Below are 144,179 nucleotides of genomic sequence, written 5' to 3' on the forward strand. Positions count from 1 at the left end.
ATCCAAAGGGAACCGAAGCCCGTAGTCGAAATGATGGAGGTACACAGCAATTTACTCCGGAGGAGTACGAGTCACCCTCGCATTCTTCTGCGTCGGAAGCTCGCACCAGTAGCCCAAGGCGTGCTGAATGCCATACAAATCTTCGGCGAGCCGATGATACCTCCCCTGCTTGGCTTTCACCAACCACTTCCCATCAACAACCACACCATCCGGACCAGCTATCTCGGTTTTTTCCTCAAAAAGGCTAGCAAGCCTCCCCAAGGGGTCAGCCTCCTCCCACCGCCTCGGAAAGAATGGGCGAATGGGAAAGCGGCCCGTCACACCAGCCACTTGGCTCGACTCAGCACGGGTTTCATTTCCCGAACCCCCTTCAGCATTAACCTCGGGAGACATTGACCTATGCCCTTCGGAAGCAACCTTATTCTCCTCCTCACCACTAGAGGAGGACACCACACCGGATTTCTTCTTCCACCTTCCCCCAGCCATGGCAAGTTGGGAAGCGCCGAGGATACACAGAAAAGAGTAGAAGTAAAAGGAAGCGAAAACAAAAAGCAAATTACCTCTCCGGAAGAGGAAAATGCCGATGAAACAAATGAAGTCAGGTCTCGAAGCAGATTTACAACGAATTTGCAAAGATCTGAAGAAAACACCAAAGGAAATCACCGGAATTCTTAAGAAGTATGGAGAACGTTTGAGCGAATAAAGTTCAAAATGAGGAAAGAAGTGCGGTATTTATAGGCCACGTTCTGAAAACCGCCCAACTTCCGCCCCTCAACACTTGTCATCCATTCGTGAATTCAAACCACTCTCTTTTCGAAAAAAGAGAGGGAACCTTTGGACTTCTCACAGCTGGAAACCCACCCATTTAATTCTAAATGGACTGGGTCTGGGGGGCATGTTGTTTGGGCTCCCAATTGAATATCAATTGGGCCACTAAGTCCAAAGCCCAATGGCTCAAGTCAACAACATCAAACCTGCCACAACCAAAAAGGCTATTCAGCCATAAACCAAGGCCCAATAGCAATAAATGACCTATGGGCATTTATTATGCAAACACTATAAATAGGCCGCCAAGGCTCACACCTCAAGGTACGTCCAATTTATTGCCTTAAGACTACTCTCTAGAGAACTTCTCTCTCTAATATCCGAGCATTGTTCTTACTTAGGCATCGGAGGGGCTTTCCTCGGAAACACCCCCGAGGCTAGTAACATTGTCTTTGTGCAGGTGAATTCGGACATTACTCATTCAAGCTTGCAAGATCTTCAACACACTCGAAAGGGCCTTCATTCGAAGCCCATTGTTCTATCCACTTCAACACCGGAACAAGATAAATTCAGTATAAATATAGATTATTTGTGTCAGTTTATAATTAAAATAAATATGAAAATCAAGTAAATAGAACGGTATAAGATTATTTTATCCAAATTTGAAAATTACTACCTAGGTCTTTTGTAACTTTGTAAATTACTATCTAGATGATGAATTATTGTTGTCGATTACTCCCTTAGCTCATATTTCGGTCAATTAGTCACTAATCATATTATAACCAACCGTTAATCATACTTTAATTATTTTAATTAGTAATAATTTTTATTTTTTAAAAAATCATTAATTAATTTATTTTATTTTTTATAAATATTTCATAATTAACCGTTAATGATACTTTAATATTTGATATTTTTTAAAAAAAATATTAATTAACTAAAATAATTGAAGTATGATTAACGGTTTATTATGATATGATAGTGACTAATTGGTCTGAATATGGGCTAAGGTAGTAATTGATAACAATAACTAAACACATAGGTAGTAATTGGGAACTTTAGATATGTAGTAATTTGCAAAGTTACTAAAGACCTAGAGTAATTTGCAAATTTTTCTTACCCTTTAATATTAATTCCCCTTCCATCCCTACATGTTTCCCCATTGTATTTTTTTTTGGGTCAAATTTTAAAAGTTTGACCATGAATTCCCACTAACCTATAAAAAATAATATTATCATGTAAAATATTGTTAGACTCAGTTCAATGCAAATTTTAGAATATCAAATTTTTATAATTTTATGTGTATTGAAGATGTTTATGGTTTAAGTTGCGCCCGATAAGCTGGGAAAAATCAAATGGATCTTTGAACTTATAAATATGATAGAACAAATGGATCTTGTTTTAGAGTAAGTTTTATTCTTTTTTCGAATGGTACACATATTATAATTTTTTAAAATTTATGCAAAAAGTTATTCTCAATTTTCATAACTTAATTATGTATAATAGTTTACTGAAATCAAACCCTATTTTTTCCCCTTCTCTTAGTCTTTTTTGTACATCAAACTCTAACTTTTATCTAATGAATTTATTTTTATAAAAAATACTTTGTGACACATATCCCTATCCTTACACTTAAAAAGTTGCGTTTTGTTTTTTGTTGAGAAAAAGGCACCGGCGGCGGCCACTAGTTTTCATTGTCACTTAAACAAAAATCCAAAGCAATTATATCCTCAATCGTACTTGAACAACCCCCTACTCACACTCTCGGTGGAGAACTAGAGTAGGCTAAGGTGAGGTATAGCATGAACCGCAGTATCCTCCCTAAAAGATGAGAAAAGTTTCTCTTTTACATAGATAGTTAGATTAGATTACATACTCTCATTATATCTGTGTTAGAATTTTATTAATGAATAATTACTACAGCATAATTACGTACTCTCATAATATGGAAATATATAGGGTGAACCTATCCACCCACAACTCGCCCCGAATTCGGATTAGCCCTAAGGGTGAACCGGGTGGTAACTGTTGCGATTAAACCAAAATTAGAACGAACTTATCTGATTTGATGAACTGAAGAACAATTGTTGCGTCGTGGACATCCATTGTCGTAAAAGATGATTTCGCGCTACCTCCCGGTGCAGTAGAACAGAATGCAGTCGCGCTTCAGGATTAGCGCAACGTCGACATTTTGTGCACTCACAAAAACCTGAATGGAGTCAGAACATATGCCCAAAACTGAGAACAATTTTGTGTGTGAGAGAGAAATGCGTGTTTTGATTCTTCTGGAAAAGTGTTTGAATAGTTTATGTGTTTGGAATGAATCCGAATTTCTGATTAAGTAATCAGAATGAAGGAAAGGCAACAGACAAAAACGTCTGAGTCAATGAAGATTGCAACAGCAAAAAACGGGTAGAAATTATCAATGATGTAACGAACGTCATTAAGGTTAATTAATTCAACGGTTACGTAATCAATACAGATTCACGTAACAAAGACTTAACCAAAACGACCTGGTACCAAAAAGAATAGGTTGGCCCACAAAACCCACCCCACGTACGCGAACCGCATTCCCAAGGTCAGAGTTACACCCATGCCACTCTCGCGCGTGTGTATTATGTGTCCACCCATACCACTCTCATACTTTCTTAAATAAGAGTTACACCCATTCCCCAAATAATAAACAAGGAGAATATGAAGAGTTTTTTCAATGTGGGACTCTCTTATTTCACACTCATTTCTTTGTGTTTTCCAACAATAACTTCGAACAATAACACCCAAAAAAATATGGAAATCTATATTATTAAAGCAAAGTGATGGTGAATGAGAGGCTTCCAAAACTCAACCCCTCAACTCTCATTCACCGACTAAATTAGGAAACATAATAAATTTCTTTTGCAAAAAGTAAATAAAACCAATTTGCATATCTTTAAATGTAGAAAGTGGGAACTTGAATAACAAAAAACGTATGAACATTGAAAATTTTTGAACATATTCCAAAGTTGCTAAGTTTAATCATCATCAATCTAATAAATATGGAAGGGGCATTATGGAAGGGGCGAATGCTCCTATATCTTCAAGAGATGTTTATAGTTAATGGAAAGTTCCTCATGAACAATTAAGATTATCCACGTCTATCGAGAGGGTAACAGAGCGGCGCATTGGGCCATTGGCTTGCGAACCATTGAGTGACTCATCACATCGGCAACCATATTTTTACTTTTGCACCTTTAGAACTTTGTAGGATTATAGGAGAGGATGCTAGGAATGTGGCTCATCCACGCCTAATTCCTCCCTAATTGTGCTGTTGTTCTTGTATATCAAAAAGAAAATTGGACAATTACTTTATAGCCCGGTCATTAAACTGGGCACAACTAGTTAAGTTTAAAAAGTAGACCAAATATTTAGCATAAAATTCATTCGAACTCATATCTTGAATTAGAATGTCCACAATACTCTGGGTGCTATCAAAGCCCATGTCTAACCGAAGTTCGTGAGTATATCAATTGGGAGGTCCATTTCCAAGGCCCAAAACTTAGCGACCGTTTTAACTAATCAACTCTCACTTACCGTCCCACGACCCACCACATCATTAACAAAATACATTCAAGTCCATTTAGATTTTCGAATAGTATCTAAATATCTAATTATTTACCAAACTCTTACCAAGCTATGGGCCAACACTTTTAACCCCGATCGACCCGGCGACCCGCTAGTGAAAGCAAGTTACACAGATACGGAGTATATACATAAAATATCCATCAGATCATTAGATGGCAGTCATGGCACTAGACCGTGTTAAGGGTGAGTTTATCCCAAATTTCAAGGTGAATTTTAAGGTGAGTCTTGAGTATGAGTTTGAGATAATGTTGTAAAAGACTACAACAAGTCTTGAAGTAAGTTTGAAAATTCAAGGGACCACTCAAGGGTCAAGACTCATTTAAGACTCCACTTTTTCTCCAACCAAATCAAATTATATCATATCATCGTCCTTTATCCTATTTAATTTTTTTTAAGGAGTTTAGTTGATTTTGAGGCATGTCTAGGGATAATGTGTAAACATAGGAAGAGTATTATGTGAGTCTGAATAATGATCTGGCAAATGGGTTGTGTGGATCGGGTTTAGATTGGGTCCATTTGGATCAGGTCACTTTTATTGCTGGCCAAGTTCGAAAATGATCTGAGTCCATTCGAGTTTAGTTCGATTTTTTGATGGTTGGATCAGACCGAGTTTATATCGAATTGAATTGTATTTTAAGGTTAGATCGAGTTTACAAAGTTTACTAGTTCATGGCATGGGAGATTGAGAGTTATATCCTTAACTATAAGGGTTTCGTTTTCACAATTTTACGAGTATTAAAAGTTAAAAAATATGTTATTTATTTAAAACTATTGGTAAATTTGAGTTGTTTTTCGGTTCAGATTAATTTTGGGCCTAATCAATTCAAATCCCGGTTGATTTCGGATTGTTTTTTCAGATCAAAATTGGATTATAGATCGAATTAATCCGTCGATTTTTCAGATTTGAATCGGTTTTGTCGGGTCTAACTACAACCGCCGCCCCTCCCTACTTCCTTGATTCTTCTCATGCTTAATTGGTTCCAAATTAAATATTACTTCAACGTTTCAACTGAATGAATACATACGGGTAGCTGATTATGGTACGGTTTTACCTTTTAAAATATCGTCGTAAGATTAAGTGTATTTCGACTATAATTAGAGAAATGTCTGTCGAGTTTAATAGTAAAGGTGGTGAATTGGTGATTATCGTGAGTAATCACTCGGCTTGCGTAGAACACGTGAAAGCATGTGGGCAATGCATAGTTTTAATCAAATATTAACGACATGAATTAAGCCACCTGCAGGTGGCATGCATGCTTCAGCAAATTGCACCATTTTAGGAAAGTTCCCCGTAGTATTAATACATAATTAATTAACTTAAACAAAATGGAATCTGATGATTAGCATTTGGAATCCGATATCCGACAAGATCATACATTTCTAGATATTTGGATTAATAAGTTTATGACACTTTTTGTCACATAGCTTCATTTAGGAGTATATAATTACATAGATAACAACAACAATGTGGGAGAACAGTGTTCCTCACAAGAAAAATGTGGGAGAACAGTGGATAGAATTATACCTAAACTTCCAACATTTGAGAAATAATGGAGTACAAGTTTTAATGTTTGATTCAATGTTTCAAGGGTACGTGTCGAGTTTTGGGATAAAGGACCGTTTAACCAATTACGAATTATTACCTGTCATGTCACTAATTTCTTACTCGTACATGTTTGTCATGCTATTTGACATAGTGGCATAGTCTGACAGTTAAGTAAGTGTAAAAATATACTTTGTATTTCACGTACTCCCTCCGTTCTTTAATACTTGTCTTACTTTAATCGGCACATAGGTGTAGGCAATTTAATTGACTTGTTAATTTATTATGTGATAGTTGCATGATAGTGAAATATTTTTTTAATATAGTTAGTGGAAAATATGTCAAATAAAGGGGTGAGAATGAGATAAGGGTAGGAATTTTGGAAAGTAGGGAATAGACGTGGGTCAATGGTTAAGTGAGAAATGATATAATATTAGAAAGAAAACATGTCATTTATAGAAACGGGACGAGTATTAAGGGATGGATTTATAAGAAAATCGGGTCGAATATTAAGGGACGGAGGGAATAATATAAAATAAAGTATATAACATGGAGGATGTCAAATTGCCATAAACTTTTATACATACAAATGTATTTTACGTATCCAAAGCTGATCCGACCCGAAATAACCTCATGTTTCGAACTCTGGCCGAACCGGTTTGCCCCGGAAAATCAAAGACTTGAACCCGATCTATAACTGACTTGACTCTACCCGACACCCTTTCATCTGATCTAACCTCCACCCGTAACCAGATTGATCCGACCCGAACTCCACCTGTCACCGGTGGGATTTCACCCAAAATCCAACCGACACCGGTTTGACCCGACCTAAACTTCACCGGTCACCGATTTGACCCGGTAAAAATCTGATTTGACCCGATTTGGTTTGACCTGAACTGTTGTCTAACCGACACCGATTTCACCTGTCCAATATCTAATTTGACCTGAATCATTATCTAATCGGCCTTTTTTGTATTGAACCAACCTGATTTCAACCTGACTATATCTGATCCCACTTAATTTGATTTCGTGTCGACTGAAAGAGCTACAACTCATAGATTTATTGTTTCATACTATGTCTATGTTATCTCGATATAACGTCATCAGTTTCAATTAGCTATTTCTAGTTAGGTACTTGTATACGTGTAATAATCATTAAATGTCTAATGATATGATACAATTCATGATATACAAATGAATATTATGTTCTTTAATTTTGTTAGGACTAGCTACTAGTAAATTGAAGAATTGTCGTGGTAAGTTATACGGGTAGTTGTTTATCTGTATTTGGAGTATATGTGTGATGTATGTTCGTATACACTATAATCGTTAATTATTTAGTAAGTTTGATTTCGTGTCAACTTAAAGAGTTATATTCTTATAGATTTATATATATTGTGTAGTATATATAGTGTTTACATATAGTCCTCGTTACATATAATTATTAATCATCTTATAACTTACATCAAAATCTAATTGATATAACGATGTTGTAATTCGGTAAATTAAAAATACACGTAAAGACGTAGATTAATAGCTTTCTAATTAGAAATAGAATGAAAAACATTTATCGATAGTGACTTGAAAAGATCTAGACAGAAAATGAACACCCGAGACCTAACTGAAATTACTAGAACTGAAATCGAACTTGTACTAAATAGATCTGAACTAAAATGACCCGAACTGAAATGATCCGAGTCAAAGTCTACCCGATCCAAAGTTACCCGACCCGAGTTTGACCTGACCATACCCATTTAGATCCCGACACAAGATCACCCGGTCCGTTTTTACCCGAACAAGAAATTGACCCGACCCGAAATTGACCTAGATCTGACAACAATTGACCTAAATTTGACCTAAACTAAATAGACCCGATCCAAACCCGATTTGACCTTGAAAACTTTCCACTTGAACTTGACCCGAACTGAATAGACCCGGACTGTCATGAATCAACTCACAATTCATCTGATGACCTGATTTGACACCTCTAATCCAAATATCCCACAAATATGTCTAGAATTTGGTGCAGCCCAGTCCTATTATCATCTCTAATTATATCATACACATTATATATATTGTTTGGCGGGAATAATCAGCTCGTATTAACTACATCCAATCTCTTTACATACGCTGCTCGTTGCACCTACCGACTGAATGTCTTACCCGATCCCTGTTATTTAGAGGAATGAGAATGAAATCGTAACAACTAACGAGATTTGCATAGATGAACTTGCGAAAAGATGTCAAACCAGTACAATAAATTTGATAGGAATTGGAAGTCAACCATCTAATTTTATTCTTAATAATATTCAAGACTTCAATAGTACATATCATGAAATCATGAAATTTGGAGCTCTACACAACCATAAAAGTCAATTACAAAGCATTCGAAACCTCAATCAGCATACATCAACCACCCCTAAAATTAGGCCGATCACTTTGATTTTGTCAGAAATCGGTTAGATCATGTTTGGATGTCCAATTGACTCTCAATTGGGCCTACAACTCCAAAGCCCAAAAGGCCACAACAACAAACATACAAGTCATTTTGCCCCTCAAAGGCTAATCAACCACTTATAAGGCGGATTAAGGCCCAAGTCCCACCATGTAATAAATGACCTATGGGGACATTTACTATACAAACACTATAAATAAGCCGCCAAGACTCACACCTCAAGGTACGTCCAATTTATTACCTTAATACTACTCTCTAGATAACTCTCTCTCTAGAATCCGAGCATTGTTCTTACTTAGGCATCGGAAGGGATTTCCTCGGAACACCCATGAGGCCAATTATTTTTCTCATTGTGCAGGTAAATTCGGACACAACTCATTCAAGCAAGCAAGTTTTTCCACTACAATGAATAGGGCCTTCATCCGAAGCCCATTGTTTCAACACCGGAACAATTTGGCGCCATCTGTGGGGAAGATACTTCAAAGCCTTGAGAAATCAACCATTTTTGCTCCAAAAATGGATAACGACAATGTTAGCGTTCACACGGACTCCGAGTCCGAAGCAGAGGTACGTCCTCGACAATTGGCGCGCCCACGGTCAGAGGCACGTCCACAGCTGAGCAGGGCTACCACCACAGTGACATCTAGACCTCCAATCCCTACGCGAGAAGAGTTTGCAGCAGCCATAATTAACCATCATGCAAAACTTCCTCTTCAATGAGAAGGAGCAAGGCTTGGCAAATGACCGCCGCGAAGAAAGGAGGACTAGCCGACTAGGCGACGACTGAACTTAGCAACGCCAACTGGCAAAGAGATCCCTAGATCTGACCGAACGCTCCCACCTTTGACAGGAACTCACTTAACGTCAATGTGGATGGAAAGCACGTGGGACAACCAGAAAAGGGCCCAATAGCAACCAGAGTGGTTCAGATCACCCACTCCACAATCTTTCCAAAGCAAAACTACAAGCCAGCACACTCGGATCCGAAGCTCGGTGCTCAGCAGGTTGAGACCTTCGGTTCACGAGAGGATAGGCGATTCGAGCAAATCTGATGATCGGCCCGAAAACAGTAGCTGAACTGCTGGAAGAAGAAGAATGAGACATGAGAGAACTCCTAGCCCCCGCCGCACACCCGAGCATTCTCGCATCGAGACCTCGAGGAGTGGAGGAATTAGAGCGAGGCTAGGAAGGAGAATCATTACTCCAACATCCTCCCCGTTCATCGAAGAGCTGGTACTGGAAGAAATCCCGAAAGTAAGGCTGCCCTCGCACCTAACATACAACGGGACCACCGATCCACGAGACCACATAACTTCATACGAGCAGCAGATATCTTTGTGCCCCCAATCCGAAGCGTGTTGGTGCAGGTACTTCCCAACCACGCTGACCGGAGTGGCGGGAGAATGGTTCAGGTCGCTGCCGAAAGGATCGGTTGTCAGCTTCGATGATCTGAGCGAGAGGTTCAAAGTACAGTTCGTCAGTAACAACCGGCCCGAGAGGACTACTGCAGAACTCACGGCCATACAACAAGAGAGAGGAGAAAGCCCTCGAGACTTCATGGCCAAATTCATGAAAGAGTCAACTAACATCCCCAACTTACAACCCGATGTAGCAATCTTCGCATTGAAACACGCGCTCCAGGAAGGGAGGTTTGTAATCACCACATTAATTTTTTTCTCTTTTACTGTAGTATAGTATATAGACTTATTGTATGTTTCTAGGTCAGATGGACTCTTAGAAATATATTTATTTAATTATATTATAGAAAAAGCCTTTTTCCTATAAATACAAATTTAAACGACATGCTTTGAGCCAAAAAAAAGACCACATATACAAAGTAATGGCATTATGCAAAGCACTTGGCCGGTTCCCAGCATTGTGGTTCGTAGTATTTGTCCTTTTCAGTGCCCTTAAATATTGGAGACAATACAGCTTATCATGGTGTTTTGGGAGACAATTATAAAATTACTCTTAAACTACTCCAAACTTCATACTCGTTTATTACTTCTGTCCAAAATTAAAAATCACATCGATCAACTACTTAACTAAAAATATCGCATTATTTCAAGAAGGTCACAGTAATATCAATTTGAGAAATTTAGAGTTAACTGAAAATGTATTTTAGTAAAATCCTCTTAAAGGTTGGACATCATGGGTGATTGGCTCACTGGTTGGACTTACGTTTGAGGTTTCTTAAATTTACTGTCAACGAATTGGATGATGTTTCTTTGACTCGTATAGTGCTAGTGTCCTCGGATTGCTAGAGGAGTAGAAGTGATCTGAATTGCTTTAATGTTTTGGTTTATTTTTGTATTTTTTTTAATAAAATTTGAGCAGTCTGACACGTTTCGGGCCTAAATAATTGAAGTCTTACCCAACCTACCCATATCTCGTATATTCATACCCTATTCTACCCGGCCTACCCAATACCTAATGTACTCGATCATATCCTGCTCTTACCCTATATGGTCTAAAAAAATAAGAGTCATACCCTAATTTTAAAGGTAGGGTCTGATATGATCAGGGTAGAGTCTTGGCCTGCTGCTACCATACTTGTAGGTTCCACAATAAAACTAAATAAAAATTGTAGGAGTAACTCTTTCCTTTTCTCATTGTGGGTAAAAGGCTTAACAGTATGATTTAAAACCAACAACTGCTTGGATAAGCTGGTAACAAAATTGTTAAATTCCAATGTAACCAAGGTCTCGGGTTGTTAGAGCATCGGGAACACAACACTAATTCGTGGACTATGGATCATGGTGCATAGTGAGCATGGTGCACCAAAAGAACATATGTGCATAAGCAAAAGAACATGACACTACGACAAAAGAACATGCGATATATATTTCACTTTTTTGTTATAAAAAATAATATATTGTTTCTCTATTTATTAAAAATAAAAATAAAAATATATTCATGTTCTTTCCACGTAATCAGATGTTCTTTAAATTATATACTAGTGTTCTTAAGGTACACCATGTTCACCGTGCATCATAGTCCACCTTCTAAATTGTGACACAACACCATTCGTTAGGAGAGAATCCCTCCTCCCCCAGTTGATATATCGTATGAGCCTATTAGCCTAATAGGCTTTAGATTACCGTATTAGGTATCATAATTAACAATAATTAGGAGAGTCCTAAACTCCTAAATGGATTAGTATATCCAGGCCAGTAGTATTAATACACTATTTTGAGTGAGTATCTGTAGCATATGTTGTCTTGAATTAAGCAAACAAACAACAGTAATCGCACAAAATGATTGACGTTTAAGTTAAATTTTAATCATTAATGTGATAAAATTAAAAATAATAATATTTGCAGTCTCTATTTTAGGCAGGTTTTACTTCCATATATTTTCATGTCTTTGTCAAACTAAAGTTTATTTTAATTAATTAATCATCGGATAATCGAATCAAAATATGATGAGGCATGTACTGACGGTCGTAAGACATCGACCCACACACATAATTATAATTAATTACTTCAAACCTATTTTTAATCTTGTCTTGTAATGTAGTAATGTACTAGCAAATCATATTAACCAAAGGTATTATTAATTCAAAAAAAAAAGTTGTTTGTCGTATTTATTTTATTTACTGCTTTTTTGTCAACATATGGAACTGGGAGTAGAGATTGGTTCCAATACCATTAATCTGATTCCATTCACACTCATAAATTATATCTTTATTAATCTAATTTTTGGAATTTATAGGTAACACCAAGTAAATTTTTAGGCCATCTAACGGACCCCAAATTGAGGTTCTATCTTGAAACTAATATTTTCTTAAAAAACATTAAAATTAGTTTATTGATAAAAGTAATATAACATTTATAAAATAGATCTAAATCTAGTAAATACATAACAAATTGAATTAAAGCACTAATCACCCCATCGGTTGACACTGACATGGAGCATGGATGGAGGAAGACCGTCAAGTGGACTACAACCTCTTTTCAACAAAGCTAGCGTAACCAGAAATTATACATAGGGGGGGCCAAATTTTTATAACAATGCTAAACAAAAAAAATTTGAAAAAAAAAGTATAAAAGTAAGAGGGACAAGATTTGAACCTTGAACCTCCCAACAACCTCTAACTTTCAAGGTAAAATTACCACTTGAGCTATATTAGACATGAGGTTTATAATGCATATTTAATTTTTGAACATATCATAGGGGGGTCCATGGCCCCCGCCAGTCCCCCTTAGTTCCGCCCATGGCTACGGTCGTGGCCCCTATGATATTCTTTATGTCCTCTTTCATGTAGTTATTTCATATAACCTTCAACAAGTGAGTCTCAATCTGATGTAGTCGTGAACACGATTTAATTTCCATATGCCTCTTCTGATTGTAATTACAAAATTAACATTTTCCCATCCAGCATCAAACTTTACCAAATTACCAATTTGTACTAGTAGTATAACTTAACCAACTCTACTAAAACTAAACACATCATAGGAGTCCTCTCGATCAACATACACTCATTTCTACAAAAATTTATTGAAATTGAAACAAAAATACAAAACTAAACAAAGACAATGGAACAAAAATAGTCTAATTTCTAAAGAAAATACTACATTTGGCCGACAAGAGCAAAAAGTTTGGAACCCTAGAAGGAAAAGAGGGGGAGAAAAGGAGGGGAGGTAGCAACCCTAGCTCTCCGGTCCCAATTTATCTTAAAAATAATTGATAACAGAAGAAATAGTCCATTTGAGTTATTAAATGGAAGCTTTTTGCTTCATCTTATGACATGGTACTAGATGTGTCGAAAATCAACCCGATTCGAAATCGACTCGAAAATACGTATTAGGTCTTGAACAAGATTTTGTAATACATAACCTGATTTTATCTGAATCTGAACAACTCGAAAAGTAATAGGTCAAAATCTACCCAAATTCGCTTTTAACCCGACCGATAGATAATCGTTGTATTTATAGTAATATAAGTATATATGAGGAATTTTAAGCACAATAAACAATCTGAATTATACGTCTTACAATTTTTTTTTGAAGGTAAGATGAAGTGCCCTACCGGGTCGGAACCCTACACGGGTCAACCCGCCCTGGTTAGCAGGCTAGACACTCTGAGAGTGGGGGGATGATAAGGGAAACCCGCCCTCAAAGTGACCCTAGCGGGAATCGAACCACCAACCTTTTGGTTGGAATTAAGGTGGAATCCTTTCCACTAGGTCAAGGCATTGCTTGGTACGTCATTCTATGGTTGAATTTTGACTTATAAGTATAAACTTTTGTATGAAATTATGTTAATTTGTACGCATATTTTGTACGTTTATGACCTAAATTAATGAAAATTTAATATACGTTTTAAAATGTCTCAACCCATGCATTAGGTCGACTCGAAGTCGAAAGATTTGAGTCTTATACAAGAATTTGTAAACCCGAACTTGATAGTGACCGTCCCGAATAAACTCGAACCCCAAAGTAAGTTTTTACAACCGGAACCGGTTGACCCATTTAACAGGTCTACATGGGACATATAATAATCACTAGTATTCATCAAAAGAAAAAGAGATAAGCAACCCATCCCGGACCCTTTAAACAAAGCTATAATTAAAAAGGACGCCAACTAGAGCTGTCGATCAATTCTCAATTCGAATTGTCGAACCCGCTGAATTGGTCCGATCATTTAGAACTCCAACCGTTAGTAATCCGTGAGCCGAAATCCGGAACCCCAACCGATCCAATCCAATTATATTCAACCTGAAACCGAACCGACCCGTACGTGTTAACCCGATTAAGATACGAAGCCCGATAACAAACTGTTCCACAATAACTCGTTCCGTTTCAACCCGAACATAATGGATCTGAAATCCGTTCATGGTAATTCGATCAATTTCATTCCGAACCGTTTCAACCCGAGGAAAACTCGTTTACAATCTGAAATGTTTCAACTCGTAGCCCATTTAATCTGAAGCGTCTACAACCCGTAACCCGTTTAATACTACTACATATCTTAAATTCTTAACACTTTTAAAAGTTATTATCGCCCTTGTCCCCTTAATTAAACGTATTGAAATTTTTGATTTTAGTAATACTTCATCCGTCCAAATTTAATAAGCATAGTTTCATTTTATGTATCCCAATTTAATTATCACATTTCCTTTAATGGCATGGACCCACTAATATATTAGTATTTCTCTATTTTCAATACCCAAAATTATGGTCCCATATCCTCTCACATTCAATTATAAGGTTTTTCCACTATCCCCCTCCCTCCACATAACTTTTCTATTAAACTATAATAGATAAGCCTACAATAACTTATTGCATAAAACTTCGTGAAAAGCTTAGTATGACGATTAAGGCCCTGTTTAGTTCACCTTATTTCAGGACCTTATTACATATTTCAGATTTAATCAGATCAAATCAGACCAGATCAGATTATTATTATTATTATTATTATTATTATTATTATTATTATTATTATTATTATTATTATTATTATTATTATTATTATTATTATTATTATTATATATCACTGTTATTGTTAGTCTGTTACTATTATTGCTTTAATAAAAAAGAATGTTATTTTCGGTGCAATTAAAATCTATTACTTAAGGCATAAAAAACATTAACAAAATATTCAAATTTATCATGTCCAAATTAAAACCATTAAGTCCAGATCAAAAACAATATGATCAGATCATATCCATATTAGAACTGATTTTTACAGATCAGAACCATTATATATCCAGACCAGAACTAGTATGATCACATAATATCCAGATCATAACTGATCTGTACAGATCATGTCCCAATCATGTTCAGATCCGCAAAGATCTTGTCTAGATCAGAACCGATCCTTACAATCATGTACAATCCTTACAGAACCAATATGTTCAGATAAGAACTGATTTGTACAGATCATGTCCAGATCAGAATCGATATGTCCATATTAGAGCTGGTCTAGATATCGACTCTGTAAACAGATTATGTTCATATCAGAATTGATCTGCAAAGATCATGTCCATATCATAATTGATTTGTACAAATCATGTCCAGATCAGAACTGGTTTGTCCAGATCATGACCAGATCAGAACTAATCTGTACATATAATGTCCAGATCAAAACTGATATGTACAAATCATGTCCAGATCTGTATAGATCATTTTCAAATCAGAATTGATATACAAAGATCATGTCCAGATCAAAATCGATATGTCCAGATCAGAAACGATCTGTACATATCAAAATCAATACGTGTAGATCAGAATCCATATATTCGGATCGATCTATCTAGATCATGCCTAAATTTGTACTGATTTGTCAAGAACAAGTCCATATCAAAACCCATATATCCAGATCATTTCCGAATTTGAATCGATCTATTTTGATCAAAACTGATATGTCCAGATCATGTCCTAATCAGAACTTGTTTGTACAGATCATGTCTAGATTATGTCCAGATCAAAACTTCTCTGTATAGATCATGTCCAGTTCTGTAATGATCATGTCGATATTAGAACCGATCTGTCCAGACCAGAACCAAATTTGTACATATCATTCCCAAGTCAGAATCGATGTGTACATATCATATCCAGATTAGAATTGATATGTCCAGATCATAACCGATCTATCTAGATCATATCTAGGTCTATCTAATATAAGGAATAGTTGAATCATGAGCAAAGTCAAATAAATAATAACAATATTATAAATTTTTTATTTTACACATAAGTCGTTTAATATTAATAAATATAGATTATTGTTTAAACTTAATTCTGAAAAATCAGATCAAATCAGATCAGACCAGGCCAGATCAGAAAAAACAAGTGCAGATCAGATCATATCAGAAAAAATAAGTTCAGTTTAGATAGTTTAGATCAGACCAGGCCAGATCAGACCAGACCAGATCAGATCAGGAGAAATAAGGTGAACTAAACAAGGCCATTGGGACAGAGGGAGTAACCTGATAGTATGATTTTATAATTTGAAACCAAATGGACATGACCTGAAGTACAACCCGATGTCTATTTCAGACCATTATACGATGAATCCGACCTGATATGAGTCCGATCCAATATAATACGAACCTATTTAAATCCGGCTAAATCCAATTTACAACCAGACACGTTTAACCTGACTCGAACTGATATGGTACGAACCCTGTTCATACACTTCCTGTCAAACGAAATGTGTAACCAACGCACCCAGACCCTACCAAGAAAATCTCCAAGCAGAACCCCAACATATGAACCTTGTCGTCGTCTGTTTTCTGTATTTATTTCCTTCATTTCAAAAGAGTGGAACTTTTTGTGATTACCGATGCGTAAATTTGGGGGTTTTTATTTGACGCCCTCATTCGTTAAAAACGCCCGCGTATTTGTAATGAATAGACTATTTTACCCTTACCCCACCCCTCCCCTTTGAGCCATTGTTGACCAGAAAATACGACCACCGCCCTTACCTTTCACCGGCAAACTTCGACCACCGTCATTGCTAACCTTTCACCGGCAAACTTCGACCACCGTCATTGCTAACCTTTCACCGGAAAACTTCGACCGAAAAACTCCAAGTAAAAAGCAGAGCAGGGGTGGGAGCCTTGGAGGGCGGCTGGCGCAGGAGAGGGAGCAGATCTGTGCGACGGCAGCAAGCCGAAAATGGTGGCAGGGGAGAGGAAGGCAGGGGAGTTGGGCTTGGGCGTGATGGTGGCAGAAGGAACGTCGGCGGAGGGAGATATCTGCTGGGGTGGAGCTTCCGCGGAGGAGGGAGGTAGTGGTGGTCGCCGGATTTTTTATTTATTAAAATCATATGATGTTGCCGCCCAATAAAGGCGGTGTGAACCCTGGTCTAGCCGCCCATAACTGGCGGCGGCGACCATGGCTCAGCCGCGCAAGATGCGATATCCTTATTTTATAAAAAATAAATGTTTACTATTATTATTATTATTATTATTATTATTATTATTATTATTATTATTATTATTATTATTATTATTATTATTATTATTATTATGTCATAAGGGCAAATTCGTCTTTCCGAGTAAAAAACGAGGGCGATTTTAGCGTATGCGGACGTCGAATAGCGATACACTAAATTTGACCATCCGTATTTATAATTATGTATTAGTAAATATAATAAAAGTTGGTATCTTTAAAATACACATTGAGATCAATACAATAACATTTTACATAATAATATTCGTTTAGTCTCAATCGTCAAAGTAAGATAAAATAGTAGTGTCAAAAGTTAAAAAGGTGCAACTATTTAAAAACAGAAGTAGTGCATTTTTAAACTATAGTACTCCGTATCAACATTTAATTTATTTTTTTAAGAATAGATCAATTGTCCCTTTCCCCTAAGCTTCTAATCCGCTAAGTATAAATAAGCACGTAAATAAAGTTGCAAAATAAGGTCAACACATTCCACACTTCTCTCTCCTTCTTGACCTTTTCCCCCCAACAAACTAAACCACCATGGATGATAGCAATTCATCAACCCCATCATTACCACTAATCCATGATTTTAGCCTTGATTTTGTTGAGCAAGATTTGAACTTTAATCATGTTATTGAGATGTTAAGAGGGTCAGAAACCTCTGATCCATCTAGTATTTGTGTTAATCAAAACTTTGACCCTCTTTCTTTAACCCCAGATAATAATTATGGCATGAATTTCTATCAAATCCCTCAAGATAATGTTTTCAACAACTTTAGCTCTCCAACCATGTCTTGTACTAATAATTCGTTGCTCAACTCTTTATCTGGATTCGATGATGAAACGGTGAGAGGAGAAGATGAAGAAGAAGATGATGACGATGATGATGACAACTATTTGGAGGCCGGAGAACATTCTTCGGCCACCACGAAGACGACAACGAAGAAAGGGAAGCTTGATCGTTCCAGAACGTTGGTTTCGGAGAGAAAGAGGAGAGGAAGAATGAAGGAGAAGCTCTATGCTCTTCGTGCCTTGGTTCCTAACATTACTAAGGTAAATTAATGTGCTAGTTTTTTTTTTTTTTATTACACTAACTCCTTTCAGTAATGTGTAAAGCGTTTTCATGGAAAACAATTTTCCCACTTTAAATTATTTTCCGTTGTTTGGGTTGACAAGGGATGAAAAACAATAATTCATAATTCCCTCAAAGGTGGAAAAATCTTTTCCATTTGAAAGGAAGGAAACCACTTTTCCACCTCTCCTCCTTACCTTCCTCTCCCTCTTCCCTTCGATCTTCACCATTTTCTCTCGGTTTCTTTTAAGGAACCAAACAAAGGAAAAATAGTTTGAAATTGTGTTTTTCCTTGAAAAATATTTTCCATAGAAAATCATTTTACACGAAAATGTTTTATACTATACCAAATAGAGCCTAATTCTATTTATTTTTTACTCCTTCCTTATGAAATAGTTTAATTTCACGATAATTTAAAATATTGGCCTAATATTTAAATTTAAGAGAAACTTCTACTCCCTCCGTATTTATTTAAGAGATACACTTGGCCGGGCACGAGTATTAAGAAAAACAATTAAATGAAATAAAGTAATAAAACAAGTGGGGTTGAATAGATATTTTAATAAGAAAAACAAGTGGGGACCATGTCATTTTAGGGAGTGGGGGGTGAAGGTGGGGTATAGATATATTATTTAATTAGATGGTGGGGTTGATAAGTTACTAAAAATGGCAAGTGTATCTCTTAAATAAATACGGCCAGAAAAGGCAAGTGTATCCCTTAAATAAATACGGAGGGAGTAATATCTTACGACAAGAGTAAATATTTGTCGCGTGCGTATTGGTTGGATTTAAGCTTAACCTTTTAAATAAGTTCTACTGTTCTAGTACGTACAGTAGTATACTTCTAATTGTCCTAATATACCCAAACTGATCATAACACCCAATTATTACTTTTATGATTTGAGATTTGGATTTTCAACGGAGGATGATGTATGTTTTAGAGAAGATATACAGTTTTCTAAAATGCTTTAAATACAAAACCATGGACTAACTTTAACTGTATATTTTCTGTATCTAAAATTTATAGTCAAACTAATATTATTTCATCTCCATACAAATAAAAGTTACTACACTTTAACTGTATATTTTCTGTATCTAAAATTTATAGTCAAACTAATATTATTTCATCTCCATAGAAATAAAAGTTAGAAATACAAATACATACACATGCAATACTGAAGGTTTTTTTAATTAATTTTTGGACATGGGCAATACTTAAGGTTTCTTATTCTCCCAAATTTATTTATTTATTTAATTTTTTTTTTTGCATTTCAGGCTTGAATTCAGTTTTTAAAAGTTCTTTGTGGTGATGATTGAAAAAAAATTAAATAATTCATAATTATAATTAGGGCGCGACTGAACCATATAATTTCTTCATGAGTTGATTAATATGAGTAAGAAATAAGAAATAATAGAAATTTTATAGAAAGATCATTATATAATTATATGTGTATACATTTATTTTCCCATGAGAATTGTGGAGTATTATTTTACGAGTATTTATGTATTGATATGCCATTTTATCTAACACACGTACATAATTATTCTGTTTGTGAGTGTGTATATTTAATTTATACTTGATTATATGATGAAAAATCAATGAGTGCTATAAATAGAGACTTCGCAAACATTTTGGAACCACTTAAAAATAGGAATGTACACAAATAGAAATAGTTTTCACAAGTCAACTTAGTAACTGAAAGACATTTTTTTTTTCTAGGCTTTGAAACAAAAAAACGTTTTACTCCCTCCTTGTTTGACTAAAAATACGGGTTTTAAGAAAATTGAAATATAGTGTATGAAAAAGTGGGAAAAGTAATGTCCAAATAAAAAAACAAGGCTATAAATTAGGGAAGCCTAAGAAAACCAGACTATAAATTTAGGACGGATGGAGTATTAATTAGAATAAACATTTTTTTTTATAATAAGGAAGAAAGAAATTAATTAAAAATGATAAAAAAAAAGGACAAAGAGAGTGTAATTATAGGTTGGAGAACAGTGTTGGATGCAATTAAGCAATAGAGTCAATTGACCTTACTTAAATTGTGAAAATTCTGATAATTTTCTTCAAATTTAGTTATAAAAGTAACTACTGGACCGCACTAAAATCTGTATTATTTTATTTTGCACCCACTAAACATTTTTCCTAGGTCCGCCACTGTTGGAGAGTAATTGAAAATGATAACAGTGCAAAAAGGGAGCGAGGGAGTATAATATAAAATCATTTATTAAGTATTGTATGTTCCATAAATAGATTTCGAATTCAATGAATTTTAATAAGAGATCAAATTAAAGAGACTAGGTTCATGGGATTTTAAAAAGCAAGTTAATTAATTAAGAGATACGCAGATTTGTTATTCTGAGTTTTGATACGGCTTCACATGCAATCATTCAGAACCTTAAAGACAAATTATTATAGTATAATATACTTATTTACGGGATGTTGCATGCAAAATCAAGCATAAATCTTCTACCATCTTTATCAAATTCCAAATATATGATCTTCTTCAATTTAACTAATCATGTATTTTCTAAGTGAAATCAATTAAACTAATCTTAACTAAACAACTATTACAACTATCACTACAAGAAATTGTACTATTAACGACGGGAAATTCCGTCACTAGAGGTCAATAATTGTTGATTAACGACGGGATTTTCCGTCGCGACCCGTCATAAAAGAGGGTCGTCGTTAATAAAAAAATCCCGTCGTTAACCCGCCGTAAAATACATTTACGACGGGTGTTCCCGTCTTTGTTGGGTTGTTATCTCCGTCGCAAAAGCCCTTTTACGACGGGATTTTTACCCGTCGTTATTAGGTTGTCATAAAAGATACAAATTTTTGTAGTGTATCTCCCGGTTTGAGATAATATTAAATTTTATTACGAATTATTTCTTAAGTATATTGACCTAAAGACTAAAAACACTATAGATTTTTATTCCAAGTTTATCGTTCTTTTACCATTTAATAGAGGATACTAAGGGTATACTCGTAATTGTATTATATACTATGGGTGCTTGGGACTCATATATATTCTCGTAATTAACCAAAAGTATACTTGGTTTAAATTGTAGATGGACAAGGCATCAATAGTTGGCGACGCGGTGTTGTACGTGCAAGACTTGCAAATGCAATCAAAGAAGCTAAAATCTCAAATAGAAGGCCTTGAATCATCTTTGAAAGCTGCAGATAGAGGCCAAGGTTTTGCTGATAACCCTAAGAAAAATGCTTCTCTTGACCAGTTTATACCAGTTTGTAAGATAATTATGCAGGTTCGTTCTTTCAACTATTTATTTAATTTGCTTTCACTAACATATTTAAAGTTACATTATTTTTTAAAGTTACACTATTAACGTGACTATTGTTGAATGCAGATGGACGTGCTTCAGATTGAAGAAAGAGAATACTATGTGAAGGTGGTTAGTAACAAAGGTCAAGGTGTAGCAGCAGCCTTATACAAGGCGCTTGATTGTTTAACGAGTTTTACAATCCGAAATTCAAGCTTAAGCACTCTTTACGACCAGTTTGTACTTACATTTACCCTAAACGTAATTTCTTTATTTTATTTTACTTTGAATTTCATTTTCGATATTCATAATTTTATTAATTAGCAAAATCTAACTTGGGAGTTTCGTTTTGAACAGGTTGCAAAATGTAGGGAAGAATTTAACTTGCCTAACATGAAAGTGTGGATAAGCGGAGCTCTTCTTAACCAAGGATTTGAATTTCAATGTTTTTAATTAACTAATTATTTGTGTACAATTCTATTTGTGTCGATGTATATCTCTTTGGTCGACTGTATTACTTTTAACCTGCTATTGTCTTCGTATAATTTACTCTTAACGTAAGATATGAATCGCCTTCCCTTCAAAATAATATATAAAAAAAAGAAAAAAAATCGCCTAAGTACATATGTCGACTTCAATTCAATGCTTTAAAACCTATTTCACTATTTGCTTTGCTAATTAGATACTATGTATTTAATTAAATGCTACAAGTATAGAAGAATATCCTACCTATAAATAATAAGAATGTCATTCTGTTTATGTGCAATTTCTTCTAAATACATAGTATTTCATAATAACTTCCTATAACTCCATGCATGTAACTTCTAGCAATTGTTTTCTTTTCCATTCTAGTTATTACAATAACGATGAAATTTCACCACAATCCTTCAAAACTTCATCCTATCAATTCTAGACATTTGCTCCTTTTTAATTTCTGTTCTTAATCAATTAAGCCTCAAACAAACAATTAAAATTCAACTGTGTAGTAGATTCATTGAAACTAACATAAGTAACGTGAGAGTAGGCATAAAAATATGTGATATTCACATGGATTTACTGTTGAAGCCATATCAACTCTGAATACAATTGTTTTTGTAATAATGGTACGGAGTAAATGAGTAATGAGGACACTCTTATTTCGAGGTTAAACCAATCCAGCTTAGCATGCCAAGTCTTTGAGAAAGGATAATAAGATAATCAGGAGCCTACTACATGTACACCTAGTGTACAAATCATCTTGTACACCACGCTTTTCTATTGATTGAAATGACATATTTATTGTCTTTCATCCTCATTTTTTAGTGGGTTTGATGATGTGTCAACAAATTAATGGCGTTGTACAAGAGAATCTTGTACATTAGGTGTACATGTAGCCTTTTCCAGATAATCAACATGTACCCTTAAAGAGTCAGTGACATAATAGTATTTGGAACAAACTATTTATAAAAACAAGAATGAACAAAAAGAATAAATAGGCGCCCAAAAATGAACAAAACTACACAGAGACGAGGCAGGGTTAAACAGAAAAAAATCAGTGGGCCTTACAAGTTAAAAGAGTTGTTCCTCGTTGGCAAAACAGAATAGCAGCACGGAACATAGATACATCCAGGAATGGTTCTGTAGCCTGTAGGTAGTATAAACAGGAGTGTCTATTATGATACCCCGAGGAGTATAGCATAATAATATACTCCATAAATGATGGAGACTTACATTTACAAAATATCACTCCAATATGTTCAACCTGTTCTCATTAAGTTGCCACCTTGTTTGTAGGATGCTTCCCTCCAAGTGATCCAACATGTAAACCCACTGCAATCCTCCAACCATCAAGTTGATCAGGTGTTTTTCAACAGTATCACAGTTTTCTGCTTCGATTTTCTGGATAAAATACATGCCAATGCTAACCCCCCTGCATATTTCATCAATAATAATATTAATATGAAGCCAAGAACAGAGGCGTCAAACTAGTCTTTCTGTTCGGCCCATCTCCAGGTTATGATTCAGTTTATTCAGTTTCAGTTCAATTTAATTTCAGGTTCTGATTTTGGGTCATGAGCACCACAAACGAACAATACATCTCTATCATCTCCACCGTCATGAACGGGACATCATACTTTAAAGCAATATACTATCAAATTTGTGAGACATAGCAAAATTGTCATTTTTATAACTCAACTGTTCACACCATAAAATCCCATATCAATTGAAAATGTATCCACAAACACCAATCCTAAAATCAAAATAACCTGTGAGAATCAGACATAAGAAGAGAAATTCTCAAATATACCCTCAAGTCCACCGCTTTTCTCAAATAAAACCAACCAAAACATATAACAAAGAAATAAAAATCTTGCTTCTTCTTCACTTTCACCTTCAGATATTATTACTGGGTGAATATTACCAGAAAACAAACAAAAAGCTTCATTGGGTAAATACCCGTAAGCTTCAATTTCGTCTTGCAACACCACTACCAAACACTGCAACTTGACCCTTTGTCACTTCCTCCACCTCCCCCTCCACCTCTTCCCACCATCATTGCTCTCAACCTCTTACGCTTAAATCTCACAATAATCCTCTAACCCAACATCAGTCTCCTCCACACAACCTTCAGAGCCTCTGCGTCATCGCCAACTCTTTCTACAGCATTATCACACCATCTCTTTCTCTCCCAACTCTTAACTTGGAAGATTATTTAGGGTTTTATGAGGTTGCAAATTTTGTTTTTTTGTTCCCTCCCAAACAATAAAAAGAGAATTATGGTTAACAATTTAACACATTTTTAACTGAAATTCATCACGAATGCCACTTTGCAAAAAAGTTTGAAACATAAGGCTATGAAATAAATAAAAAATTCATTTTTTCGCTACCAAATATAATGTACATAAACATAGGGCTACCAACAAGAATTTTACAAAAGAAAACTAATAAAAAAAATTCTGGTACCCAAAATCATCGTTATTGTCTTCAACAAAGCACTGACATAATTGTAACAAAACCAGCCTACCACTACCTTCACTTATATACCCCTTAGTCCCTTACACCTTCCAAACTTCATATAAATGACCTAGAATAGTGAACGAAGCAGCCAATCAGGAGTTCAACTTTTGCTCTCTTATCTATTCTTGTTCCTGATAGCAATTTCTGTTTATACCCTCATCCAGACTTAAAATCTCCTTCCATCCATTCTCAGAAATATTTGTTATAATTACAAAAGGGACCAGTTTTACAATTATTAAAAACCTTCCATGGACGTCGACATATAATGAGTTACAACTAACGATGTACAGTTTTATACTCTCAAGTATTAGATTGCAATTCTGTCCAAAATCTCACCATGCCCTTCACATAATTAAATTATCAACCTACAACCCACCTTTGTGAATAGGAATCCCTCACCCGAAGTTCACAAATGTTTTACCTTTTTTACGCTCTCCTTACTTAGCTTGGTAGAAACGAATACAACTCTCAAATAAATCTTCCCTTTTTTATCACACATAACATTCCTAGTCCTATCAAAGCTAAGGAAAATTCCACAATTTTCCATAAAAGAAAATTTTACCAAAATATATGCTTCTTTAAGTCTGTCGAACTTGGATTGCCACCAAGATTAATTTTATCGCAATTACCCAAAGGATATTATTGACTGCCAAACCCACTTTTAATAAATCCTCTGGCAGAATCGCCTATTTGAATAAACTCAATAACTGTTTTTAATGAAGGAAAAGAAACCATTGAACTGTTCAGCAATAAGGTAGCAGGCCCGGCCCTGGGCATAGGCGAGGAGTGCGACGGCCTAGGGCCCAGGGCCGAAAGGGGCCCAAATATATCTGTGTCCAGTTATTTTGTACAAGTATTATAAACACAATCAATCTAACAATGTTAGTTTTAAAAAGCGCGAAGCGCATTGAAGCGCAAAAGGGCTCTGGAGCTTAAGCGCAAAGTGCAAAGCGAAAGCGCACGCTTTTCGTAGGCGAAGCGCACCCGGAAAGAAATAATAAAATTTCAAAAGTTCAGAACATATGGAGAAAATATGGAAAGAAAAGATGAAAAAAAATAGAGAAATCAAAACGATGAAAGAAAAATTCAGAATCCGACGGGAGAAATCCGGCTACGGGAGAAAATTGCACTAGGGTTTTCAAAAACTTCCCAAATATTCGCTTTTTTAAAAAAAGAAATCACGTAATACTTTGAAAAAGAAGATTAGAGTCATGTGGCTTAATTTTTTATAAAAAAGAAGGGTCTGAAGTGCCTAGACTACAGGAAGCACAAAAGCGCTAGGAAGCGCAGAAGCACCGAAGCGCTAGGAAGCGCGCGCTTCTTGTATGTCGCTGGGCTTCGGCTGGTAGAAGCGTTTTGGTGTGAGCTTCTGAGCTTTAAGCGCAAAAAAGCGCGCTTTTTAAAACTAAGACATAAATGATTATGTGGCTCAATGGTAATTGATGTGTTGATGATTTCCCTGAAACCAGGGATCGAATCCTAATTCCCCCTCGTGCCAAGATTTGTTTTTCCTTAATTACTGATCTTCTACTCTTTTTTCCTTCGCTTCTTTCATTTTAACTATGGTCTATTTTTTATTTTTTTAAATATCCATTCCCTACTGTGCTTTTTTTTTGTTTTATTTTCTTTTTTCAATTTATGTTTGATAAATTTTTTTTTTTTTTTCTAATTTTATATTATGTAAATTTTTTGGATAAATATATGCTTCTTTAAGTCTGTCGAACTTGGATTGCCACCAAGATTAATTTTATCGCAATTACCCAAAGGATATTATTGACTGCCAAACCCACTTTTAATAAATCCTCTGGCAGAATCGCCTATTTGAATAAACTCAATAACTGTTTTTAATGAAGGAAAAGAAACCATTGAACTGTTCAGCAATAAGGTAGCAGGCCCGGCCCTGGGCATAGGCGAGGAGTGCGACGGCCTAGGGCCCAGGGCCGAAAGGGGCCCAAATATATCTGTGTCCAGTTATTTTGTACAAGTATTATAAACACAATCAATCTAAAAATGTTAGTTTTAAAAAGCGCGAAGCGCATTGAAGCGCAAAAGGGCTCTGGAGCTTAAGCGCAAAGTGCAAAGCGCAAAGCGAAAGCGCACGCTTTTCGTAGGCGAAGCGCACCCGGAAAGAAATAATAAAATTTCAAAAGTTCAGAACATATGGAGAAAATATGGAAAGAAAAGATGAAAAAAATAGAGAAATCAAAACGATGAAAGAAAAATTCAGAATCCGACGGGAGAAATCCGGCTACGGGAGAAAATTGCACTAGGATTTTCAAAAACTTCCCAAATATTCGCTTTTTTAAAAAAAGAAATCACGTAATACTTTGAAAAAGAAGATTAGAGTCATGTGGCTTAATTTTTTATAAAAAAGAAGGGTCTGAAGTGCCTAGACTACAGGAAGCACAAAAGCGCTAGGAAGCGCAGAAGCACCGAAGCGCTAGGAAGCGCGCGCTTCTTGTATGTCGCTGGGCTTCGGCTGGTAGAAGCGTTTTGGTGTGAGCTTCTGAGCTTTAAGCGCAAAAAAGCGCGCTTTTTAAAACTAAGACATAAATGATTATGTGGCTCAATGGTAATTGATGTGTTGATGATTTCCCTGAAACCAGGGATCGAATCCTAATTCCCCCTCGTGCCAAGATTTGTTTTTCCTTAATTACTGATCTTCTACTCTTTTTTCCTTCGCTTCTTTCATTTTAACTATGGTCTATTTTTTATTTTTTTAAATATCCATTCCCTACTGTGCTTTTTTTTGTTTTATTTTCTTTTTTCAATTTATGTTTGATAAATTTAATTTTTTTTTTCTAATTTTATATAATGTAAATTTTTTGGATAAATATTCCTCGTTTTTCTTATAACGACATCATATAAATTAATAAGATGAGATAAAATATTATTACATATGATTTATATATACGGAGTACTTTGTAAAAGAAATGTACCGTAAAAATATAAACAAGCATATTATTTAAAGTAGATTTTGAAAATTAAAATGCTTATTATACATGGGGGCCCATATCTCTTTGTTCGCCTAGGGCCCCCGAAATGTCAGGACCGGCCCTGTAAGGTAGATAGTTATATCAAATTTACATTACGTATCAGATAGAAAGAGGCTAATCTAGCAAGAAAATGTCTGCGTTACTGACAAAAAAATTATGGGATGGATTAAGCAATTGCAGAAGTGCGTAGGGGGGCTCGTGTTAGTGTTATAGCACAGCAGATTTGAATTGACGCTCTATCTCAGTCATCCAAATTCTGATAAATGAAAATTTAAACAGGAAAAATAGCAATGTAAATCGCATGGCAAGAGGGTGAGATCAAGACGACAGAAATAAGAAATAAATTGATGAAGCTGGAAAGAAGGCTTGGATGATATCCCAGTGTGAGTTTGAACCAAGGAAATAAGAAGAGAAGTATACTAGAGTAGGAAGAAAAAGAAAGGAGAATTGGTGGGAGCACGGAACTCCAAGGACAAAATACACTTTTGTATCTTTGACTCTTGTCGCTTGGTGTTTGGTTCAATCTGAAGGGTACTGTGAACCAATACAAAATCATAAAGATGTTGTAGTTTACAAATACGAACCAAACAGATGTTTGATTGAAGTGTGGGACAACTCCTCCCTTCTTAACAATGTCCGGTTGTCCCCAATCTAATATACATAATTCCCTGTCCTCCAGAGAAGATTTCATTCTCCCTAAAAAAGAGAGTACATTCCTACACATACACACACGACATTGTGCGCATATACGTTTTGTACCTCACTCTTACGACATCCACCCACCCTCAGCTCTATCCCTCGTCTTTCAACCCGATTCATCATGCCCATAGTTAGGCCATCATCACCCTCCCACCACTAGCAACCAATGCTGTTACTGACATGGGTGGCTCAATTTTTTGGCTTTTGGGAAAATTCAATAATACTAAAAGAAACCTAAACGAGAAACAGTGCAAAGGGAAGGAGCATGAGTGACTTTGGTGAAGCAAAGAAGAGGAAATTTTGCATGACCTGGCTAACTTTTTTTTATCAGAAATGATTTTGGGTGGTTGTTCCAGGATGACATATTGACCGCAGCTTTGGCTGATGCTTAATCTTTAATATTGAATTGGATTTATTTTCATCCCCAAACAATGGTTCAGTAGTGCCACAACATCCCCCCCCCCCCCCCCTCCCCCATCCCTTCCCTCAAGGAAAAAAAAAACTCTTGATTGCATACCTGAGGTTCTTCAGCATTAGGGCACAAGTTTTGAAGTAACTCCCAAACAAACACCACCAAAATGGGAGAACTTTGTGATTTCATATCTGGCAGCTGTTTGCTGAAGATCTTTGGTTTTCAATTGCCTGTTAAAACCCAGAATTTGAACTGGTAACAAGCTTCTATGAGCCCTGAAATTTTAAAATAGACAACCAGTCAATAGGATTAAATCTGTTAAAAACAGGGAACAGAGAAGCCCTGCCTTAATTTCCATTAAGCAAAGAAAAGATGTACTTATGTAGTCAGGGACTTTTAGATTTTCATAGGACCTTATGTAGGGGCCTCTTAAGACGGTGTTTGTAAATTTCAGTGGCATCCAAGTTGTTTTTCATACAAATTATTTTGAGATTCCAAAGAAATTAAAATCCAAATGGGAGGCAACTAGGTACGATAATCATGACTGAGCACGAAAGTTCAGGTCAAAAAATTAGAAGAGACAACAACCTACAAGTTACCAACACATACAGGAAAGAGGGAAACTGACGTAAAGCCACCATACTTTTCTTTATGAATCAAGTTCCAACCAATGCAGCCTTAGACCTACCAGGTTGACTGCATCTATCGGGTTAAGCAGCCCAGGTTCTGAACACAAAAGCTGCACCTAAACAAATCGAAGGGGAAGAGAACAGAAAAGGAGAAAGAGGATGGAGTAAGGAGGAAAACAAGGAAAATAGGAAAGCTATAACAAAAAAAAGGCAGCAAAAGACATGTGCCAATACACCCAATTTAATACAAAATTAGGCCAGAATGTTGCCATATCGCTTATTTCATACATATATATACATATATATATATACATATACATACATATATATATCATTTGGTGATCCATAAGTTTTTTTTACCAATATGGAAAAGACCCTCGTTATTTTGTACCAGTCTGATGATTTGGCAGTTGAACTTTCAAACTTCCACACATATTAGCGCAAAAGAATCAAACGAACAAAGTTTGAAGTTGTGATTTCAATGTATGGAGAGAAAAAGGATACCAGTATCTACAACAATCACATTCCCAAAAAGGAAACTATGACAACATCAGCTACCTGGTAAGGTTAGGGGTATGTTATCCCAAATTTAAATCAATTAATTCTGCAGAAGAAAATGCTACTCAATGGATTACTGAACAAATTAAATTTAATAATTACCTACTTTCACCAAGTCAACCTTTTTGTGTCACTTCTGTTCACTTACATTCTAACTATTACAATCTTTCAGTCTAACTTTCTCCTTCTGTATTTCTTTCTCTCACCTGACTCCCTCTATTTAGGATACCACATCATAATTGAAATCATCAACAAGGAGGGAAAATAAAGGCTGGCAGCAATGCATTACCTTCCTTGGACAACCCCAGTCTGGTAACAGTTACAGTCTCGTGTGCTCCCAAGTTCTGATTTAGTCGGATCAATGGCTTTACCCAGATAAGTGAATGTATCTGCAAAGCTGTTATTCAGGACTGCTGCCTCTGCAAATGGCCTGCAGTGCTGTCCCTTGCATGATTCTGGCAGTCAACTCAGGTTGATGTTCAGATGGATTAAGAGGAACCAATCCCTTCTCTTTGACTTTCAAGCCATAGACAAAGGGGAGTCTGATTGAGACAAAACTCTCTGGAGGCAATATAACTTGACATCCAAGGCTGAATTGTAGCTTTTGTTCATGGCTTGAAACACCTTCAAGTTGATGGGGCTCCTGAACAGAAAATAGTGTAAAACAACTGGAATCAGTTTCTAGTGATAGTGGACACTCAACAACAAGATTAATGTTATTAAAAAACATCGATCTTGTAAAGTTAAGGTTCAAGCACAAATTAACCAAACTACCAATTAAATTCCCACTTTATGACTTTGAAGTTTAAACACAACAAAGATGAGTTGGAACTTGCAAAGAAGAAAAAGGATAAAACAATAATCAGCGAAAGAAGTTGGAATCACTATTAAAAAAAGAGGTAGTCTCAGCAAACAGGGGACAGTTCCTTACCTCTGCTTGTTCCACTACATAATATGATAACGATTTCAAAACAGCTCACCACCTGTAGACTACTTGTGAAATTAGGTCATCTAAGATAAAATTCTAGGAATAATAGCACTCTGGAAAAAATTTGGGTATCACTAACTCCCTATTATTCTCCCACACCTAAAAACAGGACCTCGTTACAGCAGGGGAACAGTTTCTAAAAACTAAACTTAATAGAAGGGACCACCAAGCAAAAGCATAAATGGCTAGAACATCATCCCCCCCCCCCCCCCCCACCCCTCCCCACTAGGTCAGAAGGACATTTCCATTCAAAAATTAAAAAGAGTCATGAGCTTGGAAAATGATGCATAACCCCTTCCACAAGCCTTCAACCTTGAAGAGACCACCACAATACCTGGTTACCAAAGTTTCAAGATTCCACCCTTAACTGCTAGCAAATTATCACGAAACGGGCGAACTGGACAAATCAATACCATTACAATACACCTGTGAACATTTCGCCTCCCCCATCTCACCCCCCAGCTCCCCCAAACAGAAAAAGGAAACGCCCACCTAAACAGAAGGCTAGAAAGAGAGAAGCTGTGTGCATCTTTAGAATAAGCTTACAACATAACCAAATCAGGTTATAAAGATATATAGATATAGTTTCCTTTTTATGCTCCACCCTTCACCATTGCCGAGGGAGAGAGTAGATGGTGATGCAGGCAACAAAGATGATGGAAGACAAGAGCAACAGGGAAACATAATTGAGTGAGATGAGTAGGTGAACCGAGCAATTATGCAGCAATGCTAGTTTGCAGAAAAAGGAAGAGCACACTGCCTGTTTGAAGAAACTGAATAAGAGGAAGAAAAATAGCCAAGTGGAGAAAGGGGGTGCCAATTTTACATAACTCCACATACCCCCCACCCCACCCTGTTGGGTTTAGAACCCAAGACATAAATGAAGGACAAATGGAACAAGCTCAGGATCATTCACAAATCCACATGTAGGTGCTGGGCGTGGGCTGTGGTGAAGAGGAGGGGACAGTTGCATAACATGAGTGGAAGATACTTCAACAACGACACACTGAAATTCCAGGGTGTAAGTGAAAACTTTTTGTCTATAGGGAGTACATAAAATTAATGGGAAGTTAGTCGGAATAAAGGAATCTAGAAGAGTTTAAGAATGGGGTGACTTCATTTGTATCTAATGATTCAACATATAAGAGGCCTTAAGGCGTACCATTAACATTTCAGGTTGATTTTGACATTGAGGACTGAGGCTTTATACCCTCCCTGAAGTGATAATGGCTATGGATATTTGGTCTCCGGGGAAAAGAAGTTTCGTTTTTGTGTGTGCTTTTTAATGATCTTTTGGTTGGTGTGTTAGGTTTTGTGAAATCCTTTCAGCGGCATTAAACCTTTTGAGGATCTCATGTACATAATTAGTACCTAATGGTGAGTTTTACTTAACCTAGATCTTTTCTAATTGGGAAAAGGACATCACATTTAACGTGTTACTAATCCACTTCAACAGGTTGTTTCACACGTGAGAGCAAAAGAGAGAATTTCCTGTTGTGTGATCTAAGTTATCAACTCTTATCGTGGTTCTATTGTGCGATGCATTGTTGGAAGTATGGTCTTCCATCAATGTACATTATACTCTAAAAGATAGTTAGAATCGGTCACATGACGATGAAATGAATTAACCGTCATCGATTAGCATGAACAACATAACTAAGCTTATGACTTAACAGTAACTAATCCTATAAGGTCACACACACACAATAGTACAGATTGAATCGCTAAGTATGTTAGGGCTTGAAACCCAAGACATACGTGCTCTAAAAGACGAATGAGCCAAAGTCATGGGCGTTGGTTGTGCTAAAGGGGAGTGGACAATTGCATCACTTGCTGGAGAGAAAGCAAAGCTTAAGTGTTGCTGACTTATTCTTAGGGTTTTTCCAATTCATACTTAGTCGGTTGAGTGATATTATCCTTTTTGCTATATTAGAAGGTTAAGGATATCACGCACTAAAAAACATAAAGTAAATGCGAGAGAAAAAGAGAGTGCACTCTTCCTCCTCATTTGATCTAAGTTATCAATCAGTTGCAGTTTGATCGTACGTGTGCATCCCATTGGACAGGCTTCACTTGAGGATTTATATTTGTAACCCGATCGAGTCGGCTAGAGGAAACACATAACAAAGGTATTACATTATTTGAAATAGGTTCATATTAATCATATACGAAGTACATGAGATCTTTAGAAGGTTTGTGGAAAACATCGAGACATCTATACACATGTTAATTATGAACCTATATATGCGATTAATATACCTCTTGTAACATGCTTCTGTAAGTCGCTTCAATTCGGTTACAAATATAGAACCTTAAGCGAAGCCCCTCTAATATGCACACGTGCAATCGAACCGCAAAGCAATTGAGGAGGAAAAATGTACTCTCTTTCTCTCTCTAACGTTTACGGTATAAATGTAGTCTATGGATGTAGCGGTGTAACCCGCATATACGCGATATCTTCAACCTCCGAATATATGCAAGAAGAGTAATATCACTTAACTAAGCACGAATTAAGGAAACCATAAAAGACTTATTCTTCCAAAGAAAGTGACGCAATTGTCCACTCCCCCCGGCCCATGCCCATGGGTTTGGCTTATTCGTCCTTTAGAGCATGTATATCTCGAGTTACGTGTTCTAAGCCCTCACGTACTGACCCTACAAGATTAGTTATAGTTAAGTTAAGTCGCAAGCCAAATTATATTGTTAATGCTAAACAGTAGCGGTTTTAAGATGAACATCTCAATTACTTAACTTATTCATCGTTTAGAGTATAATGCACATTGATTGAAGAACATAACTCTAACAATACAGCGCAAGATCGATTAGAGTACACATTGGGGAATGTCGGGTCGAAAGCAAGTAAACACGGAAATCTCTCCTAGGGGGAACATGACCACTATAGCAAAGATGTGAGTGGTGCATCATCTTCCCCCAACGAGGAATCGACCCTTCTTGGGGTGGGTGGTTGAGGTAATTCAAGTATGGCTCAATAAGGTTGATCCTCACATCAACATGGCAGTTGGCTCTCGCATAATACCCCCAATGATCTTGCCCGTGAAAGATATCACTAAGAGTACTTTGGATGGGGAAGGGGAAGAAGATGTACCTTGCTCCGCTTGGGGAGCTTGTTATTGTGTTCCTCTAAGCCTCTGTGTTGGGGCAACAACCAATGTACTAAGAACGTCCGAGATTACTTGCTTCTGAATGAACCATGATCTGGCTTGGTTCGATCGATCCTTGTGAGGGCGGAGCACATACCACTCATGCTCCTTGTATTCAACCACAATCCAACTTTTGCCTCAATCATTAGCCTTGCAAAGTGGAGATGTGGAGGAATTTGTCTTCTTCCTTGCCAATTGGGGTTAGCTCATTCACCTTCTCCGCCAAAGTTCCTTCCTTCAACTTCTACGGCGAGGAGGGTCACCATGCCGCCCTTGTAAGTCTTATCACTCAAATTCCCATCTCTAGTGTTAATGCATCATGAGATGAACGATGCAACATAGCGGAAGGGGTGCCTTGGTTGGTCGGCCAACCATAAATAAGTGACCTCATCCTTCACCATGGACCCTAAGGCCGACTTGAAAAAGATGAAGTAGGCAACTAGGCGGGAGAAATATCTCAATCCGTGTAAAGTATCTCCGAAGCCTTTGATTGGTTGGTTTGGAAGTGGACTTGCTTGGTGATTGAACTCCACCACCCTTTCTCGTTGTAAGGGTACCGTTTACCACTAAGGTGGTGGCAATGTTGGAGTGACACTCGGCATCGGTTGGGAAGCAAACGAGCTCGCTACTCTACTCTCAGAGGTGCACATCTCAAGAGACTCGTTAAATAGGCGGAGATGGATCTTAAGCTCCTCATTCCAAGGAGTTGTCTCCAAAGAAGAGAAGAACTCCAAGGTGAGCCTAGCATAGGTCACGGGATTAAGCTAAATGAAGTTTGAAACCCGAAGTTTTGGCTAGCTCTAAGACTTCCTCCCCTATCCCAAGCTTAGTGACGGATGGTCCGTGAAAGAATCTTGTGGGTCTTAGCTTTGCGAGTGGAAAGACACTAAACCCAATGTCGTTGTACCTCAAATTCAATTCCATATGATTCAATCCCATATGTTACAATCCCCTATGATTCAACTACTTCAAAATAGAAAAATGAGTAGTTTTACATGACCTGTCTTGAAAGAGATAAGGGGAAAATGGAAAATTTTAGGGTTTTCTTTCCCTTCTTTTCAATTTAACAAATTCTAACCGTTAGGGAGCCACAAAGATCACGTGGTTTTGGCCTTTTAAAAAAATATTACTTGTCAACAATTGGAGTCTTATATCATAAGGTGCGTAAGGCGTTGCGCCTTGAGCCCGGGAAAAAGGCACAAAGGCGCACCTTTTGGAGGGTGCCTGAGCAGGCGCCTTGAGCCTAGCACATCCAAGGCACGCTTTTTGAAACTAAGAGTGCAAGAGAAGTTCACGAAGGTAAATGCTACAAGTTCAAAGCACTTATCAAGTATCAAAGACTACAAATCGTATAAATTTCAGCATATTTCAAACTCGGCTTTTTAAGTTTTAGAGAAAGGGAAATGTTCAATGCATACCTCGAATTGCACAACAGGGTTGGTTGCTAATACAATAGGAAACGGGGGTGTAACCTGCATCCAAGAAAAGGATAGTTAGCCAAAAAAAACTCGCAAATGAGGGCCTCATATTCATGCAATATACCACTTTGAAAACAAGGAAAAAACAGTAAACGTATTTAAATGTCAAAAATAGGGTTCATGTAATGCAATCAAATTCATATTACTGCAGTGATGACTGATTAGTGTATTAATAGATAGGATACCAAGAGATTTACGAAAAGAAAACAAAAAGGAAATGAAGTTAGACATATGTTAACCTTAAGCATAAAGTGAACCAGTAGAAAACACTTCAAAACAGAAGCCATAAAAGTAATTCTAAATCTTCTGAAAGTAATTCAATCCATTCTATAGCTCTCCTACTTCAGATATTAGGGAGTTCAGATAGTGTTACTACACAAGTACACAACGATCTTCAGCAACTCCAGAGTGGCAAAGACTGTAAAGTGGTCCTTGATGCATGGTCAATAGCAGTATATAGCATGAAATTGCTTAATTGAGCAAGTTTGCTAAGAAGAGAGTAACATAGCAGCACGGAAAAAAACCCGAGAAAAAACCTTAGTTATTTAGGTTCAATTAGCTAAATTTAACCTTCAAGCTGTCCCAAAAGAGACGTAATTTGAATGACTAACGACCCACGAGTGCAATCAAGCACAGTCAAGTATTGATTTGACAAGTCCAAATGCATTTGGTCTAACAAGCATATTAATGTCACTTTAGCGGAATTAGAGGTGAGATGTAGTGCACTTCTTTTTTAAGACTCTATCAAGCTGCTCAGCCTATTTTGCAGTTAACTTCTTTAATGTCTTGATCTGCCTTCATTTTCCCCTAAAATGAGTTCATTGGGCATTTCAAGATGTTTCCTGCAGCACATAGCCTAAAGCTAGTTCTTTTCGGTGAAGTGAGGCTTGATAGACATTTTGAGAGAGGACGGTTCATATACTTGTGTTGCAAATTATTGGCATGGATAGAATATATTCCTTAAAACTCATTTTTCTAAGATATATTGCACTCTGAATAGAGCTGGTTGGGATCCTAGCTAATCCAGTACCTATCCTCTTCAATTTACATCAGACCAACAGCGGAGACCGGGGGGGCTGGTGGGGGCAGCCGCCCCTACAAAAGATTAAAAATAAATCTGTCATATACTATTAAACACAACAAGTAGACAATGAAGTTTCCTGGTCCCAGTGGTGCGTGATATGACTACAAGTCATGTTGATTCCCCTAGGTGTGGGATATATTATGCATGGTTCTATACTTCCTTTTTCTTTTTTGGTACATGCGTCACTCGAACTTCTTCGCTTATTGTACTGCCATTTGATGTTTTTTTTTCATGAGCTATATATTCTCATTTCCATTTCTAATTTTATGGTAAAATCAATTTATTTTTCTTTTGTCAAAAAGAAAACAGAATCAGAAAGGTACTTTACTAAATGAAAACATGTTCCACATTGCTTAAATTTTGTAAAAACTAAGCATGACCAGCTTTAAATGTTAGTTTAAAGTAATTAGACTTTGAAGGAAAATTTTCGCCCCTAAATTTAAAATTCTCGGCTACGCCATTGCATCAGACCCAGAAACCTTATCAGATTCATCTGGTTCGTAAGCGAATTTTGGAGCGAAGCTTTCTATATAAGGTGTGAGCATGCACCACATCTTCCATCATAAGGCCAACAAAGGTTTGAGGGCCTATCACTGAAGCTCCTTTACACTTCCTCCGTTTCTTTTTACTTTACTTGCACCATTTTCCTTTAACGGAAGTTGCATAATAGTTGCACATTTCCTTTTATAATATGTTTTCACATGTTTTTGGTGTGTTCACACACTAAATACCCACTTTACCCTTACATTTACCACTGTTACCCAACCTTCCCACTCTCTTTTGTTTGTTATCATATAGGCAATTTTGAAAAAATGGTGCCACTAAAAAAAATTAAGAAAAAGGGGATTGTTTTCTTTTATTTATTATTTTGGTAAAATTTCAAAGGGAATCACGAAATCACTTTTAACTAAACTAATTTGCTATTGAAAATGTGTTACAGGAATTCAGTACACAAATGAGGATAAAAGCCCATACATACAATTACCACAAGAACGAAACTCGATACTTCTTCAAAAAATTAATAACTGAAATAAGGTTTTCCATAATAGAAAATAATAAAGGAAAGAAAATGGCGTGGCTTATTACTAATTACTACCTCCGTTTCAAAATAATTGTTACACTTTCTTTTTTAGCTGTTTCTTAATGTTCTTTACATTGTGCTTTATACTATTTTTGGACATGAAATTGTACTATCTTTCCTCTTTTACTCCATAACATTTACAACTATCTTCTCACTTTCTCTTAATTTATTCATTTTTTCAATTTTTCTTATACCCACCCACCTTTTTACACCTTATACTTTACTCATATTTTATTATATTCACCCACCTTTTTACCCACTCTCCCACTTTTAGCTAAATATATGTGCAAATAGTAACTGTAAAAACAACCATTCTGAAACAAAGGTAGTAAATTATTATTTAATTGAAATATTTCTTTACCTAAAGCCACTGCATATGGAATAATTAATAAATGTTGAATATACTCATTTAATCATCTTTTATGCAGGGTGACAAAAATACTCTACTATATGCTTAATATGCTAGAAAAAATGTACGCTTAATATGTTAATTTGACAAAAAAATGTAGTAAATACGTTTTCCATTATTCATATACCAGACTAAAATATTACCACAAATCATTTTTTAGAAAATATCTCTATAATAAATATTGCCATAATCTATAAAACCAAAATTCTTTTTCCATAAATAAACAATTAATAAAAAAAATGATAAAAATGAAAAAATAAATAAAATAGAAATACTCCGAATATTTTAGGAAACATCTTTTTGGCGGGAAAATTTTGGAAGTGACACGTGTCATTCATGGTGTCTGTTTTAGTATAGAGTTGCAGATAGAACATGTAGGTAGAACATGTTAATAGAAATCTGGCCCCAAATAAACATTATACAACATGCTATAAAGCCAACTACCAAATAAGTAAAGATCCCTTTGTCCCACATTTACATTCCGCTTAGACTTTGACACACATATACAAAAAAGGGAAAATGTTAATAGAAATTTGAACTGCATTGAGAGAGAGAGAGAGAGAGAGAGAGAGAGAGAGAGAGAGAGAAAAGAGAGGGGGGGGGAAGGGGGAGAGTTGATGTGATGGAGACAGAAAATATATCAAGAGAAAGTGAGACCACTTCACATGAGGGGTGAGCATTTTTTTCACAAAGTAGGTAAGTGGAAAACAAATTTGGTACACCACAAAATCATATACTCCGTATTTAGAAGTTGAATTTGAGATGGAATGAGTATTTAATTAAAGGCAGTAAGGGATTTTCATTTTTCTCTAAACATCCCTGAATGAATATCCAATTGGAGCTATTAACATGGTATACTTTGTGAAATTATAACTAAAACAAAGAATGCATTGACTTTCAGCAGTAATCAAATAAGTATGAAATAACTTAAAATAATAGGTAGGAATTCATACCACAAAAATCCTCTGTAACTGAGATATTGTGCCAGCAAACTTTAAATTTTGCCCATCCTTCTTATTCTTCGATGCCCTGCAATGTGGGCAATTAAGGTATAGTGGTAAATTTCTGCTTAGCAACGAAAAAGCCGGCCCATTATTCTCAACATTTAGAGAATGGTGACTCTGTTGAGAATCTGTGACAGAATTAGGTGAGATTGATGAATCAAGAGGTGTTTGTTCCGCCAGTTTAGACGCTGATATTCCATTCACAGTGGCGCTACTGTTAACCAAAACTTCGTCTGACCTTTCTAAGCTGCTAACCTTGTGCATGACTGTAGAGTTACCGTTCGGCGATCGATGAGCTTTACCATGAAATTCACTCTTCGTTGATTTCAAGGAACCCCTATTCTTACGGTTAACATGTTCCATTGGACGAGTAACCTGAGATCCTTCTGGCAAAGAGTATGGTTGCCCCAGTTGGTTCAAAATATCTGGAGATAATATAAAACGGTGGCCACGAGGACATTCATGCTCAAAACCAACATAAACTACAAAATGCTTGACTGATGGATCAAACATAGTCTTTCCCTCATTAGCATTATTCATATCGGAAGCATTTTTACCATCATCGACATTCAATGGAACTACATTGCTACCAATATGCAAGAAAGGATTACCATCAATATGGGCAACATTGTTCAATCCATTTTTGTTTTCTCCTCCAGCAGAAATAAACTCTTCAGATTTTTCAGATCTTTGAGAATCACTAGCAGAAATGTTAATTTGCTCTGTACTTGCAACTCTTACAGCAATCTTCTTACCACCTTTTCCTGGACCAGATGGAAATTGAGCCTTTGGCTGTAAAGGAGGAAATGCAGAATTTGAGGATGTTGATCCAGCAACAACCTCAGCAAAAGCTTTCTTCATTGTGGTAATTGGAAGACCTCTACCAAAACTGATTTTTCGTTGATCAGATATAGAACCATTCACAGCCTTCCCATTGCCTTCCCCTCCACTTTGTGTTTCACCTGGCTCTACCAGTGTTGTACTGCTTTTCTTGGCATCCTTGACTGCAGTTGACTCAAGTTTTAAATCTGGTTTATTGCGGAAGGACCCTTGCCTCAGAGCATTAGCGAATGAAACATTTGAATGCTTGTCATTCTGAAGAACAATAGTCCATTTTAAAAGGAACTTTTGATTGTAAGAAAATCCAGCTTGAAGTAAACCTTTAGAAGGATCGTAGTACTTTGCACCTCCAAGGCGAACCACAGTCCATGATGAAGGCTGTATAGACATATTGTCACTAACTTTTGGCAGTTGCAGCATAGGAAGAAGCTTATCACAATCAGAAAAAATATTAAATTTGAAATTCGCAGATTCAAAATCAAAAGGGTCAGCACGCAATTGTCGAGAGCGGCCACAAGCACAAGCATGAAGGAATGCATATCCACTGCTATGTTCCTTGCTCATGGCATCTGAAGGAATACCATCATTCTTGACATCATGTCTCTGGTGCATGCAAGGTTTTCCAGTCAAACTAATAGCATCACATAATTGCCGGCCAGACTTCCAGATTGACATGCATTCGTCCTCCAATTTTTTCCTATATTCTTGAACAGAAGGACCCTTGACCATCGAGCGGAATGCATACATAGCCTTTTTCAATTGGGCTTCATGCTGTGATGTTGGATAACAGGGAGGCAAGTCTTTCAAATAGACCTCCACAGCAACTGGTAGGGATTTTTGGCACCATGAAGCAGAAAATTTTCTGTTGACCCCCTTCCCACTCTCCAACAGAGACACTGCATTACCAGGTGAATCAGCACCTTTAGGAGAAACCCCTTCAACAAGAGGCGGGACACCATTCCGTTGCCGGAATTTCTTTCTGATAATGTCAGTTTCATCAACAGAACCGGGCTTTGCTGACAAAAGTCCTTTTAGAATAAGCTGGCTGGAAGACAACCACATCTCCAAGCTTGGGAGCTCAGGAACACTAGTTGCTCTTCCAGAAGCAGCAGATGCTGCAGCTGCCGCAGCAGCTGCAACGGCAACCATGCCAACACCTGCTGCTGAACCACCATTTGCATTTGCAACCAATCCCCCTTTTCCTCTTAAAATGTCAGCCTGCCTAACTATAAACTCCTTTAACGTCATAATGTCGTCCTTATTTCCACTTTGACTATGACTTTCAAGCAACAAAGCATCTGGTGTTGCCTCCCCACTCAAAACATCTTCTACAAGGCCTGTGGCGAAATCAAGGGACTCGCCCCTCAAGATGCCAGAACTGTCTAAAAGCACAACAGCTTTGGATGCATCAAGGGTCAGTAATGGGGCTACACCATTTATAGCACCACTTCTGGACCCTACATGACTACTGATTTCGGAACCTGAAAGTGTCCGACATTTTTTTATCAAAAATCGTATCTGAGATTCAATGGAGGATTGCAGTTTCTTATGTAAACCACCTTCACTTCTATTTACAGGGCGAGAGAGCACAACAACTGAACTAGAACCCTTCACTGACAAATTTGATCTGGCCAAGCTGTTTATACCTGACTGACTAGAGGAAATTTCATTTGACTCCTCAGCCACAGCACTGGAATTCACCATATCTGAGAAATCATCAACAAAAGCAAAGAGCATAACAGGAGTGCACTGCCCAGGAAATAGGGCGGCATATGAACCCAAGTTTGACATGACAGATATAGAACTGTTTCGGCTTGAGATGCCACTACCTCTTCGTGGGGAAGGACTTTTAGAGGATGTTGCTGGTGTAGGAGGACGAGAAGATGATGACGAAGGCCTATTAACTGAAGGCAATACACTGTGTGATTTCAGAAAAGGCATCAAAGCATGTTTGGCAGACTGAAGCACTCGTAAGATTTTCAAAACCTGTGTATCAAACCTTGACCCCTCTTGGATGTACACAATTACATGGCACACCTGCAGTAACATGTAAGTGACTAAGTTCCTAATTTTGTCTGAAAGTCTTGTACAAAGTTTCCAGAAAAAAAGGACAGCATCTTACAGAAACCACTTAGAACTTGATAAACATAGAAAAATAAAGCTTAGTTTTTTGTAATGCTAATTAAAAGGACTCGGAAAAATCATAGTTTCATTTTATCCCTTTGAAAAGGGAAATTTTTCGAAAGAACAGGACTACAATGCGCAGTAAACTTAATCCTAAACACCACGTTCCAGAACATGCAACCTGGATCAGAGTTCGCCTGTATTATAGTTTTCTATGATCTAACCTAGGACAAGTTTAGCAGTGAATTATGCTTGCAACTTGTTCTGAGAACACTATCATTCACACTAACACTAATAAAGTTTAACTACAAAACAGTAACTTCAAAGGTTCATCAATTGCAGTTTATACATAACACTGTGATAATGTTTCATCCATATGATTTATCACCCCTTAATGAGTCTTGTCAGTAATTCTAATCACAATCTATGCAAATAACATGCATCTTCATGAAAAGATTAACTACAACTTATCAATTATTTCGAAAGCTCGAACTAAAATCATGTAAATACCAATAAGACCAAAAAAAATCAAAATTAAGAAAAAAAATAAACTTACAGTGAACATGAAAAGCATTCCCTGAAGGTCGTCAAAGTCCTGTTCTTCAACAACAGAATCGAACCCGGAACCGAAACAGGAATAGGAACACTTAGCCGGGCAGTTTGTGGAACACATTTGAAGAAAGAGCAAATTCCTGGGTTTATCATGATAATAACTAATCCTACGATTACTGAACCAGCGCTTAGCCTCATCAGTGACCTCCCCATTCTCGTCGGGCGAAATGCCAAGAGGCGTATCGCTGCGGCCTGAACCGAAGACATTGGAGTCGAGGATTCGATTGATGAGCTGAGAAACATCGGTATGGCGTCGGCCGATGAATCCGACGACAACAACGCCGGAGGGGAGTTGAGGGAGAGGGGGTTGCGTGGGGGTTGCGGAGGGGAGAGAAGAAGATGGAGGCGGACGTGGTGGCGGAGGTGGTGGAGGAGAAGGAGAGTGAGAGGACGGTGACGGTGAAGGTTGAGGAGAAGCAGGTGGACGAATCAGGACTCGCATAGAACTGGGGTTAGGTTTGGTGTCCATGGTTGAATTCGTTTGGAGAGATGTTTTCAACCGTTTTTAAATCGGTTTTTTTTTTCCCACGAGATGCGTCCTCGATTTCAAAAAAATATCAAATACACCTATTTCAAAACTTAACCAGTATTTGAGCCCGGGCGATACCCCGGATTACTACGTTAATAACATTTGCATTTATTTATTTTTATTTTCGCAATGATAACATGAAACATATCATGTCTTAGTGGTAAATCTTATACAAACAATATTTCTCATTTAACAATCTATGGAACTTTATATCGTTGCTTTAATTAGATGCTAAGAAATCCAAGAAAAAAAGTGATTCTTCACCCTGAGAAACACCCTAATCATCAGAATGCTTGATGGTGACTGACATTGGATGCAAGTATTTCATTGTGAGATTCAACAACGCGGACGACGCAATTATGTCCTCACTTAGGATCTCTGGCTAATAGATGATACTCCCTCCGTCCCTTAATACTCGCACCGTTTTTCTTTTCGGGTCGTCCCTTAATACTTGCACCGCTTTTATAAATGAGAATTTTATCAATACTATATTATTTCTCACACTTACCTACTACCCCACCTACACCCCTATTCTTTACAAAAAATTATTTAAAAATTCACATCCTCCACTCACCACTCCCCACCTCTTACACATTTCCCACTAACAATATTAAAAAAAAAAAATATCACACTATCAACTAACACCATTAAATTAATAAGTCAATTCAAATGTCTTAAACTCTGCACCTGTCAAACCGGTGCGAGTATTAAAGGACGGAGGGAGTAGCTATTTGACGATCCGAAAATGGACCCCAAATTTAATCCCGTGAAAGGCTTCGATCAATGCACAAACAACGTGGGTTAGAATACCAAATCTCTATGTGGATACTTTTATAAAGAATTCCTAAAAATGATTGGTGCAAAGATTGGAAAAGTGTTACGAGTTGATAAGTCCACTGCTTACGCTGAGAGAGGTCAATTCACGAGGCTTAGTGTCGAGATCGATTTATCAAAGCCTCTACTATCAAAATCTGGTTGAAATGGTGTATATGGCGTATACAATATGAAGGCATCAAAATGGTTTGCTACAAACTAAATGTGGCAATCTTGGTCATGTCGAAGATCAATATCTGCTTTATGAAGCCAATGATAGTATGATTGTGGACCAAATAAATAATCATGTTGGATAAGTTCCTTATCGATGATCAGGGTAATACATTAAGACCTGGGATTGATAATGATTTTGGGTCTCGGATGTTAGTTAAAAAACCTATACGTAAAAGTCCTAAGAAAATCGATAAGCAAAATCAAGTTGCCGAAAATGTTGGGAAAGCTACGATCAAGACCAACATACCCCCTCCCGCCAAAGTTACAAATTCAAAAAAATGTCGCCAGAGAAAACCTTGGAATTGGGTCAAAACCTGAATCTGACAAGTAGGAGATCGGTCTATCCGACTCTGAATCTGACCATCGACAAGACATCTTTTCTATTCCAGATTCAGAGATGGGTGACCCAATCGAGCTACGGCTTATAGACTACTCCAAGCCTAGTCTGTCTGTGCTACCAAAGGCAATCATGCCTAATATTGATGCAGAGAATTTCAAAATTGTGCATGCCTTGATCAACATGATTGAGAGACATCAGTTTGGTGGGGAAAAGAGTGAAGACCCAATCTCCATATTCAGTCTTTTATTCAGTACTGCTCAACGATCAAGCAAAAGGGTGTTACTGCAGAGCAGCTGCCCCGATCCTGACATTTTGAGGGCCCTAGGAGAAATAAGGGATCAGGGCCCCTTCCGAAATGATACGTCTTTAATTAACTGAAAAATAATACCATTCTTTTTTTTTTGTTAAATCCATTATATTGTTGAATTCAAATCAATAAAAAATTATTATATCTCCTTTGCAAGATCCTAGAATTTCAAAATCCTGCTCTAGTCGATCTCTTGAAATATTTCAATAAAATAAATACTTACTTAATTACAAGATAATTAATATACGTAAGGAGATTTTGATTTTATTTTTAAATAAAGGTTGATTTTGAGCATAAAAAGTACTCCCTATCAGTTAATTTTGTCATCATTAAAATTTTATATCTATTTTAAAACTTATAGACCCTTAGTCTATCAAATAAGCATTTTTTTGGCCCACATATAGTTACATCAATTAGAAATGAGTACTAAAAGTCAATTACTACATACATAAACTCAACGTAAAACTTAATTATCTTGTAAAGTATTAAAGGACAAATATAATACAAATAAAGGGTTTAAATAATTGAGACACTATATGTACAAAGTATTATAAATGAGAAAATTAGTTGCTAAAAATTAAATTTAAATAAAAAAAGTTACAGTACAAGCTAACAAACAAAAAAAAAATTGACAAAGTTAAAAAAAAAAAAAGTTGAACGAAAAAAGGAAGATAATAAAGACAATGAAGGGAGTCAAACTCTAGACCTATGGTAAGTATTAAAGCTTTAGCATCTACTTTCTACCAATGAGCCAAGGAAATAACATGTGTGTTTAATGTGTTGTTTATTACTAGTACTAATTCACTGGACAAGCTATTAATTTGGGCCCCTTTCCGCCTCGGGCCCTAGGCGGTCGCACCCCTCGCCTACCCCCTAGGGTTGGGCCTGCAGAACAGCCCATGGAGATGCTTCATACCAAAAAAGAATGAAAGAATATGTTTCTTGTTTCTAAGTTAAAGTACGGTAGGCTCACTTGGCTGGTTGCTTATCTAGGGCCCTACATTAGGCGTATTTCCTAGTGCAAGTGTTGCGAGGGGATCCAGTATTGTAGACAGAACTGCTGATGTGCCAGCCATGGTTTCTATGGTATCTGTCTTATGATCAGAATTTTTTTTTCCTTTTCGAATTTGTCATCATTATAGCTAATCACACTCTTAATTGAACATTATATGCCTTGTAATAACTTTCCCTTCTAATTGGTTTGCAGAATGCTGATAACCGAAGCCTATTAGTTGTGAAATCGAAATTTCTTGATGATTCTGCAGACAAGTCAAAGATCTGGAAGCTCACTGAAATCAACAATCATCATAGTGCCGGTCACTGAGACTTCCTGATAGTATATCATCTATGAGGGTAAGTCTTTGGGGTTCTTTCCATATGGTATCATCATAATCTTAGACCTTAAATGTGTTGAGGTTAGGATGTTGTCACTGGGGCCAAGCAATATACATTTGAGGGTAAGTAATCACCTGTACATTATGTATGTCCACATCACAAGGAAAGTATTCAGGTAAGGATCTGTTTTGATCATTGAGTTTACCCAAATGTTCCCTTCAATTTCTTTGTTTTGGTCCGTAATCATAATTGTCAGAGTGCTCATTTTTATAGCAGTCACATTGTATTATATTGGACCTTCTTGTGTAGGAACTGGAAAGTACAACATCTTAAATGTTTTACTGTATCTTTTGGTTTCATCCATAGATTGATAAGTATATTTTCTACTACGTGATTTACTTCGTAGAAACTGAAAGTTACATCACTCATTTCAGTTCATTTTCTCGACTGTAACGGATGGAAAAATAAAAGGGTGGTTGTATGATAATGTCGGTTCAAGAGTAGATTTTGATGTGTCGGGCCACTCATCACCAAGGATGGCTTATAGCGCAGATGGGCTAAGGTAAAGATAATGCCCCCTTCCAGTGCTCTCTGAACTAACCTGTTATTAGCTTGGGTTTTATCTTATTACGAATTTGTTATCCTCGCTTGCATTTTGATGTTACATACAAGGCTTCTCCTTGTATCCGATTTAACAAGGAGGGAACGTTAATGGTTGTTTCAACCAGTGACAATGGCGTAAAACTTCTAGCTATTTCTGATGGGTTTAGGCAACTGCGTGCTGTGGAAAATCTCCCTTTCGATACTTTTGCAAAATCAGCAAAATTCCTTAAAGTTTATGGAGTATACCTTCAAATTCGATGATTCACTCTCGCTGTGAGAAGGGAATTGAAGCACGCCTCCGGGGGTTTCGTCGTGAGAAGGACAGAACGCCGTAGTGAGAAGGAAGCACGCCGCCGTGAGAAGGGGAATCGACGCCATAGGTTTCGCCGTGACAAGGAAGCTAGTCTTGACAGTGAAGAGTATTGTAGAGCAAATAGAAGCGTGGGAGAAAAACTTAGGGCAGTTCTTTGTTATTTTGATAGCGCGTGTTTTTTTAATTTCTTTTTTCGTATATTATTTGACAGCGCTCCTACAATACGCCCTATAGTATGTATGTACATACGACAACGCTTCTATCCTAAGCGCTATAGTATGTACATTTATGACAACGCTTATCCGATAAGCGCTGTTATATGCTATATTTGATATCTTTAACAACATTAGGGTTAAAAGCGTTGTTAAATGACATTTCTGTAGTAGTGTAGAGTATATAAGGTGTGTTCTCTTCAAAAAACAAAAAAGAAGAAGAAAAGGAGGTCAAGTCCAATAAGCCCATATAAATTCAATCAGATTTAATAAGTTTATGATAAATTCTAATAAGGTTTAATTAGTTTCAATAAGTATCAATCATACCTCATAAGTTCAGATGAAATCAATTCATATCAATTTAGGAGATTCCAGCTGAAGATCGAGATTGCACCAATAATACATAATATTATTTGGGGACTTAGAATAAACTTTCAGGTTGATCGGCCAAACAAGTTACATTTTACAAAATTGATCATGTGCCCCATGATGCCATGAAAGATCATCAGAGTTGAACACAGTTTCTTTTAGAGTTGATACTCATCGACACTAATGTGATCTATCGTTCATCAGAGCATGAAATCGCGGTTTCAAATTGATGCATATGATGAGATAACAACCATGTAAAGTTCATCCGATAATCCAAGAGGAAACACATAAATTACAAAGTATTTTGTACTATAATAGCATCAAAGAGGTGAAATGTTTAGGGAAAAGTAGGTTTGGGAAGCTCGTCCAAATGGGATTTAGGCATTTCAATAGGTTTAGGGTGCTCTGGTAACGTAGGCTTTGGCAATTCATACTCGGTAGGCTTGGGCGCCTCAACAGATTTAGGCTTTGGTAGTTCTGGTAGTGTTGGCTTGGGTACTTGGTGCACAATGGGTTTGGGGAGCTCTGTTATCTCGGGTAAGACGGGCTTAGGCATTTCAGGTACACTAGGTTTTGGCAACTCTGGCAGTGTAGGCTTGGGCAATTCATGCTCAATAGGCTTGGGCGCCTCATCCAATTCATGCACAGTGGGTTTAGGGGACTCTGGTAAGGTGGGTTTGGGAAGTTCAAGCAGGTAGGCTTGGGCAATTCATGCTCGATAGGCTTGGGCGCCTCATCCAATTCGTGCACACTGGGTTTAGGAGGCTCTGGTAAGGTGGGTTCGGGAAGTTCAGGCAATGTGGGCTTGGGAAGCTCAGGAAAAACGGGCTTCGGGAGTTCGGGCACTGTGGGTTTAGGAAGCTCGGGCAAGGTAGGCTTTGGAAGTTCAGGTTTTGGCAACTCTGCCTTGGAATGCTCATGCTCTGGTAAGGAAGCATCTAAAAGGTGACGAGCTGCAACCGGCATTGTCCCAGTGCTCATCACACAAGCAACGACCACCATTCCAAGAGGAAACAAGCCAGAACCAGCATCGAAACCATTTGGCTCGTACTATGTTGCAACAAGGTTTTCCTCTAAGTTTTCTTCATCTCAAACTCACAATGATGCACTGAAATAACACAGTAACAAGGTTTTCCTCTACGGTTCAATACGAACAAAACAAAGACAATAATAAACTCATGTTACTCATCATTCATCAATTCAAATGATGCACTAGCCTATCACAATACAATATCAGTATCTTATTATTGTTATCTATAATATTGATTAATAAAATAAATGAGTATGTTATATGCTGTATGACTAATGAGCAGTACTTCTATTATTGTTCTTGATATTAATTACAGAGTTCTGAGTATTTTATATTGCTCCCTCAGCTCTTAAATCCTAATGGTCAAACCATATTAACTTCTTGACCTTTAATTTTACTACCTATCACTCTATCAGTATACCACAGCAAAAATCATAAATAGATAGTATAACGTAGAGAAAAAAAAAAAAAAAAAAAGGAATCAAGCAGAACAAATCTTATCTGAATGACGTGTTAGGTTTACTTGAACAAAAACATATTAAAAGATATGCTGCACAAATTCTGGGTATTATCATTCTTAGCTACAATGTTTTCTTGTACATATATGAAGTACTGGTACGAAGTATTAGAGTTCCAAATTCCAATGGATTCTTTCTGAATTTCTGAAGGAAGTCTTGACCTTTTCCTTGTGCTTAGTCAGTTCATCTATAAATCTTACTAAACTGATCGATGTGCCCCGTGAAAGATTAAAGTTTTTTGTTACTTGAATCTCACATGTTTTTATTTTAAGGTATCAGCCCGGTTTTTAAAAGCTTCTCATTCTCAATATTATCAAATAATCAGTCATCGGAGCTGAAACAGGGGTGACAAATTGGTGCATATGCGACATGATACATGAAATGTTCAACCAGACAACAACACATAAGACATAATTATAATAATATATCAAAGAAGTGAAATGGTATCACGTACAAGGTTCAAAAATATGAAAATTGAAAATCAACGTACACAACAGTATAAAAAAGATAGTAGTATCCAAGTACAAAATATTTGTATATCATTATATAATAAATTCAAGGAGTCCCAAGAAATGCAACCTATTGTATCATTCAAGGCTTGTCCGGGATAGCAGACTTAGGGTGTTGAGGAATTGTTGGCTTGGGTAACTCAGGTACAGTGGGTTTGGGCATTTCAGGTAGAGAAGGCTTGGGAAGCTCATGCACTGTGGGTTTGGGTAACTCGGGCATTGTAGGATTTGGCAGCTCGGGCAATGTAGGCTTGGGAAGTTCATCCAAATGGGGCATTGGGATTTGTGGCAATGTAGGTTTGGGTACTTCATCCACAATTGGTTTAGGGAGCTCTGGTATGGTTGGTTTTGGCACCTCAGGCAATATGGGCTTTGGCATTTCAGGTACAGTAGGTTTAGGCAATTCGTGCTCAGTAGGCTTGGGCAATTCGTGCTCGGTAGGCTTGGGAAATTCGTGCTCGGTAGGTTTAGGCAATTCGTGCTCGGTAAGCTTGGGCAATTCGTGCTCGGTAGGTTTAGGCAATTCGTGCTCGGTAGGTTTAGGCAATTCGTGCTCAGTAGGCTTGGGCAATTCGTGCTCGGTAGGCTTGGGAAATTCATGCTCGGTAGGCTTGGGCACCTCATCCGATTGTGGCTTTGGTAGTTCTGGTTGTATTGGCTTGGGCAGCTCATCCAAACTGGGCTTCGGCATCTGTGGCAATGTAGGCTTGGGTACTTCATGCATAGAGGGTTTAGGGAGCTCTGGTAAGGTTGGTTTTGGCACCTCAGGCAACACAGGCTTAGGCATTTCAGGTACAGTAGGTTTAGGCAACTCTGGCAATGTAGGCTTTGGCAATTCATGCTCAATAGGCTTGGGCACCTCATCTAATTTGGGCTTCGGTATTTCTGGTAGTGTTGGTTTGGGTACTTCATGCACAGTGGGTTTAGGGAGCTCTGGTAAGGTGGGTTTTGGAAGTTCAGGCAACGTGGGCTTAGGAAACTCAGGCTTAGGGAGTTCGGGAAATGTGGGTTTAGGAATCTCAGGCAAAGTAGGCTTTGGAAGTCCAGGCACTTCCGGCTTCGGCAGCTCTGCCTTAGGATACTCTGGCAAGGAAGCCTCTAGAAGGCGGCGAGCTGCAACCGGCATTGTCCCGGTACTCAGCACACAAGCAACAAGCAGCATTCCAAGAAGAAACAAGCGAGAACCCATAGTTTCGGGAAGTGAGCCCAAACAAGTACAGAATTAGGATGGATACAACTACTTTTAAGAGGGAGTTTTTCTGTTTGCTTAGGATATGATATACTGTGTGCATTCGCAGGTATTTATACGTTAAAGGAAAGGCCTAGCTGGATGGATTTAGGTGGAAAAAGTTGAGCACAGTTCAACTCCTCAGCTATATTATCACCAACATTTAGAAAAAAACAACATGATACAGTTGCTCATCATTCTAACTAATCCAAGATTATTAAAATAAAAAAATAACTTCAGGTACTAAAAGAAACAGAACAGGAGAAGCCAAGATCTCGAAAGAGACTAAAATAGCTTTCAGGAAGTAGACTTTAAGGTACATCAGACCAACTGCATTGACCTAATTTTAGTAGATGTCTTTTTTGGTTTTTTTCCTCCTTTTTCTAAAGTTTTTTTCACTCTCGCTTAAAACTTATTTACTGAATATGCTAAGTTTTTTCTTATAACATTTCTTAATCAACAACCAAGATTTAATCAGTCCCTTCTATTTTCTTTACGGAATTTGTTTACGCTTACCTTACCCACCTTACCCCTTCATGAAATTCTTTTTACAGGTTGTCATCCTAAATGGGGAACTTGCAATTCATCACTCGTTTTAAGGAATTTGAATTTATTTTTTGTTCAAATTTTCAATCATGTTACCTTGTGGAATGTGGAATTTACTACCCAAAATCATCAAATTTCCAGAAAGACCACATGTTTGAACTGTGCTTCAAAGACACCAGTTTTCGCTGGTTACTTATGTCGATATCACAATTATATTCATACTCAAACTTTTCAAGAAGTATTTTAGTATTGGTACTGTTTTGGCTTATACTTATGTTGCAACGAGATACTCACCCGTGCTTTCTTTGTGTATACAAATAATCAGAGTTGGTATCTGACTCTCGAAGTAATAAAGAGGAGCAAATTGTGTAAAGAATTATATTTATGTTCAATTTTCGTAATTAGTTTAGCTCCAATTTTTATGGTAAAGAAATCATACAGAAAACTGACTCCTTTATAAAAGCTGGAAAAACAGCTACCAAGGAGCAGAAATCAAGTCACCACATACAGTTTATTATAAGATACTGAATCATGCTGTTTCCTTATTCCAATAGGTAATTCAATTGAGAATTGACAGCCAGCTAAATATTGCAAGAAATTCTGGTGCAAGAATATGGTCCAAAGAATTTCAACATACCCCGGCGTTATTGAGGAGATATGGTTTCAAATCACTGCTCGCAGCTCACCAGTTTCCAGCGCAAATTTTCGATGCTTTGATATGACACATGGAACTTTAACAGCTTCTAAACATGACAAAAAGTTAATGGAACTGGATAAATCTTGTTCTTTTTCCTTAGCAGCATTGATTATTGTCTGCAACATTTGGAGGGGATCGCCATGGCTGACTATCAATATTGCACATCTGCAGAAATTCTCAGGTTATTAGTTTCATCTAAATACGAAACCCCAAAAGCATAAAATACAGTCACTTATTTCATCATATAGGAATTAGGAAATGGAAATTAACAGTCTAAGGAATTATCTTAACTCTTAAGATCAAAATATCAAAGACGAAGACCAACATTTTCTGTCAGTTAGAAAGAAGATAATTTCATAGACTGTACAGTCAATATTATACTAACAAATACATAAACTATCTGATCGGATATTATAATACTGAAACAAAGAAAATGTAACAGGGTGCTTTGGTGAGAGACTGAGGGTACCCTTCAAACATAGTCTCCATTTCTTCCATGGCCTTCACTAGTCGTGAAACAACATCAGCAGCACTTTCGCCACCTTCTGGCCGCTTAAATGGATCTTTCTCGTCGAGTTCCCATATCTCTGGATACTATTAGGCATATAAATAAAAGTGTGAGGACTTGAGCAATGGGATAAAGCAGCAGCCCTATTATAATTTAAAATCAGTTTCCCATTAATAACGAAAACCATCCCTTATTCATTGATTATTGCATACTCCGTACTTATATAGCCCTATCCGGCTATCCCTATTTGGTGCATCATGCATGTGACTGAAACCGGAAAGGAAAAAACCCTATGAGCTGCAAAATCACGATTCCCAGCACGATTTAAATCTGCAGATGTCTTAGTGAAGATTCAAATGGTTCCGGTGTAACAATTAGGAAGTGTTTATATCAGCAGAAATTTTATCATCCCTCGTATTCAAAAATCACTTCTTCTCGTGCCATTATTATTTTGGCAACAAAATTATCCTCCTCATCGATAGTCTGTACAATGATTTTTGTGGATAGCAAAGATTTATTAATGTTCCTTACTTACGGTAACCACCTCAGATGGATATTTTTCTCAGTATCCTTCAGATGGTTTGTAAAAAATTCCACGGAAAAAAAATAAACAAAGAGATCACTTCCATTTAAGTTGAACAATTGAGAGATTCTGGAGTGCCTATCTGATAATTGGAAGTCTAGACTAGAACACCAAGTTAATGTAGAATGATATACTTCCTTGAAACTTAACAACCCCCCCCCCCCCCCCTCCCATACACACACACACTCACCGTTCAGGTGCCCACCACCAAAAATCATAATCCCCCACAAAAATTACTGAAAACTCAAATCATTTGTCCGAATCATGACTCATGAGAAGTTGAAGGTCCCATGCACCCATACGTAGAGCTAGGAAATGCAAAACTGACCTTATCATGTGATGAAAGCTCATATGAAGGACCAAAATAACGTTCCCGAAGATCTTCAATCACCTACATGAAGATATTGTCAAGTTAACAGCTAGAAAAGGGAAGTGCAATATTAAAAAAGAGCTTGTACAACTGAATAAAAAAGTCAGATCAACTTGACCAATTAAAACGCATCTACTTATCAGTGTCAGAAATGTGAACATATCATTTATTCTTATACTTTTGTATGGGATAAAATAGTTCAAACAACAGCATACATAATTTATCAATTGTTTTTTTGGCTGAAATTTATAAGCCTTCAGAGTTCAGACTTCAGAGAGACCATGATAATCAATATTAAGAGCTCTAGTCTTTATCTTGCATGGATCTTTTATGTTAGTTGATATACGTATAAAGGTGTACCTTGCGTTGACTACCTTCAAATGGAAGATTCAGGACAGATGCAACCACTTTAGCAGTATGAGCTGTTCTAGCAAACGGGGAGTAGCAAATGCGGACATTTTTCAATGGAATATTAGCATCCTTCAAATCCTGCACTTATGGCCCAGTTTATGTGAGATAGATGCATGGCGGTGGGGGACGTACAATTTCCATAAAACATCCACTTCAAACACAATTCTGCCTAATAACTCCAACCTTTTCTTTTACAGAAAATGGCATACAAAGGCCATATGGGGGCGGGGGTACATCCGTACATAGCATGAGATTTAATTATTTTCAGATATCTTAATAAATTTATTAAAGTAGTACACATGTGATTATGGAACAAACACCTGATATTTGAACTAAACCTACAAATACCGCAGAAACAGAAAACATCTATGTTTTTTATTGACAATAAAGAGGCAGAGACTATAACCATACAACCTCCACTGATTTCTGAGAAGCAAAAGTTTGAGTTCTCACTTTAGTCTGTTAGACCTTGTCATCGGCTTCTAAAAGCTAACACTAGTGCAGGGAAATTATGCTTATTGAGACTAAATTTTCAAGCAAGTTACCTAAAACATAAAGGATAAATCCATTCAGTAAATTAAAAGCTTATGAGAAAACTTCAATACATGTCAAACATTTCTCTATCCTTATGGACTCCGTCTCCCATTAGCGGTGAGCTACATATCTACGAGTTAGGATTTTTGAAATTGCAATGGCATCAATTCAAATACAAGACCAAATTTCAACTACTTGACATGTATTTCTTCAGAAGCGTAAAAAGCACGAAACTTGGAGTAAAACTACCTTTAGCAATAGCTCCCCAGCCAATTGGGCTTGTGCAACACCGTCATCGGCTAACTGATATTCTGCAAGTGTCCCGTTTTCCTGTGTGGCAATACATGATTTCAATTATCACATCAAATTAACCAAAAGTCCATAAAGTACAAAATGGGAATCCGGCAATACAGCCTCAATGTCAACATTACAAGCAAAATTTGTGTAAACAGTTAAGATTGTTTCCGAAATTCCTGAAATCAATGACAAACTTGAGACAATTCAATAACCAAAAGTCCATAAAGTACAAAATGGGAATCCGGCAATACAGCCTCAATGTCAACATTACAAGCAAAATTTGTGTAAACAGTTAAGATTGTTTCCGAAATTCCTGAAATCAATGACAAACTTGAGACAATTCAATAACCCAGATACCTAAAATTTGTTCTACTTTATCACAAAAATGCGAATTCTCCTCAGAAACTTCTTTCCCTAATTAATCAATTAAGAATCAAACAAATTAAGAAGAACCCATATGCATTTACATCCCACCTCATACAAATTATACAGTAACAATTTACCATGAATCATAAGTTTGATAAACACAGAAATGAAAGTGGGTTTCGAAAAAGATTAATGGAAGGTACCAAAGAGGAAACGATGAGGCCTTTCTGATTAGGGATACTCTTTCCATGTCTGAGAATCCAGTATTTGTTCTTCAACAATGTTGACGATGTTCCCATGCCCCCTCGCTTCGTTTGCTGTCTTTCTGCTTTGCTCTGTAGTATCTACTCTCAACTCTGCAATATGATCGAGCCAATGGGTCGGGCTGGTGGTGGGCTACATTTTTGTGATTTTTTTATTTTTTTGAATTGATTTTTTTTAGTTATAATCCCTCCGTCTCTTAATAATCGACCTGTTTTAACCGGATACGCTTACCAATGCAAAACTGTGACCACCAATTTCTTTAATTACATATTATAAAAACTTATAAAAATATTACCATTTTGAAAATATATATTAAGATGAATCCAACAATATATTATATACTAATATTTATTTTCATATACTACAAATAAAATAGGGTCAAAGTGAATTATGTGAATAGTGCAAAAAGTCAAATCGGGTCGAGTATTAAGGGACGGAGGGAAACTCTCTGTTTAAGTGTTTATGTTCAATTTCATTTGATATGGTCCTAAAACACCAAAATATGGTTTATGCATCTGGATATAAAATGCTGACTGTATAGCCTATTTTAAATGAACATATAATTCAAATATTTCACTTGTATATGTACAATGAAATCATTCTCCATGTTCATTAGATGCACAATAAATGTTCATCAGGGTGCCCAATAAACACTAGGCACCAAGGTGTATAATCCAAATTGTGCCAAAAGCAAAAAAAAAAAAAAAAGATAATCACTATACTAACTATACCGATTAATGTAGTGATTTTAACGTGTGTTCCTAAATTAAGAAACTTTTCTTACTTATCACCTTATAAAGTTAATTTTTTCAAACTTAGCACTTTAAACAAAATACTCCGTTTATGTGAAAAGTAACTTCCATGTGTGGATATTTAACTTTCTTTCTCTTTAAAAAACATAGAGCCTTCTCACTCTAGAATATCTTTGAGAGAAACCCACAACCAAGATGTAGTTTTTTTATTTGCATATTTTACTACTCCGTACTAAAATTTCTTCCTTAAACCTTTGTCTTTAACATGATGGGATTGGAACAATCTGCTTAACTAGTAAGAATTATTGAGCTTTTGGGAAATGGTCTGAAAAGAATGGGACCAACAATCAAGGTGCACTTGAAGATGGAATTGAAGGTGCGGATAAGTATAGCTTAGTTGTAGTGGGCAGGTTTAGAGATTATCGTGATTTTCCGGAAGATTTGGTCCAACAATGGATTGTTAATTGGTGGAAGACGAGAGGTCTTAGGGTTAAGAAATCAAATAAGAGGACTTTCGTGCTCTTTTGTCAGGAAGAAAGAGACCGTGATATCCTCTTATATAAGAGTTGTGCGTGCCTTCAAGGGGCATTCATGTCGTTCCAATCCTGTTCGCCGGAGATATCCCTTTCTGCTATTAAATTTAAAAATTGCGTTATGTGGGTTAAAATTTAGGGGATACCAATTGGATATAATAAGTCGGAAGTAACAAGGAGAGAAAATTAAATACTATTCACTATGAACTTAAAGCATACTCGGATGCTCCGAAATAGTATTTTGGGGCAAAATTTTGGGTAATTGTTTCTCAACTTTGGTATCGAGTTTCTTCATCACAAATCCGACAGGGCGGAAATTATGAGTTGATTTCAGGTACGAGGGGGTATTTGTCTTCTGCTATAATTGTGGGTGTATAGGCCATAAAAAAATAAAACAAGTGCAGAACCCCAATTCAATTGATGGAGGTTGAATTAGGCTCTTTAATGCATAAGATATGTGGCTCTTTTGAGGGGCTATCCATTAATGCTGCTAATAATCCGGTCTATACCAATAAGATAACCGACCTTAAGCGAGTGGGGAGAAATTTGTAGAATATCAAAGTGGTTCTAGCTCATCGGAAGAAACAGGTGATCGATGATTTGTCGGATGTGGATCATCTTGATAAAAGGTCAAGATTGGTCGGCTCTGGGAACTGATTATGCAGCAGGTCCGAGCAAGAAGAGGAGGAGAAATGATTTCATCGGAATCCTCAAACATTAGCAAATCTGCAAGGTTCTCTAATGAAAGTATGAACATGAGGCTAGCTAAATTACCGACGATCAGAACGTCGCCAGGAACAGGCAAATGGAAAATGGATAGCTCTTTTGAGATAAATAAACGTCTAAAGAGCTCATTATCTATGGGTTCACAGATCAATGGTACTCGATTAACGAAGTCGGGTACGTGAGCATCCTCTCATCCTCTATCTTATAGTTTTCTCATATTTGACCATGCAACCCCTGGTCATTTGACCCTTTACCCAGTAAGTTAATTGGAGGGTATAACGGGGTTTTTCAAGTGTGTATTCCCCCATTCCCATTAATGATCCCCCCGAATCCCGATCAGTCTTCTATTCTTCTGATAATTCCTGCAACCAAATAAAATGCATGGTTTCCTTGGAGAATGGATTGTTAAAGAGCCCCAACCATCTCATTTATGGAAGTGTAACGTTCCCTAATTATTCACCTAGTTGGACCACTGTCTCATATATCCTCCTCCACAACTTTCTTACCCTTTTCAGCCGAGTAAAAAATGGAAGAATTTGATATTGTCCAGCTCAAAATCCAAGCTAATGTCAGGGGATTCCAAGTCGGTCCAAACAAGTGGATCCATCTTGAACAGTCTAAAAGGTGTCTGTTTGTGGTAGCCCATCTTCTTGATCCATTTATACCTATTATGGATCAAACCCTCGATCTTGGGCCTCAAATTCCCTACCCAACCTTCTATTTGATACCCATAGACCGATACTACTTGGGGGGGGGGGGCGGAAAAGACGGATTTATGATCTTTTCTTACTTCTTCCCTCGCAGACGGGGAGTGCCCAGCATTAGCCCATGCAGCGGTCCTTACTAGTTCAATGTGACGAAAAAAGGGACATGCGTTAGACTACATTACTAATCTGAGTTGGTTTTAATGCATAGTTAATTAACTAACAACGCCAAAAGAGTGATTTAAAATGATTTAAGGGCTTAACAAGAATGAGATTTGTCCAAAGAATATCTTATTAGGCGTGACTAATATATCAGATTAGGTGAACAGGTTCATAAAGTTGATGAAAGCGATAAACAATATTAGGTACGTTACAATATAGCTTAGGCTATACTACGATTCTCAGGAGCACTTACCACTCGCCTGAGCAGCGTCTCTTTTTAGCTTTATAATGACCTTTGTACTGACTATTAGATCCTTATATGTCCTTTAATTTTAGCAGAGTTTCCCCTAAGATTCTTCTATTCAGGCTTATGAATTGGCTATAACTTCGGCAGTAATTGGGACAGTTTGAATGCTTATCCGGAAATAGTTCTTCTGAACAAGAGTTAATACGGAAGAACTACTACGAATACGGGACAAGACTTCAATAGATATTTTAGAATACAATAGAGGGAAGAGAGAATTTGGAATATCAGAGGAGTGAGACTGAATTGATGATTGAAATTGGGGTGCAGAAGGGTTGTATTTATAGTGTAGGCTGGGGGGAATTCGGATAGAATTAGGATTATTAACTTAGATAGAATTGGGTTTTGCTCCTAATGGGTTGACTTGCAAGTATTTGCTTCAGGGATTGGAGAATGCTGTTATGAGTGACAAGGGCAGTTTTAAAGCCTACAATCAGTTACAATAGATGAAGATGATGGTGTTTGTGGTTGCTTGATTTTAACCTCCAAAGTTTACCTCCATTCCTATTGCTCTCGGACCGTGTATACACATTTGTCTCCTCTCGTGTCATATTTGTCCTGCAGGCTGTTTTTTTGAATCCATGAAAGTTCATTCTGCAAGCTGGGATTAAGTTTATGTCATCCTTGACTCAACATAATTCTATCAGTTTTTTCTCTAATCAAAATATAATGAATACTGATACTCTTATTGCTTCCGGATGATGATATACTTTAGGGTTTAATAGTGGTTTAATAAAACTAGTCGTTAGATTCAATTCCTGCAATTTGGGTATCTGGTGCAAATAAGTTTACAAATACTCCCTTCGTTCCTAAATAAGTGTCACTTTTCCATTTTTGGCGTTCCCCTTATAAGTGTCACTTTTCTATTTTTGAACATATACTTTTCCCATTTTTTCATACACTTTTCACACTTTTCCATACACTTTTCCCACTTTTCTATAAATCATGATTACTTTTACTTACACATTCTACACTTTTCCATTTTTCAATCACCACACCCACTTTTATTTATACTTTATCAATAAATAATTATCTACTTTTTCCTTTCCCAAAACAAAAACATTCCCAATCATTTTTTTTTTGGCAAGCAAACAAGCAATATATTAATCAACAGAAAGGGATATTACACCCTAGCCAGGAAGGAGCCAAAGGAATAAACCAAAGGACCAAACCTGCAGCAACTACAGCTTAACAACCTGAGCTTAATACAACACATGAGCCCTCACAAGGCCCTAAACCAATCATGGTCTATTCTGCTAACAGTTTTCCCTAGCAAGTTTTGAATCCTATGCCTAGTGTCAAACTGGATAGTCTTCAAGATAAACTGTTTAGTAGGGACATGATGATTCCACACAGCATCATTCCTTGCCTTCCAAATCTGATAGACAAGACCAGCCAAAGCAGTGAAGATGACCTTCCTTCTGAACTCTTTCTTACGGTACCTCCTTACCCACATAAAGACTTGAGTAAGATTAGTCTTGGTCACAGTATAACCAAGCCAATTCAGAACCAACTGTAAACAGTCAGTGCTGAATGTGCATTCAAAGAACAGATGGGAACAGGTTTCCACAACTGAGCCACAAATAGCACAACTGGGATCATCCCCCACACCAATCTTAAATAACCTTGCCCTAGTTTTCAGTCTGTCTAGGAGGGCCAACCAAAGAGTGAACCTGTGCTTTGGAACTGAAAATCTATTCCAAACAAATCTGTGCCAATGTACTTTTGGTTGTTGAGTACATAATCCACCATAGATGTTCTTAATAGAATAATTGGGATCAGTCAACCACTGAGTGGAAGCAAGAGCTTCAGTAATACTGTTTTTCACCTTGCAAATGTATCTGATAGCACTACTGGCAGCTAGAGTGGGAGTGAACTACTGCCAGTTATGTTGTTTCACATATAGAGTATGCACCCATTTCACCCAAAGATTGTCCTGCTTCTGACTGATTGCCCAAGCCAGCTTCCCAACAGCAGCTTGATTCCAAAGAGAGATGTTCCTAAAACCCAACCCACCTTGGTCTTTGTGGTTACACAGATGGTCCCAAACAACACTGCCAGGCCTGCTCTCATCATAAGTACCAAACCATAAAAAGGACCTGCAGATAGCAGTAATCTTTTGTGTAATTCTCTTAGGGAGAAGGAAAATCTGTCCCCAGTAAACACAAATGTTCATGAGAACAGAGTTAACATTCCCAATCATTACATCTTACACACTTTACAATTTTATTAAGCTCCGTGCCGTTCCCAATAAGTTACACTTATTTAGGAACGGAGGGAGTAGGTGTATATTGTGCAATAAGTTTATAAATAGATGCATGTGGTGAATTATAAACATGACTTAATGGAGGACTAACGGAAGGTCGGATTAAGGATATTTGGTGCAAACTTAGGCAAAAATAGGGGTATATTATGTGATTCAAAAAACGTGAGAGTATTTGGTGCATTCTCATTTCATGAAAAAATCGAAAAAATATTTGTGATTATGTTTAAATAAAAACCGCGTGCAACGCACGTACAGTGCACTAGTAGTGTAATAAAATCATCATTCATCTCTATATCTCCCAGACTCCCACATAATCCTTTTGCAGCACATTATTGGTAAGATAAAAAATTTCAGCCTCAACTCAAACTCACATTTCGAATGCAAGCAGCATTGGCAGCCATGGCCGCACACACCATTCTCGCATCTGCACCTTCTCATACAACATTCTCTCTCATCTCTCCCTTCTCTTCCACGCCCACAAACGCCCTTTCATCTTCCCTTCAATCTTCTTCCTTCAATGGTCTCTCCTTCAAGCTAAGCCCAACCACCCAATCCCTCTCTCTTTCTACTTCCGCGGCCTCGAAACCACTCACCATTGTTGCTGCTACCAAGAAAGCTGTTGCTGTTCTTAAGGGTACTTCTAATGTTGAGGGCGTCGTCACTTTGACCCAAGAAGATGATGGTATTTATCACTATAACTGTTAATTTCAACTCGGTTTTTGATGTTTACTGTAATTTGATTGAAGTTTCTGTAGTTTGAATTGATTGATGCTATCAAAATGTTTTTATGCTCACTGCATTTGATTGAAATGTTGCAGATTGTAAATTGCTTTTTTGGGGCTTGAATTGTTTAATACTATCGGGTTTTGATGTTTACTGCAATCTGATTGAAATTTTGTCAATGGTCGATTGGTTTTTGCGAGTTGAATTGATTGATGCTATCAGTTTTTGATGATTGTTTTGTGTAAATTCGATTGACATTTTGCGATAGATTGTTTTTATTTGGTTGAATTGATGAATTCTAATATATTTTTTTATGCTTGCTTACTGTTATTTGATTAAAATTTGCAAATTTTGGATTGGTATTTTGGTGGTTGAATTGATTAATTCTTTTAGTAATTAATGGTCACTGCAATTTGGTTGAAATTTGGTAGATTGTAGATGGTTTTTTTATGGGTTGAATTGATTTTATTGTTTCCCATTTCAGGTCCAACTACAGTCAATGTCCGTATTAGTGGACTTGCTCCTGGGAAGCATGGATTTCACTTGGTTTGAATTGATTCTTTCTATTTCTCTCCATTTTCTGGATTTTGTTTTGTAATGCTTGTTTTTCATCTGATTCTTGTGTTTTTGTTCATTTTTGTAAAGCATGAGTTCGGAGATACAACAAATGGGTGCATGTCTACAGGTTCTTAATTCAAATTTCACGTTTTTGGTGTGAAGTTTGATGGATTCTTTTGTTTTTTTTGCTATTATTTATTGATTACCTTTCCTATTGAATTTAACGTAGGTCCACATTTTAATCCTGATAAGAAGACACATGGTGCTCCGGAAGATGAAGTCCGGCATGCGGGTGACCTGGGAAACATTGTTGCTAACACAGATGGTATGAGATTTTGAACATGGTTGTATTTTTGGAAGATTAGTTTGAAGCTGGGAATTTGTAGTTACTTCAACTGTAATCTAATCTGTTATAACTTTGTGGCAAATTCAAAATTACAGGAGTGGCTGAGGCTACCATTGTTGACAATCAGGTGTCTATTTAAGAACTTATAGTCTTACACTAAAATTAATTAGTTTATTTATATTACAGTTGTTCGCTCTTTCCCTCGTTTGATGCATTTATGTCTTACTGAATTTTCCAACATCTTGTCATACAGATTCCATTGACTGGACCAAATTCAGTTGTCGGTAGAGCCCTTGTGGTTCATGAACTTGAGGATGACCTTGGAAAAGGTATAATTCTCTGATACTTGGTTGAATTGTTGGCTTTTTTTAATTGCCTCTGTGTTTGAGGCAGTAGCTTGGTTCAGTATCACCAACTGTAGTATCTGTTTGCTTGTAGGTGGACACGAACTTAGTCCGACCACTGGGAATGCTGGTGGAAGATTGGCATGTGGTAAGTTTGTCTGTCGTTTGGCTTTCAATTTTTATATTTGCAGATGTACTTGTTTCGAATGTTTGTTTTGCTTAGGGATTGAGCATTAGAGCAGTAGAGTCGCTTAAGTCGAGTGCAAGATACAAGTAGAATGTTATTGTAGGATACGAGGGGAATAACTTCTTGAAAAACCTCTTTGATCCATGTAGGCAATGTCACTGCACCTAATCAGTAAATCTACAGTGTTGACATTTTCTGCTGCACCTAGTAACTAAATCTATGAAGCCAGTATTATGAATATATTGGATAAATTCTGGACCTTGAAAGCATTTTTTTCACTTTCATAATGAATCAGTTGCTTCTAGAGTCATGGTTTATTTCTTTCAAGGTGCTGGTAATGTTTAGTGGAATAATGGGTAAAGATTTAGAGGAACACCTGTGATACACTTGCTGTGAAGTACATCTTACTGACAGAGCTGTGACTGGATTGAATACAAGACCTCCTTTCATAAGGAATTCCCAATAAGCTTTTTTTCCGGCTTTACAAAGTACCAAAATATTTAGATAATTGGAAGGCTTCATTCTGGAGTCTGGACGTAAATTATTTTGTAGTTGTCAAATTGTATACAACATATCTTATAGGGGTTTATTTTGTCAGAACCAACAAGGTTAAACTGCAATTTGGTTTACTTATTCTTATCTCTGTACTTTAATTTGAGCTTAAGTTTTTGACGACCTACTGTTCTTGAGAAGTGACTAACTGGCAACTTTTGAAAACCTATCCCACAAAGCTGGAGAAAATATCATAATATTGAAACATTACAATCTCTCGCTCATGTTTTTTTTTCTTTTTCTTTTTTTTTAAAGTACTATATCCTGTAGACCCATCAACATTCTGCCTAAGTTGTCGTTTCTTGAAATATCTAAAGTCTAAACTCAGTAACTTTCTGTTGTACTCTACGAGGGGTGGATCCATGGGAGGGGGCACTCCGAAAATCCTGACTTCGCTCCTGATTCAACCTATCCAAGCCCCTTTTTCTTCTTTTTATGTGTGAGTTCAAGACTAAAAAGTATATTTGGGTGTATTTGGTTTGGAGGAAATCATTTCCTGCGTTCCAGCTAAAAGCCAGCAGAAGCCTGTCTAACTAACTAACTAGCATTGCATGAAAAAAGAAAGGCTCGCCTTCCAATAAGAAGGAACAACGAGGAAAGTTCCAGGAATTTGGTTTGTAAAGATTGATAACAGTTCTTTTAGGGTTGGTAAACATTTTCCTTTTGTAAGAAGGAATGCTACATTCCCCTTTCTAATCCTTACCTTCCATCCCCTCCCCTCCACTCCCCTCCATCCTCGATATTCTTTTTCTCTCAAACTTTCTTTTAGCATGGAACCAGGCAAAGGAAGATTGTATTCAATTGCATTTTCCTTGAAAAGCATTTTCCATGGAGAACCATTTTCAGTTGAAATTGTTTTCCATTTAACCAAACAGAGCCCAAAGCTAAGTTTTCTCTTCTCTTTCATGCTTGTCCAATTGGTAATTAGTCAATGGCAATAGTTAATTGCAGTGTTGAAGTCAACTGTTAAATATCCATACTCTTATATGCATGTTGCAGCTTATTAATAGCTCACTTGGTAAGTTGGAGTATTTATGGTTAATGACCTTATGCTTTGATTGGAACATCATTCACTACTTGCTACACCAGGACTGAAATAGAGCCAAAAATACTTTCTGTAAGTCAATAGAATTCTCTATTAACTTCTAGAAATACAGAGCAAAAAAGAAAGAGAACTTATTAAAGCATGATAAACTATATGAAATAAACAGAAAATAAGAAATTTGTGCTGAATAGGAGAAGGAATTAAAATGATACAATCAGTTAGTATGGCTTTTTTGCTTATTGGTTGTATAACTCCGTGTGTAACATGAAACAATTTCCTACTAGCCTTGACTAGGAAATCTTTACATCTTACCTATTACCTGCCTATTTACCTGCCAATAGGCCATACCCCACATAAGAAGGAGATGCATATTAATGTTGTGTTACCGTTTATAACGTGGTGGAAAATAAAAATTTATCCCTTGGCAACTCAAATTGTTTCTTTAATTATTTTTTGTGGTAAAATAGTGACATAAGATTATAAAATTGCCTGATCATAGCTATGACTCTCTGCAAGGGGAGCTCAACTTTATTGTTGGAGTCTGAATTTTTCCTGGACCAAAGCTGATATTTTACGAATTTAATATTGCTTGTTAAGTGTTAATTATGCAGTGAAATGATATTTTAGTTGGGAGTTCTGTAGTACAAAAATTGTCTACATGTTATAAAATATAGATTCAAGTGTTTCTCTAAATCAAAGTCAGGTAAGTCCAGGTCTTGATGCACCAAACTTAACTGTGATCTCCCGCAAAAGTTTTCTATGAGAACTCTTTGTGAATGCTAGAAAACTCTAACAGTCAAACTCTAATGCCTCTTCACTGAAAGTTGGTTCAACCTTTTCGCCTATGAACATTTTCCCCTGACCTTTTGACAAAGGAATATCAGGTTTCCCAGTGAGTACCTGAAAAGGCATCTACTGGAGTTGAAAAATGTAACCCTAATATACCTCATTGATGATTAACTTAGGCTGCTCCCGTGTCTTAAGGCCAGGAAATATTTGTCTACTGTTTATCTAGTTGTGAGCAAATACATGGATGATATATTGATATCACAGGGTAGACGTTTGGAATGATGCAGTTTTTATTGGGTGATTGGCTGTTGTGTGGAATAAAATGGCTGGTTCTTAGATGTGGTGGAAATTTTTATTGGGTAATGATGAAGAAGACAATTTATGCAAGTCCTACGTGTGTAACTTGTAAGTGTAATTGGCTAAAGCAAGCTACTAATCCAAGATAAAAATTGTTGGCTCAACGAACCAATGGATTTGAGAGTCTGTTTTTTGTAGAATCCTTAAAGGTGCTTGGTTCTTTGATTTTATTGTTTGAGTTTCTTTGTCTAGTACATATCTGCTTTTCTGTGGTGTCTCTCTCCCCTTCTGTAATGTTTATTGTTCCATGTTCTATTAACAGTTTAAGAAAAAGGGCGAGCGTGGGGATGTGTAGACTACCTTTCGGTGAGGTTTTTCTAAGGAGTGAGAGCCTTGAGTGAGGAAGAGAATGGGAATTAAGAGTAGGCAATTATTTTATAATGTTTTGAACTAGTAAAGCCTTCATCTAATCAGGAACTTTCATCTTAGATTGTTTTTTTACTGAACATCACATCATGTTCCTACTTTTACATCTCCGAGTACCTTTTAAATGGAAGTTTGAAAATTTTTCTTTCTTAGATGGCTTAATGATTAATACGACTGAACTTAATGACCCAAAATTGGTTGATGCGCTAACTTATTTCCAAATCATGCTAAAAGAATATTTCTTCATGGTATTACGGGGATCGAGAGAGATATAGAAGAATATAGCTGACCAAAAATCAAAAATACACTCAGCTGTGAAACACCAAATATTTTTAGTCTTGTGATAAGTGTTATCAAATCTTGATCCAAGTTCGTCCCTAGTTAAGAATCTTTTCGATATGTTTAGTACGGATGATTTATCAGTCATTTATGTTCACTTCATGTGCTGCACATAATATCTACTTTTGTATTGACTGTTGTGTTAGGTCAGTATGAAAAAGAAAAGGGAAATGATTCCCCCTTAGGAAGGTGACATGTTAGACCATTGCTTAAAGGCATAGTTTAGCAACAAGACTACAAGAGTGTACCGTATCTAGTTAGGTCTTGCCAAATAAGGAATCTTGTTAGTGGTACAGAACATCCAAACACTTGGGCATATCAGTTTCTACTGCATGCTAAAAATATGATTCATTTGAGAATATTTACACCTATGATATTGTTAGAAGGCATGTTTTCCATTTTTATTATTTGTCATAATGTATACGCGCTTAGTTACTGCAATTATTTTTATGCGTCTGGTAAAGTTACCTGATCCTTTAGCTTTTCAAAGCCAAATTTCCTGGTAATTTATGTTGTACAGTACAGAGGTTGTTTCTTGCTTATTTGCTCATTTGGAGCGCTACCTTGTATCGTAGTTGTACCATGGATGCTTTGAATTCTTGCAGATGTCACTATGTTCCTAAGTTAATTGTCATGTCTATTTTCTGAGTTGTAATTTCTGAATGATTGCCATTGATATCGGTGGGGATACTTATTTGGAGCGGTTGTCTTGTCTTGATGCAGGTGTGGTTGGATTAACTCCAGTGTAGTCTGATCAATTTATCTTAGGACTGTTGTCCGCGGAAGATCTTTCAGTACTTGATATTAAATACACGGGGTAGCATTATCAACGAGTTGTTCATATTGTTGATGCCATGTGAACCATAAACTCCGTTGTCGTGCTAAACTAAAGGAGGATGTATATCTTGTATGATTGTATCTGTACCATTGATTGTGTTTCTTGAGGCTAAAGAGGGTTCCTGGTTTCGCAGAACCAACATTTTTAGTAATAATAAGTTTGCATCATTACCTTCCCCTCTTTATAAATTATGAGCATGTTTGTGCACATGTTGGTGTGAATGTGCACGTCCTATTTTCTCACCTCCTTCCAGTGGCGAGGACTTAAGAGGCTTGTCGCTGTTATAGGCGTGTTTCTTAACTTATTGAGTCACTATAAGAAGCAATCTACATTCTCCTATACCACAAGCAAAACAAATTCTCTTACACTACTAGGTTTGGGAATATAGAAAAGTAATAGTGACAATTTTTTATATTCAATTGATTTGTAATAATAGAGGACTTGAGTGACAATATATTTCGTAATTCCCCTCAAAAAAAAAAACCGTTATCAGTCGGTATTCAATATGCACCTAACGCCTCTAGTAGCTGATAATAAACGGTGGTATTAGAAATCAATTTAACTGCAATTTACTAGGAAAGTGACATTATGATGTCCATGTTAAATGTCACATCTTTCCCAAAACTTGTGATTTTTTTCACAAATTTACATTCTCATTTAAATCAACCTAAACGATAACAAAAATGAAATACTCAAGAGTCGAGAATTATGCATAAAAGCATTACAATGGCCGTTACTCCGTAGTACAGTATATAACTTTGCGTACATATTTACAACACTAATGTATTCCCATTAGATTCAATTTTTAGCGACCACCAAACTTGTACACAATTCTTTAGATTATTATGTTACACATTTGCCTCGTTTAATGAAATTTAAATGAACAAATGAATAACAAATGAACGTGTGTGATTTTTACTGCCTCCGTCCTTAAAAAATTATCCCATTGTATTTTATGAGGTCGTATTGCGTCCAACCAATTTTTGTCGGACTTGGATAGTTCGCGTGCCGGTTTGGCCTGCCCGGCCAGCTCTAATTCCACACTTGTGTAGTTGTGTGTTGTGGTTAGTTTGATTTCTGAGGCCCCACACTTTATAGCAATTAAATTGGAATGATTGCAAACAGCCCCTTCAATTCCACAACTCGATACTTCGATAGTAATTGGGAATTTGTTGCATGTTTCATGTTTGGATATGTCTATTTTTGTTACAATTTGATTCAAGTTGACTTTTTCGTTTTGCCTGTTGTATTATAGGCAAAACTAAAGTAGCAGCTTCTTAAACTAAAGAGGTTAACCATTTAACTTGTGTGTCTATTTGTGTGCGATTGACTTTTAAATTATGATCATCTTATAACGCTTGTGTGGGAAGAATTTGGGTGCCTTCAAGTATGCTAATTTTGTTTAACAAACTCACCTACTTTAGCTTTAACTTAATTACGTGGACCAATGAAGTTAAATGGTATTATGTACTGTGTAAAATGCTACACAATTATGGAACAGAGGAGTTACGCCACTTGACTAATAGTTATTTTAGCATATAATATATTTGTCAATACAGTCACTAATTATCCAAATTTCACTAATTTAATTTCAATTTATTTATTGCTCTAAATAATCATATAAACTATACTCCTTTGATTAATGATACCAACATTGTTTACCAACCAACAACTTACTAACTCATGATCATTGTTGGGTTTCTTTTTTCCGTAGGTGGATGTCTCACTAAAGTTGTCATAGTGAGAAATCAACTAAATACGGTGTATTCTGTATCCGCTATCAAAATATGGTTTATACACTCGGGTGCACAATGCTCAGTGTGCACCCTAAATTTAAAAGAACATATAGTTCAAATGCAAAGAACATATCATTCATATCCATAGAACATATACTAAATGAACATATAGTTCAAACCCAAAGAACATATAGTGCAAATATTTCATTTGTATATGTACATTGAAATCATTCTTCATGTTCTTTAGATACTCAACAAATGTTCTTCAGGGTGCACAATGAGCATTGTGCACCCGGGTGTATAATCCAAATTGTGATCCGCTATAGATACTTAGCACCTTTCAACACAAGGTTACTAGGGATTCAATTTTAATTAGGGTACTTTTAGGGAAAGGTAAGTACATATCATTCCTCCCACTCCAAAAATATCTAGACTATTAACTCATGTCGAATTAATCTAAAAGAATTTCCTGTCCGGTAAATCAATACTCCGTAATACAGTTCTGGAAAATAAATAAAAAATTTGAACAGATATTTTGCTCAAGTAGCACTTGCCCAAGAAAGGTGCCTCCACTTGACCCTTGTTGGAAACGGTCACACGGGCATTTACATCATACACTAACACTATCCATTTTTCTATTACGTACAACAATTAGACAACCAAGAAATAGCTTTTTTATGTTGTATGTATAGTTGCATATGACTAGTACGTAGTCTTAAGGTCGTTCACTCGTTTTATACGCTTTTGGCCTAACTCTAAATTCCTTATCAAGGTACTAGATTCTTGAATAATTTTTTCCATACTCAATCTGTTTCATAATGATATTTATATTTTTCGATTTAATTTATTTTATAATGTATTTTATATTGTGTTTTATTCTTTTTAATTTGGACATACAAATTTATTATCTTACCCCTTTTACTTCACAACATTTACAATTTTTCATTTATTTTCTCTTACAATTTTTTGTTCACCCACCTACCTTTTTACATATTTATTTTACTTTATCCATATTTGTTATATTCTCCCACCTTTTTATACAGTCTTCCTCTTTTGCTTTAATTTATGTAAATAGTAACGGTAAAAATCATTATGAAACATGTATAATATTTAAATTACGATGTTTAGATATATACGAAGTATAAATTAAACTATTTCTTTCGCATACTCTTGGGAAAGTCTTCGCTCAATCTAGACCCACTTAGAAGGTCATAGAATTTCTTAATTCACTTGATCAATAATAGGTGGACAAATTGTTTTTTACCACCTATAAAAATTGAAAAATTAGTTTTTACCACCTAAAAAATTAAAACTCGTATTTTACCACCTAAAAATAAATTAAAATTTATTTTTTACCACCTGAAAACGAAAAAATAGATGAAACCTTTATGTATGGCTACCTAATTCAATTTTCCTCCATTTTTTTTACACTCCTTGTGTGATTTTCTTTAACTCTTTCACCTATCTATCTTTACCTTTATTAAATTTTGTCAATTTTGTGAATTAATGGTGGTGAAAAATTATGTAAATTCATGGAACATAAGGAAGCTAGGGAAGAGAATAGAGTTAAATACATGAAATCGTGTAAGAATATAACATATAAGAAGTATTACTGTTATTGTGGCCCCCACATAACATTTTCATATATTTTTTCATTTTTTCAGGTGGTAAAAAACAAGTTTTAAATTTTTTTAGGTGGTAAAATACAAGTTTTAATTTTTTAGGTGGTAAAAAATAAATTTTCAATTTTTTTAGGTGGTAAAAACAATTCATCTATAATAGGTGGAGTAGCCACGTACTAATCTTGTATGCATGCTCGTTATAGTTTAACACCATTTGATAATAGATTGAATACACACTCTTTTTCAATGTGTGACAATTGTCCTAGCTCATATAAAATATATAGATTATTAGAGAACTCCATTTTCTGATTTAATTACGTACGGGAAAATGTGGATTATTGAATATAGATAATGGTAGTTTGTTAAAGTCAGGTGGATAAATTGTCCAAAAATAAAAAGATTGCAATTAAAAAGGAACGTTTATCACTACAAGAAATTATACCATTAACGACGGGAAATCCCGTTGCGAAAGGCCAATAATCGTTGATTAACAACGGGATTTACTATCGTAAACCCGTCATAAAAGGGGGTCGTCGTTAATAGAAAATCCCGTCGTTAACCCGTTGTAAAAGACATTTGTGACGGTGGTTCCCGTCTTTGTTTGGTTATTCCTGTATTTTACGACGGGATTTTTGACCCGTCATAATTAGGTTGTCGTTAAAGATACAAATTCTTGTAGTGTTAAAAACAAAAAGTGTTGGAAAGTAAAAGAGATTGGAGGAAATACATAATGTATCCATTGTGTGGAGATGTAAAGCATAGCTGCATAAGAAGATAGCGATCATGACTTGTTCAATTGGTGGAAAGGTGGGCATAATACAAGTCAATTGTTAATGAATTTGCAATTACATTAAACCCCTTTAATTGTTTTAAGTGTAGCCTAGTTTTGTACTTTTGTTTGAAAAATAAAGCCCTTAATTTTAGAAGCTAAGGTAACCCCGTATCTTGGTTCCAGCCTAAATGAGGTGTATGCTGTTCCAGCACTAATTTTATTGTCTTCTTGATCAAATTATAATTTGCCATCTACTACTTCAATTCTTATCGATCTGTACCCAAATACAAAATGGTCTTTTGACTCTTTACCCATTCATGGATTTAATATACTTCCTTTACTACGGGTATGGTTGTCACAGGTTTAAGTCCCCTTTCAATCACACGACCATTTAATTTGGGAAAATTTGGTAATATTAATCCAACCTTTGGCCGATTTTCTTTTATTAATCCCACCTACGACATATTTTTTAATAATCCCACCTTTACTACCCGACGACTTTTATTGGGCTTAAGTGGCCGGTAATCGGTGAAAAAGTCAACGAGATGGTGATGAATTGATGATGATGACTGAATATATCGAGAGAGAGTACTGTCATGTAGAGAAATAATACCGCTTACAACAGTTTTATGACCTGTTGGGCCCAATAAAAGTTGTTGGGTAATAAAGGTGGGATTATTAAAAAATATGTCGTAGGTGGGCTTAATAAAAGAAAATCGGTCAAAGGTTGGATTAATATTACCAAATTTTCCTTTAATTTGTACTTTTAGTTCAACTAATTAACCTAGTGAAAGAATATTTCGACAAGAAACATTATTATGTATTTATGTGCATACTTGTTGATAATAGATAATTTCCTAAGAATTTTCTTTTTTTTTAAATATTGAAAACTTTTTATAGAAGTTACATTGAACTTATGTCGTCGTTAATTATTATGAGGATGGAGAGCCCATTTTGACTCATAAAAGGGCACGAAAACTCTAAAGGCATGTTTTCTCTTAAGGTCCAAAATTGAGGCCCAAAGTCACTACTGTAACTTACTAACATGCACTCCCTCTCGATCAGGCTCTCTTCTTTGCTTTTATTGAGGAGAAAGAGTCCGGTCCACTTATAATTAGTTCAAAGAAAGTGTCACGCTAAAACCAATTAGTTTAATAATGAACACTTTAGGATAATAAATACCACAAGCAAAAAAAGGAATTGAATTTAACATAAAGACGGTACCATTGAAACTGAAACGTACATTTGGAAACATGAGTTTCTGGTTCAAAAGAAACCAACAAATAAAAAGAATTAGAAGTAGTAATACAAGTAGTTAAGGTTACTTCTTTAAACAAAGTTGTGTGTTTAAGGCAAGAATAATAAATTAAGTAATTAAGAAAGTCATAAATTGATGACGTAGCAATTACAAGTTAGAAGTAGTAGTACTACAGACTACCCCAACCTCCTTTCCTTGGCGACTACGTGTGTGATCACTATTCCATTCACTCTTGTCTATCTTCACGCGCACTCAAAGTGCGTCATGAATCACATTTTCTACTACCCAACGTTAGTGTCCCTCCAAAGTTAACTAAGAATCTCCCCCACTCCCTTTCGTCTCCATCTTAAGGTAACGCACATAACTAAAGAGTATCAAACATTATTCATTTAGGGTTACCCTCTCCTCTAAATTAGAGTTGTTGAAGGTGTCGTGTTGGGTTCGTGTTTGACTTTGTGTCGATTTCATTGTGTTTCATAAAATTTGTCAAAATTACGTAAAAAGTAGCATATATAATGATTAATGACGTACTAGCTAATCTAATTAAACAACTCGTGTTCGAGATGATCTCGTGGCATGTCATATCGAATTCATGTTTTATCTCAATCAGTAATTAATTTCATCGTGTTCGTATCGTGTAAATTTCGATTGTCTTATGTTATAGTGTCGTATTAGAGACTGTCAACACTATAGACCAGATGACTTGTTTCATTACCTATTCACATCGATCTTTATAAAATCTTACTTAAATTTCACAGCGCAATTGTTTTTGAAGGATTTTAATATAATTGCGTATCTTAATCGTACCGTATAACAAAATACCTAATCAAAATTATTTTAGAAAATGATAAATAATTAGTTAAAAAAAGGTGGGCTTGTTCACAAAAAGGGCCACTTTTGACTCTCATAACTTGAGCCCTCTCTATTCGTCGATCTACTCCGCTTTTTTTTTTTTTTTTTTTTCTGTATTTGCATATATATACACGCATAAAAACACACCCGCTTTTTCACTCTCCTTCACTCACTCTCATTCTCTCAAAAATAATAAGCTCTTCTCTTGTTTTTTCTTTTCCCATGGAATCAACAGAAGAAGAGTTCTCAAGTTTCACCACAAAGGGAAGGCGAACAAAGCGTCAACGATCACTCCTTGCAGCAACCGCGTCGTCGAGTTATCGCGGTAACGGTGGTGGCGCTGTAGTTATAACTACTGCAGGTGGTGGCGGCGGAGGTGGCGATTGTTCTGATAATAATAGTTATGGTTCATCCTCATCGGGGGCGGATGATCATGATATCATGAGCGAGGTGACGACGACGGAAGAAGAAGATATGGCTAATTGTCTAATCCTTTTGGCTCAAGGGATTGAAAAGAAGGTATCGAAAATAATCAAGTCCAACTCCAAAACCAACAATAATAATACTAGCACTAGTACTAGTAATATTATTGGTGTGTATGAGTGTAAAACATGTAACAAAACATTCCCATCTTTCCAAGCACTAGGCGGCCATCGTACTAGCCACAAGAAGATCAAGCCCTCAACTCCGGCCGCCGTCCGATCACTCGACACCATCGACAACCACCATGATCGTGATCGTGATCGGAATAGCCATGTGTTTGATGATGATCTGATTGATGTAATGGAATTCACGAGTAAGAAGTTATTTCTTCTACAACCCAATAATAGAAACAACAACAACATGAACATGATCAATCATAAGGCGAGGGTACACGAGTGTTCAATATGTGGGTCAGAGTTTCCTTCAGGTCAAGCCTTGGGAGGTCATATGAGGAGGCATAGAGCAGGAGCACCAACGACGGCGGCGGTGGCGGCGACTCTGCCTAGCCGTCCGATGAGTACTGCGGCGGTGATTGATAGTGGTGGGCCAAGGAATATTCTTTCCTTGGATCTTAATCTTCCAGCTCCAGATGATCAGGATGAACAACAAATAATGGTGGATGATCACATGGAAACCAAGTTTGTTCATGTTCTTCCTACGCCTACTCCTTTAGTGGATTGCCATTACTAAAAAAAAAAAGAAAAAAAAAAGAAATTAATACCCAATTGATATTGATTATATACTTTATTGTTATTGACTTTTACTGTGAATTATTGATCATTTGATATATATTAATTTTATAAATACAAATTGAACAAATTTATACTTTATTTATTTATTTTAAGTTTGCTTAGCTTAGCTTAGTATTCAGTTAATAACTGATGACGCGTAGTTAAATAATTAATTTATTATAAATAAATTTAGGGGTTGGATAGCAAGTTTGAATTCTTTCCTTTGAGTAAGTGGCTAGTATTGGTGGTTGCCTTTCATTCACGAAAAGTGAGATGATAGAGGCATCTACTTAATCTATCTTTCCTTTTTGGATCAGTTTACTTTCTATTCCCTCTTTTTCACTTATTATTTTTAGTATTCCACACTTGTCCGATTTTGGGTATTTCTCTATATCTTTACCCTATATTTACTCGAGTAATTAAACTTGTATTATCCATCTACTCGCGTATATATTCTTTTTCTTTTCTTAAAATTTAATCCGCAAAGGCTTAAGTTAGTATCAAAATCGATTCTTTTATTCAATTTCATCTTTTCTAACGTTTATTAGACGTCATCTATAATATACAGAGTATTCCATACGGAGTATCATTTAATTTCGTTATTTCCAATTTATTTCAATCCAGTTCAGTTTAGTTCAGTTTAACTTGTTGTATTGTATCATTCCAAAGTGGACTAGGTTCTTTTGTTCATTTCTTGATTGCAATAAAAGCTAACAAAATCCACTGGTTTTCGATCTGTATCTGGTTCTTTCAATCTCATAAGTTGTATTTGCATCAAATGATAAAGAATAAATGGATAGAAGAGCTGAGTTGGTATAAGGGACCTCCCCCCACATGCTTGAACGGCGCACCAAAATACACACACAAGTACACAACACACTCACTAGTCAGTAGTCACTAGTCAGTAGTCAGTACTACAAGTCTACTACTAACACCACTTTTTATGATCCAAGAGTAACCGTCTTCATAAGTTAATTGTTACTTTAAAGATATTTATTTAATTAATTGATTGATGGTTTCCACTTAATTTCATGCCTTTATTTCTCTTATAGTTTTATGTCAACACCCAACATTATTTCATATTTAATTATCTCCTTTTAACCCCCTCTCCCAAAACAGCTATTCTCCTATCAGATTGACTTCTCATTTATCTAGCGGTAATATCATACATAAATATTACTTGTCTATAAGATGAATGACATGACATATAATCTGTTTTACTAACTGTACAGGGATTTTTTACAAGAATTATTTGTACACCGAAACAAAAACATATATATTCATATAGTTTACACTATGGTATTTGATTTGTACTTTATCGTTATAGGAGACGACTAATTAATCAAAGAGTGGTTATTTCTAATCTAGTCAATGTACAATAAGGGATAATTTAATTATGTCTTAAGAGTTTTGTACAATCAAGTAATTGTTGTACTCCATGATGTGGAGGAAGTTGAAAAATATATGCCTCATTTATATAAATTTTAAAAGAAAGTCTTGAAAATTGAATAAAGTTACTATTCGGCCCCTAATTAGCAAGCTAAATGCTCAATCTCATTTAACTTTATACTTATCCATCTAACACGAATTAAAGTGTGAGATAGTTCCATACGTATAAGAATATGTATTTTGTACGAAATTTTAAGCATAGAGTAAGGTAGGCAAATCGGTAAAAAGCTAATCGGGCTCGAGAATGACCCGCCAAAACCCCAAAGCGATTCGGACTAGAATTCGATTTGCATATTTATTCATATACTATCTCCGTTTCAAAATGATCTTTACCTTTTTCATAGACTAGCTCCATTTTATAATGCTTTTTATACTGTAGTTTATTCTACTTTTTAACATGAAAATTATTATCTTACCTCTTTTAGGCTCCGTTTGGTAGGGCGTAAAACGTTTTCATTGTAAAATGATTTTCCATGGAAAACATTTTTCAAGGGAAAACACAATTCCAAACTAGTTTTCCTTTGTTTGGTAACTTAGGCTCCGTTTGGTAGGGCGTAAAACGTTTTCAACGTAAAATGATTTTTTATGGAAAACAATTTTCAAGGGAAAACACAATTCCAAACTAGTTTTCCTTTGTTTGGTAACTTAAAGGAAAATGGGAGAAAATGGTGAAGATTGAGGGGAAGAAAGGAGAGGGGGGGTAGGGAAGAAAGAAGGAAAAGTGGTTTCTCTCCCTTTCAAATGGAAAAGGGTTTTCCACATTTGAGGGAGTCATGTAAAATTATTTTACATCCCTTATCTAACCAAACAACGTAAAATGATTGAAAAGGGGAAAATCGTTTTTCCATGAAAACGTTTTACGTCCTACCAAACGGAGCCTTACACCACAATACAATTTTCCACCCACTTTCTCTTACTTTTTTTTTTTTTTTCTTATACATAGTCACATTTTTACACATTTATCTTTTTTAATCGTTCCATATTTTATTATATCCAATCACATATTCATATACACTCTTTCTCTTTTGTCTTAATATCTATACAAATAATAATTGTAAAGATTATTATAAAATGGAGATAACAATTAATGTCCAAAATTCTAAATAACCCAATTCGACTAGATCCAATCCGAACTCGACCCTCTCACGGTCTCACCCCCTTACTCAATTAGACAACTCTAGACCCTAGAGTACGTAAGATGACAAATAGTAGTTGAACTTCAGAGTCTTGGAAAAATTCTACATCTGTTTCAAAATAAATTTTTGTTATCCTGGGTTAATCCATATCGATCTGTTTCTCCTTTGTATAATCCTTAACATTCTTTGAGTTACCAATTCGTAAATTGTATAACTCCTACACGAGAGCCAACACCCACAATTTTGTTTATATTTGTAGTTTGTAATGTTTTATGTTTTAAGTTTGTAAGAGCTAGTATAGCTCAAAAATTTTTAGTAATGTAAGCTTTTGTCAAAAAATTATTATGTTTTCAATTGGTTAAACTTTAAAGCCGCAAAGCTCGTTTAAGAAAAATGCTCGTTTATCAACTCGGCTCGATTAATAAACGACACGTTCATGAACCATTCACGAACACAAAATTTCTTAAATAAACCGAGCTTGAACAGATTTTTGAGCTCGATTCAAAGCTCGGGATCACCTAAATTAAATGAACATGGTAGTACTTGGCTCGGCTTGTCTCACTTGCAATGACAAGTAGTATACTATGGATCGAGTACAAAGTAGTACTCTTTGATTGTTTTCATAGTAGTAAACCACTAATCTCCTTATTATAATCGACTTATACATCATCAAACATATCCGCCAATAAAGTAATAAACCTAAATTTGTCATGGTTTTACATTTTTTTTTGTTAAACCATTTTTTGTAATTTCCTTGAGATTGTCTTCCTTCTTAATTTTGTTACAAGGTGAACCAAACAATAATCTTTCCCTAGGCGAGTATTGTTTTTCCACATCAGCATACATTAACCTCATATTAACACCAGAGCAAATAAAAAACAGTCCTAGAAAAAGGATGACTTAACTCATTCTAAGTGATGAATAGTAACATTACTCGTTTAAAAAAATTGATTTATAAAGATAAGCTTTAATCTCTTATCCAAAATGAATTCCAAAAAAATGATTGTAAACTTTAAAATTTGTTTGCTTATAAAACAAAGTTGCAACTGCCTCAAAGCCCTTATCCTGTATAAAATAAGAGAAAGCAATGACATCATCTAATTAAGGACATGTAGTATATAGTACAAGAAAAGGGCATCCCCATGTTCCCCACCACAAATATTAGTTGTCATTTGAGGGGATTTTAAGAATTTATACCCGCAATCCAACTTGGCTTCAATTCATCACCTCACTAATTATTGCCACTTAACCAATTATTTGGAATTTGGAATTTGGAATCATCAATCATCAATTTTTTTAGTTAAATACTCTTATCTATCATTAACCCACAAATTATATTCTACTATGGACTACTACTTCTTTCTCTCACCACAATTTTGCACATGCTTCTCATTAATTAGCTAGGCAAAGGGAAGAAGTTGATTTACATCAATCGAAAACACTTCAGCATGATGTATACATGTCCATCATACACTCGAGTGTACATCTCTAAAAATTAGAGTTACGCATTATAAAATAAGGTGAATCGAGTTACTCTTTTGTTCAAGACATCTCGTATTTCATTATGAGTACCCCTAAGAGATGCACCCGAGCGCGTGTGCCTAAGAAGTGGTACTCCTTAATAGATCAATGAAAGGGAGACGAAGTTGATGATCTTATTAGTGAAGTGAGTGACAAGAGTGAGTGGCTTGTTGAGGAGAAATAGTGTTTGTTATGTGCACGTTTATAAGTGAATGCTGGCAAGTTAAAGAGGGCATGTGGGCACGTTGTTGCGTGAGATGTCTATATAATTGGGCGGGCCATTGACAATTAATCAATTATAATCATATTATTACTACAATGTTAAGTAGTTGGACCAAAAAAGAGGCCTCTTTTTGTTACTACTATTATTAATTTAAATTTAAAATTAAAAAAAAAAGTCGTGAAGAAGTGATTTATATATGATAGTTGTGATGATTGAATTGGTAATTGATTAAGATGCTTAAATAAGATTCAAGTGTAAGAAAGTGGGCTCCCAATCAAGCGAAAGATGTGCTCCTTTTACTTGGCTTGCACATACTAAGTCATCATCTTTAATTTGGAGGAACACTTCATAACCATACAACTTAACACCCACTCTATAATATAATTATATTAACTAAGTCAATACTTTGATATTTTCAATTCTCTCACTTAATCATCTATGTACGTACTTATTACCAATGTAGTGGCTTTCCACTTCCACTCATTAAACTTTCAATTCTCTCACTTAATCATTAATTAATCTCTAAAGCTAACTAAGCTACCTAGTTAGATTCATTAAACTTTGAACTATCCATTCAAGCATTATCACTTAATTAATTGGTGTTCTGTATATACTAGCTAGGAAGATTGATTCTTATTTTAGTTCAGTTCAGTTTAATTCGGCTCAATTTTATTCAGTTCAATTTATGGATGAGTGTCACATTTTTAGTTGAATGAACTAGTAAGTAAGCCTCAAGTCAATACTCCCTCGTATTAATATTCAATAGTTAATGTTGAAAGAATAGTGTTACTGTTAACTAATTAATAAAGTGGGTTATTAATAATATTACAAGATTTTAATAATTTTGGAGATGGAGACACCAATATAATGCCGACCTATGTATGCTATATTAATTAACTATATAAATAATTTAAGTGAATTAGACAAAAACATAGAAAATAAAAAGCAAACAAATTGCTAAGCAGGTTAAATGAGGGTAACTGATTATTTAACATCCATAATATAGTTGATAGGGTTAATTATGATTTTAGAACGTGAAAATACGTTATTGAATAAGGAAGTTTCAACGACGTTGTACGTGCATGTTGTACAATGAACTTGATACAATTAAGATGGCATGACATCTGCAGCAATCTTCTCCAGGGACAGCACAGTTGCAGCATCTATCTATTCTTTACTTTTTATTCGTAAAACAGCAAGCGTCTTCGGGCTTGGCAACTCTTACCTTAATTTGAATTTTTAGAGGGAATCCGGATAATTTATATTGAATAACGGATTTACCATTTACACATTTGTCGTTATAATTAACCGACTATACCATGATAAGTTAGTTGACATCCACAATTCACGGCGATATTAGATGAGGAATTGAAAATACTACATGAAAAATCATTTAGTTCGAAAATTTCAATTATACTGAGTACTTGCTTAAAGATGCAGACATGTTCCAGAAATATCCCAACGACAATGTAGTTATATTATGAGGTGGGATTTGGTTAGGTACTTAGGTGGTTGTGAAAAAGAGAGAGGTCATTCATCAACTAACTTTTCTATGTGTTTACAACGAATAAAACGGATTGTCCATCAGTTACACAACGCGTTTTTCTATAGAATATGGTTAGCTGCTGGTTAACTTTTCTATAGAACTAGACTTTAGCCCGTGCGATGCACGGTTTCTATTCAATTGTTACGTTAAAATAAAACTCCTACATATATCAACTGCTATATTTTATATATTAGATTAAATTAATTTTTTTTTATTTTGGATTGAAGTTCATTTTAGATTTATTTTTTTAATTATTATAGTGTTTGATTTTGGATGAAATTGTATATAAGAAATATTAATAATTATTTAATAAAAATATTTACGTGGCACCTAATTATTTATCTGCGTGGCATTCGAATTTTTAATTCAAAAATAATTTTGAAGTCTTATTTTTCATTGGCTGAAACCATTAGATTTCTTATGCGGCGCTCTAATATTGGATTAGTGTTTGATTTTGGATTGAATTTTATTTTAGATTAGTGTTTGATTTTGGATGAATTTTATTTTAGATTTATTTTTTAATTATTAGAGCGTTTGATTTTGGATGGAATTGTATATATTAGTAATTAATTAATTAATTTAAATATCTACGTGGCACCTAATTAATTATCTGCGTGGAATTCGAATTTTTAATTCAAAAATAATTTTGAAGTCTTATTTTTCATTGGATGAAACCATTAGATTTCATACGCGGCGCTCTAATATTGGATTAATGTTTGATTTTGGATTGAATTTTATTTTAGATTAGTGTTTGATTTTGGATGGATTTTATTTTAGATTTATTTTTTAATTATTAGAGCGTTTGATTTTGGATGGAATTGTATATATTAGTAATTAATTAATTAATTTAAATATCTACGTGGCACCTAATTAATTATCTACGTGGCACTCGATTTTTTTAATTCAAAAATAAATTAGAAATCTTATTTTTTATTAGCCGAAACCATTAGTAATCCTAGGTGGCGCTCTAATATTTCAGCAAATATGCCTCTTTTATATATGTATATTAGATTTGTGAGTTTAAACATAAAATATTTGCACAATAGGGTTTGAACCTAAGATCGCCCTGTTGGTCAAATAACACTTTGCTAACACCAGTGGTGGTGCCAGAAGTTTTTACTTAAGGGTTCGAAATTCGGACAAAAATATAGTTAACTCAAATCATAGTCCAAAATCTAAATTACAAGTAATAATTCCATGATACACATGTGTATTATTACAATAATATTTATTTCAAAAAAACCGAGAAAAATTGAGCCTAATAGAAAGGAAAGACAAATTGATAAACCTGAATTACGAAGGAAATGCACTAATTCCCCTTAATATAACCCCTTAAATAAAAAACCAAAGCAAAACAAAACTTATCATAACCAAATTCAAAAGTAGTGCTGACCCTTGGCATAAAAGTATATAGCTTCAACCACTGCAACACTTGGCATTCATATGCTCCTATTTTGCTCTATTTTAAATTTAACTTTGTTTACTGTCAAAAACTAATCAGAGTTTTGCAGTTCCAGTAAGAATTCAGCTAAACCCACTGAACCCTTACTGGCACCGCCACCGGCTAACACCAATTACCACAAGAGCAATCTGCACCTATTACTTATCATAAACAAACGTCATTGACTCATTGCTAATGACTTTGGCTTGATGATGTTGTAACAAAAATACTACTTGTATAGTTGTATAATACTTCTCTGTTCTTATTTATATGACACAATGGAGTTTTAGACACTATTCACACAAACACCTTTGACTTCCTTTAGTGGTTTATACATAAGAAAAAACATAGTCGTGTGGGATCTTATTAGATTCGTATCAATAAATATTATTTAAATATAAACTTTTTATAATTTTTTCCGATCCACAATTAGAGATATTAGTGTTTGAAATCGTACATTGGCAAACATGCCTAAATAATTGTGTGATTTAAAAAAGAACGAGGAAGTAGTAAATTGATCATAACTTTAGCTTGGTTTATTTCAGTGTTAAGTGTTGCACTTGTAAAAGTTGGAAGGTAATAGCTAAACAGGTTGCAGATGAAACTTCAAGTTCCCCTTTAAATAACAAAAACTAGAATTTTTATCATGCAAAATGCAAAATGCAAAATGCAAAATGCAAAATGCAAAATGCAAAATTCTTCATGTCGAATAGGATAGCTAAGTTCGTGTTTTCTATGTTCATCTATGGTAGCGGTTTCCTTTTAGCGATCCGTGTAACGAATGATTTTGATAAAACTAGTGGTTGAATTAGCTGTTGTTTCTTCGTATGTATATTACATAAACACATGAAACGCCACTACTTTGTGGATGGAGTACAGTACGGAGTAGTATTTAAGAGTATTCCTTAAACCACTCAAAACACACTTCCATTAGCTTTCGACACACACTAAATATCTACCTAAGAACTCCACCAAACACCAAAGTCTGGTGATAATTAGTGGTTGTACCCAATCAAACAACTAATCTCTACTTTAAGAGGTTATCTCAGATAAAAAGAAAATGTGCAAAACATTATCTCAGATAGAATAATTCTTTGGAGCTTTTTAAAATCTGGGATTATTCTTTTCTGAAAAACGCTTTCACCATAGGCTTTAACTAATCTTGATTACCTAGTGGTAAAATGAGGCAGTGTACAACTTAACATAATGAAACCCCTGTAACTATGGGTTACTTGCAGCAACTTCGTTGCCATTTGTAGCTAAAAGTATACACGCATGCAGGATATTTATCTTCGAAAAATCAAGTGTGTAAAAACTCGCAGCAAAAAGGAAGTAGAAAACATGAACAATTATGGGAAAAAAAGACGAGTAACAGAACAACAGAATTCACTAAGCTAAAGTATCTAGACACATACAAGTTACAGTTCTCGGTGCATTATGGGCATCTACAGTTGAAACAACGGCCGTATCTCTCCTGCAAATGACCAGCCATGAAAAAAGAAATATTTGAATATCAGACGACTCCTAAAAAATACATCAAGGAAAACATGTTTTCAGGGAAACAAAGAGGAAATGCGGCGTGGGTGTATATAGACCTATGAAACTACAGCAGAGAGGAAACAGATCTAAAAAGACTACTCCGTATTAAATTGGTTTTAACTTGACATAGTAATCCCGAGCTTTGAAGTTCGAGTGTTCGTATAAGTTTTTTGTATATAGAAGAAAGAAAAACAAAGGCTTTTCTGTCGGACTAAGTTTGCTAACAGCACATAGACAGTTGAATGTAATAACCTTTTTTCATAATAAATTCAGTTAAAGAAAGGTTTGCTTACCTTGGAATGGAATCAAAATGCTTGATTGTCTGATACAATACTCTGCAGGAAGCTTCAATTAGTTGGCAAACACCGTTACACGAACCTGAGCAGTGACATCAGGGTGTAGCTTCAACTCTGCTATATACTCCCCAGTTTCCCTGATGTCAGGGAGGAAAACAACTTTTTTGTCCACATCCCTGAACCAGAACAACAATGAAATTTAGTTCTAAGGATGCTCTGTTGAAAAGTTGAACTTAGAATTTTAGTTCCCCTTAACAGTCTATTTGTCAAAAACAAGGAAGGGAAAAAAAATTCAAGACTGAACGTTTTTGACATGTCTCAAACCGATTCAGGATTATATTTAGGAATACTTATGTGGGCACCATGCATAAGGAGTGCTAAAAATAAGCCTCCTATGCATCTTCCTTTTCCAATTTGTTCCTTTTTATTTCCACCCCCTCAATCCTAGAGAAAAGTTAACATATACTTCGAACTATTTTGATGATTATAATAACATACACCATTTTGGGATGATCTAGAGCTAAGTTAACATACTACTCTAGGTAAGTTTTTTTTTCACTACTTAATCTCAAAAGTTAGAACCCACACCCACCATATTAGTCTGTTTACTCTCTTTCCCTCCTTAATATCCGTGCTCTAAAGCAATGTGATATGTGAATTTGGCTCTGAGACAAAAAATAATAATTTAAATGAGGGTAGGGGTTGAGGAGGTATAAACTCATTACTGCATCTATTGACATTGTAATCAAACAGTTTGTCATTAAGGTCCAAGAGTCGAGCTTCCATTTAAGCCCCACATATAGTTTCTATGGAATAAAAAAAAAAGGAGGGCAGAACTGCACTTAGTTGGCACCTCTGTTTCCCCTGCCCTAGAATAACCTGCATCACGGCTTTAGGCTTCCATTGACGAATCATCTATGTACTTTCCACAATAAAAATAAGCTAGACGTCACACACTGGCACCAAAACTTACTAACCTTCGATCATGTTAGTGCCTCTAAGATAACTGGCATTGGCTTTCAAAGATCATAACTTTTACATAAGATGTTCATCCACTCAAAACACACACGCAAAATAATGACTACAAGCTTGGACACCTGCTTTTGTTCTTTTCCATTCTTTTTATTTCAGGGAGAGGTGGGGGGGGGGGGGGGGGGGGGAGGAGGTTGAGCTTGGAGATCAATTCTTAACAACACCTTGTTGATTGGAGGGCTTCAAAACTTCTCCAGTACAAGGTGTCAAGTTTGCATCAAAGTGCCAATTCACACGACATAGGGATTAGCTTTATCTAAGTTTACATATTTTACATTCCAACTAAAATAGGGCAGGCTCCCATCCAACGTAGTTAAAGAGGATGCTAACAAGGAGCTGATGTTCACTTATTTTTGTAAATGGCTGAAAACACTTCACCTGTATGGTCTTCTAAGACAATTACGGTACATCAGAATCACTTTTATCTTCACAAAATACAGGTTTCATTCATCAACTAGTTCATTGTCAAAGAAAACATTAATGATGAGGTCATCAGTAATGATGCCAGTAACATTACCTTTGAAGCTGTGCCTTGATTATGTCAACAAGATCTTGAGCAGTCACACTGCCAAATCCACAGGAAAAATAATATGAGACCAGGTTATGAGGAACAGACTACAGCAAGGCAAGAATGTAAAATCTGTTCTTCTTACCTTCCAAATATCTGTTTTCCCTTTCCTCCTTTGCGTTTAACCTTGAAAGCTCCAACTGTTTCAAACATCCGGGCTAGCTGTTGTGCCTCTTCTTTTACCTAACAAAAAAAATATTAGACAAGATTATTGGATAATCATGAAGAGACAATTTTAAAACCAAGTCTTGCTAAATTTTAATGCGATACAGCTAAAAGCTAGAATTCGCGCAGCTGATTAAGCTCATCTGGCATAATGACAAGCAGCTGGGGTGGGGGTTTGAAGATAGATTTCTATTTCCAGTTAATATGGCCTAAGTAATCCAAGAATTTTACATGAAATACTACATAATAAACCGATGCAAAAGCTTCTACCTTGTTCGTTAAAGTCCACCAAACTGATTACACAAAGTCACAAACACAATGATGGATACTTTGCACCCAAAAAAATGATGGATACTTGAAAATAACAAACGAGCAAGCAGAACAAAAACCAAAAACTAGGGGATGCCAGCCAATAAAGACGGAAGAATATATGTCCCGATAATCAAGTTGTAAGTATCATGAACAGTGAAGTTGTCATTGTTTTACTCATTGACTTCTATGGCTGGTAAAAATTAAGTTCAGCAAATGTATCCAGCTACACCTTAAAGGAAAGAAACTAAGATACAAAAAATTCCACAACATAAATTGAATTACACAAATGATAACTCAAAACCAACAATAATGCGTGTTGCCAAGAAATACTACACTTACCCTTTTCTTCTCAGCTTCAATTCTCTCATCTTCCATCTTCATCTCCCTTTGACAACAAAAATAAACGATGAGAACATGCACTGTGGTCACTTGTCAGCTAAAACTAATGTTATGTAAACACATTGTGATCTCTATATCACATAAATATATCCTCAAGCTGGCAGTGATGAAGAGGTCAATATCCCTCTTTCCTTTCTCCCCTGAATCATAGAATCCATCTGAGATACATTTTAAAGTTCCCCTATCCTTTCACAATTCAATGATCCATGCAAGACAAAAGCAGTAATTCCTAATTCAACCCCCTCTCCAATACACTACGTCAAATTTCCATGTACTATAAGGATTGAGTTCCAATACAACCCCATATTCAGAAGGCATCCTTTAGTGCAGAGCTGCCCAGGAAGTACAAAGATGAGAGGATTTCTTTACTGCACTCCATCATTACTACTCTCTTAGTCTTGTCCGCCATTGTGAAAAAATCTATTTTCTTCGTCTCTTCAAGTTGTCAAATTGTTAGACTAATTAGTGTCCTTGGTTGAAGGCTTGAAGCAGTATTTTCTATTCCAGAAAATATAGGCTACTTGAACTTATATACAAAGTAATAATTTGGGTGATGGAACTCAATAGACCAAGAGACTAAAACAAGAATCTAGAAAGAATGCACAACAGTTTAGTCATAGACCTTCATAGAATTCATGAAATATACAGATTTCTGAAGACCCAAAGTCACATGCTTATCGTTCATCTCCCTAAACTGCCACTGATAGAATTTACTGATAGTTACTCACTTGTAGCAGCGAAGGAACGTGAAATTAATGACAAATTTTCCTCATCTTTTTCAGAACCCACCCTTAAACAAGTACTGCTTAGCATCATTTTTCCTGTATGCACAAAACTACTGCTCATTCGACACCAAAACTATAGCAGTATTAGACATAATTCTAGAATATATAAATTATAACACAAAAATGGAAAAACTAAACATAGAAATAATTTGAATTGTAAAACAAAATAGACAACTTACTTGAGCAGCAATGGGGTGACAACCTCGGCTTTTCCCAATGGCAGCAAGAAGTTCCTTAAGAACCCAGCTCTTACATCCAAAAGCTGGCCCTTTTTCCCCAAATCTGGAATATCCTCCTTCAAAATTATCTACACCAAAATAGCCCACAATTAATCAAAATTACCAACACCCATTTCAAAATCCACACAATAATTACTACCTAGAAATCAAAAGCAGTGAAATAAATAAATAAACGGAAATGGAAGTCGAAAAATAAAAGTTGAAGTAGAAATTCAATCACCTTGCGAATTTTCTTGACTTTCTTCTGTGCGACAATTGGGAGCATTACTCTGCAATTTTCTGGGGATTTCTGAGGTTCACTAATGGCGCCTGCAAAGCTATGGAATGAATTGCTCCATGAGAGTGAAAGAGTGGAGGTTGTTGATGCCATCGTTGCGGATTTCTTCCCACTACCAGTGTACCACTAGTCTACTTCCCTGTTTCTTGAACTTTTATCTCTATCTTTTGAGAGTTGAGACCTTATCTTTGGTGTGGTTAAAGAAATAAGCCGTTCAGAAGGGGACTCCAAATTCATGGATGAATAAATATTGGACTAAGGCTCTGTCTCTTCATCTGGTATGATATGATCTGGTCTAATTTTTCATTTTAATGGTCTGGTCTGATCTAGTTATTATTGTAATAAATAATAAATAGTAAACAAAAATTCACAATTAATAATTCGTAATACATAATTAATAATAATAATAATAGTAATTAATTATAAATTAATAATTAATAATTTAATTATAATATAATAATTAAAATATTAAATAATAAAAATTATTATTAATTATTATTATTATTTATTAATTACTAATTATTAATTGTTATTACTAATTAATAATTAATAATTATTATTGTTATTGTTATAATAATAATAATAATAATAATAATAATAATAATAATAGTTATAATTATTATAATCATAATACTAAGTATAATAATAAATAATTAAAAAGGCCTGGTCTGGTCTGGTCTAGTTTAATAAGGTCTGGTCATATAAGTAACAATGACAGGGTGAAGAGAACATGGCCTAAGTGGCTTGTGTCCTTATAATACAATTATCTTGAATATCAATACAGAATTTGTTAGTATCAAATTATCAATAACGCAAAATAACTTGTATTGATACTTCTTAGAAATTTTGCATTTTTGGTATTAGATGACATAATTGTAAATAAATAGACTTTTAAGTGCATTTAATTTCAATTTTTATTCATTTCAGCTCATATTTTATTCATTTAACTTTAAATTATATTCATTTAACCTCAAATTTATTCATTTAAATCACTTTTTTTTTTTTTTTTTTTCATTTCTACCTTTCTTTTAGTTTTTCTACCGATTTAATTACGAAAATGCAATGTTATTTCACAAATCACAATAATTGATATATACTTTTCCTTTATCAGAGTGGGATCGTAGCAGAATCAAGCCGAAAATTCAAAAACAATTAACACCTACCCACCAACAACCGACCTGACCCAAATCCCGCTATAAAACAGACCAATTTAATTTAATTCATAGAAAGGATTCAATCTGTGAGATGATCGGAGTCCAATACGTCATTTTAAGAAAGGATTCTTTCATGTGTTCATGCATTACCGTCCTTAGTTTTGATCTCTTATGCTTGTATCATGATTGGTTGGTGTTTGATCCCCGCTCCCTAATCTCGTTTACCTAGCCCTTTTTAGTTAGATTACTTTAGTAGTCCTTGGTTAGTGCCTTTTTCCGATCCCGTTCTGACCTAACTTATTTATTAATTGACTCAAATTTAGTCTTTATGAATTTCGTCCCCTTACTTACCACTTTACTTGTTTTAATGGTTAGTATAAGACACTAGTAACAAGCTAGTTTTCTTCTTTATCACGTTCCTGTGACTTAACCCGAACTAACATGTCTTCGGGCTTTCTAGCACACAATGACTTGACTCTCTTATGAAGAATATATATAATGGATTCTTAGGAAGAAATAAAAGTTACGTAGAAAAATAGGAACAATGAGAAACTTTTGTAAGAAAAAGTCTAAAATTTCTGGAAAATGCTTATGGACTCTTATTTAGAATTTCGGACACTCACTAATGGATGACCATAATTTATAAATGATGATTATGCTATCATTATAATTAAAACTCTTGAAAGGGGAATCAAGACTCAAAGGAGAAAATCACTTGGATACAAAATATCCCCCAATCTGATTAATACCCCTAATAAAGGAATTTAGTTAAAGGGGATGTCTTTAACGAGAATTTATGTACAAACTTTTAAGTAGGGCGGTCTTACAGAAAAGACCGCCTTGATGGCACTAATAATGACACATAATCGCTGATATATATACACATTTTCCTTCCCATTTGCAAACCCTAATTCATTTCTTACCCTCCCCTCAACTCGGCCCCCTTTCTCTCTCTTAAACACTCTTCTCTTCTCTATCCTCTCCAGACCTAATTCTGGAAGAAATTAACGACGGTTGTCGGAGGCAAGAGAGAGAATCTCCGTCGCGATCAACTCCAGCGAATTGAACAATTTTAGCGTCGTCGTTGCCGAGGTTATGGTTGCGCGAGGAGTTCGTGGTTGCGTTAATGGTTGCCTGGTCACGGTGGTGGTTAAGGTAATTCTTCCACCTCTTTTCTTCATCTCTCCTCCATTCTTCCTCATGTATTTAGATTTTTTATTTTCGAAATCCTGACTTGGATTTTTTATCGATGTTCGATTGATTTTTTCGATCGATTTAGGTTTTTGATTTTTTAGGTTTTGTTTATATTAATTTTGTTGATTTTGTTTTTGTATTTGATTAATTTTGTTGATCAAAGGTGTGAGCGAGCATCCACTGCTAGATCTGTTCCTTAAGTTTTTTATTTTTCAATTTTTTTGATTTTAAAATTTAGGTTTGTGTATTTGATTGATTTGTTGTGTGGTCTAGGTAATCTCGACGGAAAGTTGCGGTGGCGCTTAGGCGGAGAGAGATTGAGCGGCGAAGGATGGAGGAGAGTTGTCGCGAGCAGAGGTGGCTTTTCGGTGCGGCGCGTGGTCTAGGCGATCTCGACGATCTGCTTGCTGGTGCTCGGTGTTGTTCGTGTTGTTGGTGTGGTAAGCTGCAGAAGCCTTGTGGTGGCTGCTAAGCCTTGCGGTGTCTCGAAGGAGCAATTGGTTGTTGTATTTAATTAGTTTTAGGTCTTTCGTTTCAGTTAAGAATATGATTCTTTTAGTTATAATTTATTTTGTTTTAGTTAAGAATGTTGATGGTTTAGTTAATTTCGTTTCAGTTAAGAATGCTTCTTTTAGTTAAGAATATTGTTGTTTTAGTTAAGAATATTATCGTTTTAGTTACAATTATTTCATTTTAGTTAAGAATAATCTTATTTTAGTTAAGATTAAATGTTCGAGATTTAGTTAATATTTCTGATTAGTTAAGGTTTTCTGAAATCTAGTTAATATTTTCTGAGTTTTAGTTACGAATTTTCAAGTTTAAGTTAAAATTTCTGATTTACTAGGTTTTAGTTATGAATTTTTAAGTTTTAGTTACGATCTACTTGGTTTTAGTTAAGGTTTTTTGAGTTTTAGTTGCGTATTTTTTAGTTTCAAATCAGGCCTTTGTTACGATTTTTCGAGTTTTAGTTATGATTTCACGAGTTTAAGTTACGATTTTCTTGGTTTTAGTTAAGATTTTTTGAGTTTTAGTTATGTATTTTTGAGTTTCAGATAACGAATTTCAGAGTTTTAGTTAAGATACAAATTTTTAAGCATTGAAACCAATTAGTTAAGAAATTGAATCAATTAGTTAAAAAATGAAACTAATAAGTTAAGCTTCAGAACCAATTAGTTAAACAATGTAATAAACCAGTTAAGTAATGTAACATATTAGTTCAACACTGAATCAATTAGTGAAGTACTGAAACTAATTAGTGAAGCACTGGAAGCAATTAGTTATGCTCTGGATTTAATTAAGTTAACGGATATTTCATGAGATACCCCCGAGGTTTAAGTTTATTCACCAGGTACCCTCGTTGTTTCAGTAATCCACCAGGTACCCCTCAGGTTTCATTTTCTCGCATGACTTAACCTCGCCGTTAAGTGGCCGTTAGAAACTTTTTTTCACCAGGTACCCTTGTAATTTATTTCACCAGGTACCCCTGAGGTTTCATAGATTTTCACCAGGTACCCTTATGTTTTTATGGTAATTGCACCAGATACCCCTGCTCACCAACGGCTAAAAAAACTAGCCGTTGGTGAGCCTTCTCTATTTAAAGGGGGAGCATTAGCAACTCTTCACTACAACTTTCTGTTCTTCCCATTAACCAACTCATATTTTCCCTATTTCCCAACTCACTTTCAAATGAGCTCATATTCTCAATCTCAATCTTCCTCTACAACGTATGAATCCTCATACGTTGTAGTTCCAAACAAAACATGCAACATATGTGGGAAAAAATTTGCAATAAGAAGTTCTAAAACAATGAAAAATCCTCAAAACTATATTACAAGTGTGACTTATGTGACAACTTCAAGTGGTGCAAGGGAAGCATTGAGCAACCACTTCCAATGAGAAACAACAAAGGTAGCACAAAGGAAGGAGAAATTGAAGAAAATAGAAGCTTGAATGAAGAAATTCACCAAATGAAGAAGAAACTCAAGCAACAAAAGAAATTAATGCATGGAGCTATAAAAAATGGCATTCTAATGTTTTTTTATTCTAGTATCATGTTTACCTCTTTTTCTCAGTTTAGGGGGTCTACCTGATGCTCTCTTCATGGGTGGTGGGAGGATAATAGGAAGGTCAAAAGAAGGCCATTGGGTTGGGTCAGGCATGGGGTGCATGTGCTCTGAGTAAGTTAACTTGTATGCTTGCCCTTTGAAGTAGTGAGACACAAAATCAGTAGCTTCAAGTCTTTGGTGGTAAATAACCCTAAGGCCATGTCTGCAAGGTATGCCAGATATTTGCCATACTCCACAACCACAAGTCCTTGCATCTAACTTAATAGGGTATTTGACAGCCCCCTCTTTCACTTCATATTCCCCTCCCACAGCAGCTGTTACAGAACAAAACCTAGACTGTTGACTCCTCTCTTCTAATACCCCAGCAGCATATTCAGTCAATTGGTTTGGTCCCATTTCTATAGCCTTGCCAAATCTAGACCCAATCTTCTTCATACACCATTTCCCAGCCTCTATTAGATCCAAGCATCCAAGCACAAACAAAATAAAGCAGCAAAACAGAAAATGTATTAATAAAAAGGACAGGGGTGGTGTAAAACATATGCAACCACAGTGTAAAAAGCAGTAAAGATAGAACATTTACCTTCCATCAGAGTGTACACTGGCATGTCTCTAAAAGGCTTGGTACAAGCGTTGAAAGATTCAACAAAATTGGTGGTGTTGTGATCACAAACCACTTGTGGTTCAAACTTGTGCCTTGACCACTGCTTTGGCACTTGGGACAGATAATCAACAACCTTTGGATCAATTTTGGCAATCTTCTCCATTGCCTTATTGTACACATATGGGTTGTATGCATTTGCAGCAACCCAGAAGAACTTATGGACTTATGGAATGCAGTTCCATACCAGCCAGTTTTTTTTTTTAAAAAGTAGTCGTTGGTGAGCAGGGGTATCTGGTGAAATTACCATAAAACATAAGGGTACCTGGTGAAAAACTAAGAAACCTCAGGGGTACCTGGTGAAATAAATTACGAGGGTACCTGGTGAAAAATAGTTTCTAACGGCCACTTAACGGCAGGGTTAAGTCATGCGAGAAAATGAAACCTGAGGGGTACCTGGTGGATTACTGAAACAACGAGGGTACCTGGTGAATAAACTTAAACCTCGGGGGTATCTCATGAAAAACCCGATTAGAAAATTTACGAGGACACAAAAAAGTTCATGATTTGCCTTATAGAGTAGAGCCACAGAAATTCGAGAAACTTTTGTGTGAGACCGCCTTACAGGAAAGACCGTCTTGTTGGCAGTCTTGCTGGCAGCCCCGTTGGCAGCCATGTTGGCGCATGTGCTGACGTCATGCTGACGTCAGCATGTAAATTTTTTTTAAAAAAAAATTTTGAATTTTTTTTTCTGAAAATTACTTTTTTTTTAAAAAAAAAAATTTGGAATTTTTTTTCAGGCTTAACTAATTGGACTTCAGGCTTAACTAATTGGACTTCAAGCTTAACTAATTAGATTTCAGACTTAACTAATTGGAATTCATGCTTAAATTATTATTTTTTTCAATTTTTTTTTTCGAAATTAAAATTTTTAATTTTTGTTGGGTACTAACTAAACTAGTGTAAAACATAACTAAAAGTAATAAAATCATAACTAATTGAATAACAAAATAGTTAAGGTATAAAAACAAATAGTTAAATTTATGAGTCGAATAGTTATTAATTTTAAATACTCATTATTAACTAAAACTCATAAAATCTTAACTAATTAGTTGCAATGCTTAACTAATTGGTATCAGTGCTTAACTAATTCGTTCGTTGCTTAACTATTTGGTTTCGTTGCATAACTAATTAGTTTCGTTGCTTAACTAATTGAATCTCAAACTTAACTAATTAGTTCCAGTGGTTAACTTAACGGGTTTTTCATGAGATACCCCCGAGGTTTAAGTTTATTCACCAGGTACCCTCGTTGTTTCAGTAATCCACCAGGTACCCCTCAGGTTTCATTTTCTCGCATGACTTAACCCTGCCGTTAAGTGGCCGTTAGAAACTATTTTTCACCAGGTACCCTCGTAATTTATTTCACCAGGTACCCCTGAGGTTTCTTAGTTTTTCACCAGGTACCCTTATGTTTTATGGTAATTTCACCAGATACCCCTGCTCACCAACGACTACTTTTTAAAAAAAAAAACTGGCTGGTATGGAACTGCATTCCATAAGTCCATAAGTTCTTCTGGGTTGCTGCAAATGCATACAACCCATATGTGTACAATAAGGCAATGGAGAAGATTGCCAAAATTGATCCAAAGGTTGTTGATTATCTGTCCCAAGTGCCAAAGCAGTGGTCAAGGCACAAGTTTGAACCACAAGTGGTTTGTGATCACAACACCACCAATTTTGTTGAATCTTTCAACGCTTGTACCAAGCCTTTTAGAGACATGCCAGTGTACACTCTGATGGAAGGTAAATGTTCTATCTTTACTGCTTTTTACACTGTGGTTGCATATGTTTTACACCACCCCTGTCCTTTTTATTAATACATTTTCTGTTTTGCTGCTTTATTTTGTTTGTGCTTGGATGCTTGGATCTAATAGAGGCTGGGAAATGGTGTATGAAGAAGATTGGGTCTAGATTTGGCAAGGCTATAGAAATGGGACCAAACCAATTGACTGAATATGCTGCTGGGGTATTAGAAGAGAGGAGTCAACAGTCTAGGTTTTGTTCTGTAACAGCTGTTGTGGGAGGGGAATATGAAGTGAAAGAGGGGGCTGTCAAATACCCTATTAAGTTAGATGCAAGGACTTGTGGTTGTGGAGTATGGCAAATATCTGGCATACCTTGCAGACATGGCCTTAGGGTTATTTACCACCAAAGACTTGAAGCTACTGATTTTGTGTCTCACTACTTCAAAGGGCAAGCATACAAGTTAACTTACTCAGAGCACATGCACCCCATGCCTGACCCAACCCAATGGCCTTCTTTTGACCTTCCTATTATCCTCCCACCACCCATGAAGAGAGCATCAGGTAGACCCCCTAAACTGAGAAAAAGAGGTAAACATGATACTAGAATAAAAAAACATTAGAATGCCATTTTTTATAGCTCCATGCATTAATTTCTTTTGTTGCTTGAGTTTCTTCTTCATTTGGTGAATTTCTTCATTCAAGCTTCTATTTTCTTCAATTTCTCCTTCCTTTGTGCTACCTTTGTTGTTTCTCATTGGAAGTGGTTGCTCAATGCTTCCCTTGCACCACTTGAAGTTGTCACATAAGTCACACTTGTAATATAGTTTTGAGGATTTTTCATTGTTTTAGAACTTCTTATTGCAAATTTTTTCCCACATATGTTGCATGTTTTGTTTGGAACTACAACGTATGAGGATTCATACGTTGTAGAGGAAGATTGAGATTGAGAATATGAGCTCATTTGAAAGTGAGTTGGGAAATAGGGAAAATATGAGTTGGTTAATGGGAAGAACAGAAAGTTGTAGTGAAGAGTTGCTAATGCTCCCCCTTTAAATAGAGAAGGCTCACCAACGGCTAGTTTTTTTAGCCGTTGGTGAGCAGGGGTATCTGGTGCAATTACCATAAAAACATAAGGGTACCTGGTGAAAATCTATGAAACCTCAGGGGTACCTGGGTGAAATAAATTACAAGGGTACCTGGTGAAAAAAAGTTTCTAACGGCCACTTAACGGCGAGGTTAAGTCATGCGAGAAAATGAAACCTGAGGGGTACCTGGTGGATTACTGAAACAACGAGGGTACCTGGTGAATAAACTTAAACCTCGGGGGTATCTCATGAAATATCCGTTTTCTAATTTACCCCTCAACCTCCTAGGTAACAAATCCTAAACTTGCTTTTAAATGTTCGGTCAAATACAATTTAATGTTCTTCAATTCCTTAATTTAAAATCATATAATATAATATATGCCTATTAATACTTTTCTTAAATAAATAATCCAATTATGTTAATTATTTGTTTTTAGACCACAAAAGTTTATTAAGAATTTTTTTTTTTTTTGGCAGGGAGTTTATTAAGATTATTAATTTATTACCGCACAAATCATCTCAAACACGCCATAAACATTGAAGTAGTATTTTTTTTAAAAAAAAAATTTGGGTGCAAATTACTCCGGGCTTGTTCGGCGGTAGCTTTTGAGGTAGCGGGTAGCGTAGCGGTTAGCGGTTGAGGTAGTGGAGGTACCTGCTACTCAACCGCTACCCGCTACCGCTACTTTTGCCGAACAGGGCCTTAATAGCATAATTAATGTACGTGATGGGTATCTGAGTATCTCAGTGAGATTATTTCCTTCCTAAAGAGAATATATTGCAAATTGGACAGAATATATGACTATTATATATATTTCCTTAAATAAAATACTACTATGTCTATGACTGTATGAGATTACTCGAATTATAAATACAATATATTAGGGTTGAAGGGTTGATTTAAAACTGCATCCTAGAGGCTAAAGGTACCCTCCGTCATCCTTTCTTCTTTTCTCTTTTACTACTCCGCATAATAGAGATTATGATTTATTTGTATTACTCCGCATATTATTTGAGTTTTTTTTATTTTATCTATTGTCTTCTCTGAATCTCAATTTACTTGCTCTAGTTGATCAAGTAATTTTGTGAGAGTTTCTTTTTGTTTAAAATGGGCAAATAAAGTAAGACAAAGCGAATTATTAATTTTACTGTTTTTTTTTTTTGGTGCGAATGAGCCACAAGGGCAATATAAATTACAAATGGGGGCGGGGGGATTCGAACCTGAGACCTATTGTACACAGGCCCTCAGTCTTAACCACTAGGCCAAGACATCATTGGTATTATTAATTTTATTAATTTTATTAATTTTACTGTAAACCCAAGTATGACCGCGTCATATTTCAAAGTTATAATCCATACAAGTATGGTCTCACCGCAACATATTTTAAAGTTATAATCCATAGTTTGGTTTTATGATACTTTTATTTAAAAGTGAAATTAAACCACAAATCATAATAAACATTATTTTTAAAAATATATTTTTGATAGTATAGTATTTTAATTTTAAGCTAATATATATACAAAGGTCCAATAATATGAACATGGAGTTTATTTTGAGTGATATATATATATAAATTAAGAGTTAGTATTAACTTTGGCTATAATATCCTAGCTAGTAAGAGCGACTCCGACTTTTCTTATGTCTTTTAATAATTTTTCTTAGGTTTGTTTCTTTAAGCTAATTTCAAAAAAAAAAAAAAAAAACTTCGGGTATAAATTGATGCTTATTATAACAATTGTAACAAAAGATATGTCAACGATTAAAAATAAATATATCTTTGAACCACAACAAACCATTTTCATATGTTTTGGGATGGTTTACAAAATGCCGTCAAACCGCAATACAAGAATTTGTATCTTTAACGATAACCTAATTACGACGGGTTAAAAATCCTGCCGCAAAAGCCTTTTGCGACGGGGCTAACAACCAAACAATGACGGGAGTAACCGTCGCAAATGTCTTTTACGACGGGTTTACGACGGATTTACGACGGGCTTTCTATTAACGACGACCCCTTTTATGACGGATTCGCGACAGAAAATCCCGTCGTTAATCAACGATTATTGGCCTTTTGCGACGAGATTTCCCGTCGTTAATAGTACAATTTTTTATAGTGCCGTATTTTTACTGTATAATAGTTTGAGTTATGTTTGGGTTATGTCGAATGGTTGATTGCTAATTACTATCCATGCAATTCTTTTAGGTGCAAAATAGACGGACTTTAAATATAAGAATCTTTTTAATATACTGATCCATATCTAATACTCCGTATTAATCTAGGGTATGTCTCCTATGAGCTCGCTACATGCATAATTAAGATCATTGATGTCAACGTTAAAAAAACATAACTACTCCGTATATGATGATAAAATGTAACTATTTGAATATATAGTATTTGATTATAAAGTATAACTATTTGATCGAAAACATAATTAATAGAATATAACTATTTGATCACAATATTTAACTATTTGATTAAAAATTATAACAAATTGGTCTTATACATAAGACCGTCTTAAATAAATTTTTGTAGCTAATCTATTATTGACTTACTGTTCTGATTTTCACCTTAGATATTACAACGTCGACATGAAGATCAAACATTCTATGATAAGTTTCTTGATTAGTATTTTAATCATTTCACCAGGTAAGTATTCAACTATTTCGGTTTTTTTTTTTTTTGGTTTTTTTTGTCAAAAACTATTTTATAAAACCGAGCTTTTGCGGAAAAAAAAACTACCTTATAAAAAATTGTTTAAAATTACTACTCCACCAGTATCTCATAAATTTTTTATGTTGTCAGATATTACCTTTGGCCATATTATGATTGTTGACCTAAAATTCCAGCGTCTCTTTACCATGGGCATCTTACGTAAAATTTAATTACCCCTTTAGTGTGGCATTTTAAGTCAAACGGTTCATAATTTTGCCAAATGTATCCAATTTATAAGTAATTTTTGACAAATTTACTTACACTAAAATGATATTGTTTTATTGTAGCATCAGGAACCACATAAATGACAGAGTTCAATATGGACATTTCTGTGTGATATTTGTTATAGACGTTTTGAGATTCTCCGAATTGGATAACTAAATTAAAGTTGGTGTGATATTTGTTTGTTGTTGTTGGTATTGAAAAGGTGAATCCGCCGGGCCATGTGACCAGATCAACCACTTCATCCTAACCTTGTCATGGCCAACTAATGTTTGCCGTACAACCAGTTGTACTAGACCAACAGGTGTGACTCTACCTAATTATTTCACCGTTCATGGTTTATGGCCACAAATGGAACCCCAGCTAAGCGAAAGAAAAGAACCACCTTTCATACCTCTGATATATTGTGACCCGACATCCAAGTTTGATCCAAAGGCCATCGAACCAAAATTGGATTCTCTAAGACAATACTGGCCGAATATTACCAATATGGACCAAACTACATACTACTCTTTCTGGAAAGACCAATGGGTGAGACATGGCTCTTGTGTTGAGCCGATGTTCACTCAAGCATACTACTTCACACGTGTTTTGGAGATCATTACCGGTCTTGATATCCTACGCATGCTACAAGATGCAGGTTAGTTACCAAAAACACGGGATTCTACTACATGTACACCTAGCGTACAAGACATCTTATACACCATGTTTTTTTATTGGTTGAAATGACATATTTATTGTCTTTCATTCTTATTTTTTAGTGTGTTTGATGATGTGTTAACAAATTAATGGTGGTGTACATGAGAATCTTGTATATACACTAGGTGTAAATGTAGCATTTTCCAAAAACACGAGACCTTCCTTTTTCAGAGTTCAACAATATGGTTTGATTGCTATTCCTTTTTCTGGCCCACCGTTTACATGAACTAACAATCACCGTGATAATAATGTTTCGTTTGAGCTTTTAGTTAAAGCTTACGCCTCTACGGACTGGTTGCACATGTGTCCCGAGGCATATGCCAGTCATCAACCTATTTTCCTTTCAGATCACTCTACAATCCTTTTGAGTTCGGATGGGGTTTCCCGTGCTCGTCGGCCTTATCGTATTGAAAATTGGTGTCTTTAAGCTAAACATGTTATATAATTTCTCATTACCACTTGGAACCAACGCTTTCTAGGCTCTCCAATGTTTGCTTTGTGTTCCAAGCTTTTGGTAATTCGTAAGTTTCTTTTATCTCGGTGTATTCAGAATCGTAGGTTGTGGGGGATTAATTGGAGGGAGGTTTCTTCTGCGGTTACTACCGATGCGTCTTCTATTGCACCTAGTCCTTCTGCGTCCCTCTTTATTACTACTAAGGATGAATGTGTGGCACGGACTTAGACTATGTTTAGTATTGAAGACAACAGTGTAAGGTTAAATGGGATGCGTTTGGGCATACTCGGTCTAAGCTTCTTTTTGCTTCGGTTCAAGATATGAAGCAAAAGAATTACATCCATAGTTTACATGACATTACAGGCCTCACTGTCGGTAATGGTCCTCAGCTTCGCCATCTAATTTCAGAGTTCTATTTTGATCTCTTCGAAGCCCAGAAACCTCCAGGTGATCTTCTTGCGTATGACTAGAGTTCTCTCCATCTGCCTTCTTTGTCAGATGTGAATCAAGGATTTCTTATGCTTCTTTTTTCTGCTCATGATATTCTTCAGGCCATGTTCAATATCTCTGATAACAAATCTCCGGGGCCGGATGCATGGGTTCTCAGCTGCTTTCTTTAAGCTTCACTGGAATATAGTTGGAGACCGTGTTGTCCATGCCGTTCAATTTTTCTTCTCTCATGGCTTCGTGCTTAAGATTGGAACCGTACTTTCCTGATTCTCCTTCCTAAGGTGCAGCATCCGGAGTCAGTCTTTCATTTGTTCGATTGCGCTATGTAATGTCATTTATAAGTGTATTGCAACATGTCTCGCTCATCAGACGTGTTTAGTTTTTCCTTCTCTGATTAGTGATACATAGAATGTTTCAGGGTCGCCTTTTGTCGGATGATGTCTTGTTACCCATGAACTCATGTCCTATATTAATGGGGCAAAAGCGAGGAAGAAGTTCTTTGATGTAGTCAAACTGGATATGAATAAGGCCTATGACAAAGTTAGATGGGATTTTCCGTTTCAAGCCTCGCGTGAGTTTTGGTTTCCTCCTTATTGGGTTAACATTATCCGTCCTTGTGCATGACCACGGTCTCCTGCCAGGTCTTGGTCAATGGGGAGCCAACTCGATCCTTTAATCCCAAATGCGGTCTACGTCAAGGAGATCCTTTGTGTCCGTACTTATTTATCTTATGTATGGATGTTTTTTCGGCTTTATTGCATCGTGCTAAGCATCAACGTCTTATTCAGGGCATTTCAGTCTGCAGGGGCGCTTCCCCAATCTCTCATTTGTTTTTTGCTTATGATTATCTACTTTTCTTCTGGGTTTCTCTCGAGGTTTGTGACCAGGTTATCTCTGTTATTGCAAAGTTCAGTTCTTTATCGGGTCAAGGGATTAATTATCAAAAGTCCTTTCTCAAGTTAAGTCCTAATACTCCTCAGGTTTCTGTGACTACTTACCGGCCTCTTTACGTCTTGGTCAACGTCCTTCTCTTGGTCCTTACTTGGGTGTTCCGGTTGACATTTTCGCTCGAAGTGTTCTTCTTTGTTTGGCCTTGTTGATATCATAGCTCGTAAACTGGCGAATTTCTCTTCACTTCACCTGTCGGAAGAGACAAATTTGGTAGTCATCAACTATGTGTTGGTAGCTTCCATCACTCATGTGCTTTCAGTGTTCATGATCCTAAAATCCCTTTGTGACCGCATTGACAGTTTATGTCTTTGTTTCTGGTGGCGGTCTTCAGCTGCGTCGCGTGGTATGTCTATGGTTCCTTCGTCTGTCATCCATCTACCTAAGGGTATGGGGGGCTGGGTGTTCGAAAAATTAGCACCTTTACTCAGGCTTTTGTTAGCTAAGACAACCCAGTGTATTGTCCACCATCCCCAGTTGCTTCTTTCCCGCATGTACCAGGTTCGGTATCCTTCGTTGGCCATTCATCCTTCTTCATCCAGGGTGTCTCGTCCGTCCTGGGGTTTTCGGAGCCTCTCCTAAGGTTTACAGGTTCTTGGCCAGGGTATTGCATCGAAACCTGGTTTGGGTACTCGTATTCGTATTCTTGATGATGTTTGGGATTCTTCTGATCTTGTGTCTTTTAAATCGTCTATAATTGGTTGGATTTTCCTACCCATGTCTCTTCTTTACTTGATCCGCGTTCTTACGCGTGGAATGTTGTAATGGTTCACCATCTTTTCCCTGACGACATATCGAGCCATATTCTGGCTCTGGAACGTCCTTCCTCTGTGATGGATGATTTCATATATTAGAAATTTGCCTCGGACGGAAGATTCTTGGTTCGTTCGGCTTACGCGATGCTTTTTCGCCATTCTCATCATGCCGCTTTGTTGTCCTCTATTCCTTCTTCATCTTGGTGGAAACGCCTTTGGGGCTTGGACATTCTTCCCCGTTTTAAGATTTTCCTTTGGAAGTTGCTTCGTCATGTTTTGTCGTTGGCTACTTCTCTTTATCAACGGAGCATGCCAGGTGATCCGTTTTGTTCTTTGTGCCATCAGGAGCCTAAAACTGATTTTCATCTTTTTCGGGATTGTCCTTTGCTTCTACGTATGTTTTGTCCTTCGTTTTCTTTGGAATTGTTTATTTACTGGTGTATTCAGTTTGTTGCTAATCTTTCTACTATTCTTCTGGGTCTTTTGGATAGTTTCATTTATATGCTTAATTTGGACAATATGGATTATGTTAATCATGCTCGTTTCCGAGATGCTATGTGGTATTCGGGGGCGTTTCAAAATGTAGTTTCAGGTTGGAGAGATCGGTGTTCCGAGGTTCGTTCACTTCACCGTCGTTCCAAGGCTTCTCAGCTTTGTCTCCAGTGTACAGTTCCACCTGTTTACAATTTCGGGCCGTCTCCTTTATCTGCTACTATCAGATTTCACCATTGTTGGATGAAAATCTGTTTGAAGAAATTGAGAGAGAATTCTGAAAGTAGAGTATTATTACTTGAATGAATAAATAGGCAAAGTGTTTACAATGTATGCTATATATACACGAATCTAAACTAACACCAATGAGGTGTACTAGCTAATCAGGAGCTTCTATTTGTACACTTCAGCATCAATATACTAAGCTGACTAATATTACAAGGATGATCAGCATTGATCATCATCTAACAAACCTAACAACCTTCTAACAACCTTCCTTGTTTGTAGGGAAAGTAGTTAGAGTTGTTTCTAGAAGCTTCATAATGCATGTGCATGGTTAAACATGCAGCTCGTGCTTGCTTACAAGAGGGAATACCAACACCCCCCCTCAAACTAGGCATGAGATCAGAGTTGAGCATGCCAAGTTTGCTAGATAGATTTCTATGTTGAACTCCAGGTAAAACCTTAGTGAAAATATCAGCCAGCTGGTTTTGAGTGGGCAAATAGGACAGTTGAAGAAGTCCTTCCAGAACTTTGTCCCTTGTGAAGTGGCAATCCACTTCAATGTGTTTTGTTCTCTCATGGAAAATGGGATTGGTAGCAATGTGAATGGCTGATTGATTATCACAGTGAAGCTCAACTGGTTTGAGATTGGTAACACCAAGTTCTTCTAGTAATCGAATTGTCCAAGTCACCTCACCAGCAGCCTGTGACATGGCTCTGTACTCTGCCTCAGAAGAACTTTTGGAGATGGTACTTTGCTTTTTAGATTTCCAACTGATGGGGGAGTTACCAAGCAAAAGAATATAGCCAGTGACAGACCTCCTTGTGGTTGGACAAGCTGCCCAATCTGAATCAGAAAAGGCTTGTAAAGTAAGCTTGTCAGTGGCTTGTAACAAGATACCTTGACCTGCAGTCCCCTTTATGTACTTAAGGGTATGAATGAGAGCATCAACATGCTGCAGTTTAGGAGAGTGCATGAATTGGCTTAATGATTGGACAGCAAAGGAAATATCAGGCCTGGTGTGAGTGAGAAAGTTTAACTTGCCAACAAAACACCTGTACAATTCTGGATCATGATAATCAACTCCATCAGTGGTGAGTTTCAGATTGAGAGGGAATGGAGTAACAGCAGATTTGGAGAGATCCCATTCACAATCATGGAGAAGTTCCTTGGTGTATTTCTTTTGGGTGAGAATATATCCATCATCAGTGTGGCTAATTTCAATTCCCAGAAAGAAATTTAAGAGACCAAGATCCTTGATGCTGAAAGTAAGATGCAGATGTTGTTTAAGTGCAGAAATAGTGTCTTCATTAGAGCCAGTGATGATTATATCATCAACATAGACAGCAACAACAGTAATATCAGTAGAATCCTTCTTGATGAACAAAGAATAGTCAATTTTTGACTGAATGTAGCCCTGAGATTTGAGTTCACAGTGCAATCTTGCAAACCATTGTCTAGAAGCTTGCTTGAGCCCATACAATGATTTATTCAGCTTGCATACATAACCAGGTGGAGCTGGAACCCCTTCAGGAATCTTCATGTACACTTCTTCTTCAAGTGTACCATGTAGGAAAGCATTATTGATATCCAACTGAAACAATTTCCATCCTTTGCTGGCAGCAAGACTAATTAAACACCTCACTGTAGCCATTTTAACAACAGGTGAAAATGTTTCATGATAATCTATGCCATATTTCTAAGTAAATCCTTTAGCCACTAATCTGGCCTTGTACCTCTCAACTGATCCATCTGCATTCTTCTTAATTCTATAAACCCACTTGCACCCAATTGCTTTCTTTCCCTTAGGTAGGATAACATAATCCCAAGTTTTGTTGTGCTGCAAAGCATCAACTTCTTTGTTCATTGCCTCAATCCACTTAGAATCAGCAGCAGCTTCAGAATAGTTAGTAGGTTCAACAAGCTCCATATGAGCAGCAATGAGCAGTTTGTGATTGTCTGGCAGTGTATCATATGCAACAAGATTGCACCAATGTTTATGAGGTTTATGGCATATATAATCATTGAAATGAGAGGGAGGTTTAGAAATTATGGTAGATTTTCTTGGTTCTGGAAGAGATACTGTAGGAGAGATGGGAAGAGAAGTATGTGAAAGGGAAGGAGAAGTGGGTGATGACTCTGGATTGGACAAAAAAGGTCCAGAATTGTGAGTGTCAATTTCTTGATCAACAGAAGTGTGTGTGTTTGAGTCTGATGTATTTGATGTTGGTATATCTGGTGTATCAGAAGTGTATGGAGTTTCAATAGGCAAGAAAAATTGAGTAGAGTATGCAGTGGATGGATTTTGAGAAAAATGAAAAGGAAAGTGATGTTCATAAAAAGTAACATCCCTTGAAATGACAGATTTCTTTGTTGTAAGGTTGAGAACTTTGTAAGCTTTATGAGTTGGTGGATAACCAAGTAAAACACAAGCATCTGCTCTAGGATCAAATTTAGACCTATTGACTTTAGGTGTGCTGATGTAACACAAACAACCAAATACTTTCAAGTGTGAAAGATCAGGAGGTTGTTTGAACAACCTTTCATAGGGAGTACTGAATTGAATGCTTTTCAGTGGCATTCTGTTAATGAGAAAAGTTGCAGTAAGAACACAATCACTCCAATACTTATCAGGCAGTTTGGATTGAAAAGAAAGTGCCCTGGCAGTTTCAAGTAAATGCTTATGTTTCCTCTCAACAACTCCATTTTGTTGAGGAGTGTAACTACAGCTCTTTTGGTGTAGAATTCCTTTGCTGAGAAACAATTCTCTCATTCCACCTTCTGTCAGATCAAGAGCATTATCTGATCTAACCTTCTTGACAGTAAGACCAAACTGATTTTCAACATACAAAATAAAATCACTCATGATTTTAACAGAATCAGTTTTATTTCTCATTAAATGAGTCCAAGTCATTCTGGTGTAATCATCTACAATTGTAAGAAATTGATTACATTTGGATGAGTCATATACAGAGTAGGGACCCCACACATCTATGTGCAAAAAATCAAAAGGTTGTACTGACTTAATACTACTTACAGAGAAGGGAAATCTTGTCTGTTTGGCTAAGGGACAGATTTGACAGAAACACTCAGCTAAACAACCCTTGACATCAATGCCTTTAATATTCTTTATTTTGCCAAAAGAAATATGTCCTAGCCTAAGATGCCACAGTTTGGCTTCTTCAATTGCTGAAGTACTTGAAAGAGCATAGTTATTGGACTTTGAACTGTCTGATAGTAAGTCTTCATCTAAGCAATATAGGCCTTTGTCCAACTTACCAAGCAGAATGTGCTTGTTCTTGGAAAGGTCCTGTGCAAAACATTCACCATGTGTAAACAAAATTGTGCACTCAATATCACATCATAGTTGGGAAACACTAATCAGGTTAAACTGGAAACCTAGCACAAACAACACATTCCTAAGTGTTATATTTCTTCCTAGATCAACTGTGCCTTTGTGTGTTACTTGAATTTCTGCACCATTAGGAATTGTGATTGTATGACACTTATCATCAACTGGTTCTAGATTGCTGAACATACTTTTGTCTGAACACATGTGATCACTTGCTCCACTATCTAAAATCCATTTAGTTTTGAATTTAGAAAATAAACAAAATGTACCTCTCAGCTGAGTAGCAGTTGCTAATCCAAGTGAACTAGAGCCTGAGTGTTCAGCTTGATTAGCAGTTTTCTGAGTGTTGAGAAAGCTTAAAAGCTGATTGTATTGCTCTTCTATGAAAGTTGCATGAACCACTCCTGTATCTGACTCAATTTGGTTTTCTTTCTCAGTGAATTCTTCCAACTGAGCTGCTGCTGCTACTCTTTTTCCTCTGCCTTTGAAATCTTTAGGATAGCCATGTAGTTTCCAACACTTGTCAACAGTGTGGTTTTTCATCTTGCAATGTTCACAGTACAGATTATTTCTAGAATAGGTAAAATTCCTTTGCTGATTTCCACTGCTTGCATTCTGAACACCAAAATTACCAGAGTTAGAAGCATAGGTAGATTTATATGGTCTATTGTCAGTGAACTTGCTTGCAGTAAACACAGTTCATTCCATATTATGAGTCCTGTTGCTGTTGACTTCTTTCTGCTGCTCTTCTTGCAGGAGTAGTCCATATGCCTTTGAAATTGTTGGCAATGGAGACATCATAAGAATAGTGCTCTTTGAATGATCATATTTCTGATTCAACTTCATCAGAAATTGTATTAACCTCTGATCCTGTTGAGATTTCAAAAGTTTTTGAGTTAATGTGCAGCTGCAACCAGTACAAACACATGATGGAAGTGGATCAAGGCCATCAAGCTGGTCCCAAAGAAGCTTGATCTTGGTAAAGAAACTTGAAATTTGCTCATCATCTTCTTGATTCGGATCACAAAGTTTCTGTTGTATTGTGAACAACTGTGGACCAGAAGATTGACAAAATCTTTCCTCAAGATCCAACCAGATTTCTCTAGCAGTTTTCAAGTATAGCACACTCCTTGCAATTGAAACCTCAAGAGATCCTAGCATCCAGGATATTACCAAATCATTGCACCTGTTCCAAATTCTGAAGTTTATTGATCCAACAGCTGGCTGATTCATAGTTCCATCAACAAAACACAACTTGTTCCTAGCAGATAAAGCAATCACCATAGACCATTTCCAGTCATTGAAGCATTTGCCATCAAATACTATGTTAACCGATTTCGAGGTATTAAGATCATTGTTGCTGAGGTAATAGGCAGAGTTTGGATTAAGAGAAGAATCCTGATCATCAGGCATTTTGAAAAGTTTCTAGATAGAATTTCTACAGAAAATCAGGAAGAATTACTAAACAGAAATCGAAGAAAACTGATGATTTAGTTTGAGACAATGACTTGATCAGTTGATCAAGTAATCAGAATGAAATTGCGGAAGAAAAAACTCAGCAGGATCTAAAGATCTTGCTCTGATACCATGTCAGATTTCACCATTGTTGGATGAAAATCTGTTTGAAGAAATTGAGAGAGAATTCTGAAAGTAGAGTATTATTACTTGAATGAATAAATAGGCAAAGTGTTTACAATGTATGCTATATATACACGAATCTAAACTAACACCAATGAGGTGTACTAGCTAATCAGGAGCTTCTATTTGTACACTTCAGCATCAATATACTAAGCTGACTAATATTACAAGGATGATCAGCATTGATCATCATCTAACAAACCTAACAACCTTCTAACAACCTTCCTTGTTTGTAGGGAAAGTAGTTAGAGTTGTTTCTAGAAGCTTCATAATGCATGTGCATGGTTAAACATGTAGCTCGTGCTTGCTTACAAGAGGGAATACCAACAGCTACCAATGTGTATATTTTCCTTCTCTTTCATGGGGCTTGGATGTCTACTTCTAATGATGCAGCGATTGGTTGGATTCTTCAAGACCCGGTTACCTTATTCCATATGAAGGATGGGGCCCAGGCTTGTGTTATGGTTTCCGCGCTTCAGGCAGAGTTGACTGCTTGTTTACAGGGTGTTCGGATAGCGCGCAGTTAGGCGTGGTTATTCGCATATTTTAATTTATTCCAACTCTCTGCTCTTAGAAGGATTGCTCGTTGGGTCTCAACTTGGTCCAGTTTCTATTATCTGGTTGGTTCAATAGTTACATGATATCCTTCATGACTTGGACTGGTTTTCTGTTCGTAAAGTCTCTCATCGGTTGATTTACCCTGCCCATGTTCTAGCTACTTCTGCTCGCCGTCGCTAACTTCTCTATCACCGGTTTTAAGTTTCCTTTTGTTGCTTTGTTTGGTTTTAGTTCGTTGTTGTTTTGGTTTCCTTGTTTGTTTTTGTTAGCTTTGTTTGTCCTCTTGTCAAAACCACGCAAAAAAAGTTACAGGTACACATGGTTTATTTTGTTCAACAACCTATAGCCCCAAACGTACTCTCCATCCTATGGAAAATAATTTTGCATAATGGTTTGTACAATACTTGAATTTGTGAGCTCAACTCCAAAGTGTCAAGTGTCAAGTGTCAACCATGTAGCTTTGACATACCACATGCATTTCATACGGTATAGCAAATTAAATACGTACTCGGTATGTAGTAGCAATTTAACTAAAAAAGTTAAAATAAATAAATAATACTCCGTAGTAATAATAATAATAGTAATAATAATAATAATAATAAACAATCAAATTAGTCATATGTGTTTATAAGGAACACCAGTGTCTATGAATTAACTTGGTGAATCGCTAGAGCCAAAATACTTCTAACTTTACTATTAAGGGGCAAAAAAAGTCCCATAAACCCCTGCCCCTCGGACCCCCACCCTAATATCTGGAGTCCCCAAAACATAGACATACAGATTATTCTTTTTGAATTTTGACAGGAAAGGCCGGAGAAAGCGAATCAAGCTGAAACTCCGTACAAAATACAACCCTTTCTTCGGAATTAAGTTGTATACCGTAGTTCCTATTTCCTAGTCCCAGTCTGTACTTGATACGTAGTACTCCAAGCCACATACTTGCAAGTTGCAACTGTTAGAGCTATTCCTAGTCGTACTACTGACAATTTCAAAGACAACTTTTTAGGGAATCATAAATCAGAACTAACTTTCACTATGTTCTCGCAAATTAGCTGAAATTTTCAATCTTTTTTAAGTTTCAGCACACTATAAATACCCTCCAAACCCTCATTCTTAAACATCACAAAAAACACACAATCAATCCTCTCTATTTCCCTTCCTCATTTCCTAACCTATCTACAAAAAACTCATCCAGAATGAAGCTTGTTTTCGCTATTCTAGCCTTGTTTATGGCCATTACAACGGCACAAGCACGGGAGCTAAGCAACGATGATACTGATAAGCATAACGATAATTACATCGATAATGCTGCATATACTGATTTATTGTTCCACCCTCCAGTCTCTGCACCTGTCTTCAACAACGCCACGAACAAGTGCTACAAGGCGGTCCACAACCCACATTTGAAGTCTTGCTCGGATGATGTTCGAAAGTACTACAAGTCACACAAGATTTCCTTTAGTCATGAATGTTGCACCGCCCTACGCAAGCTCAGGAAGGCTTGCCCTATCATCAAGGCTCACCACCCCTTCATTTTCAAACTTGCTAAAACCCATTGCAAATAACTGATCGAGTGAGATGCTATTTTTCATTTTTCATTTTTCATAATGTTTTCTAGGACTTTTCAAGGACGTACTAGCCTTATAGTTGGAATAGCATACTTCATGCTATTTTCAGAATAATTTTTGCTTCTTTCAGAAACTTCAAATTATTCACTTTATTTTTGCTCATCACCTAATTTCTATTAGTCTCTTTTATACTGCTTTTATGAACTTCTTCACAATTTCTGTTCTAGACGCTGATTTGTGCATAGCATAATTATCTAAGGTTGATGCAGCTAGTATTAGCTGTGATATAAAAGATGGAGGAAGGAGAACTAACAGTATTTCAGTACAAAAATTTGACATACTTTCCTTCTACCAATTAATTCTCCGCACTTATAACAGTACAACAACGGCAAAACTATCTACATCGCGTAAACATTAATGGCAAAGAATAGTTTGGGAAACCTACCTATGAATGGCTATACGGAAATGTGACTCTCTCTCTGCTGACTGCTGGCGTAACAGCACTAGTCAATGTCAGCGTGTACATAATCAACAAACACAAAGTTCTTCTGAAGCTCATACAAAGTATAAGCACCAGCAGCACTAATAATCGCAAGCCCACTTAAGATTAATCGCAACTGCAATGCTGAAGGAATGCCTGCTGTTGCAGCAAATATGATGGCTGTTGCTATCAGTATTTTCTGCCAAGTTTGGAAAGCCTCGTAAGCTCCTTTACATGATGAACACTTCTGGGTGTGCTGCTCGAATCTATCCAGCATCTGCATACAACACAAACAGGCATTACAACCACAAGTTATGTGTTATTTTGCAGAACCAATTATTTTAGGCAAAAGTTTGATTACTATACTTTACAAAACAGAGTCACAGGACTCACAGCATGGCGTTTACTCACCTGGCGTTTAGACAAAACTAATGATGGTAGTGGTTGTTGGCTTACGGTACCAAACCATTCAGGTTGCCCATTGCCATGCCGTCTCAGCCAGTTACGAAACGCTAAAACAAAACGATCTGCCTGAGTTGGTGTGAATGTTATTTTCGTATATTGGGCATTAATATCTTCAGAATCCTCTGTTGATTTAGAAAGGAAGACTTTTTCTTGACCCTGAAGCACAATCATATCTCCGTCATACACTTTGTTTGACGTCCAATGTTCATGCCATCTTGGAACCACCTAAAACAATCAGAACCAACCACAAATAAGAACACGTGTACAGTGGCGCACGGCACAAAAGATGATACTTGAGCTCCAATCCTCTTCTAAGGAGGAGAAAATCCAAGATTCCTGCAGCTAGTTTATACTCCTATTAAAGCACCTTACTACTCCAATTATAAAGCATTATGGATTAGGTATGTGCAGAGGAAGGAACGGTGAAGACATATGCGAAAATGATAAAGGAAGTCTTGAGACAACATGAACCACAGAAATATCTGACACCTAATGTCTAGGTCTAAATTTAACAGAAAAAAGAACCAGAAGTTTGTACGATTAAATATCTCACACTAGGAGATTATTTATAAAGAAGAAATCACTTGGAAACAAACATAAATAATGCGTGTGTTTTCAGGCATGTGCCAGAAATGCGATAAACAAATGCTGGAATCATCTTTTCAACACCTAGAACTTCCCACTCACCTGCCACCAAGAAGTGCCCGGCACTGTCAACTGGAAAAAGTTACGAGCACTACAAACAATTGAACGTGTCTTGCCAGGTGCCATTGGTATGTTGAAGGAGCATATCCATATCGTCCAATTCTGGTCACCAACTATAGGAAGCTTTGTATCTATCTCTATCCTGGACCATGGAAAAAAAATTAACACATTTTTAAACAACTAGTTTAATTGTTCAATCTAAACACAATACTATTAAGCATCTTCAAGTCTTAACAGGCGCGCTATTTGCAAAGACATATCAAAGTAGCTATCAAATTTTCTTGTACTCAAAAGTTGATTTTCTAATGATATCTTGCTTTCAACTTCCTAAAGATCGAATGTAAATCAGGACACATCTTTTAGGATAAAAGGAGTTACACGTTACAATAGTTACTAATTTTATGTTGAGAAAAACAACGACTATGCTAAAGAATCATGACAAAAACAGAAGAAAAAACTATCTACTCGATATTGGATCACGGTTTTCTTTCAGGCTCTAGACAAGGCATACTAACTACTAAGATTTTCTTTATGAACAAGAAAGTAATGCATCAGAAATACAAATGTCATACCAAGAGATTTCTTAAACCCATTATAACACAATTAAATTAACCCAGTACTATACCAGAGTAGCATACAAAAATATTTACCAGAAATGTTAATCTCAGACTTACTTATTCATATAGTAACAAGGTGCGATAAAATCAGAACTTATTTTTGGGTTACCATCATTGGCTCCAGTAAAGCCCCAAGAACCACTAGATTCAACCTTGAATGGCAAAGGCTTGGCCCTGTCCCTCCTTCCTGTAACCTGGATTCGGGACAAAGCATGCAGGGATGGAGTCAGGAACAGCAAAGAGCATTCAGCTTCTAAGGACTATCTTTAACATGCAATTACTAATACAGTCAATTAACACAACAATTCCAAAGGGTCACCAATAATCAAAGTGGTAATGGATCACTGCTGACACGCCATTATCATCTCAGAGTTTAGTAAATGAAATATGGAAGATATGCAGTAAGCAGAAGCATTTCAAGAAATATATAAAACACCCAACTAATTAAAGCTGCCATCGAGTTACATTACAAAAAAGCAATGAACTATGATAGCAGTTGCATATGATGTGGATTCATGTTAGTTGCCTGTTAGCATTGAAATGGCCAGCTACTATTTTAGAAAAGTCCTGTATGCTTCTTAGTTACGCTTTAAAGTTTAGAGAAATGGCCTGAGTGCCTGACTCATAATCTGTTAAATGGTACGTCTTTTAGTCCTGGTAAGCGACAATGGATAAGACCCATGGGAAGCCTAAAAAATACAGTAACTGTCACTTCATGGATTTTAAGTCTGTTTTAGATAACTTTAAAACAAAATTTAGAGATCTAAGCATGTACTTTTAAGTTTAAGTTGAGAAGCATGTACACTTTTCCCATTTTAGCTTGAAATCAAAAACTTATGGGGAGGAAGCTTAGTGACAAATTGCTTTGATCAAATGCGATTATGGAAAGCAAAATTCTAAACCAGAGACAACTGAGGCGGTAACCTTAGCCTAAACCATATTTCACATACATAAAGGTCAACTACAAACATAATGTTCCAATATTGAAGTGGACCTTGTGATGAGCAAAGTCGATGTGCGAGGGATCAGCGACATTCTCCATCAAAGTGTCATAACCGTAATACAAATCACGCTGGATCGATACTGTAGCAAACTCAGGCTTATCAAAGTCATCTGGCAACCTAACCAATAAACAATACAACCCCAAATCAGCAAACTAATTTAGACAATTAATTAAATGTTGAAACACACGAGTGCAACGACAAACATTAGATATCCAACGAATAAAATACTACATACGCCACTCACTTTACAGCTTGGAGAACTACAATAACTAAGCTGACAAACAACCATCTTACACCTAACCATCAACTTACTAATAATTAACTGAATAATGAATATAATTTACAAAAAAACTGAAGCATAACCATAATATTATGCATACATCAGTCACTTCAGCACTTCATAGCATCACCATCTTATTATATAATCAATACTTCATATGATGTATAATATATTTCTCGTGTCTTAATCTAGTTGTCACATTACGTCTTCAAGTTACACTAAAGTTGGTCTCTATGGCATCACCTATGGCTCGGGTGCAAAGAGCACCACAGCCTTAAACGGATACACTCAACAGCACAAACGACATGTTTGTATGCAAGGCATGACACAAAAAACTTAACAATTTATGTCACTTGCATCTAACAATGCAGTTTTTGTTACCCCAACTATATAGTATGTGCTGCCGAGTGCACCAGCTAATGTTTGTGTTGCCATTGAAGCCAATATTGCCCATTGAGCATTAACATTATTGATTCCGGGCAGATTATCAATTAAAACCTCAAAATCATAAAAAACACTACTCTTTTTTTTTTTTTTTTTGAGGGATCATAAAAAGCACTACTTGTAATTCATAATTCCAAGAGATTAGGATTAGTTACCTAGGAGGTTGAGTGGCACTAGCTCTCTCCCACCCATTCTCATCAGGCCAAACAAAGAGCAAGCCTTGAGACACCATAGTCGGGAACCTAGTGGCACAGGCTCTAGGCGACTTCACGGCCCGAGCTTCCGGACCCTCTGATCGGGCTTGCGGAATCCGAGTACACGCCCCACCCCCATTAAAAGACCAACCATGATACGAACACTGCAAATCCCCGTTCTCATCTATCCTCCCTTCCTAACAAAATCATCCAAATTTTCGCATTATCATTAAATTTCAATTCCACTACAATCGACCAAAATTGAAGGATTAAAAAAGACCCAATTCAACAAATCAACACATCAAACAAAAATATAATAATCCCATTTCATCAAATCAAATAAAAAACACGAAATCCGGCAAATTTTGTCAAATTCTTACGGATAGAGGAGCGAGACGGTGTGGGCATTTGTCATCAAAAGCAACCCATTGATTACTCGATTTCTCAAACCACAATACGACGTCGCGCCCAAGCAGTTGGAAAGGGGTAGGGACACGAGCATCGAGGTCTTCGAGGAGAGAGACTGGGTACCAATGATCCCGCCATGTGAACTTCGACGATTCCTCTGTTTCTTCAGTTTCTGGAGAAATGACGTCGTCTGAGAAGTCGAGGACTTCCTCTTCAGAAGAGCTAATTGTTTGCGATGGGGCACTGACTCGTAGTAACGGAAGCTTCGAGAATCTTCTTGAAGAGGAAGAGTGGGTGATCTGGGTTTTGCGGGGGTGAGGAGTGAGAAAGGGGAGGGCAGAGAAGGTTTTAGTGAGAGAAGTTGGAGTAGGGGTCGTGGTAGAGAGAGAAAATAACGCCATTGTTGGGATTATTGACTGAAGAAAAGGTGAAGTTTTAGTGGAATTTCATGAAAATGGAGGATTGAGTTTGGGAATTGAGGAGAGAGAAAGAGAGAGGAGTTTGCGTGCAAGCATGAGGTAGAATAGTCGTGAAGAAGTTCCAAATGTGCAGGGAAATTCGAGAAGACGACAATGGAGAATTACGACCACATGTTTCTCATTTCTTGTCATTTCTCCACTTGAAGGACCTACCCGAGTATAATCTCATTGATTGATCGGATAACATTTCAATTATATTTGGAAATTTTGTGAAAAACGTTTTCATGGAAAACGATTTTCCCCTTTTCAGTCATTTTACGTTGTTTGGTTGGGTAAGGGATGTAAAACAATTTTACATGACTCAACTCCCTCTCCTTTCTTCCCCCTATCTTCACCATCTTCTCCCATTTTCCTTTAAGATACCAAACAAAGGAAAACTAGTTTGGAATTGTGTTTTCCCTTAAAAAATGTTTTCCGTGAAAAATCATACGCCTTACCAAACGGAGCCTATTTTTAAGTTTGGTGAGTTTGTGAATTGTTATCATAGCTTTTTAAAAAAAAAATTAACTAATTTATAAGTTTGATTTGTTTGACAAACAATATAATTTGACGTTTTTCATTAAAGTTATCCGTCGTGATTTTTCTATTCTTTTAAATATCTCTTTTCATTTGTAGTTTTGTTCATTTGCCATATTATATAACCGTTGTTGTGTAGTTCAAAGACGAAAAACATTAACAAAAAAACGTCAAAGGGTAGTGTTAGCCTCTGTTCTCCTCTTCACCTTATTTTCACTTATTTGAGTATTTTTACTTATTTGAGGTCTAATAAGATAAAATAAAATAAGATAAAATAACGGCCAATAAGTTTAGATAAGATAAGATAATATAAGTTCAAGGTCAATAAGATAAGATAAGTTCAGGACCAATAAGATAAGACAAGATAAAATAAAGTAAATATTACATAAGGTAATATTATAAGTTTCAATAAGATAAGATAAGAGTCAATAAGATAAGATAAGATAAGGGTCAATAAGTTTAGATAAGATAAGATAAAGGTCAATAAGATAAGATAAGTGAAATTCATGTGAAGAGAACACTACCTTAGTCAAACAAACCAAACTTATAAGATAGTAAAATATAATTTTCTTTTTAAAAGATAGCAATTCACAAAACCATCAAACTTAAATGTAGTGTTTCACCAAATTTTCATTATATTTTGGTAAATATTTTGGTGGAAAAGTATAGGTATTTTCTGTTTTTCTTTTATAAAACTAGTTGTTGGGTGCGAGGTCTCCAAAATTATCAAAACGGTTATTCAAACCTATGCACCTAGTGCATAGGTTAAGTAATCATTGCTTCAATATATAAAGCAATTAAATATAGTCTCCATAGCTAATTAAGGTTAGATTTTCAGCCTTCTTATTTTTATTATCCCTAATTATACTACTACTTTATTTTCTTCCCTTTCGTTTGCATATATTGTACTACTCCGTTGATTCTTTACCCACCATATCTATTTCCTTAATAAATGCCCTCCAAAATGTGCGCTGCGTAAAAAAAAAAAATTCTTTTTAATTTTTTTGGTTTTAGCTTTCCCCTCCAAACTCTTCTTTTCTTTTTACTTTCATTCCAGCCAATAAATTAGCATATAAGAATAACCAAGCCATTCAATTATTAGAGATAAATGGAGTCTGTTTCAAATCAACGATTTTCAGCGTCATCAAATATAAGTTGTAGCAGGTATGACACATTCTATATCCTTTATTGTCATTCGTTATAAATTTTTTTGGATGGATAGTTCCGACGAGTAAAATTTAATTGAGATTATATCATATGAGATAGATTGAGATTAGTACTAGTATTGTCGTGCATGAGTTTGCAATAGTTAGGTTCATATGAGAATATGTATTGTATCAATCCTCTAACTAGTTAGCCTTTTGTGGAGAAAAGTTGAATAATTAATAGCTTGACAATCACTGTAGTTGAGTATAAATATCAAATAAATGATAAAATCGATGTACATTTTACTGTGTAATATGGTTTTTATCTAGTTGAATTTTGACATTCTTGTTTTTATCATGTCAATATCACATTATAGGTTTAAAATTATTGATTTAAACTATACTCCGGAAGATGAATTATGTGATGACTCCGGACTTGATTTCATTAATTAATGAGTATATACGAGAAATATACGGTGGACTTAAGTGGAGAAGATTGTGAGAAGGTTACATATCAACTTTTTTGTGCCTTTTGTTGGGCAATCTTTTCTTACTCAAGAAGAAGCTCATACGTTTTTGAGAATTATGCTAAAAGAAGTGGCTTTTTAGCTCGAAAAGGTTGGTTTATCAATAAAGAAGGTAAAATGAAAAGACGAGATTTCACTTGTCACCGTGAAGGATTTTCACAGATAAAATTTGTTGACCCATCTAAGGAGCAACGAAATAGAGAATCTCTAAGGTGTGGGTGTAAAGCTGTTATGAGAATCAAACTAAAAAAGTCCTTCGTTTTCCGGAAGAGTGACAAGTTATACAATTTATATCCCAACACAATCATGATTTGTTACCTATAGAACAAGTGCGCTTTCTTCCATCTTACCGCAACATTACTGAGGAAGATATCGGATTCTATTATTAAAAGAAGCTTCACTTACTGTAAAGAAAATAATGCGAGTTATGGAGCTTGACAAAAATATAAAGCATGGAGATCTTCCCTTTCTTCACAAAGACATTCATAATTTCTTAAACAGAATTTGCCAAGAAATATAAAAGATTGTGCTAATGATCTTCTAGATTTTTGTAAGCTTGCCAAGGAGGATAACTCAAGCTTCCAGTATTAATTCACGGTTGATGATCAAAATAGACTAAAAAATATTTTTGGCCACCTGCTTATTGTTTTGAATATGGTATCAAGAGTCCAGAGATATTATTGCTTTTGACACTACTTATAGGGTGAATTCTTATGATATGCCTTTTGGAATTCTCATAGGAAATTGACAATGATGAAAGGACTATATTATTTGGATGTGCCCTCCTTCGCAACGAGACCGTGGCAACATTTCGTTGGTTAATGAAGGTTACTAATTACAATTTTTTTTCTTGAATATAATTAACTTTTAATTAATTTTAGTTGATAACTCTTTTATTTTTATTTTTGGTGCATACTTTTTTTATTCTTATGAAAATGATACCAAAGACAATTATCATCGACCAAGATTCATGGATGACTCAAGAAATAACAATTGTGATGCCACTCACAAAACATGCATATATATTGTATATGGGACATTACTGAAAAATTTAGTGGTTGGTTTAAGGCAATTCTTCGACACGAATATTCATCTTGGTGTGCATATTTTTACAAACTTTACAAGCTTGACAATGTTGATGATTTTGAAAAAGAATGGCCTATTGTTATTTCCAAATTCAATTTAGAGGAAAATAAGTATGTTAAAGGCTTATATGCAGTCAAAGTATATATATTGGGTGCCGGCATATCTCCGTGGCAATTTTTTTGGTGGTATAACTATTACCGGGAGATCGGAGAGTATAAATGCTTTTGTGAAACGTTTTACGTCATCACGCTCATGTTTAATGCAACTTATCAAACAAGCAAGTGTATTGTTCTTAATCGTATTGAAATAAGAATTTGGAAATTGCATATGGGTACTCTTTCTTATATTTGTTGTTTCAGTAGCAGTAGATTGATTCTTTTAATTTTTTTATTTTAAAATGTAGGTTGATCTGGCTATTGAGAATAAATAATTACACCATACCATGTTTGATACATATAGGGGTTCCTCTCTTAGAACTATGTCTCATTTGGAGGAGCAAGTTTATAATACATTCACAAAACTTTCTTTCAAAAAGTTTCAATAACAATTTGCATGAGCAACCCTGTATAAGATATGTGAGAAAATTAAGGTGGATTCGTAGTGAAACATTATAAACAACCATTTTCATAAAAGCACAACGTGTCATGGAATGACGACATGGTTGCTTGTAGTTGTAAGCATTTATAATTTTGGGGTATTCTTTGTCGTCATGTTGAGTAAATTACTCCATAAGGACTATTTTGAGATACCGGCTACATACTTACCATTGCGTTGGAAACGTGATGAGTTTCATAAATCAAGTAGAGTTGTTTTTGTATGTACTAGAGAAACACCTATTATTGAAGGGTTGTATTATAATATTTAAAAACCCAAAATTATTAATTCAATTGGAAAGCCTCCAAAGTAAAATTAAAACAAGGTCGTCTCAAGACAAAATGTGAAATTGGTGGAAGGAGCGAGTCAAGCAGGCTAGAGGTTGTAGTTTTTGAAGGAAAAACGGCCACAACGTGACAAGTTGTCCGGATAAGGAGAATAATAATGTAAATCATGTATAAAAAAAGAGTAAAATGGATTCTCAGAGGATATAAATCCTATTTTCACTTTAACGATTTAGATTAGTGTATTACGACATTCTTGTGTTATGTTACACTATTTTATTTAGAATCATATTGTAAGGTTTATATAAACACTTTGATCAATATTTTTTCCCCTTATGAATGGGATGTTGTCGTATGCTCTTATAGTTACTTTGGTATGATCATGGTCATATATAGATGGTTTGCTGCAAACTAAACATGTTAGTTTAGTTTGGTGGGAAAATGGTGGGTTAAAAAAAACAAAAAAAATATCGTAGGAGCGAAAGCGGACTACTGGGCAGTAGATTATCCATGTTTAGGAAAAATTCATATATGAAGTGTTGGAAGTATAGGTAGTGATGCTTCAAAAGAATGAAAATTGTGCTTGTCCCACATTGACAAAAAATAAGAGTTTTACCCACTTTATATATCCTCACTCCACTAATAGGTTTGTTAGAAGACTTGAGAGGAGGCTCTAGGCCACCGCACACGCGCGCGCGCGCGGGGGCCGGGCTCGGGCGAGTGGCGCGGCGCGTTCGCGGGTGCGGGTGGGGCCCTTTTTGCCACCAATCAATCCCGTGTAACGGCTAGTTGTTGTATTTTGGTAACCGAATATTTTCCATAACGGTTACAGATTTTATTCCGGAAATTGAGTCGTTGATTGATTCTAATTGATTACCGAATTTATTTCCTTCCCGAAATAATTCTTCAGCCTTCCGTTATTTATTTTGGCTTCCTCCTTCACAAAGAAAACACAGAAAAATTGCTCTCCGAAAATTTTCCTCTCAAACACATACTCTCTGATTCATTTTGGGAAACGTTCAATTTCGTTTTCAATCTATCTTTTTGTACTACACCAACGAGATAGATGTCGTGTAACCCTGGAGGTTGATTGTCAAGAGGTCGTGTGTACGTAACGGGGCAAATTCAACTTTAGGGCAGTGTTCATACACGCCACGACTTGGTTAAAGATAAGTTTATTCGTTCATTACTAGTCATTGTTCCTACAATCTAAAGTTGAATTTTTTCTTCCGTGTTTTATTTTTACAATGGCTGGTCATATCCCTACTGCTATCCCTTTTACTTCTGCCATGCTTCCCAACCCTTTCATCCCTGATATGTCTAAGTTAGATCCTTTCGATGGGAAGAATTATAAGATGTGGTCTGATAAGATGGAGTTTTTCTTGGGTCAAATTGGGGTAGATTATTGTCTTACTGTTATTGCTGCCCCTGCTAATTCCACTAGGGATTTTGAGAAAGATAACAAAACCTGTCGTGGGATGTTGTTGCACTACATGACTGCTTCTCTTTATTTGATTTATAGTAAGTCTAAGAATGCTATGGAAATTTGGGATGCTCTGAAAACTAAGTATGGAACTGGTGATTTTGGGACTAAGAAATATGCTTGTAGTCGTTGGTTAAATTTCCGTATGACTGATGATAAGCCTGTCCTTGATCAAGTTCATGAGTATGAACATTTATGTGCTGATATTGTTGCTGAGGGTATGAAAATCTGTGAGCTTTTCCAAGCCAATTGTCTCCTTGAGAAATTACCCCCTTCTTGGCAAACCTATGTCCATTCCATGAAACACAAACAAAAAGACTTTACCCTTCAAGAACTCGTTTCCCACATTAAGATTGAAGAGCAGAACCGTATCCAAACCAAGGGAAAAACTACTGACCATTCTTCCTCTACTGCTAATCTTGTTGAAACTAAAAGAAATGCAGGTTATAATAAGGGACCGAAAGGCAAGGGTCCAAATCAGTTCCATGGTACAAGGCAGAACAACAACAACAAGGAGAAAAGGCAGTTTAAAGGAAATTGCTATACTTGCGGTAAGTATGGTCATTCGGCTAGGGAATGCAGGCAAGGACATGGACCTGGGAACAAGCCAAAGGAGAACAAGCCTCAAGCTAATCTCACTGAAGACATCATTGCTGCTGTTGTGTCCGAGGTGAATCTGGTGAGCAACGTGACTGAATGGGTTGTTGATACTGGAGCAACTCGCCACATTTGTTCGAGCAAGGAAATGTTTCAAGACTATGAAAAAGTTTCTGAAGGAGAATGTGTCTTCATGGGCAACTCAAGCACTGTGAGTGTACTTGGCAAAGGAAAAGTTTTTCTAAAGCTTACTTCTGGAAAAACTATTGCTTTGCAAAATGTTTTGCATGTACCCGATATCCGCAGGAACCTCATTTCTGGTGCTTTACTTAACAAAGCAAGTATCAAGTTAACTTTTGAATCTGATAAACTTGTACTTACCAGAAATGGTGAATTTGTGGGTAAGGGATTTTGTAATGGGGGTTTATTTGTGCTTGATGTTGTGACTGATAATAATAATAATTCTGCTTCTGTTTATATTGCTGAGTCAGTTTCTTTATGGCATTCTAGACTAGGTCATGTGAATGTTGCATCTGTCAAGAGACTCAAACAACTTGGTCTTATTCCAGATTTTAGTAATACCTCTTTTGACAAATGTGAAGTTTGTGTAGAAGCTAAGCACCCGAAAAAAGCCTTTAATAAGAATGTATGTCGATCTTCTACCCTACTAGAACTAATTCATAGTGACTTAGGCGACTTTAAGAATTCCATGAGTAGAGGAGGAAAACGTTATTATATTACCTTTGTAGATGATTTTTCTCGTTATTGTAAGGTCTATTTATTGAGTACTAAAGATGAGGCAGAAGAGAAATTCCATATTTATAAGGCTGAGGTTGAAAACCAATTAGACCTGAAAATAAAGAGAGTTAGATCAGATAGAGGTGGTGAATATGATGGAACTCCTTTAAAGAAATTTTGTGAAGCTAATGGGATTATTCATGAGGTTACAGCTCCTTATACCCCAGAACAGAATGGAATAGCTGAACGCAAAAATAGGACACTTAAGGATATGATGAATGCTATGCTTATAAGTTCTGGTATGCCTACTAACATGTGGGGTGAGGCAATTCTTTCTGCTTGCTATGTGCTTAACCGTGTTCCCCATAAGAAATTAGATAAAACCCCATATGAATTGTGGAAAGGGTTTAAGCCTAATTTGGGTTATCTTAAAGTGTGGGGGTGTTTGGGAAAAATAGGACTTCCTGATTTCCAAAGGAGTAAGATTGGACCTAAAACCGTGGATGGTATTTTTATAGGTTATGCGTCCAACAGTGCTGCATATAGATTCATTCTTAAGGATGCATCTGGTTTTGGACCAATTCGTGAGTCAAGGGATGTAGAGTTTTTTGAGCATATTTTTCCTATGAAAGTTAATGTTCAAGCATGCTTACCTGTTGCATCTCCACCTTCCATTGTGCATCATGACATTGCATCATCTAGTGAGACTCTAGAACCTAGAAGGAGTAAAAGAACTAGAACTGAGTCTAGCTTTGGACCCGATTTTATTACTGCCTTCCTAATTGAGAAAGAGTTATTAGACGAGCAAGAAGTTGATGCATTTCTCTTAGAAGAAAACCCTAGATCCTATGGAGAAGCTATGAGGTCAATTGATTCAAGTTTTTGGTTAGAGGCCATAAATAGTGAAATTGAGTCTATCATGAGTAATAACACTTGGATTTTGTCTGATCTTCCTAGAGGTTGCAAGCCCTTATGTAGTAAGTGGATTTTTACTAAGAAACATACTCCAAAAGGATCCTTGATTAAGTATAAAGCTAGGCTTGTGGTAGGAGGTCATCGTCAAAAGCATGGTGTAGACTATTTTGATACATATTCTCCTGTCACTAAAGTTGCCACCATTAGGGTCTTAATTGCACTTGCATCCATTCATGATCTTGTTGTGCATCAAATGGATGTAAAAAATGCTTTTTTGAATGGTGATTTGAATGAAGAAATTTATATGAAGCAACCAGAGGGATGTGTTGTTCCTGGACAGGAAGATAAGGTATGCAGGCTCATTAGATCATTGTATGGATTAAAACAAGCACCTAAACAATGGTATGACAAATTTCATCAAACTATTATTTCTAATGGCTTTCAGGTAAATGATTCTGATGCTTGTGTGTATTCCAAACTTTCAAAACTTGGTTGCATTTTCATATGTCTATACGTGGATGACATGTTAATTTTTGGTACCAATATAGACATAGTAAACGAAACCAAGGCTTTCCTAAATTCTTGTTTTGAGATGAAGGATTTAGGAGAGGCAGATGTGATTCTTGGCATAAAGATTACTAGAACTTCATATGGGATGTCTTTAAACCAATCTCATTATATTGAAAAGATTTTAAAGAAATTTGGTCAATTTGACTGCACTCCAGTGCAAACCCCATATGATTCTAGTATTCATTTGAAAAAGAACAAAGGTAATTCTGTATCACAGGAACAATATGCCAAGATTATTGGAAGTTTGATGTTTTTGATGAACTACACTAGACCTGATATAGCATATGCGGTTAGTAGATTGAGTAGATATACTCATAATCCTAATCAAGATCACTGGAATGCATTGATTAGATTATTGAAGTATTTGAAAGGCACTATCAATTGGGGTTTACATTATCATAGAGCACCTTGTGTTCTTGAGGGATATTGTGATGCCAATTGGGTGTCGGATAGTGATGAAATTCAATCTACTAGTGGCTATGTTTTTACTCTTGCTGGAGGAGCTATATCATGGAAATCATCTAAACAAACTTGCATTGCCAAATCTACTATGGAATCTGAGTTTATTGCTTTAGAATTGGCAGGACAGGAAGCTGAATGGATAAGGAGTTTGCTTGCTGATATTCCATTGTGGGGGAAACCAACTCCATCAGTTTCAATGCATTGTGACTCACAAGCTGCAATTGGGGTAGCGAAAAATCAAGCCTATAATGGAAAGAGAAGGCATATTCGCTTAAGGCATGCTATAGTTAGAGATCTGATCAGAAAAAATGTAATATCATTCGAGTATGTAAAGTCCGAGAGGAATATTGCAGATCCTCTCACCAAAGGCCTTTGTAGAAAAATGGTGCTTGAGTCAGCACAAGGAATGGGTTTAAAGCCTATTGTGGATTAAATTGTGGTGGACACCCATCTTAGGAAATCTAAGTTCAATGGGTCAAACGAAATCACAAAAGAACTCATGTTTGTTACTACTACCCTTCCTAATAATAAAAGTGATGTAGTATTTTTCTAACTGTCATATGCGTAAGGTTGAGCTAAGGCTCTTAATAAGTTCATAGCCTTGAAAAGGTGGTTTGTGACAGTACAAACTTGATGAACTTACCTATGTGAATGTGGGGGTTACGCCCAATCCCCTATGAGAGTCCTTAAGGCTTAGGACCACTAGAGCATTCATGAAAATCCGGGTATTTTGTGGGGCACTAAAAAATTACAAATTGCGAAAACGAGTCTTGATTTGAGAAAAGTTGAAACGCGCAAAAGTAGTTTACTAACTTCGTGATAGGTTCAAAGATAAATCTACCTAAAACGACTGTAAGATATTTTTGTATGCGTTGGGTGTTAATTCAAGTCCAAAAGACATTGACACTTTCAAAACTAAAGTCTCCGTTGCCCAAAACGTTCCTTCCTAATTTTTCCTGTTCTTTTGAATCATGTGGGGGATTGTTGGAAGTATAGGTAGTGATGCTTCAAAAGAATGAAAATTGTGCTTGTCCCACATTGACAAAAAATAAGAGTTTTACCCACTTTATATATCCTCACTCCACTAATAGGTTTGTTAGAAGACTTGAGAGGAGGCTCTAGGCCACCGCACACGCGCGCGCGCGGGCCGGGCTCGGGCTCGGGCTCGGGCTCGGGCGAGTGGCGCGGCGCGTTCGCGGGTGTGGGTGGGGCCCTTTTTGCCACCAATCAATCCCGTGTAACGGCTAGTTGTTGTATTTTGGTAACCAAATATTTTCCATAACGGTTACAGATTTTATTCCGGAAATTGAGTCGTTGATTGATTCTAATTGATTACAGAATTTATTTCCTTCCCGAAATAATTCTTCAGCCTTCCGTTATTTATTTTGGCTTCCTCCTTCACAAAGAAAACACAGAAAAATTGCTCTCCGAAAATTTTCCTCTCAAACACATACTCTCTGATTCATTTTGGGCAACGTTCAATTTCGTTTTCAATCTATCTTTTTGTACTACACCAACGAGATAGATGTCGTGTAACCCTGGAGGTTGATTGTCAAGAGGCCGTGTGTACGTAACGGGGCAAATTCAACTTTAGGGCAGTGTTCATACACGCCACGACTTGGTTAAAGATAAGTTTATTCGTTCATTACTAGTCATTGTTCCTACATGAAGTTCTTGATCGTTGTGATATTGGTCTCATACAAGGAGAAGAATATTGGTAAACAACATATTTACACATGGAAAAGCTAAAACAAAGAAAATTAAATGAGTAGCATTTTGGAGGGCATTTATGTAAGAAAATAGCTATGGTGGGTAAAAAAATCAACACATGGAAAAACTAAAACAAAGAAAATTAAATGAGTAGCATTTTGGAGGGTATTTATTTAAGGAAATGACTATGGTGGGTAAAGAATCAACAGAGTAGTACAATATGTGCAAAAGAAAGGGAAGAAAATAAAGTAGGAGTAATTAGGGAACAAATCTATACCTAGTATTTAAAAAAGGAAACCAAACCTATTGCCACGTGTCCATCCTACCACTTCCTAATTAGTGCCATTTTAAAAAAAAAACAAACAAAACCCACCATCCTTCCCCAACTTCCCGTCTTCCACAACTTCCCCCATTGACATCCCCATTTACTAAATTTCTATGACAATCACTTCTCCATTTATCATCCTTCAATTTCATTAGCAGTTACAAGATATAAATCTCTCTATTAATTCTTTTATGATCTTTAATCTCATCCATTTCCTATTTCATCTTCAATTGGAATGAGAATCTCTTGATCTTGCCATAAATTGTAAAAACTCTTCAATTGATCCACCATCTTCTTTATGAGCTTCCATTTATAGATCAATTCCTCCCAGAATCATTAATAATTGAGTAAATTATGTCGGTTACACTATGTAAACACAAACGGTCGCTGATATTTCGGCTCTCATCTCTAAATCCAATTCTTACCCTATTTAACATAGTAGGTACGACGACAGTTTTGCTATGAACGTGAGCTAGACCGATACAGGTACCTTTTTTGGGCTCCTAGCTTTTTCCTATTTGGGTTAACCAGTTCAGTTGATTAGTGTTGATGTATTTGTTTCTGAATAATAGTAGTATGCTAATATTTAGTTTGTTTTGTGTGTGGAATTTTTGTTTCATTGCGCTTGATTGAGGTTGAATGTGCACCAAGACCAGAATAGGGAAGCCAAATCAAATGTTCTGAAATTGTGTTTCATGCGTTGAGTTGTGCCCTGGTTTTTTCCCCCATTTAGTTTTAGTACAAAGTATTTGAGAATTTAAATTTAACTTAATTTTATTGTTGATAGTGAAGAGAAGTGTGACAGGTTGGGTGGCAAATGAGTCAAACGTTAAGGAAGGATTATTGTAGTTGAGAGTTGTCACCAGTACTACTGTCATTTTGCTGAGGAAAAAGAACTGCAGGTTTTGATATCCGGAAAAGTTAAAATCAACTATCCATCAAAGATAAGTTATGTGTTTTTACTCATGTTATATAGTTGGACTTCCTGTGATTAAATTAGTGGCCAGTCAAGAGTGATTAAGACTTGGTTTTGTTTGTGTTTGATTGTTGGGCATTTTTTACGACCATATTCCATCGATCCTATCTATTTCTCTTGCAACCTCCGTCATGGTAGGGCGATCTTCCCATTTCAATTCAAAACACCTCTTAGCAAGATACGCAACTTGCTTAAGCTGCACGATTGCTCTATCACTCACTATTTTGTCATCAGGAATTTCAAACAAACGGGTTTCCTTAAGCTTTCCTAGAAAGCATACAACAAGGTTTCTCTCATTCTCGGGCTTTGCATATGAAATAGCCTTCAATGTAAAGTAGTGATTATATTTCTTCTTTGACATATTAATAGTTTAGAAGAGGCTATTAGCATTATCAATGAATACAGGTTACAATTTTCCATTGGGTATGATTAGCAATATACGTTCTTGAAAAATGATATTCAACAAGATCACTGTTTGAGAAGTTGAATTTCTTGATAGTTCTGGGGGAATTGACGAACAAAGATCACATTTACTTGGTGTCATTCACTCATTCCTTTTAATATGAGTTTGTTCAAATAAAGTCTTGATAATTCATTTTACAGTTTTGGGGGAATTGACGAACAAAAGTCTTGATACTTCATTCTTGGTGTCGTAGTTTCCATGTTACAATTTTCCGCTGGCTATGCTAAATGAAAGGATATGTGTTCTAGAAAATGCTCATTAGTGTTTGTATTTCTGGAGCTTGGTGTTTTGTCTAAATTATTGCTTGAATTCCTTTATATACTTGCATTAGTTACCTAATCATTTCTTAAGTTCATGGAAAACCTAATGACAATGTTCAACTACACAATTGTATACACACAATACTACCACGTAATACAAAAATATCCGGCAACCATTCTTTTCCATTCATTACTTATTCACCAACAACTACACACTTTTACCAAGACTGGGCATGAAAAACATCAGAAAAACAACACTAATTACTACCGATGCACTCTAAACAAATTGGCTACGTCCAATACCAATCAACATCCCAATACGATAAAACAACAAATAAAAGACCCGTTCGTAGAACGGGCACAAGAACTAGTTAATAAAAATAAGAAGGCTGAAAGTCTAACCTTAATTAGCTATGGAGAATATATTTAATTGCTTAATATATTGACGCATGATTACTTAACCTATGCACTAGGTGCATATATTAGAAAAACCGTTATCAAAATTAGGTAAGTATATAAATTAAAAGGTAAATTTATCTCTATTATATAAGTGAAGAGCTGAGGGCTTTTCGGTAATCTCACTTTTGGTATTCCCATCCAAAAGGCCCAAATAACATTACATTTCTCTTACTGCTCCATAATTCCATTTTCCTTTTTTTTTCTCCCCTCTTATTTCATTGTTTATCGCTGTTGAGCCTCTTATCCCCCTCTCGCTTTTCTCTCTCCTCACTTTTCCCTCATCAAACAACACTAATCCATTTCTAGGGTTAGATTTCCTCGCCGTCGTTCCGCAAAGATGGTCTTCTAAGTAGGAGAAATTGGATAACTGGATGATGTTTGTGTATGATTGGACAACAAATCGCATCCAATCGCCTCCATCCTCAACCGCCCCGACGGCGGCGGCGTCTGCCTCGATAGGCAATTTTCCAGATTATGGGTAATCATAATTCCATATTTTGCTTCAATTTTCATCCCCGTTTCTTAGATTTTATTTTATTTTTGTTAATTTTTTGAATTTTTTCTTAAAAAAACCACCTTCCACACCATTAGCGATCGCACATTCAAGGACACTCGTTGGCCTTATATCGACGCTATCGCCCCTTCTGTCAATAACGATCATGTTTTTTGCTTGCTTTACTGTGAGATGTGGTGCTGTCATCTGTACGCGAGGATGCAGCCGACTATCAGTAGTTGTGGGATATGGTTGATGAGTTTGTGTATCAGTTTAAGAGTTTTTGTCAGTATAGGGCTAAGATGAAGTCCAAAATTGAGCAGGAGATTTTTTTGCTTCGTCAGTTTGATCAGGTTCAATTCTGATTTTGTTGTAATTTTTTTTTTAATTGAATGTGGAATTTCAGTGATTGGAAGTTAATATTCGATGTCGGTTGGTGTTATGGATGCGAGAACTTGTGGAATTGTCTGCAAATTTGGATAAGAATGAGAGGAATTGTGTTATGTGATATTCTTTGTAATACCCCATATTTTTAGGCATTTTATTAATCATTTTATGCATTTTTTTAATATATATTTGATATTAAATTATTTTGGAGGGAAAAATATTCAAATATTTTGGAGGGAAAATATTCAAATGTCTTATAGGGAATATTATTTTCAAAACTGAATTTAAATTATTATTTTCGGATTTTATTAATTACTAAGATAATTCTATTTAAAAATGGAATTTAAGATTTTTACCGATTCAAAATTTCCTAAAAATCCGAAATCTTGGAGATAAATTCTGAAAATTTCAGTAATATATTATAAATAATGATTCAAGCATCTGTTTAAAATTTCGTGATTTTATATTTTGTATTTCTATTTTAAATAATTTTTCTAAACCGAATATCACCAAAATCATGACTAGATTCAGAATCTTATCATAGCTTAAACACCAACTACGACTATACTTCTTAGGGTTCCATTCTAACCCTAACTCTAATCCTACACATATAAATACCCCCTACTTCATTCATCATTCCTCACACCAAAAGTTGAGAGCTTTCCCAAGCCCACTCTTAAACTTCTTCTCCCTCTCTGGCTTGAAACCTTCTTACCTAAAACCCCAATACCACCACCACGACACCCCGTCGTGCACTCCTTGCCGCCGACGTCTATCCCTTGGAGTCGTGACTTCCGCACCCCAATTGGTTTCAAAGCCTTCTCTTTTCACGGTCAGTTTTTACTGATTAAACTCTTTTAAATTAATGCCGCAATTTTTTTTAAAAAAGTATTTTTTAAAACCATAGTTCGAAATTATGATTAATAATAAATTAATAATGTTATTATGCATGAATGACTCATGAATTAGATTTAAGGCCATTAGATTTATTTTTATTAATTTAATTGTTAAATCAAGAATTGATTAGGGTTTTATTTGTTAATTGTTAGGAACTCGTGAGTGATCCGTAGTAGGATCAAATTAATATTTGTGTAAGGTGCTAATTAATCAAGGTACGTGTATGTGGCTTGATAAATTATGTGTTAAATCTATGTATGGTTTGAATTGTTATATTCTGATTGATTAATCGATTTTCAGTTGAATTGTGAACTTAATTATGATTTAAATTTTATTATTTATTTTATGGACAAATGGTTTATGGATTTAGAATTGGTCATTAATATACTAATTTTTAAGTGTTAATGATTCAAATAAAGGGCTCTTTGAAATTATCGATGGATTTTAATGATTTAATAATTAATCATTTCTTTATACATGTTATTTAATCGAAAATTTATGTTTGATTAAATAAAAGGAGGATTATTGGTTTATCATATGGTTGGAATTGGATGGTCTTTCATGACATCATTGTGCTTTTGTAAAGTCTCAAAGTGGAAAGAATTTCATGGAACTTTTATGTTCATACGCATCACTTGTAGTGTAAGTCGAAGGTCACTTGTTGACTATTGTATGGTTAGTACCAATGTATAGATTTGTGATGGAATACTAGCTTGGGGGTGTGTACATTTAGGAAGAAAGGGGATATAAGAAGAGGTGTTTGATTGGGAATAAGTGAAGATATCGATTGAGTCTTCTAAAAATCAATGAACCACCTTAATTAGTAATAGTTTGGTTTTGATTTATTGATGCATGTTAATTTGATAATTTCTCTTTTCATATCTATTTATTGCCAATTTTTCAGTTAAGAATGGGGGAGAGAATGGTTAGTGAATGACTGAATTCTATTAAGTAATCTTTGATTTTTATTAAGGATTTTTTTTTAAAATTTCTACATGCATGGTGGTGGTTCCTTTGAAATTTTCCCACTTTGTTCAGATAATGAAGAAATATGAGGAGGAACATGGTTGAGTTCCTGTTAGGAGATGGTTGAGTTCTTGTACTCATAGTTCTAATCGAGTTCCTCGAGGAACATGGTTAAGTTTCTGTTGCTCCTTACACTGCAATAAAGCCTCAATGAGATAAGGCCTCACATGTATCTTCCTAGGATCATGTGAGATGACAGTGACAGGAATCCACTATCTTTACTGCTACCATTTTGTCTGCTAGCAACTTTGTACATTTTTGTAAAGTTCCTTTAGTTGCATTGTTGTTCCTCTCTCATTGGTTGTAGCATTTTTTCCATTGGGGTAAATTAGAGTGTTATAATTGTAAAACGAAAATAAAGAGGCGCAACCCTCAAATTATCAATACATAAAATTTGGGTTAGACTCCCAACCAAAGTCACTCTCTAAATTGATTATCTAAATATGAACTTGAAAGTGTAAACTTTTTTCATGGTATCAGAGCGACAAGGTTGATAAGGTCTTGGTGGAAAGAACTAGTTTTGAATTTTAAAGATTCAAACTTTGAAGTTGTACAAGCAAGGAACTGCAAAGATCTGACTGAAGATGGTAGGCTCATTAAAGGAAGGAGAGAAAGAGAAGGAAACTATCTAAGATCCTTATTATATGTCTACAGCAGATAACCACACAATGCAGATTGGAGTGCTGGTCTTCAATGGAGGTAATTATCTTAACTGGAGTAGAATTTATAAAACGAGATTAGATTCTAAGAAAAATCTGGGTTACATAAATGGGAAAATTGCTAGGCTTTCAATTGATTCACCTGAATAATTTAAGTGGGATAGGAATGATAACATGATTAGATGCTGGATTATACTTATGTCCTTGAAAGAGAGTATTGTTGTAAGTTTAATGGATGCAAATCTGCTAAGGAACTGTGGGAAGAGATAGCAGAGAGATATGCTCAAAGTAATGCACCACAAATTTATCAGTTAAGAAAGAAACTGAGTGATTTTGAACAAAATGACTTGTCTGTGTGTGATTACTATTGTACCCTGAGAGGATATTGGGATCAGTTGAATGATCTAGAAGGAATTCCTGAATGCACTTGTGGTGCAATGAACAAGTGTAGTTGTAGCATTGAGAAGAAAATGCTGGAAATGCAGGAGAAAAACGGATTGAATGAGTTCCTTATGGGATGAATGGAAAGTATGAAAAAATGAGGGGTCAGACGTCAGATATTGGGGATGGATCCTCTGCCTTCTTATCACCTAGTATATAATATATGTGTGGTTTTAATAGTCGACAATATTTGATTGCAATATAATCTATTTATTCAATTCAACTATGCCAATTAAGAAGTATTTAAAACCATATAACATTGACTACTGCTATATATCACGAAGTGCTGGAAAGTTCATATTCCCTCCACTTCCTTTTGTTCTTCCTGTTTGGAATCGGGGAGAGGATTAAGGAAATTGGAATCTTGGTATGATTGGGTGAAAGAGTAATGATTGGGTGTAAGAGAAAGTAATAAAGAAATGAAGGAAATAGAAGATAGTTTTATTAAAGTAATAAAAAATCAGAAAAGGGGGGTGGTCGGTGAATGGAGAAATGTGAATGAATTAAATAAGGGATGATGGAGAAATTTAGGGTAGAATAAGTAGAGATTCTTAGGTATTTTTGGTAATTAGAAAGATAATAAGGATATTTGGAAAAAAATTATGTCCAAAAATAGTATAGATTCCAAACAGAAAAAACAAAAAGGAACGCCATTTCGAAAAACAGGAAGAACAAAAGGGAACTGAGGAGTAGTATTTTGCAAAGGACGTAACATCCTGTGTATGTGCAAATTAGATGTTCATGGTATTAATTATTTCATCTATTTTCTATTACTTTATATTAAAAAATACAATATAAATGACACATGTCACTTCATGGTGCAATTTTTTCCCGCCTAAAACCTTTTCCGAAAATATATCTACTTTTTCCATCATTTTTTATGAATGGTTTAAGTATGGAAAAAAATATTGAAAATATGACAATAAAAGATAACACACAGCATAATTTACTAAAAATTATTTAGAAATATTTTAGTCAAATAGGTATATCAATAATGAAAATATATTTACTCAATATTTTGATGAAATTATCTTATTAAGCACATAAAATATTATATCTCTGTATTATATGATTAAATGAGTATGTTCGAAATTTATTAATTACGCATTAGCTTTACAAAGAGAAATATTTTATAAAAAATATGATCAAATAATAATTTTAGAATATTCGTGCGTGCACGGGATGTAATCTAGCTAGTAGTTTTATAGAAAGTGTAATGTTAATTTAATTAAATATGTAATATTACTAGTATTATTGTTATTATTTAGCTTAATTATTACTAGTACTAAATCATTGTTAGATAATGGTTACAAACTAGTACTCCCTCCGTTCCTAAATACGTGTCCACTTTGGACATTTACATGGTAATTAATAAAATTGAATGGTGTGTAAGAGGTAATGATTGAGAATATTTTTTTTGGGGAAAGGAAAAAGTAGATAATTGTTTATTAATAAAGTATATATAAAAGTGGATGTGGTGATTGAAAAGTGGTAAAAGTGTAGAATGTGTAAGAAAAAGTAATAATGATTTATAGAAAAGTGGGAAAAGTGTGTGGAAAAGTGGGAAAAGTGTATGGAAAAGTGGGAAAGGTGTATGTCCAAAAATGGAAACTGGACACTTATAAGGGAACACTATTTATGGGAACTGGACACGTATTTAGGAACGGAGGGAGTAGTAAAGTATATTATTAAAAAAATAATAATGAATTAATAACTCAAGTTTTAGTTGACAAAAAAACTTCGTATTGTATTCTTTTTTCTCCCATTTATCGAGTCTAATTTCGTACTCCCATCTTTGATTTCTAGATCCGTCGCCAATCAAATACAACATTCGATTTATTTCCTACAATTAGACATACCCTTCCAGATAAGATATACTCCGTATCAATTTTCTTGTGTATCGTTATTCGACGTCCTCAATCACTAAAAACGCCCTCGTATTTATGGTGAAAGGATAATTTTACCCTTTTAAAGAAAATTAACCCTTTACCCTTCCCCTTCACATTTTAAAACTTTTTTTAATCGAAATTAATATATAAACAAATACATTTTTTAAACAAGAAATTCTAACAATTTTTTTTTCAATTATATTAATTATTTTAATTAAGAAATTCAGTAATTATTCATTTTTTTGGCAACACTTTTTTAAATATCCGAAATAAAAAACGAAATAATAAACTAAAATTTTATTATTATTACATTCGTTTTTACCTGGCACGAAAAAAAATCATTTTTTTAAAAAAAACAAAAGGGCCGCCCGGAATTGGCGGCCCGGACCATGGTTGGTCCACCCGGAATTGGCGGCCCGAACCATGGTTGGGCCGCCAATTTCGGGTGGACGAACCATAGTTCGGGCCGCAAATTCTGGGTGGATCAACCATGGTTTGGGCCGCCAATTCCGGGTGGGCCAACCATGGTTCGGGCCGCTAATTCTGGGCGGCCCTTGTGTTTTAAAAAAAAATGAATTAGTTTTTTATTTAATTAATTTTTTTTCCTGCTCGAATGTAATAAAAAAAAATTGTTTATTTTTTCGTTTTTAATTTCGAATATTTTAAAAAGTGTTGCCAAAAAAAAGAATTGAATAATTACTGAATTTCATAATTAAAGTAATTAATATAATTGAAAAAAATAAAATTGTTAGAAGTATTTGTTTAAATATTGTAGTTTAAAAAATTTATTTGTTTATATATTAATTTCGATTCAAAAAAAAAGTTTAAAAAACGTGAAGGGGAAGGGTGAAGGGAGATGGGGGTAATTTTCTTTAAAAGGGTAAAATCGTCCTTTTACCATAAATACGCGGGCGTTTTTAGGGATTGAGGACGTCGAATAAAAACCCCATTTTCTTCCCCCTGGTGATTTTGGTTATGACAATACGTAAACTTCCTAATTTGAGTATAGTTTATGTGAAGGGTAGATTATGTTAAAATATTAATCTAGAAAAATCTAGATAATACACTTGTAAAAATATAATAGTGAAATGTACTATGTAGAAAAATTTAGAAATACAATAATCTAGAATAATCTTAGGAAATATCTAGGAGCTAGACTAGAAAAATCTAGTAATTAAAATGTCTAGAATTATCCTAAGAAAAATCTAGATGATGAGGGGAGTAGAAAAATCTAGAAACCATAATACAACAACTATAAATAGGTTGTATGTGCATAAGTTTAGGGTGAGCTAATTAAGAGAGCTCCCACAAAATATGAGGGGTAGAAACAAGGGTTCTACCAAAGAGATAAGTGAGAGACATCAGCTCTCGCAAATATTGTTTTATAAATGTAATCAATGATAAAAATACAATTTTGTTAATTATACAATTGAGGTCCATCAAAACTTCCGCGTGCCTTCTCAAATTTCCATCAGATTAGTTGTTCCTGAGTTGGAACCAGTTGAGTTGATGAATATTTCGTGATGAAACAAACAAAGAATGGAGCTCTGGTCTTTGCATTGTTGACTCACAACAGCAGTTCCAGAAGAGGAGGTCCAACTGGAACTCCGAAGTTCCACAAAAGGAACTTCCAATGAAGCGTCAGAGTTAAAGCTTCACATGGTGTCTACATAAGTCCATGAAAATAATGTGTTTTATTTTAGGGTTATATAAGTATTAAATATTCGCTTTATGGTATATGGAACAAGGGAACACAAATACTTAACATAAATTGTTGTGTAGTTTAAAGATGTGATTAAAAATCGATTTTCTGTATATAAATAAATCGGCTTTTCTTTCCTAAATAATTTTTCTTGGATTCTGTTTTAAATCCTTGGTCTAAAAAGAAAAAGATTTCCGGTTAAAATCTTCTCCTAAAATCTCTCCTGTATATGGTTACCGGTTCTAACTTATTGAGGAATTGACTAAGTATTCCTTGTTTTTCTCAACCACTTTTGAATTTGTGGAGTGGCTTACAAGAAAACGGATGCTAGTGCATGTGTGGTTAAGGAAAGCGTGGACTCTAACCTAGTTTAATTCCTCTATAAAAGGCTAAAGGCTCTGTTTGGAAACACTAGCTGATATTCAACTGAAACTGATAAGGTAATACCTGAAACTGATAAGGTGCTGAAACTGATAAGATAGCTATTTATATTACCTGTTTGGTAGAACTAGTTTTTTTAAGTACCTGAAATTTTAGTAGTTTTTTTGACATTTGATATATTTTGACATCCATAATTATTTTCTTTGTAATAATAATTACAAATAAAATAATTGCACGGATTATAATTTTTTATAATGATAGTTGATATTATACCGATCTACCATCTACGAGTCACAAAATAAAATCAAAAAATCTTTTTATCTGGCTTTTTTATAACTACAAAAAAAAAAATAGAAGTAGTACTTATAAGTTATAACTAATAACAGTATTACTACTCCATCGTAATTCGCCATCAATTATATCATGGGTTATGCTCCAATGCTTGAGATTGCCGCCTTCCAATCTCCAAATTTATCATTCACAACAACAAACTTGTGATTCTAATTTCTTAAACTTTTCCTTTTTGAGAACATGAGATGGGATTTATGGGTAATTGGGTATTAATCATTCTTCTAAATGATAAGTTTTACGGATCTTTAAAGCTTCTTCTCATTCCACAAAGGCTCATCATACTCCGCCATTAACGTTTTAATCTTCTTCTTCAACAATAAAACAAAATATGTAAAAAAAATTGAAAAATAAACCAAACAAATCACAATGAAAGTCGAGCTCATGAAAGTCAAAGAAATGAGTACAAAAATTATGTGTGATACATTGGAAGCACGCCGGTAATTGGGAAATAATCGTACGAAACATCACCAAACTCAAATTTCCGGAAAATAATTTTCGAGAGAATAAAAACCCAAAAAATTTCAGCTACCTGATTTCCAAACGTTAATAGGAACAACGTTTCAATTTCAGTCACTTTTACCACCTTAAATCTTATTTCAGCTGCATGCCAAACACTCCTAATTATTTAAGTCAACTTAAATGATTAGCACCTTATCATTTAAGGTGACTGAAATTGGTTGCCAAACAAACCCTAAGTCCTTTTCCGAACCAAAATACATGCATTTGACAAACAAACATTCTAACATTCTTAAAAAGAGTTTGCAAAAACAGTCAGATTGTTAAGCGTTTATTTTATACTAGAGTTCTCAATCATTAATTTGTATTATTTGGGGTTAAAGGATCGAGTGATCTTTGTGAGACTTTGAGTGAAGTCTAAGAGTTGAGTGAGAGTGAGGCACAATAATGAAAGGGAATTGTTGCGGGGTATCCGTGTTCAAGTGAAACTCCACTTATTGTATTTTGTAATCGAGATATTGCTTAATATAAAGAGTTGGAGGTTTTTATTTCATGATTAGTGTCAAGAAGTTTCCTCAAGAGAAACTTTTTCTCATACTTTTGTTATTTCAATTTCAAAGTTTTAATTCTGTGAGAAAGTTTACTCCAAGTTCCATACACATGCAATTAACCCCCTTCTTGGCCTCTTGTGCGTCTTCCAACTAGAATATCAAATTTGATTTAATTTTGTTGGATAAATAAGGTATTGGTTTAATTTAAGTTCCTAACTTTGCATCAAAAAAAGTTCTAGCCTTGAAAAAGCCTATCCGAAATAAACTTTTAAGTGATTCGTGTGGCTGTACTGCATACTCTATAAAACAATTCTAACTTGAATCAGATTAAAATCAACCCAAAGCAAACGAAATTAAACTGAAAGGAAGACAAAATAAACCATGATTTAACGAAGTTAATTGATTAAAACAACCCGGCCCGTTTGGTAGGTGACAGGAATGGAAATAAGAAGAAGGAAACTAATAACCATGTCCAATTGTCCATGCAAAAGAAAGGAAAAAAAAAAAAAAAAAGACATTAATGTAATTATTACCTGTTGATTCTCCGAAATGAGCAGTAATTAAATTAAGGATAAATTAGAGGAGTATGGCCAAGAAACAATGCAACATGATCCATGAGCTTATGATTGTTGGTGAAACTAGTACCACAAGAGCAATACAATTTCTTCACATTATCCCCACAATGCTTCTCATGCGTCTTCAAATCTGAAAGTACCGAAAACTCCTTCATGTTACACCTCTTGCACACAAACATCTTCGGGCAATGGCTTCTCTTGTAGTGGTTTCGAACACACACCATTGATTTTAGTGGTTGAAACTTCACATGATTCTTGTTCCATCTACATCCCTTCTGTGGGCACGAGTACTTCCTAGGCGGCGCCACCGCCACCGCCACCGCCACCGCTTTCGTCCTAGTGTTGTTATTATGTTCTACTTCATTATCATTTTTGTTTCGCTTAAGGGAGTTATTATTATTATTAATATTGTTGTTACTCATAAGGCTTAACTTATTGTACTTATCTCCATGAGCTCTCATGTGCATCCTTAGGTTTGCTTCTCGTTTGAACCCTCTCCCACATACTTGGCAATAGTGAGTGTACCTTGCTAGTAGATCTGCCGCGTCAACCTCCACCAAGTCGTAAGCCGCCTCTACCGACAACGACGACGGCGACTCTTGGTTCGTGTTCTTGCTTGCATGGTGATGATAAAAGCTATCTCCATTGTTAAAAACTTCTTGATTATTAGCCTTTTGCATGGTATGTAGCTCATTATTGATGTTACCTATTTGTGTCGTAGTCGTCGTGGTCGTCCCACTTAGGGCCATTTGCTCGCAGCTAAGCATCATAAACGAGGCGGTGTGGACGATTTCTTGGATCAAGTTAGCCATACTTGAAAACGCCATCGAAGAAGTCAACTGTTGATCAACTGTTGTTTGATGAGAATGATCATAATAATGATTTTCTTGCTGGTTTAGATAAATACTCACAAATGACTCAACATCTCCAACTTTCTCCTTCAACATCGATATGCTATAAAGTAGTGACCTTATCGATAGATTCTCCTCCGATGACGACCCTCCGGCCACCACCACACCGTCGTAGCTACTCTCCAGTAATACACCATTGTTGTACAAGTTGCTAAGATCACCATTTCCACCCTCCGCCGCATCGCCGCCGTTGGTAAAACAAAGGACTTCCCCTTGAATCATCTCACAATTAAATTAAAGATATATGGTAGTAGTGTCTTTACTCTTTAGGGTTTTTTGTGCTCTGTAAAAAATGGAAAAGAGAGATTATAGGGAGTCAACTGCTAATCCTATAGACACAATCATAATTTAATTTGAGTTAATCCACCCTAAATACAACCTCCCTTGTATATATGAAGGATTCCTTGATAAGTTCAATGTATAAATCTCATATATTCATTGGTTAATGTAATTGTACTATGTTGTAATATTTATTTAAGTGGTAGTACTATGTCATATTTAAAGTATATTAGAGTATATATTCGATTAAGATTAACAATAGATAATTGTGATTAGATAATTAATCTCTTAGCTTTCTCGATATGTGCTTGTCATTATCCACATTTGTCTCTTTCAACAACTTTATAGTTATAGTAATATATGTTTGAAATGCAAGGGTACGTGTTTATCGTCATCTCTCACGTATCCCGTTTCAACATTTCGATTGGTTCAATTTGTTGGACATATGTAGAATAGGATAAATCATACGATAAAGCTCATTGTTCTTTTAATTGAATAACAATGCTTCTTTTTATCAGTGTTTATAAATAATATAACGAGTTTTACTGTCGAATTACACAATACTACATAAATCAACCTGATCATAACAACATATATGTACATGTATATGTGGTTAAAGTTTGATTCTCTGAGTTTTAATTTGTTAAAGCTAATGTTTATGCACACGTAATTAAGTGTGTGATATTTTATATGAAAAACTAGAAAGATTGGTATATAAATGAGAATATTTGATTTTTTTGCTTTGAAATGGTATTTTTTTCCAAATTATATAGATGGTCTTTACTGTTTTCCATTTATACAAACTTCACATGTTAGTAAGGGTGTAATAAATGTTTCAAAAGGGGATCATCAATTCCTCAAGAGTTTTTGTAATAATATAGATATAGATTCTAGTACTATATATGAGTGGTGCGTTCTGGTCACCTTAAAAAAATAAGTTTCAGGTCCAATAAGTTCAGATAAGTTCCAATAAGTTCAGATAAGTTCAGAGAAGTTTCAATAAGTTCCAATAATTTTAAATATTATTATTTATTATTTATTATTTACGGAGTATTATTTATTATTTATTTATTATTTATTATTTACGGAGTATTATTTATTATTTATTATTTATTATTTATTATTTATTATTTATTATTTATTATTTATTATTTATTATTATTATTTATTATTTATTATTTATTATTTATTATTTATTATTTATTATATTATTATTATTTATTATTTATTATTTATTATTTATTATTTATTATTTATTATTTATTATTTATTATTTATTATTTATTATTTATTATTTATTATTTATTATTTATTATTATTATTTATTATTTATTATTTATTATTTATTATTTATTATTTATTATTTATTATTTATTATTTATTATTTATTATTTATTATTTATTATTTATTATTTATTATTTATTATTTATTATTTATTATTTATTATTGTTAATATTATTAGTAATAAGTTCCAATAAGCTTAGATAAGTTCCAATAAATTTCAATAAGTTCAGATAAGTTCAGGTCAAATAAGTTGAACAGAACGCACCCTAAATAGGGGTTGGGAAAAACATACGTGACTAATATTGTTAAGGAAGTTCCACAAGTGAATTGAGACATGAATTTTTTTACCACTTATTGTACCTTTGGAAGATATATTCGGTGTTATCTTCTTTTGTTTTTTTCTACAACTTGCTCACAATGTATAAGTGCATGGCAAACAAAAAAAACATTTGGTATACCATTATTATGTAAGTACGAACTGCTTCTTTGTTTCTATAGGGGTGGATGCTATGGCTAAAAATGGCACCGGGCCGAACTTGTCCAAGACACAACACAATACAATACAACACAAGAAAAGCACGAGAGTATGTGCACTGGCATGGAAAAGGACGGCATGACACTAGAAGTTTTGGGCCGTGCCTGGCCACATTTATTATCCTTCTTTAAAAATAGTATAGTATAACATGTAGCTAGGGAGCTTAGTGTGAGCGGGGCAGTTCAGGCTCATGGCACGCGGCCTCAGCACAGGTCACGAGCACAAGCATCTTATATTCTCAAAACTTTACAAATAAGGATTGTCAAATCGGGTCATTGGTCAGTTACAGGTCATTGGTTCGGGTATAATATGGTTCGGCCAAATGACCGATCAACATGTTATCATATTTTAGGCCCATTTCACAAAACTAAACATGTTATCATATATTAGGCCCATTTCACAAAACTAAACATGTTATCATATTTTAGGGCCATTTCACAAAACTAATTGTTCGTCTTTGTTCAAGTTGTAGGTAGAGAAGAGTAGACTAGCAGAATGTAGGTGATGAAGCAAATAAGACTTGTACATTCTCCTATTAAATTAAAAATACAAAAAAAGGAATGAAGAAATATAACATGTCGAATATGATCAGCTATCTTGGAACTGAATCTGTAATTCTCCATGGTTATGAAAGTTGGTATCAACAATAATAGGGGTATGACCAAGAAACAAGGTGACATGACCCATGAGTTTATCCTTCCTAGAGAAAGTAGTTCCACATGAGCACTGCCATTTACGATCACCACAGTGCTTCTCATGCGTCCTCAAATCAGAAACAACAGAAAACTGCTTTCTGTTACACCTCTTACACACATACATCTTCGGGCAATGACTTCTTTTGTAATGGTTTTTCACACATATGATCGATTTCAATGGTTGAAACTTAGCATGGTTCTTGTTCCATCTGCACCCCATCTCAGGACACGAGTACTTCCTGGGTGTTTTCATCGCGCTGTTTTGATCATCTGTTTCTTTCTTTAAAGGGTTGCTAAGGGCTGCAGTAGACTTATACTCATCTCCATGAGCTCTCATGTGCATCCTCAAGTTAGCATCTCGTTTGAACCCTTTACCACAGACTTGGCAATAATGTGTGTACTTTGCCAGCAGATCTGCTGCATCTGGCTCAACAAGATCATACGCCTCTGTCAACGACTTCCTATCTCTGCTCATTTTATTTCTTGTTTGAGTCTTGCCATCCTTGAATAATTTCGAACTACTCTCTGTCCTCGCAATGATGTAATTGTTGTTGCAGGTTGTAGTATTATCAGTATACCAATTATTCATAAACCCTTGATTGTTGTTGTTTTTATCAACCCCAATTTGCCGCAGTCCATCATCCGGCCTTTGCTGCTGCATATGATCACTATCAGTATTTCTGTTGCTGTTATTAGAAGAAAGGGTCATTTGTTGACAGTTGAACATCATAGAAGAAGCAGTTACAACGACTTCTTGGATTAAAGTTCCAAGGCTAGCAAAGGCCACCGGCGAGGTTGTCGTTGACAGCAGAGTTGCTGCAGGCTGATGATGGCTTTCTTGGGTGAGGAACAGGCTTACCAATGATTCAACTTTGTGCTTCAAAACTGATAGGCTACAAAGGAGGGACCTAAGCTGTGTCTCCGACCCTCCACCACCTGATCCACCACTAAAGCTAGCCTCCATTACATCATCGTATAACTGGCTAGGATGCTGTATGCCACCCTCTGCCTCTGATGTGTTAGGAAAACAAGAGGCTTCCCCATGAATCATTACTAGCTAGGAAAATATTGTATGATATACCAAGTATTTCTTTTCTTTTCACCTGATAATTCTACCTTTTCATATTTCAGGTAAATTTCTAAACACGCAAAAGGGTAGTTTTGGAATAGGAACACTTTAAAACTGAATATTTCTCATCGCCATATTTGATTTTTGATTTTTTGTGGGTCTATCGATGTTTCTTGACACTTTTTCCTATGACATATTTGAGCTAGAATTGAATTTGGTGAAATATTTCCTATGATTATTCCTCCTTTAATTTGTTTTGGTGTACTAGGTTAATGTGTTTGATCTAATCTAGAGACCGTTGTGAACACAAGCTAGTAATTTATATACTATCAACTTGTTTGTAAAAAGTATACGAGTAATCAATCAGTTAAGGCCATCCCTAAATGAGACCTTCCTCAGATATCTCAATTTGATTGCCAGTGTCACAAAACTATATTTGTTTAATTAGAGTTATAATTATAAGCTTCCTGTTTCATGAAGTTGTTTAGTATATCGGCCTACGTGTCATTGTTTTGTAAACTTGAACCGGTAAAATGTACGTATTTGCCTTTGTTTAATTAAGCGTATACCTTCAAACATGGTGACCATCAATATCCTATATACGCCCAACACGTCTTACTCTTACAAATGTTGTTTTTTATAAACATGAGAAATGAACATTTCTCCTTCTTTTAGGATCAAGGTAAACCATTTTTTCATTTTGTAAGAAAGGTAGAACTTTTTTAAAAGTGTCATTTCTTTTATTCATGTTAACCAAACAATACTATAATGTTCTACTTTTACAAAATACTTTTCATGCAAACTAAACAATTGTTAAGATATATTTCGTACATAGTATATAGCTTCATGAAACAACACAAGTCGGTGCACTACGGTGATAAAAGGATAGAGATGTCTATATACTTCCTCTGTTCCGGAAATATTGCACCATAGAAATATCGCACCATGGTTGACTTTTACACCTCTAACCATTACTTTGACTCTTAATATCTCAAATCGTGTGCAAGTAAAAATTATAAAACAATTATATTTAGAAAATATATATCGATACGAATCTAACATGACCTCACATGACTAAAATTTCCTTACGTATAAATCACAATAAATGGCCAAACTCGTAGTGTGAAAAGTGTAAAAAACAAATGTTGCGATATTTCCGAAACGGAAGAAGTATAGTTATTGCCATAGTATAGTTTTATGGTGGAATCTTCTTTTGTCTTGTACAGTGGACTCCCTTTTCTCTTAACGGACCAGGTCCAGGCCCATATTATGTTACTCTACTAAAAGAAAATGCAATAACTTTGAATTATTCGGACATCCGAAATGTGTATATCATTGACATTATATAAAATAAAAATGGATGGGTTGATTGAATATTTAAAACTAATCTCCTTAGTTTAGATATATAAATTTGAGTTACAAAGGTTAATAGGCGTCATCACTCACGTATTTTTGTTAAATATATTTATCATGAATAGAAGTTGGTCGTCATAGAAGAGATAACAAAGTAGGTAGTTGACATCCTTTGTA

The 144,179-nt window shown here is 35.7% G+C and overlaps 13 protein-coding genes across 15 annotated transcripts; 3 read left to right on the forward strand and 10 right to left on the reverse strand.

Moving 5' to 3' along the window:
• Positions 1–17,748: 17,748 nt before the first annotated feature.
• Positions 17,749–22,373, forward strand: LOC110787964 (transcription factor FER-LIKE IRON DEFICIENCY-INDUCED TRANSCRIPTION FACTOR). The gene is made up of 4 exons (XM_021992604.2): positions 17,749–18,334; positions 21,429–21,626; positions 21,729–21,902; positions 21,999–22,373. Exons 1-4 carry the CDS (start codon positions 17,822–17,824, stop codon positions 22,092–22,094), a joined length of 981 nt encoding a protein of 326 aa, XP_021848296.1. The 5' UTR covers positions 17,749–17,821; the 3' UTR covers positions 22,095–22,373.
• A 603-nt stretch (positions 22,374–22,976) lies between these two features.
• Positions 22,977–43,249, reverse strand: LOC110787963 (uncharacterized). Of its 3 annotated transcripts, none has more exons than XM_021992603.2 (7): positions 42,658–43,249; positions 39,087–42,014; positions 35,500–35,553; positions 30,222–30,575; positions 28,851–29,020; positions 23,352–23,550; positions 22,977–23,265 (listed from the first exon to the last, which is right to left on the reverse strand). In XM_021992603.2, the coding sequence occupies exons 1-4, from the start codon at positions 43,180–43,182 to the stop codon at positions 30,333–30,335; spliced, it is 3,750 nt and encodes a 1,249-aa protein (XP_021848295.1). In that variant the 5' UTR covers positions 43,183–43,249; the 3' UTR covers positions 22,977–23,265; positions 23,352–23,550; positions 28,851–29,020; positions 30,222–30,332. The 3 variants fall into 3 exon arrangements, with proteins under 3 accessions (XP_021848295.1, XP_056693401.1, XP_021848294.1); XM_056837423.1 differs by adding an exon at positions 29,434–29,490 and having other exon boundaries at positions 22,977–23,550; XM_021992602.2 differs by having other exon boundaries at positions 22,977–23,550.
• Positions 43,250–48,105: 4,856 nt separating this feature from the next.
• Positions 48,106–48,734, reverse strand: LOC110787917 (protein PELPK1-like). The gene is made up of 2 exons (XM_021992550.1): positions 48,521–48,734; positions 48,106–48,431 (listed from the first exon to the last, which is right to left on the reverse strand). Exons 1-2 carry the CDS (start codon positions 48,732–48,734, stop codon positions 48,106–48,108), a joined length of 540 nt encoding a protein of 179 aa, XP_021848242.1.
• A 986-nt stretch (positions 48,735–49,720) lies between these two features.
• LOC110787961 (metal-independent phosphoserine phosphatase) lies at positions 49,721–55,737 on the reverse strand. The gene is made up of 6 exons (XM_021992600.2): positions 55,569–55,737; positions 54,952–55,032; positions 54,118–54,246; positions 53,716–53,778; positions 52,766–52,890; positions 49,721–52,461 (listed from the first exon to the last, which is right to left on the reverse strand). The coding sequence occupies exons 1-6, from the start codon at positions 55,662–55,664 to the stop codon at positions 52,263–52,265; spliced, it is 693 nt and encodes a 230-aa protein (XP_021848292.1). The 5' UTR covers positions 55,665–55,737; the 3' UTR covers positions 49,721–52,262.
• On the reverse strand, positions 49,908–51,014 carry LOC130467660 (protein PELPK1-like). The gene has a single exon (XM_056836237.1). The coding sequence runs from the start codon at positions 51,012–51,014 to the stop codon at positions 49,908–49,910; it is 1,107 nt and encodes a 368-aa protein (XP_056692215.1).
• A 4,295-nt stretch (positions 55,738–60,032) lies between the features above and the next one.
• LOC110787916 (uncharacterized) lies at positions 60,033–61,013 on the reverse strand. The gene is made up of 2 exons (XM_056836238.1): positions 60,735–61,013; positions 60,033–60,686 (listed from the first exon to the last, which is right to left on the reverse strand). The coding sequence occupies exons 1-2, from the start codon at positions 61,011–61,013 to the stop codon at positions 60,033–60,035; spliced, it is 933 nt and encodes a 310-aa protein (XP_056692216.1).
• A 269-nt stretch (positions 61,014–61,282) lies between these two features.
• Positions 61,283–67,874, forward strand: LOC110787960 (superoxide dismutase [Cu-Zn], chloroplastic-like). The gene is made up of 8 exons (NM_001426390.1): positions 61,283–61,758; positions 62,284–62,345; positions 62,445–62,484; positions 62,587–62,682; positions 62,799–62,830; positions 62,957–63,032; positions 63,142–63,195; positions 67,406–67,874. Exons 1-8 carry the CDS (start codon positions 61,455–61,457, stop codon positions 67,429–67,431), a joined length of 690 nt encoding a protein of 229 aa, NP_001413319.1. The 5' UTR covers positions 61,283–61,454; the 3' UTR covers positions 67,432–67,874.
• Positions 67,875–73,907: 6,033 nt separating this feature from the next.
• LOC110787907 (zinc finger protein ZAT5) lies at positions 73,908–75,073 on the forward strand. The gene has a single exon (XM_021992541.2). It carries the CDS (start codon positions 73,983–73,985, stop codon positions 74,931–74,933), a length of 951 nt encoding a protein of 316 aa, XP_021848233.1. The 5' UTR covers positions 73,908–73,982; the 3' UTR covers positions 74,934–75,073.
• An 8,502-nt stretch (positions 75,074–83,575) lies between these two features.
• On the reverse strand, positions 83,576–88,121 carry LOC110787959 (50S ribosomal protein L9, chloroplastic-like). Its single transcript, XM_021992598.2, has 7 exons — positions 87,846–88,121; positions 87,566–87,693; positions 86,542–86,587; positions 85,811–85,908; positions 85,675–85,722; positions 84,123–84,301; positions 83,576–83,764 (listed from the first exon to the last, which is right to left on the reverse strand). The coding sequence occupies exons 1-6, from the start codon at positions 87,993–87,995 to the stop codon at positions 84,181–84,183; spliced, it is 591 nt and encodes a 196-aa protein (XP_021848290.1). The 5' UTR covers positions 87,996–88,121; the 3' UTR covers positions 83,576–83,764; positions 84,123–84,180.
• Positions 88,122–92,091: 3,970 nt separating this feature from the next.
• Positions 92,092–93,083, reverse strand: LOC130467661 (uncharacterized). Its single transcript, XM_056836239.1, has 3 exons — positions 92,900–93,083; positions 92,310–92,768; positions 92,092–92,195 (listed from the first exon to the last, which is right to left on the reverse strand). The coding sequence occupies exons 1-3, from the start codon at positions 93,081–93,083 to the stop codon at positions 92,092–92,094; spliced, it is 747 nt and encodes a 248-aa protein (XP_056692217.1).
• Positions 93,084–110,197: 17,114 nt separating this feature from the next.
• LOC110787958 (pheophorbide a oxygenase, chloroplastic) lies at positions 110,198–115,089 on the reverse strand. The gene is made up of 7 exons (XM_021992597.2): positions 114,451–115,089; positions 114,032–114,267; positions 113,143–113,269; positions 112,206–112,342; positions 111,514–111,673; positions 110,773–111,051; positions 110,198–110,638 (listed from the first exon to the last, which is right to left on the reverse strand). Exons 1-7 carry the CDS (start codon positions 114,877–114,879, stop codon positions 110,384–110,386), a joined length of 1,623 nt encoding a protein of 540 aa, XP_021848289.1. The 5' UTR covers positions 114,880–115,089; the 3' UTR covers positions 110,198–110,383.
• A 21,229-nt stretch (positions 115,090–136,318) lies between these two features.
• On the reverse strand, positions 136,319–139,241 carry LOC110787957 (protein SENSITIVE TO PROTON RHIZOTOXICITY 2-like). The gene is made up of 2 exons (XM_021992595.2): positions 137,834–139,241; positions 136,319–136,601 (listed from the first exon to the last, which is right to left on the reverse strand). The coding sequence occupies exon 1, from the start codon at positions 139,006–139,008 to the stop codon at positions 137,866–137,868; it is 1,143 nt and encodes a 380-aa protein (XP_021848287.1). The 5' UTR covers positions 139,009–139,241; the 3' UTR covers positions 136,319–136,601; positions 137,834–137,865.
• A 2,149-nt stretch (positions 139,242–141,390) lies between these two features.
• On the reverse strand, positions 141,391–142,961 carry LOC110787956 (protein SENSITIVE TO PROTON RHIZOTOXICITY 2-like). The gene has a single exon (XM_021992594.2). It carries the CDS (start codon positions 142,629–142,631, stop codon positions 141,474–141,476), a length of 1,158 nt encoding a protein of 385 aa, XP_021848286.1. The 5' UTR covers positions 142,632–142,961; the 3' UTR covers positions 141,391–141,473.
• Between the last annotated feature and the right edge of the window lie 1,218 nt (positions 142,962–144,179).

Source organism: Spinacia oleracea, chromosome 2, assembly GCF_020520425.1.
Source record: "Spinacia oleracea cultivar Varoflay chromosome 2, BTI_SOV_V1, whole genome shotgun sequence".
NCBI classification, from domain to species: Eukaryota; Viridiplantae; Streptophyta; class Magnoliopsida; order Caryophyllales; family Amaranthaceae; genus Spinacia; species Spinacia oleracea.

Bases quoted from the DNA above. Each gene is read 5' to 3' on its own strand.
- LOC130467661 (XM_056836239.1), bottom strand. From the start codon at position 93,083: ATGGAGAAGATTGCCAAAATTGATCCAAAGGTTGTTGATTATCTGTCC. The intron at 92,769-92,899 runs GTAAATGTTCTA...TGGATCTAATAG, and splicing joins AGTGTACACTCTGATGGAAG to AGGCTGGGAAATGGTGTATG. The intron at 92,196-92,309 runs GTAAACATGATA...TCTTCATTCAAG, and splicing joins CCCTAAACTGAGAAAAAGAG to CTTCTATTTTCTTCAATTTC.
- LOC110787957 (XM_021992595.2), bottom strand. From the start codon at position 139,008: ATGATTCAAGGGGAAGTCCTTTGTTTTACCAACGGCGGCGATGCGGCG.
- LOC110787960 (NM_001426390.1), top strand. From the start codon at position 61,455: ATGCAAGCAGCATTGGCAGCCATGGCCGCACACACCATTCTCGCATCT. The intron at 61,759-62,283 runs GTATTTATCACT...TTCCCATTTCAG, and splicing joins TTTGACCCAAGAAGATGATG to GTCCAACTACAGTCAATGTC. The intron at 62,683-62,798 runs GTATGAGATTTT...TCAAAATTACAG, and splicing joins CATTGTTGCTAACACAGATG to GAGTGGCTGAGGCTACCATT.
- LOC110787917 (XM_021992550.1), bottom strand. From the start codon at position 48,734: ATGCCGGTTGCAGCTCGTCACCTTTTAGATGCTTCCTTACCAGAGCAT. The intron at 48,432-48,520 runs GTGTGCACGAAT...CCACCTTACCAG, and splicing joins ACCAGAGCCTCCTAAACCCA to AGTCCCCTAAACCCACTGTG.
- LOC110787916 (XM_056836238.1), bottom strand. From the start codon at position 61,013: ATGATTGGGAATGTTAACTCTGTTCTCATGAACATTTGTGTTTACTGG. The intron at 60,687-60,734 runs GTGAAATGGGTG...AACTGGCAGTAG, and splicing joins AGAAGCAGGACAATCTTTGG to TTCACTCCCACTCTAGCTGC.
- LOC110787963 (XM_021992603.2), bottom strand. From the start codon at position 43,182: ATGGACACCAAACCTAACCCCAGTTCTATGCGAGTCCTGATTCGTCCA. The intron at 35,554-39,086 runs GTATGAATTCCT...TCTTGGATGCAG, and splicing joins AGTTACAGAGGATTTTTGTG to GTTACACCCCCGTTTCCTAT. The intron at 30,576-35,499 runs GTATGCATTGAA...TTTTCTGTTCAG, and splicing joins ACCCTGTTGTGCAATTCGAG to GAGCCCCATCAACTTGAAGG.
- LOC110787961 (XM_021992600.2), bottom strand. From the start codon at position 55,664: ATGGGAACATCGTCAACATTGTTGAAGAACAAATACTGGATTCTCAGA. The intron at 54,247-54,951 runs GTAGTTTTACTC...CCATAAGTGCAG, and splicing joins CTGGGGAGCTATTGCTAAAG to GATTTGAAGGATGCTAATAT. The intron at 52,462-52,765 runs GTACCCTCAGTC...GAATTTCTGCAG, and splicing joins ATGGAGACTATGTTTGAAGG to ATGTGCAATATTGATAGTCA.
- LOC110787956 (XM_021992594.2), bottom strand. From the start codon at position 142,631: ATGATTCATGGGGAAGCCTCTTGTTTTCCTAACACATCAGAGGCAGAG.
- LOC110787964 (XM_021992604.2), top strand. From the start codon at position 17,822: ATGGATGATAGCAATTCATCAACCCCATCATTACCACTAATCCATGAT. The intron at 21,627-21,728 runs GTTCGTTCTTTC...TGTTGAATGCAG, and splicing joins TTTGTAAGATAATTATGCAG to ATGGACGTGCTTCAGATTGA. The intron at 21,903-21,998 runs GTAATTTCTTTA...CGTTTTGAACAG, and splicing joins TACTTACATTTACCCTAAAC to GTTGCAAAATGTAGGGAAGA.
- LOC130467660 (XM_056836237.1), bottom strand. From the start codon at position 51,014: ATGGGTTCTCGCTTGTTTCTTCTTGGAATGCTGCTTGTTGCTTGTGTG.
- LOC110787959 (XM_021992598.2), bottom strand. From the start codon at position 87,995: ATGGCATCAACAACCTCCACTCTTTCACTCTCATGGAGCAATTCATTC. The intron at 87,694-87,845 runs GTGATTGAATTT...ATTTTGGTGTAG, and splicing joins AAGTCAAGAAAATTCGCAAG to ATAATTTTGAAGGAGGATAT. The intron at 85,723-85,810 runs GTAAGAAGAACA...TGGATTTGGCAG, and splicing joins GGAAAACAGATATTTGGAAG to TGTGACTGCTCAAGATCTTG.
- LOC110787958 (XM_021992597.2), bottom strand. From the start codon at position 114,879: ATGGCGTTATTTTCTCTCTCTACCACGACCCCTACTCCAACTTCTCTC. The intron at 111,674-112,205 runs GTAAGTCTGAGA...TCCATGGTCCAG, and splicing joins CCTTGTTACTATATGAATAA to GATAGAGATAGATACAAAGC. The intron at 110,639-110,772 runs GTGAGTAAACGC...TGTTGTATGCAG, and splicing joins TAGTTTTGTCTAAACGCCAG to ATGCTGGATAGATTCGAGCA.
- LOC110787907 (XM_021992541.2), top strand. From the start codon at position 73,983: ATGGAATCAACAGAAGAAGAGTTCTCAAGTTTCACCACAAAGGGAAGG.